The sequence below is a fragment of the Cydia pomonella genome, chromosome 15 (assembly GCF_033807575.1).
Source record: "Cydia pomonella isolate Wapato2018A chromosome 15, ilCydPomo1, whole genome shotgun sequence".
Taxonomy (NCBI): Eukaryota; Metazoa; Arthropoda; class Insecta; order Lepidoptera; family Tortricidae; genus Cydia; species Cydia pomonella.
The window spans coordinates 18,895,050-19,037,796 of NC_084717.1; the positions used below are offsets into that span (position 1 = coordinate 18,895,050).

The 142,747-nt window shown below is 37.8% G+C and overlaps 4 protein-coding genes and 1 non-coding gene across 5 annotated transcripts; 2 read left to right on the top strand and 3 right to left on the bottom strand.

Annotated features, from left to right (window-relative positions):
- The first annotated feature begins 11,863 nt into the window (after window positions 1-11,863).
- LOC133525554 (uncharacterized) lies at window positions 11,864-76,253 on the top strand. Its single transcript, XM_061861851.1, has 5 exons — window positions 11,864-11,983; window positions 64,381-64,480; window positions 70,744-70,905; window positions 74,662-74,791; window positions 75,724-76,253. The coding sequence occupies exons 1-5, from the start codon at window positions 11,955-11,957 to the stop codon at window positions 75,819-75,821; spliced, it is 519 nt and encodes a 172-aa protein (XP_061717835.1). The 5' UTR covers window positions 11,864-11,954; the 3' UTR covers window positions 75,822-76,253.
- Window positions 76,254-78,439: 2,186 nt separating this feature from the next.
- LOC133525553 (uncharacterized) lies at window positions 78,440-83,647 on the bottom strand. Its single transcript, XM_061861850.1, has 5 exons — window positions 83,219-83,647; window positions 82,499-82,593; window positions 81,446-81,613; window positions 80,354-80,495; window positions 78,440-79,823 (listed from the first exon to the last, which is right to left on the bottom strand). Exons 1-5 carry the CDS (start codon window positions 83,226-83,228, stop codon window positions 79,708-79,710), a joined length of 531 nt encoding a protein of 176 aa, XP_061717834.1. The 5' UTR covers window positions 83,229-83,647; the 3' UTR covers window positions 78,440-79,707.
- A 1,756-nt stretch (window positions 83,648-85,403) lies between these two features.
- LOC133525552 (tetra-peptide repeat homeobox protein 1-like) lies at window positions 85,404-87,163 on the bottom strand. The gene is made up of 2 exons (XM_061861849.1): window positions 86,964-87,163; window positions 85,404-86,432 (listed from the first exon to the last, which is right to left on the bottom strand). The coding sequence occupies exons 1-2, from the start codon at window positions 86,979-86,981 to the stop codon at window positions 85,908-85,910; spliced, it is 543 nt and encodes a 180-aa protein (XP_061717833.1). The 5' UTR covers window positions 86,982-87,163; the 3' UTR covers window positions 85,404-85,907.
- Window positions 87,164-111,865: 24,702 nt separating this feature from the next.
- LOC133525400 (tetra-peptide repeat homeobox protein 1-like) lies at window positions 111,866-119,982 on the top strand. The gene is made up of 4 exons (XM_061861648.1): window positions 111,866-112,111; window positions 115,723-116,001; window positions 117,284-117,433; window positions 118,799-119,982. The coding sequence occupies exons 1-4, from the start codon at window positions 112,100-112,102 to the stop codon at window positions 119,018-119,020; spliced, it is 663 nt and encodes a 220-aa protein (XP_061717632.1). The 5' UTR covers window positions 111,866-112,099; the 3' UTR covers window positions 119,021-119,982.
- Window positions 119,983-126,405: 6,423 nt separating this feature from the next.
- Trnat-cgu (transfer RNA threonine (anticodon CGU)) lies at window positions 126,406-126,477 on the bottom strand. The gene has a single exon. It is a non-coding gene; the product is annotated as a tRNA-Thr (tRNA).
- Window positions 126,478-142,747: the final 16,270 nt, after the last annotated feature.

Sequence of the window (142,747 nt, forward strand, 5' to 3'; positions counted from 1 at the left end):
TGCAAGATTTGTCTTTGACGTCTGTCATTTTCTATGTATTTGTGTCGTCATTACAGATTGGATTTTGTATGTAATGAGCTCTTCTCGCGTCTGTGTGCACGTTGCCCCCCGCAAAAAATGGCAGAACGATTTGTACGGTAAGATATCGCTTGGGCTCCTCCCTTCCGACGTGTCGGAAGCCGGTGTTGCTCGAAGGACTTACGCGTTTGCGTTAAGTCTAATTTTTTATAGGATTTTGAGTTTCCAAAACGTCCCGCTTGGCGCGCTGTTTCAAAATGTGCAAGATTTGTCTTTGACGTCTGCCATTTTCTATGTATTTGTGTCGTCATTACAGATTGGATTTTGTATGTAGTGAGCACTTCTCGCGTCTGTGTGCACGTTGCCCCCCGCAAAAAATGGCAGAACGATTTGTACGGTAAGATATCGCTTGGGCTCCTCCCTTCCGACGTGTCGGAAGCCGGTGTTGCTTGAAGGACGTACGCGTTTGCGTTAAGTCTCATTTTTTATAGGATTTTGAGTTTCCAAGACGTCCCGCTTGGCGCGCTGTTTCAAAGTATGCAAGATTTGTCTTTGACGTCTGCCATTTTCTATGTACCGTAAACTGGGGCTATTTAAGAACCATGAGGCTATTTGGTTTAAAAAAATTATAAGTTTTGAGTCCCTATATCTTTTTTCGTCGCAATGGTGGAAACGTATATCTTGGTCTGGCAACCCTAAATCTAATGCGGAGTTGCTCAGTGGTCGCCGTGACGCCGAGCAGGTCACACGCGCGCGTAAAACAATTCGAAGGTGAGTTAGTGAATTTTTTACGAAATTTTAGACCGTCCTACTTTTGTTCAGATTTTGTTTGTATGTGGAGTAAGCTTGTTTTTACTGTACGTATCTTAAAGTACATATCCTTGAGGGTTTTTTAAGCGATGTTAGATAATTTTAGCCGTTTATTTTGACATAGAAATTGATGTTTTTTTGCGATGGGGCTATTTGAGACAGTTTTTGGGGTTATTTGGTTCCTAGTACCAAATATCCCTCTATACACATTTCTGTATAAAAGTAGGCTGACCATCTTTATTTCTTTTCAACAGGACGATGGTGCGAAGGTATAAAAGAACGTATCGTAATTGTCGTAAGGGAAAAAGTTTTTTACCTTACACGGTATATACTCAAGATGATTTGGAAATTATTTTGTTACGAAAGTAATTGAATAAAATTTGATTCTGGAGTAAAAAGTTTGTGATTTTTTTTTGTCTCACCTTTTTATGTATTTATGGTCACACTGCTTTTAATACCTTAAGGAGTTCATCCTTTAGTGTCTTAAATAGCGCCTGTAAGGTTTTAAACCCCACACGCTTCAAAATTTACTTAAAACCAATACACAACCTGTCGATTTCCATAAAGCCCCAACCACGAGGTTATTTGGGACACCTCTTTAAAAAATCATAACTCGGTCTGTGCCAACAAATCAGACATGTGTTGTATTATAAAAGGATACAACAGTGTGCGTTTTATCCACTAAAAATATAACAAGTACCATAAAGATATAAAATAGGGGAGTTATTAATGTTTTTGTTCAAAAATCGTACCAAATAGCACCCTTTTACGGTATTTGTGTCGTCATTACAGATTGGATTTTGTATGTAGTGAGCACTTCTTGAGACTGTGTGCACGTTTCCTCCCGCAAAAAATGGCAGAATGGTTTTTACGGTAAGATATCGCTTGGGCTCCTCCCTTCCGACGTGTCGGAAGCCGGTGTTGCTCGAAGGACGTACGCGTTTGCGTTAAGTCTCATTTTTTATAGGATTTTGAGTTTCCAAAACGTCCCGCTTGGCGCGCTGTTTCAAAATGTGCAAGATTTGTCTTTGACGTCTGCCATTTTCTATGTATTTGTGTCGTCATTACAGATTGGATTTTGTATATAGTGAGCACTTCTCGAGACTGTGTGCACGTTTCCCCCCGCAAAAAATGGCAGAATGGTTTTTACGGTAAGATATCGCTTGGGCTCCTCCCTTCCGACGTGTCGGAAGCCGGTGTTGCTCGAAAGACGTACGCGTTTGCGTTAAGTCTCATTTTTTATAGGATTTTGAGTTTCCAAGACGTCCCGATTGGTGCGCTGTTTCAAAGTGTGCAAGATTTGTCTTTGACGTCTGCCATTTTCTATGTATTTGTGTCGTCATTACAGATTGGATTTTGTATGTAGTGAGCACTTCTCGCGTCTGTGTGCACGTTGCCCCCCGCAAAAAATGGCAAAATGATTTGTACGGTAAGATATCGCTTGGGCTCCTCCCTTCCGACGTGTCGGAAGCCGGTGTTGCTCGAAGCCCTTAGTCGGAGAAGAACCAAAATTTCATGAAAGTCAAAGTTGGCACATATATGGTGCTGATGGCGAGACAGGCCGGATTACAGCGACCACCGAATTAGCGAGGATCCGAATTAGCGAGTCTGTAACTAGAGTCATTTTTTCCGCGACTAAAAATGTAGCATAACACTTAAGAGGAAAGTGGAGGACCTGCGCGAAATCACCTTTTCATACAAACGTACTTAGTACTCATTTTTCTCTCTGGATATTAAAATTATTGAAAATATATTGACTCAATCTGTTGTATATTGACCACAGTTATCAAACGTAGGGGTTTGATTTTTTTTATTTTTTATTATTATTATAGGAGTTAGAAGCATTTTTTTAATGAAATCTGTTATTCTCTCCTATTTTTTATAATAATACAAAAATCTTAAAAAGTCTAACGTAGAAACGTAGCTATGGTTAATATACATCAAGGTATGTAAAAATATTTTTGTAAATGTCAATATCCAGACAGAAAAATAGGGACTACGTTTGTATTAAGAATCGGCCGTCCTCTTTCCTCTAAAACGTTTCTCCTCGGTGACGTATACGTATGTAGTCAATATTAGTTTATAATACACGACCGCGTGATAATATTTCCTTAATATTGTATACCGATACAGGACCTGTTATTTCGCAGAACTCAAGGCTGTACCAGCCTTGTGCCAAGCGATGCTGACGTAAGTACGAACTGCATTGTGATATAAACATAATTTATGCGGTTATCACACACACCTTTGCGAATCTTCATGCCCAGAAACGTGCCAAAGAGTATTAAATTTTCATAAATTGCAAGGTCCTCATGAAATATTTTCGGTATTTTTTGTTGTCAAGCCTTCTTCCAGTTAATTTCGTTTTCTATTCGTTGTCTATTTTCTATGACATATAAAATAGACAACGAATAGAATCAGGCCGCGTAGCCAACGTTCCAATAGGGTTGTTTCCATCTACAAATCTTAGAGTCTCACTAAAAAACAAATCTGAACAAGTATATACCTCAAATGAACAAGTTGTGCAATATGGTGTACCTCAGGGCAGTGTGCTAGGCCCCTTACTTTTCCTAGTATATATTAATGATTTTCCAAGCATAATTCATCATCCAATGATTATTTTTGCTGACGACAGTACATCAATTATAAGTTTTAATGATAATGTTGATTATGAAAATGACATAAATTTAGTAATAAATAAAATGATAACGTGGCTTAATAATAATAATTTAATAATTAATTTAAACAAAACCAATGTAATGCATTTTCATCAACGAAAAACAGTAATGGACATGAATATACAGTACAATCAAACTAGAATTGAGAGAATAGGCGTAACAAAATTTTTGGGGCTTATGATTGATGATAAACTTACTTGGAGAGATCATATAGAATATGTTTGTAAAAAAATAAGCAAGTCAGCATTTGCACTACAGAATCTTGCTAAGGTGGTAGACAAGAAGGCATTATTAACTGCGTATCATGGCCTTGTGGACTCTATATTAAGGTATGGAGTGATTTTTTGGGGCAACTCTGTTTATAGAGACGCTATTTTTATAGCCCAAAAAAGGTGCGTACGGGCGATTTGTGGTATCAACATGCGAGAAAGCTGTGTCCCATATTTTAAGTCATTAAATATTTTGACTTTTCCGGCACTATATATTTTTGAAGTGGCAAATTTCGTCAAAAGTAACCCGCAACTTTTCACAATGGTATCTGAGCAACGCAGACTTCCTGTGAGGTCACAGTACCAGAATAATATAGCTAGTACGAAACACAAAACGGCCTTACTGAATAAAAGTATATTGGGAATGGCTTCCAAAATATATAATAAAATTCCAGAACATATAAAAACTCAGAACATGAACCGATTTAAGAAGCAACTAAAAACTTTTCTAATTAGTAAAACATATTACTCCATTAATGACTTTTTCATTGACATTTAAATCTAATTGTAAACTATTTATTTCTATATTATTTGAATTGAGTTAAATTATATGTTGTTTCTTGAATTGATATTTAGATTTTCTCTTATTTTAATTGTATGAATTGTATTTATTAACTTTTTTTTTTTTGTCCAGTTTAGCAATACCTAATTTAATAATCTTTTATAACTAAATTTAATTAGTTTTAAGTTAGTTAGTTAAGGAACAAATTTGTACGCCCATAGGCAAAACACAGAGTTTATATTTGTATATTAAGACCCTTTGTATCACCTGTGTTATACAAATAAATGTTATTCTATTCTATTCTATTCTATTCTATTCTAGGGCAAAATCGTATCCCAGTAAATTCTTTTGGATTATAAGAACATGTTAAACTACTTTTAGGGGACCTGTAATGACCATATTTTTGTAAATATTGAATTTAAAATATCTTTTCGCACACGTCACATGACCTAACTCGAAACGTCATTGAAGATTCTGATGACGTCACAACTGTCGGATTGACACTGTTGACAGTTAGGCGATAAACAACAAATGATAAATGTCAGTTGACAGTTCGTATCTTCTACGTGTGTATGTAGTTATGTGTCAAATCGTAAACTGTGACGTCACACAATTTTCAAAGAGCGTTTTGGGCGCGAAAGCATCTTTCAAAATATATTTTGTTAATTTAACATATTTAAAGCTGTTTTTAGTATAAAAGTTGAATTTTAGGGCAACTTTTAGTTAATATAGAACGTAATCGTTTCAAAAAATTGGAAACAACCCTATTGTTAACGCTCCAAAACAGTCAAACGTAGGGGCATAGCTATGGTTAATTTACATCAAATTATGTAAAACTAACATCCAAAATGTCAATATCCAGAGAGGAAAATGGGGTCTACGTTCGATCTGTAACCTTATGTTATTAATAAATTTTCATTTTCATTTTTTTCATTTTTTCATTTGGCAACACTGCACAGTGTACTGTCATGTGCAGCTACTGAATAGTGTTATTTTCTTGGATATAAATTGAAGTGTTGAATTACTGGTTCCCTGTCAGTCACTGGTGCAACTAGGTACTCATAACTGTCATAACCTAGAAAGGGCCGTGCGCGTTGGAGAGTCTACCATCTTGTGGCCTGAATCGGAAACATAAACCGTACAATGACAGTTCACGCCAAAGCAAGTGCTGCCCTCTACCGCTCACGTACGTTTTCTTATGTATTGTAGGTTCTGCCAACTTGTGGGCTACATCGGAAGTTTCAACTTGACATTTACACTTCGCGCATACAGTGGGCAACTGAGGGCTATAACCACGATCGTAAAATAAATATTATAGGACATTATTACACAAATTGACTAAGTCCCACAGTAAGCACAATAAGGCTTGTGCTGAGGGTACTTAGACAACGATATATATAAATATTTATAAATACTTAAATACATAGAAAACACCCATGACTCAGGAACAAATATCCATGCTCATCACACGAATAAATGCCCTTGCCAGGATTTGAACCCGGGACCATCAGCTTCGTAGGCAGGGTCACTACCCACTAGGCCAAACCGGTCGTCAAAGGGTCGGCCGGGCGTCGGTTCATTGTGCTTAGCGGACATTTAAAATATGCTTTGTGTAAACTTTTAGTTTATCGATATTTTTTTATTATTTTTTTTTTTCCCATATAGGTATACAAGATACACTTATGTCCGTCAATGTACATTATTGTTACTTATCAGTATGTAGTAATTAACACTTATACATATTTAGTATCTACTCTTTACGTTACAATGTCACATCACAATCTTCCCACACATTTGATACTCTCTCTCTCTCTCTCTTAGTACTTATGAATCTTATCATGAAAATGTACCCCCTAAAATCCTATCCGAATATGACCTTCAACTACACATAGTTATTAGTAATTCTAGGTCAAATTATATTAAATAGCAGTTCACAAAATGTTTAGCGAGCATAAACTGTTGACAAACGGTTATGTCATCGTGTCATTTGTGACGCAGAGGTCGGTCATTACGTGACTGTAATTGCTATCGCTATGGCTATTATTTGACGTTACCGTGACATTCCGATCTATCTAATGAACTTGTTTTTTTATTGTGTTGATAATTAGCAAAACTGCTTCAGCCCACGCAAAATGTTAACATAATTGAAGTTAAAGTCACAAGGGTCATGTCAATCGATTCAAGGGGCTAGCCAAGATGGCTATCGTTGATAGAAAATGACAATCGAAAGTAGAATAATGTATGGAAATATTCACGTGACTTCGTAGCATCTGCGTTAGCAGCATGGTTTCATTTTTATCACCGGTCACTATCCCTGTCACTTTCGAATGTTAGAACGTGACATGCGATAGAAATGCGACCATGCTTAGCCCGCAAATCATCCCATTACATTTTTTCTTCCCGTTTGGCGGTTGTCGATGTATTCTTAACTTGGCTAGGCCTTCTGATTTTTGATAAAATATAACTATGCCAAAACATTGTAATTTATACCAACCAGATAAATACAGATAAATTTATAAATATGGGTTCACGCAACTTATTCAAAAATACCTATGTATGGCCACGTATGGCTCTTATTTCGCCGACAGACAAGCTATAGGACATATTTTTGAGCAACTTGTGTGCACTCATATTTTTACACTTGACTGTACATATATGTTTGCCTAATGTGTACTATGATATGGATGTTACGTCTTAGTAATTCTCCGATATAGGTCGATCATATATTTATATCATATTTTAGTACCCATAATATAAAGTTTTTCAGCTTTTTGTAGGGGTAAGACGATTTGAAATTAGCACCATATTGTAATTTTTTTATTTAATTCCTGACGTATGCTACTGCTTAACTACTTTTACAACTTTGGTTTTATATGTTTGCGAAACACTTAGGAACTCTAGAATTTAAATAGGGAGACTTTTTATGAATATGAAAAGATAAGCGTTGCGTTTGCAAACCCATGGCAATCATAATAATAAATATCGATAGCGTTAAAGTTACGTAATAGTAGATTTTATGTTCACGTAAGTACATTACATGTTACATCCAGTATTTGCCTGATAATATAAATGTTTAAAAATTACACCTATGATGTATCCATATTGATCACTTAATTTGATAAATATTTTTTAGGAAACTTTAGTAGGTAGTTAATTGTTTTACAAGGGGGAAACATTGTTGTTTAACCCCTTTTGCTAATATTGAGATTGAGATACAGAGAACAATGATACTCCGTCTCTGTCTTTCTAAAGCATGAAAAAACAAGTTAAGTATACAAGGACAAGGATAATTTTGCTATAAGTAAATCTTAGAAACCGGATTTGTGCGAAACATTCGATAAATATCAACGGCAAAGATTCTAAGTAAAAGCCTGGGCAGTAATATAATGATCACGCGCCATATTGCGGAATTTCATTGGAACCAAATTTTTCATACTCAACTGAACTGTCACACATGATAATAACAGCGCCCTCTTGACAACGATCATATATTTCTGGCTTTACCTAAATGTGTGTTTGGACACTATGAACATACAAGGAAAAGTTATATGACTTATATGTTTAAATAGGTAGTCATTCAATAAGTCATCATTGAGATTTTCAAATACTTGTATTGTTAGATGAGGATAAACGCTTTTCGGTGCGAAAACAATTCATTCGATGGCTGGAAATTCATTTTGACTCATACCAGGGCCATTCACTCTCATTCCCCTGGAATTTCATTCCCCTGGTTATACCTATTCGCAAATTCCAAAGATTTTTGGTTGTAGATGGAACTTGGCACGAGTTACACAGTCACCAAAAATACACTTGATAAATACTGCCCAAGATACACATACTCGTATGCCAGATGCGTCCACGAGACAATCGGCGGTCCTTTCCAAGTCGTTAGGGCTCCTCTACATGATGGCCCAGCGTAGGCCAATCTAAGGGACGCAGCTATGAGGTGGAATGAGATAGCAATATCACTTACTCCCTCCCTCTCTCCCTCTAACGCATGAATGCGTCCCTTGGACTGGCCTGCGCTGAGTCATCGTGTAGAGGAGCCATGACTTGTTTGGTCGTTCATCTGTCCTTCATCAGAGCCACCTGACCTGCCCATTTCCACTTTTGCTTCTTGCAGTGTTGCAGAGCATCCTGCAGTTTTGTGATTTTTCTTATATCGGTATTTCGTTTCTTATCTAGTCCCTTTAGTTTTAGAATACTCCGTTCCATGGATCTTTGGCTTGTTTGTATTCTTTGAATGGAGAAAAAAAACTGGTTACATTAAACTCATTTGGTCTGCCTCTGCAGCAGACCAAAAAAGAGATGGTGGGATGACCTCGACGCTTTTTGCAGAGACTGGCGGGAACATACTTCAAACCGTGATGAGTGGCGGAAAAAAGGGAAGGCCTTTGCCCAGCAGTGGGACACAAAATAGGCTATTAAAAAAAAAATTGAACTCATATAAAAAATAATCATCTAGGGCTAAAATCCAGAGAGGAAATTATCAAAAACGTTTGTATGGAGTAATGACCTCTTAAGATTCGTCTGGCGTCCTTCAATCAACGACTTTCAGCTTGGCTAGGCCCCCATATGGCTAAGATAGCTTGAAACGCCAGTTAGTTCATAGTGTTTACTGCGTGAAAACGAGTACAAAAAGTCCTTCACATTCTGCCGAGATCCAGCACGCAATATATATCTTATTTTTCGAATAATATTTCGGACATTAGGGTTTGGCCACTTTTTCTTCAGTAAATGACATCTATGTGTATTGGCCCGAGCGACACGCACGAGTTATAAAATATCAATAACAAATATATGGGGCTCTTAGGGTCCAGTATAACAATGCGTTCCGGGGCTTCCGGGTATTGATGAGGCTGCCTCGTTACTGTAGCGCAATGGGGATGTTCGCGGCGGCGCAAATGGACTGTTTCTATACTACCATGCGTGCACGCGCAGCATAAAGCACTATATAAATACCTAAGAATTTACCACGCGTAGTTCATAATGTCATCCCTGGTGCACTCGCACCACCACTCGGTGCGCCGGGTACGCAGCAGTCCCAATTCCTGCGAATGATAGCGGACAGGGTTGACTGTCCCTACTCGTCACACTGCGGGGGATTGCATTCTCCCATCAGTGTCATTTTGTTTTAAATGTAAGTCTTGCTGTAGGGCTAAGATGGTCGGCTCTTTATCATTTGTCACCATACCTGTCCCGTTCTAATAAGTATGTAAGTGCGAAAGTGACGGGCATAGTGACAAGTGATAAAAATGGAACCATGATGCCGCCGCTGTACCTACTAACCCCTTAGTTAAATAGAAATAAATGCATTTAATGACAAATCAATAACGTATTATCAAAGCTCGAATGCCGCTCCAGCTTATCATCTGAACTGTGAACTTTTGCACCAAATATAACATACAAAGGGCCATTACTCATATTAGAAATGAAAGGGACTACTTATTCATAAGCCGATAATAAAATTAAGTGATAAGCGGTTTAATTTTTACCACGAAATACACATAAAAAACTTTTGTTGTAAAATGTGTCGTTTAATATACAGAAAAACTCGCTTGAAGGTCTTCCTTACGCCATTTTTTTTAAGCCTCTTTTTTCGCCGTATGATGTCTTGATAATCTTTTAGAGATCATGCCGTGAACAAAGTGGCGAAAAACGGCGTATTATGTGTAGTTATAGAGAAACTGCAAACGTACAAGTTATAAGGAATGGAAACTACATAAATACCTATGTAGGTATGTATTTAAATGAGCATAGAGTGTCCCACTGCTGGGCAAATGCCCCCCTCCTTCCTTTTCATGTATCCCGGTCTTGATCTGTCCCCCACCAGTTCCTGAAAGCTTCAAACTCATCTTGCCAACGCCGATGAGGTTTGTGGGGCCTAATTGGTTATATTAGCCCAGAAGTCAGCCAGCATACGGCAAACGTGTCCCAGACAGTCCCACTTCAGCCACGGTTTGAGTTTTGGAACGTAGTACAGTGTTTTTGATGCTCAACTTCACGCCGAGTATACTACTACGAGAGGGTGGACTTCTGAACTTTTGTACAGGACCAAGTGTGGTCCGTAGGTCAGGATGGGAAGAATGCACTTGTCGATGAGCTTGCGATTTAAATATACATATAATTTATAATTCATTTATATGGATATTAAGGGACAAGATTAACACATAGAAAAAAAAACAATTAAATTAAGAGGAAACATTAGTGGTCATTTTTCTATACAAACGTTCTCGACATTTTCCTCTCTGGATTTTGTTCCTAAATGATTTTTTTTATATGAGTGAATTATCTGTACATTTAGATTTTTTAATGTTATGGTTTTTATAAGAACTACGTTCCTTCAAACAGCTCTAAAAACGGCCAAAAAATGCGCCGTAAACAGACGCCTAGCATACAAAATTGGCCACAATAAACACAAAAATCAAATCGGCCAGACACAGATAATTTCATTTTCATTCTGTTCCCTAAATCTCGTTACGATTGGTAAAGTTTTGGAGGAGGAAAATGTCGAGAACGAAACCTCGATTTCAGAGATTTTTACGGTGTTTCGCCTTTTTCGGGGCCGCGCCCGTCAGCGCGATGAAGATATTTACCTTAAAGTTCAGCTGATATGGTAGGTACTTTAGACGTGAGCAAAGAAGGGCGCGCACTTTAGAAATGGTTTAACTATATTCGTGTTACGGTCGCGGTTCCCATCAAGGTTCCTTAGAAGATTTCAATGCAAAATGCAGCAAAATGGAAACAGTAACGTCGTCAAACAATGTATCTTCTCACGGTGGTGGCCGTTGATCACTGTATACAACGGTTGGGTGTGACTTTAGATCGCTGAGGTGTGATTTTAAGGCCGCGGATGATGATCTGAGTTCTGATACGTTTGCGGTCGCTCAATAAAGTAACGATTGCAGACGCTCATTATAGTCTGGTCTGCGAAAGCCAAATTTGTCAGTAAATAAGAAGGAACCTAAAAAAAAACTTGTACTCATCCCTTTCTTTTGGGTACTAGTACTAGCATAAGACAAATACAATATGATTCTCTCTGTCTATGTTAGAAATGAGACAGTCTCTGTCCAAACTATAATGTACATACGCGTTATGAATTAAAGAAACCTTTATTATTCACTGGCAAGTAGAGCAAACCGGTGTATATTTGTATCAAATTTCGGTTAATAATCGTTAATCAACCGGATTTCCCATACAATTAAAGACCGCTTGCATTCCCTGGTAAGCCAGCATTCTCAGTAGAATTTGAAAATTGGTATACCAGATTATATTTATATTATTTAGGCCTTCTCATTACAAGTAATAATATATTATTAAAATACAAAAATTTCACAACATGAATAACAAACTAAATCATTGATATTATCATGTTTGGTGTAATATGTTCCCAAACAGCTGTAAGTCTATCTAATTATTTAGAGTCAGACTAAGATAAGTTGGCAGCAATTTTAATAGCCCAGACTTGCACCGTCAAGTATACATCATCATTTAATAAAGCTTGACGTTTAAAATAACCCATGCATCATCTGAGCTATCAAAATCGCTGCCAACTTATCTTGGTTCCACTCTAAGGTGGTATTATCATCTCCACATCGGCTTACTAAATCACTGGAACAACCAGTCCGCAAGTCAGTACCAATATTGCCGCGCCGCGCACAGCACGCGTCAAACAAAATGTCCGCCACAGTCGAAACTAGTTGGAAGTAAGTGATGTGCCAGCGAAAGTTTGTAACTCGTTTTGGAACGTACCCAAATGTCAAGGGCAAGGATTTGTTTTTTTTTTAAGAAAATATGGTTGCACGGTTTGTTTTTTAGCATAAGGTTTTAGATTCGGTTTTTGTTTTTGGTTTATTGAGTGATTAAAAAATATAAGCGTCTTTAACACGTTAATAAATGTGGATATAAATATAAGAAAGCTGGTAAACCTGTTTATTTTCTCTTGCTTTCGTTTTGATACGCGCGAAATCGCAAAAACGCGTTTTTTAATAGTTTGTGACTATTGAAAGTTTTGAACGGGTATTGTTTGTTCAAAAGTAATTAGCATTTACCGTGGTTCCTGTTTAAGTAAATGAAAGCTAAATTTCTTTTATAAGCGTGAAATTGTCATTATATGAGGAAGTCAATAACCTACATAGGTACCTAAAAGGAAGAATCGTGAGATTTAAAAGATATATTTGATTAAAATTGTATATTACAGATGTCCATCACAATGAAAAAAAATTGCGCAATTCGTAACGCGTTGGACCGGCAAACCAAAGATGTGGGTTCGAGTCCCACGTTGGCCAGAGTTGATCATCGTTGATTTTTTTACTGTGATTGAGATCTGTATATACAATATTTATTTACTTATTATGTCATTTACTTTATTTGACTCTATTTGAGTATAAACCATTTTAAGGGGGATGAATAGCATTGCCATCCTAGCAAAATAACGGTACTTTTTCTATGAAATACCATTTCGCAAGAACATGTTATTCACTAACTAAATTAACAAATCACTTTGATTTTGACGTCGATCGCTCCAGCATAATATATTCTAGATTATAGTTTTCGCAAAAAAAATGTAATGCAAACCACTTTTTCATTATTTTTCAAAATTATGCAGAATGGAAAATATTTAGAAGTGGAAAAACGTTTTCTCTTTTGCGATGGAGGACCATGTGGTATACTTCGCTCTTAATGACATCACTTTCTTTGAAGCGTCATGAGGTACGATAGACTCCACACATGTTTATTGCTAACGTGATATAATAATAATAATAAAAGCCGGCCAAGAGCATGTCGGGCCACGCTCAGTGTAGGGTTCCGTAGTTACTATTCCGTAATAATAAGCTAAACTGGAGCTTAAAGTATAGTAAATTGTTAACCAAGGGATGAAACGGTACCTTTCACGCGAGTTAAACAAATAGGCAAATTTGCATAATCAGTACCTAATTTTATTTTATTTTATTTTCTTTATTGGGGAAAAAAAACAGACATAGGCAGATGATACAGAAAAGAGGATATTGGTTTTTACATTATAAGTGCAACCTACATCCTGAGACAATTCCCACTAGGATTTATAAACTAATAATTTATAAGTGGCATTGCCTTCGGATTGAGGTATAAAATGTTAGTAAAATAGGTACTAAACTAATATTATTACACTGACGATAATATTAGTAGTCACAGTGCTGACAAGATTCAAACATATATAACATTATAAAGCAAAACGAGGGACTACACATATACAATGTTAAATATAAGAATAAGTTTATATTGGGCCAAAAGTTCCTACTTAAATTAATATGAACTTCGGAAGTACGTAATGCTTCATAACAGTAAATTTACTTTAAGTTTGAAATTGAAATTTGAAGTTAATTAAAGTAAGTCTTTTTACTATGAAGGGGAAACTTTTTGCGATAACTCAAAAACAGCTAAACTGATCATGTCCGCTATAGTTTTCGTTTAATGTCTTTCTTAAGCTATACTTCCACGATTTTTTTCATATTTTTTAGACCTATGGTTCAAAAGTTAGAGGGGGGGGGGGGGGGACATTTTCTTTTTCTTTCGGAGCGATTATCTCCGAATATATTCACTTTATCAAAAAATGTTTGTTGAATACCCCTATTCGTTTTCAAAGACCTTTCCAACGATACCCCACACTGTAGGGTTGAAGCAAAAAAAAAAATCACCCCCACTTTACGTGTAGGGGAGGTACCCTCAAAAAATTTTTTATTTTTATTTTATTGTACGACTTTGTCGGCTTTATTTTTTTATTTATCCATGCCGAATTTCAGCTTTCTAGCACTAACGACCACGGAGCAAAGCCTCGGACAGACAGACAGACAGACAGACAGACGGACATGGCGAAACTATAAGGGTTCCTAGTTGACTACGGAACCCTAAAAAGACGTTGGTGTACCCCTTACATTTCATTAAAGTGTCAAAAGGCCATCTACGTGTTGGCTTCGGCTCCGCGCACGCCTACCAAAGGTCCGGATCACCATTGTTCCGTGATGGGAAAGAAAGACGTTTATTCAAAAAGTTTAAACATAGGTACATAATAAAAGTACACAATAATGCTTACAAACTAATTGTACTCGTATATGTCCTTGTGACGAAGAATATACATAGACTAGTAACCAAAACTTAGCTATATTTAATTGTGGCCAATTGGGTAAATAACTTTGGCACAAAATTTATTTATAAAACCATTTATTATTGCCCTAAAAGAACTAGAGTCGTTGAAGAATAACATAATATTTATAGTCCATTCTCAAAGGATATGTTAGTAGATAAAGATGACAAGCAACACTTACTAATTACTAAAAAATGATTAAACAAAAATCAACCTTATTTATGTAGTAATATATGGTTCATTATGGCTATAAACTGTTTTGCTTGTCACCTGACGATACACTTCGTTTCTTAGCATTAGAAAGTACTTTGCAGAAGTAAGCTTGTGGTTCCACATCGGGTACTTTTGTGGTAAAATTTAGAAGTAAATTATAAGTATTGACCATGGCTACATTAGATAATTTTATTTTTATTAACAATTAAAGAGCCTGATAAAAACTGCATGCTTACTTCTGTGGAGTTCTTTCTAAAGGTGCGACCAGACCGCAGCTTAAAAAACGGTCACGATACGGAATCACAGTGATGCGTCGTATGCGTACCGTTTTTGACGCATGCTCCCCACACCGCTGCTTAAAATGCGCTGACGCACCGTAAATTGATCCGCGTAAAAATCGCAAAAAATATTACACGGAGATCTTATGGCAGACACCACACCGGTGACGTAAAAGACGCAACTGTTTTGCGAACAAAAAAGATTCGCGTGAAGCACGTCACTGCGATTCCGTACCGTCACCGTTTTTTAAGCAGCGTTGTGGGGAGCATGCGTCAAAAACGGTACGCATAGGACGCGTCACTGCGATTCCGTATCGTCACCGTTTTTTAAGCTGCGGTCTGGTCGCACCTTTATGCAAAAAAAGAAGTACGTACTAGTAGGTACTTAATAAAGAAGTAGGTTATTTTTTATAGCAACCGTAAGAATTAAACTCGTCAAAGCCACGCGAAAAAAAAAAAGTCAAAGCGAATCGTATGAGTCCGATCTTCTCTACCAGTTAACCACTGGGTCAAAAAGAGACGTTTGTTAGTTGCAGGCTTTGTACTTGAGAATAATTAACCGATATCACTACCTACTATTTACAAATTAAATACTAATTAATATAATATTATGAAATCATACACTTAAATATATAATTTGTATGATATACTTACATAAATATCTACATTATACCTACTGTGAAACCTACCTACTGTGAAACACTACTAAGGGCCTACGCTAGCTGACGCGGACGCCCGCCGCGTGCGCACGCACGCGGGTGCTATTTGTAGGTGAAATCCGCCGCATGCGTCCGCTTCAGTTAGCGTTGCTCATACTATTTTTCGTTAACCCGCTCGTCCGCTCCGTGCACCCGCGCCAGCTAGCGGAGGCCCTTACATCTGACAGTACTACTACTAAGAGTTCTACTATCCATCTTTTGATCCATCGTCAGATCAGCTCGATGGTATTAAATTACTGTATCGTATTCTTTATTATGATATTGTGGGTAAGTCTCGGTAGCTTACTGGGTAGAGCGGCAGGCTGGTATCACGTAGTCGCAAGTTCAAGTCTCGACAGAAAAAATCTTAATGCGGTTCATAGAATACATCTACTTACCAAGTTTGAACAGTATAGCTCTTATAGTTTCGGAAAAAAGTGGCTGTGACATAATCGGACAGACAGACGGACATGATGAATCTATAAGGGTTCCGTTTTTTGCCATTTGGCTACGGAACCCTAAAAACAACTAATTATGCCATCCAGTGTCCTTGAATGTACTTTGACATTAACGGAGTGTAAAACAAACCGTGTATTATTTTAAATTCAGTTGTAATTTTCCGCAATATTAGAAATTCAGTTGTAATTTTCCAATTTCTTCCATCTTGTAACGTATCCATCCTTCGTGATGGCATGGCTGACAAGAACAATAGTGTCGTCACAGTCGGCGACTATTATCGATGTTCTTGAGTTATTGGCGCAACAATTAGACGACATGATAGCGGTGTCGTGTCGTATCGTTTTTGTATTCTATCGCAATTTTAACGACGAAACATTTTTAACCCTTTATAGAGCAAAAGTCTTAAAAAAGACCCCCTATAACATCATCCTTCTGTATTTTTTCTTGTACATAATTTTTAGAACGGGCGAGATTTGAGGACTTCTTTCAGTCTTGCCCGTTAAAAGGTTAATTTATCTAAGTAAATAAATATATTTTAATGCCTTACTTATTGCTACTGTTCTCGCAACCGCACCTTGCTTCAGTTATAATATATTTCACTAGTGATCCGCTCCGGTTACACAAAACCTTAACAAATTATACACCTTCCTCAAGCATCACTCTATTGATAAGTGAATACCGCATGAAAATTCGTTAAGTAGTTTTTTTTTTTTTTGTAGGTAAGTATATTTTATAGTAGATGATTTTATTTTATTTCTAGGTTTAATTTTAGTTTTAATTTTGTAATATTATATGTTAGTTTAGTTAGTCAATATAGATTGTTTAAGAGATTTATTAGAATAAATAGTAGTTTTTAAGTTTATCGCGAACATAGACTTTGTTTTAAAATGTGTATAGGAATTTATAAGTAATTTGTTCACTTGAGTAGCACATGATAATGAAAGTTTCTTTTTTTTTCTTAAGTGTGGGATTAAGTCAACAATGTTACTTTTACAAAAATAACTCACAAATTGCCGTGGCGACATTTTGTAATACCATACCATACCAAGCCTTTTATTACAAATGTCATGCAAATTCAACCAAAAACACGTTTTAATAAGAGTACAAACTAAGTAATAGCGTTGCAAAAGCAACCATTGTATGAGTATTCTCTGATATTAGATTAATTTTACCTATACGTTGTAATTTTGTACATATCACTGACACAGTCATATCAAACAATACAGAAAATTGTGTTTTATTAGATCAACAATGGCTATGGGAAAATTGCGAAATGAAATCAAATTTGAATGTAATATGCCTCACAATTTCAATTTGGACATTTTTTATATTATGTCCCAAAACTCATACCAAAGAAATGTTAATTCACACATAAAAGAAAGAACGTAACGTCTGTATTTTTCAATACATATTTTAGTTCTATATTTATATTGTTAATAACATATTTTACAGTACATATGGTGCTACTTTACCGCACTAGTGCGAAAATTAGCATATTACGTTACTATGTCGAACATTTAAAGGGCCATATGTACTGTAAAGCGTTGTACGATACATGTGCGAATATGTAATTCGCAACTCGTGTCGATTTAAAACACTCCCTTCGGCCGTGTTTTAATTTATCGCCACTCTTTTCGAATTTCCTGTTTTTCGCACTTGCATCGTAATGTACTATTAATTTACAATAACAGTATACATAATGGATATATACAGTGGTGTTACTGTAACTAGCTTAAATCTAAAATAGGCCCTTGAGACATTGTACCAATGATGCTGGCGGCATTTCCTCGTATCGCAATGCTGATACGTTGTGCGAGGAAGCCGCCAGCTCTTCGGTCACCAGTTACGTCAACCAGACGCTTCGCGGTTTCTGCAAAAAAATATGCGCGCTGGGACCCCATGGACCTAGGTGTCAAAATTTAATTCTGTTTTTTTTTTAATTTATTAGATACCCGTGTACCTATCTCGTAAAGTGCGATGCATTTGAAAAAATATTATGTATTTTTTCTTCAGTACTCTTATTTGTCGATTAAATGACTGTCAGTAAGATCAAAATCAACTTCATAAGAAGCGCTTACTTGGTTTGATTACTCTTTCGTCTTCATATTGAGCTCAAATATCCGAGTGCAATAGAGAGGCAGATATATAAATTTCGATTTCCACATTAAGCCCTCTGGCCCTAGCGAAGCCATAAGTCCATAACCAGACATTCCCCCACATAGCCTACCGGTTTTAGCAAAGGTGATCTTCATAGCGATAAGGCTGCTTGTTGTTTACCTCTTCTGAGGATGTTTTCTTTCTGTACTGTTTTTATTGAGGTGTGCAATTATAGTTATTTACGATACAAGTGCGAAAAATAGGAAATTCGTAACGAGTGGCGATAAATTAAAAACACGACCGAAGAAGGTAGTGTTTTAAATCGACACGAGTTGCGAATTATCTATTCGCACATGTATCGTAAAACGTTTTACAGTACATATGGCTTTTTAAATACGTAATATGCTAATTTACGCACTAATGCAGAAAAGTAGCACCATACGAGTATGTACTGTAAATACTCTTTACAGTACATAATATGGTGCTACTTTACCGTACCTTCGGTGTTTTAATTTATCGCCACTCGTTACGAATTTATTATTTTTCGCACTTGTATCGTAAATAACTATTGTATTGTATTATATTGTGAATTAGTGACCTATGCATTTAAAACTAGCGCTTGCCATAAATCGGCCCGATATGGCGCTGGGAGTAAAATGCAGGTCATGAGAAAGTGTGAGTGAAAACAAAATACCGGCCATCGCCTCTTTGATACACATGCGAAGACTAGTAATATGAAGGTTTAGGCCTAGTGAAATGATTATTCAAAATTAATTAAGAACTGGATTTACTCATATAATAAAAAGGGAAAAAACCGGACAAGTCCAAGTCGGACTCGCCCACCGAGGATTCCATACTTTTTAGTTTTTGTGGTTATAGCGGGAACAGAAATACATCATCTGTGAAAATTTTAACCGTCTAGCTATCACGGTTCATGAGATAGAGCCTGGTGACAGACGGACAGACAGACAGACGGACAGCGGAGTCTTAATAATAATAGGGTCCCGTTTTACCTTTGGGTACGGAACCCTAAAATCCACCTACCGTTCGCAGTAAAAAATAGTTTACTCATATATGCTTTAGGAACATTATATAATGTTATTTACCATTTGTCATAAATTTTCTTGAGAATAATAGATAAGGTTTTAAACAAAGGAACTGTACAAATATTTATAAAAACAGCAATTACTGTTTTATCACAATTCATATAAAAACACTAATACGCGGCTTATGGAATGCGCCTCGTAAAACAAAGAGAATCGATTGAATTTATTTATTAGCTATAAATAATAATACACAGCTAGACATTCTGTTTATAATAAATAAAATCTATTTTTCTACACGTCGACTGTAATGGTTGAATTAAGATTTCATATACCAAACTGTAATTGGGTACTTTTCATGTATGGGCTCCCAACTCAACTATAATATTCATTTCGAAACGGTTTAGTCAACTATAATGAAATTGTACCAATCACAGCTCGCTGCGGTCAAGGGAAGGAAACAAAACGATAGCTCAAATTGACTATTTATTTTTAGGTTGTATAGTAGAAACAATTGCTTCACAAGTCATAAACGCACATGTGACACCCTTAATATAGCAACATCCATAGACTACGAAAACTGCTTACCATTGCTTGTTAGTCTCCATACATACGTTACGGTGGCCAAAATTAAGAAAAAGCGGCCAAGTGCGAGTCGGACTCGCGCATGAAGGGTTCCGTACCATTTGAGACGTATTAAAAAATAATCTACTTGCTAGATCTTGTTCAACATTTTACCACTTTGGACACACATTTTACCAATTGCATCATGCATGTAAACAGTGTGACAAATGTAGTGCGGAACTGCTCCACCTACATGTATGCTGATGACACATGCCTACTTTATGCTGACAAAGACCCTAACATCATACAAACATGTATACAGGAAGATTTTGAAAATATACTCAAGTGGTCTCACGATAACGGAATCATTTTAAATACAGAGAAAACAAAATTTTTGCTTATAAGTTCCCCGTATACTAAAAAATACCATAATCCTGTTCAAATTATTGGTCACACATATGATTGTTTACATACCAACAAACATAATTGTAAATGTAAAATAATAGAAGTAGTTCAAAATTTCAAATATCTGGGTTTAACTATAGATAGTCACATGAATTGGAAAATACATATAAACATAGTGTGCAATAGGCTAAGGTCCATATTATGTAAAATAATTAGCTTAAAAAATATTGTAAATAAAAAAATATTACGTATGTTATATCATTCACTGGCTGACGCTGTAATTGGATATGGATTGATAGCCTACGGACGTACTTTTAAAACCTATTTAAACCATGTGCTTAATTTACAACTGAGACTGTTAAAAAATATTACAAACGAAAATACCATAAAAACCTGTAAGAATGATAACGTAGCCTTATTCAAAACATTAAGCGTCTTACCAGTGCATGACAAGGTTAGATATTTATTAGCAACTGATCAGTTTAATTGTTCTGAGTTTAAAACGCCGCGAGTGTACACACGACCGCAAAGAGGGTTAGAGCGCCGTAGGTACGCGGAGCCCACCGCCAACAACTACTATGGTGAACGAACGCGCAGCTATCTCACACCGCGAATTTTTAACAAAATTTCCTTTGAAGACGAGTGTAGCAGCAAAAACGTGTTTAAAACGAAACTGAAAAAGTTGCTACTAAATACCTCAACTCAAAACGTGCCTCAACTTAAAAATAAATAAATAAAATATATAAAAAGATCCCAAGCTTGGGCAACTAGTTTTTTCAGATAAGAAAAACAATACACACCTACATACATACATATAATACTTAGAATAAGTCATATTCATAAATACTTAGATAAATAAATAGTACATAAGATAAGATCGGGTACACAAAAACTGTAAGTGAGTGCAACATTCGCCGATAAACGTTATGTTTGGCGAAATATTATGTAAATATATATTGTACCAACTTTTTTTGGATAAATAAATTAAAAAAAAAAAAAAAAATTCATCCATCTCGCTCACACTTACAGTGAGAGTAAGAGAAGAACACGAACATACTTAAGACATTGCTCGTATTTTAATAATTCGCACGAGATGCATTGTGATTTGTGATTGTGAGTCGTGTCAAGGCCACAATATAAAAATATTACTATCAAAACTTTAACAATCTAATTGTTAAACTACTTAAGAGTCCGCAGGAATCTCGGCCGAATTTCACGCTCCCAAACAAAGGGAGTTTCGTTCTCATTTTAAAACTACGTGTTCGATTGTAATGAAACTTTGCATATACAATGACATAAGGTATATCTATGCCTGTATTTAGTTTATATATTAGCTGCAGCTTATAAAACAAACGAAATAGAGCAAAAACAAGCATTGTACGAAAAATTTAAATTCGGTGTAGTTTTTAGGGTTCCGTAGCCAAATGGCATAAAACGGAACCCTTATAGTTTCGCCATGTCCGTCTGTCTGTCTGTCTGTCCGAGGCTTTGCTCCGTGGTCGTTAGTGCTAGAAAGCTGAAATTTGGCATGGATATATAAATCAATAAAGCCGACAAAGTCGTATAATAAAATCTAAATTTTTTTTTTCGCTTCCACTCTAGAGTGTGCGGTATTGTTGGAAAGGTCTTTCAAAACTAATAGGGGTTTTGAAGAAACATTTTTTGATAAAGTGAATATATTCGGAGATAATCGCTCCGAAAGAAAAAAAAATGTGTCCCCCCCTCTAACTTTTGAACCATAGGTCCAAAAAATATGAAAAAAAAATCGTGGAAGTAGAGCTTAAGAAAGACATTAAATGAAAACTATAGCAGACATGATCAGTTTAGCTGTTTTTGAGTTATCACAAAAAGTTTTCCCTTCATAGTAAAAAGACTTACTTTAATTAGGTACTGATTATGCAAATTTGCCTACTCGGGTGAAAGGTACCGTTTCATCCCTTGGTTAACAATTTACTATACTTTAAGCTCCATTTTAGCTTATTGTGACGGAAGAGTAACTACGGAACCCTACACTGAGCGTGGCCCGACATGCTCATGGCCGGTTATTTAACTGTAGTATCTGTAGCTACATAAACTAATTACAGGACTAGATATACCTTATCCTACAGTAAGTACAAAGTTGCAGAGAAATCCAACTAGTCGTTTTAAAATGTGAGCATAACTACGTTTGTATAGAGAACCGAGCTTGCTGGGGACAAATGTACTAGTAAATTACTCTGTACAATATATACTAGACTAGTAAGTAGACTTATCTAAGAACAAACTGAAAGGTTCACTATCTTTTAACAGTACAGCAAGTGGCGCCATCATATCGTTTGTTTACTAATGCATTACTTAAATAGTAGTTAGGAGTTTACTAAATAATTAGGATGTCATTCGATAGAACTATCGGTCGAAATAGTTAACTGTAAATATATAAGTACTTATGGCGCCGTAGGTTCAGACAGCAAACTAAGCAAACTTTTTGAAAAATCGTAAAGCTTTCATAGGTCATACTTTGGTTTCCAAAACGGCGCCTTAAGTAGGTTACTTATAGATTTAGATTTATTTATTTCATTATATTAAATTACAATATAAATGATCGTCAACTATTACAATTAGGTATATACATATTATGATCGTTAACTATTTATTATGTACAATGTCAAATAAAACAATTACGGAAAAGATGTCAATATGGCTACTTATATCTAGGTATCTCGTAATGATCGTCAAATTAAAGTACAAGGCATAACAATATAAGACTAAAATAACAATTGTCATATATTAAATAATAATAATGATGTGAAATCCCCAATCCGCATTGGGCCAGCGTGGGGATTATAGCCCAAGCCCTCTCGCGCATGAGAGGCCTGTGCCCAGCAGTGGGACGTATATAAGCTGAATTATTAATATTTATATTAAAATCAATTCATAATATTGCATGTAATTTACATGTATTCTTTTACAGAATATAATGGATCCAATAAAAAAGATTTTAATTAGCGTTCAAATGCTTCGGCAGATTTCGGTTCGCAATTCTGCAAGTAGACGCTCATAATTACATCGGCCCTGTCACCCTCGGATTTTTGACAGAAAGTGCCTTATGTATATATATTTAGTGCTATATGTAAATATATTTAGTCAACTATTTCGACCGCTAGTTTTTTTTTTTTTTTAATTTATTTAGAACACAAACAGTCACATATACAAATGGATTTGAAGTACAATGTAGAGTACTTAACATACTTAAGAATCATAGACCTGGAGGTTCATTATTAAGTTTTATCAACATCCTAAGCTAACGGTCTTATCTTATGATTTTCGATGGCCCTTGCGGATAAACTTCAACCCATAGGGATCTTTTGTGCAGCTGCCCCCTTAGGAAAGATTCGTCAACGTTGTCAACTACTCAAAAGCTTTTTCGACCATCTCCATGTGCCGGATGGAGCTCATGGGTAGCATTTTGAATTCCTTTGGTTCCAGATAGCCTGCTCCAAAGTCTTTCATTCTTTGCCTGGCGAGGGCGCGTGACATTCACACATTAGGTGTGTTACTGTTTCTTCCTCTTCGCCACACATTCAAAAATCGGTGTTGTCTGAGTGTCTTATCTTAGTCAAAACTCCTTTGACCCCGTAATGGCCAGTAAACACCCTTGTTATCATTTGTCAAATACGTAAATCCCGGCCGAAACCTTCCTATAATTACACCTATAATATACTTGGCCAACTCTACTGCCCCACCTGCGATAGAGTTTTTAAAAGTAAGTTCGGCTTTGCAAGCCATATTAGAGCTCACGCTCGTAATTAGCTAGGGTCGCCGTTTCCGATCACGGCATGGATAGCTATATATATCATTTGGAGTTGTCTTTTGCTAAGTTCCCAAGAGTCTACTTCTTTCAGAAAGAGCTTTGAGTGCTTTAGATCCAATTCTTTTTGATGTTTGGTGTTAGTATGGTCTTTGATAGCCGTTATAATGGCTTCCTGTGAGAGACCCACAAATGCTGACCGTAATAAACTTCTATTTATTATGATTAATTGTGTCATAATCTATCAGGAAAACAAAAGTTGTCTATCATTCCCGACTTTTGAGAATTTTCGAGTATTTTCTATTCGTATTTATTTTATTCGATGAACAATCGTGCCTTGAACACCGCCAAAACAATGGCAAACTCGAGGATATTCAGATGTATACCTATTTAAATTCACATTAAAGAGCAATTTAGCAAACCTTTTGTCATATTTTATGTCAATCGTAATGTTAAATACTTTGTAAACTTTTAGTTTCTTCACCATCCACCATCGTTATGCTTGTTGATTTTAATGACATCTTTTCTCATGGCGAATTCATTTCATACACTACTAAGAAAAGTTCTCTCTTGTTCCGAAAAGTTGATTATATTACTAATGGCTCAGTTTTTGGTCATTTTGAAAAATGACCAAAAACTGAATCGACAAAATTCGATATAATTACAAGAACATCCGGACAAACGAAAGAGTTTTTGGCCAAACTGAGACGGAGACCTTTTTATCGCTGGGTCAATTATACATAATTATACATATTGACAACAAGCGGTCCCGTCATAAAAATCTCTAAAATTTTCTTATTCAAAGTGAATGTCAACCATAATTTAATCCTATGGAAGTAGTCTTATTACAGTTACTCTTAGTGTTTATGTCTATCTATAATAGAAAACTGTCATTTTTACAACATTTGTCATAATCTCTATAATTACAGATAATCTTGAAACATGGACCTTTTCCGTCAGTTATTTCGTCGATCAAAAACACATCAGCGGTAATTTTGCAACAAGACACTTGGGTAAAGCACAAAATAAGTATAATCATATATTCGCCCGGCATTCTTCCCAATTAGATATGCTACATAGTTTGATTTGATTCATTTAGATTGCTTCCAAACGTCAAGAGCAATGCAAAAGCATAATTCTGTATTTTCATTAGTTGATTTGTGGACCCGAGTACATCCTTAAACTACGTCCAAAAGAGAGCTATGGGCATTGTGAATGTCATCTCGCTTTGTGTGGTAGCGCACAGCACAGCGGATGTCATTCCAGATCTAGAGCAGAGCCCAACTGGGGAAGTACCACCTTACAGAAAACCGCAGCCAAATAACACTTGACCATACTCATAGTGTTGTGGTCCTGCCGGTGAGTAAGGTTGCCAGAGCTCTACGAGGGTGCGGTTAGGGTCGGCAATGCGCATGTAACTCTTCTGGAGTTGCAAGCGTACATAGGCTATGGAGACTGCTTACCATCAGGCGGGCCGTATGCTTGTTTGCGACCGACGTAGTATATAAAAAAAAGTTGACCTCCAAAACCCAATGCTGACTCATCGAGAGCCTAGAGATTTTTTTAATATTCACCGACTCAAAATTTATTCATGATTCATGAGTTTTCATCCTCAATGTCATGTCCTCTATTAGGTTTAGATTAAATTTTACATTCCTGAACGTCAAACCTGTCTTGTTTAAAAAAAAAAAAAATTAGTTCCTAGTTTCCTCACCTAGCGCCACTGTCAATGTAATTTCCCCTCATGTTTTTTTGGTTAGAAATACCAGTCGAATAAATTAAGTGTTATCAGAATTTCTTGTATTTTTATTAAATGGGCTACCGATTTCCTATAAACTATAATAGGTTATGGGCCCAGCCATTTAATAAAAACACAAAGAGCAGTGCGCGGACTCGGTACAGTGGTAAAGTAAAGATTACCAAGTCATTGTTAGAATAACCTCAAAATATGGATCTCGGCGGACTCAAGATGAATGTGGAACATTTCGATGGTAATAACTTCCGTCAATGGAAATTTCAAATTAAATGTGCGCTGAGAGCGAAGGGCATTGATATATCTAAGCCAGAACCAGAGAACAACAAGGAATCATGGCTCAAAAACGACGGCATGGCGATGTTCATTATGACGTCCGCCATGGATTACCGGCAAATCGCGCTTGTGGAAAACTGTAACAGTGCGTTGCAGATTATGGAGAAACTTGAGTCAATTTACGAAAAGAAGTCAGAATTTAACAAAATGTTAGTTCATGAGCAATTTTACCAATATAAAATGAACCCGTCAGATAGTATGGCGCAGCACATATCTAAAGTGGAGAGTTTAGCGCAACAACTGAAAGATTGTGATGAGAAGATTAGTGATACAGCCATAATCACAAAAATCATAAGTACTTTACCTTCTCAGTACCGCTCTGTTAGACAGGCCTGGCTGTCACTGGATTCATCTCAGCAAACCTTACAAAATCTGACGGCTCGGTTGATGGACGAGGAAGCCAGCTTAACGGTAGAAGAAAAGACTGACGTAGCACTTGTAACTACGCAAGAAAAAGCGAAACCGAAAAAGAAATCCAGTTCTCACAATGATGAAGATAAGCGTCATCGCTTCATTTGTTATCACTGCAACAAGCGGGGGCATTTCGCCAGAGATTGTAGGTCTAAAAAGAAATCATACAACAAGCCAGATAGTAATATGTTGGCATTTCACATGAAACAGTGTTTAAACTTAACAGAGGAATCTGAAGATGTTTTTCTGCTCGATAGCGGCGCTTCAGTGCATACAACTTTTAGAAGGGATTTCTTTTTGAAACTAGATCTATACAGTGATAATGACAACAGATATGTGAAACTAGGAAACAAACAGAACCTGAAAGTATGTGGAGTAGGTACCATACTTATAAAGAAATGCTTGAACGGCCAGTGGGAGGAAAATATCCTAAAGAATGTTTTATGGGTACCTGAACTGAAGAGGAATTTATTTTCAGAGGGTGCAATAATGGACTATAATTATGTAATCATTAAGAAGAACAATTCTGCCCTTATCTACAAAGACAATAAAATAGTTCTGAGTGCAACTAAAAAGTCTAATAACTTATATGTGATGAACTTTGAAGTTGTGACAAGTGCAAGTTGTAATACAGTGCATGTGCCAGTGAACAATCTTAAGGTTTGGCACGAGAGACTCGGACATCTAAATGTGAAAGAAATACAAAAAATGGTGAAAAGTGAACTTATACAGTGTAAAGACATAAATAATGAAAAATTTGTATGTGAAGGCTGCATGTATGGGAAACAAAGCCGCCTCCCATTCCATACTTCACGCCGAGGTGAGCAGTGTCCTGGAGACCTAGTCTACAGTGATGTTTGTGGACCTATGAGTGAATCATCTGTGCAAGGTATGGTGTACTTTGTCTTGTTTAAAGATGCAGCCTCAAGCTTTTTATATGTATGTTTTATGAGGCATAAAAGTGAGGTTTTGGAACATTTTAAGACTTTTAATGCCATTATACGGAACAAATTCGGCCACAACATACGCATCCTGCATACTGACAATGGTAAGGAGTATGTGCACAATGAGTTTAAGAAGTACCTTAACCAAAATGGCATCCAGCATGAATGCACAGCACCTTATACGCCACAACAAAACTCTCGCGCAGAGAGAGAGTTACGTACAATTGTTGAAAGTGCACGTTCAATGCTTTATAGCCGCAATCTGCCAATGAGTTTGTGGGCAGAAGCTGTCGGATGTGCAGTGTATATACTGAACAGGACCACTTCAACACAAACACCAGATAAGTCACCATTTGAGATTTGGTATGGGGAAAAACCAAATTTGCAACACCTTAGGATATTTGGATCTTGTGGTTTTGTGCATGTTCCTGATGCATGTAGAACAAAACTTGAAAAGAAAAGTAACAAACTGTACTTAGTTGGTTATGAAAATGAAAATTACAGGATGTATGATCCAAATACCAAGAAGATAAAAGTGACACGTGATGTTATATTTGATGAAACTTGCAGTGACAACATTGTGAACAAACCTGCTCAGATTGAAATAGAAGAGTCAAATAGTGAAAGTCCCTTAGTACCTGTGACTACTTCTACTCCGATATCCACTCCATCAAGAGTTGAAACTTCTTCAGCTGCGGATGATAGTTTGAGGAGCTGCAATGATGATGGTGACATTACTTTTGAACCAGCTCAGACAGTTAACACACCTGAAGTGAGATCCCCTATACTGCTGAGACCGAGGAAGAATATCCATTTTGATGAAGTCAACTTTACTGAATACCCGGTGCCCTCAACATATGAGGAAGCAATTAACAGCTCTGATGCAATGAAATGGAGGGAAGCAATCAATGAAGAGCTAAAGGCACACGAGGATAACAAAACGTGGACAATAGTTGATAAAGAAGCTGGTAAGAAGCCTATAACATCAAAGTGGGTGTTCAATATCAAACAGGACCGAGAAGGCAATATTGAGAGGTATAAAGCTCGACTATGTGCTCGAGGTTTCACACAAATTAAAAATGTTGACTACACAGAGACCTTCTCCCCGACTACTCGATATGATTCAATCAGAGTCTTACTGAGCTTGGCTGCAAAGCATAATTACAAAATTGTTCAATTTGATGTTAAAACAGCTTTTTTGTATGGGGAGCTTGAAGAAGAAATTTTTATGGAAATTCCACTAGGCGTGCATGTAGAAAATGGTAAAGTTTGCAAGCTGAATAAATCTCTGTATGGATTAAAACAAGCGTCTCGTTGTTGGAATGCAAAATTTACCAATTTCCTCAAGTCCTATGGATTTACACAAACAGAATCTGATCATTGTGTATTTACAAGTTACATAAATAATGTTAAAGTAACGATAATTATATATGTTGATGATGGTCTCATATTTTGCTCTAATCAAGAAATATTAAACTTAGTTATTGAAGCTCTAAAAACCAATTTTTGTGTAAGAATCTTGGATCTTAATTACTTTGTTGGACTAGAAATAGTTAAAAGTGAATATGCCATTCGCATCACTCAAAAGAGATATGTAGAACAGATCATTCAAAGATTTAATATGTCAGATGCTCATTCTTGCTCTACGCCAGTAGACCCAAATGTGTCATTAACAAATTGTAATAATGATGGTGAGACAGTAAATTTTCCTTTTAGAGAGGCAGTAGGCTCATTGTTATTTCTGGCCTCGGTGTCTCGTCCAGACATTTCATTTGCAGTAAATCTTGTATGTCGTTATGTCAATAATCCAAGCATAGAGCATGTAAAAGCTGTAAAACGTATTTTAAGATACTTAATAGCAACCAAACACATTGGTATAGAGTATAAAGGAAATTCAGATCTGGTTGGTTACTGCGATTCAGATTATGCAAGTGACACTGAGTCGAGGAAATCTACCAGTGGGTATATTTTCTTAATGAATAATGGTCCAATTATATGGGCCAGCAGAAAACAGCAAACCATTGCCCTGTCTACAATGGAAGCTGAATTTATGGCAGCCTGTGAAGCCACAAAACAATTTTTATGGATTAGACAACTTTTAATAGACTTAGGTGAATCTCTTAATAATATGACTCTGTTGGTGGATAACCAAGCTGCTATAAAATTAATAAGCAACCCTGTGTTACATCAACGATCCAAACACATAGATGTAAAATATAAATTTATCCGTGAGAAGGTAGAGCAAGGATTGTTAAAAGTTCAATATGTTCAAAGTTCAAACCAGTTGGCTGATTTTTTGACAAAAGCTCTGCCTTTACAAAAGTTCTGTGTCAATAGAGATCTAGTACTTTGTTAAGCTGATATATTTATTATGGTTTGAATGTATCAAGACCGGTGTGATGTAATGCAATGTAAAATTAGTGGGAGTATTAGGTTTAGATTAAATTTTACATTCCTGAACGTCAAACCTGTCTTGTTTAAAAAAAAAAAAAATTAGTTCCTAGTTTCCTCACCTAGCGCCACTGTCAATGTAATTTCCCCTCATGTTTTTTTGGTTAGAAATACCAGTCGAATAAATTAAGTGTTATCAGAATTTCTTGTATTTTTATTAAATGGGCTACCGATTTCCTATAAACTATAATATCCTCAATGAATGCAAGTCAATTGCAATAAACACTGCACCCACGTTTTTCCGTCCATTATAAGCTAAACTTCATCTTCTTACAAAATTCTTCGCACCGAGGTTCTAGATACAGTGGACAAATCCGTTTAGGTGCCAATCTACCTAGAACTGCTTTAATTATTTAATAGCATATGGGAAGAGAGCAAATTATATTGGGTTTTAATCGACGGAAGACCCAATTAAATTGTGTGTACTACAATTTTATGTAGATGATTGCAATTGACCATTTCTCACAACTAATGGAATGAACTTCGCCCGCGGTATTTTCAGACCGGGCTGACAACGCACTTGCAAACCCTCTGGTTTTTCGGGTGTCCATTGGCAACGGTATATGCTTACCATGAGGTGATTCGTTAATCACCTACATATATCTATAGTTGTCGACTGGACAACTCCACTGCGCATTATCTTTAATACAAAGTTTGCTTTTGCGAGACACATTAGGGCATTTCGTCATCCGGATAAAAGTTGTTAATGGATTCACCATTGCCGGAAACGGCAAGGAAGATTGAGATCTTAAAAAACACAAACAGGACAAAATGGAAAACAAAAACCACACGGTTATCCCAATGTACCGTCAAGGAATTTAATTTCAGTGACAATATTATATTTATTTATTTAATATTTATTGTCACTTTGACAAGATACGAAAGTTCACAGAAATCAAACTCCGTCTCTGTACCTACCTTCTACACCCTCTAAAGATTTAACTTTTCTAATAAATATGTGGTTCAAATCTGTGATGAACCCAAACATTAATATTTATAAGAGTTTTTTTTTTAAAAGGTATTTTAAAGTTTATACTCGTAACGTATCTCGATTAGGATCGAGATAATTTTCCAACCAATGGTTTATAAGCTCTGAAATGGAACAGTTAAAATATAAAGACTATAACTATTCTCAGAATAATTCAGGTGTCGTGAACCGGTTTTATATTCCATTTATAAAATCACTATAAAAACTGTTTTTATTGCTATCTTGTATAAACATTGCAAAGCTTAATTGCGTGGAATAGTCAGTAATGATTGTTATGAAGCCAATAATTGTAAAATTAATGTCACCAGCGAGATTATAAAGCGTTAACTCACGCTTAGATAATGAGCAAGAGTAATCATCACGTATAGCTAAACATGCAATTTTATATATCATTATGTTAACGCCCAGAATGATCGTGTTCTTCTCTCACTCTCACTGAGCATAAATATGAGAGAGATGGATGTCCGTGCCCGGCTGTACAATATCTAAACCTAGTAAAGGACAAACTCAAAAATCGTTTTTTATGTAATTTGGACCCACCTAGTAAGTTCTCACCCGATCACACATCCTTCTCCAAAGACTCTTGGAACCCCAAAATTGGCATAAATAGCCGAAATTTTGACACCTACAAACCTAGCAAGTAGCGTGTCTAAATCAAATTCCAAGCACGTTTTTGCCAGTTTACACATTTTATATAATTACTCAATCTCGGTAATCATAAAACGTGCAAAAAAGAAAACACTTCACCATCCACCACCTATAACTGTTTTAGTTTTTCTTTAAGCGTTCCAAGAGCGGTGCCATTTTTTTCACATGGTAACCATCCGTGTGTAACAACGTGTGCAAATTATTGTAAACATTTGTATAATAGTTAACTACTTCTGGATGCCGATTCAGATTTAATAATTGGTTATGATTTTATCTGGTTTTGATGCTCAACAGTCGGCGCCACTGTATGATAGTGGTCAAGAAAAACAGCTGTCAAAATCTATTCAAAAAATACGTACAAATATACACAAAAGTATTTTAACGTCTTAATTTGCCCTTTTTAAATTTTTTGTTGTATGGCCGGTTTGGACCAAGACCAAGATTTACTACAATTATGAATAATTTTTGAAAATACGCGATAAAAGAAGCTTGTAACCCCCAAAAATACTATGCATTTGACAATTTGAAAGAACATTGGCTCTCACACACAAGTTACACTTAATTTCGCCTGCACCAGTCAGCATGAGTTACCTTCAAAGTCGTATCAAACCCAATTTAAAACTGTACCACATTATTAAATCAGAATTGGTCTCCTAGTTAAGTACTGTATGCCTGTGCGCAGCTACATAGATGTTTGAGTATTATTAGACTTAACCATATGGAAATAAGAAGTAAGCATAGAGTGCTCACTCCATACATCAGTTTTGATACCAAAACGCTTATTTTAGTGTATTATTTAGAGTAGCGGAATTATCAGTTCCGTTACTTGACACTAGATGTCTCGGGTGTCGCGACTGACGAAAATCGTATTTCTCAACAATTTACAGCTAAGCAGAAGGAGTTGAAAATAGAGTTCCGGTTAATCCGGTTAAAAAAATAGCTGAAAATTGTTAAGCATTAGACTTTTCGTTCGTCGCAACATCTATTGTCAAATCGCAGAACTGATAATTCCTCAACTCGATGCTAGATGTCGCCTACGAAAATAATAAACATTTGTACCAAAACTGATGTATGGAGTGAGCATTCTATGCTCACTTCTTATTCCTCTGTGACTTAACCATGGGTTCTAGGAGTAAACGTCAGATTGCGCGCTTCCGGTAAACATGTAATGTAGGCAAAAACCTATCCCGTCGATGTACGTGACGCAATAAAACGTAGATTTACTCGTAACTTTAATATAGCTGTTTCAAAGTATATCTATCTACGTCAAACGGTCTCTAAGGAAAACGCATTTAGAATCAGACCAGGAAAAGTTGGCAACGATATTGATAACCCGGCCTGTGCAAGTAAACGTCATAATTTCATAGAAGTGGAACGTTTGACAGAGGGGAAAAAACTAATCAATAGTACAGATTATATAATCCAACAATAATGTTATTAGACTAATCAGAATCTATCATCACGGCATAATGACGTTGAAATTTGCCGAGGTCCGAATGTATTAATGACAAACAAGACAATTAATTGCTTTGACCCAAATTATTAACCTCACGAAAACAGTTTAACTCTCGATTATCTGTCAACAGCAGAAGTTATTGAGCGAAATATGGTACCATTCAGATTCAGACCATACCATACAGTGCGATATTACTGCCGACTGCCTTACAAACGTCTAATGGCTCCTCTACATGATGGCCCAGCGTAGGCCAGTCCTAGGGACGCATTTATGCGTTAGAGGGAGCAAGTGATATTGCTATCTCATTTCACCGCATAGCTGCGTCCCGTGGACTGGCCTACGCTGGGCCATCGTGTAGAAGAGCCCTAATGGGTCCTCTACTCAATGGCCCAGCGCTGAACCAGCGAGATGGCCATGCAATGGTTGAAAGCACGCACTATGGAATGGGCCACGTGTAGATGCGTACGCACCATCGCTGGCCCACTACCTTTGATGTGCGGACGAAAATCCGACACCGTGGCCATCCCATCGCCATCTCGCCGCGCCATAAGCCATTTGACACCACTACCTTCTATACATACTGGCCCATCTTAGTGGGCCAGCGTGATGGGCCATCGTGTGAGTAGCCATAAAATCCCGGCAGCAACATCGATTTTGACACTTCCAGCAGCAATATTTTTAGGGTTCCGTAGTCAACTAGGAACCCTTATAGTTTCGCCATGTCCGTCTGTCTGTATGTCTGTACGAGGCTTTGCTCCGTGGTCGTTAGTGCTAGAAAGCTGAAATTTGGCATGAATATATAAATCAATAAAGCCGACCAAGAATTATTTTTTTTTGCTTCAACTTACAGTGTGGGATATCGTTTGAAAGGTCTTTCATAATATGGGTCTTCAGCAAAATTTTTTTGATAAAGTGAATATATTCGGAGATAATCGCTCCGAAAGAAAAAAAAATGTGTCCCCGCCCTCTTACTTTTGAACCATACGTCAAAAAAATATGAAAATAAATCGTGGAAGTAGAGCTTAAGAAAGACATTAAAGAAAACTGTAGCGGACATGATTCGTTTAGCTGTGTTTGAGTTATCGCAAAAAGTTTCCCCGTCATAGTAAAAAGACGAACAGTTCATCCACAGTTCATCCCTTGGTTAATAATCTACTAATATACTTTAAGCTCCAGTTTAGCTTATTGTGACGGAAGAGTAACTACGGAACCCTACTCTGAGCATGGCCCGATATTCTCTTGGCCGAGTTATTTTAATACTACTTCGGTGGAAAACAAGCATACGGCCCGCCTGATGGTAAGCAGTCTCCGCAACCTTTATACGCCTGCAACTCCACAGGTGTCACATACGCGTTGCCGACCCTAACACTCTGCACCCTCGATGAGCTCTGGCAACCTTACTCACCGGCAGGAACACAACACTATGAGTAGAGTCTAGTGTTATTTGGATGCGGTTTTCTGTAAGGCGGAGGTACTTCCCCAGTTGGGCTCTGCTCTAGATCTAAGCCTGCAGTAAAGTCGCGCTGCAGTACTGCAGCAGTCATGCTGGTGTAATCTGGATCTAAATTGTACTTATACGCTCAAATAATTCATGATGGGCAAATAAGAAGTATACATTTTGTTTTTAAATTTTTACTATATTAAGTTAAGGATTGTTTTAAAAATATATTATTCAGGGTTGGCAAATACTCGCGCGGAACATAATGTCTGACCTACCTCTAACAGCAGGCAAATTTAAGCCCTTAACATCGCAATTTTCAGCATATTTCACACATTTTCGGCGTTATCTTATTAAACTTGTGTCGGATAGTCGGTTTTAACTGTTTATATTTCATCAGCTGGTTAGCATAGACACGTAATTTTAGATAGCTCTACAGAAATAAGTTTTAGCTGCAAAATTTAGGGATTTTGAGTGCCAAACACTGTCACTTTTTCTCGAAATTAAGCGAGCAAACACAAACATTTGAAAAAAAATTGCTTTCTGCTAAAGGTAGATTTGGTAGAAATTATCGTCCGTATATATATTCCCAACCCTAAATTATATATTTATAAAAAATGTTTACTAAATTTTGCACTTCGTATAATAAAAATTAAAAAACAAAGTGTATCACTCTTATTTGCCCACACTGTATATGCTGCGTTCGAATATTTGGCTTTAGGAACATGTATATGAAAAGGTTACTTTACAGCTTTTTTAGCTGCACATAACTGAGGGACTACCGCGAACCACGTTCGACGTGTTGCCTCTCTATCGTTCTTGTAAATTCGTACATAAGTGTGACAGGGAGGACGTGGTTCGCAGTAGGCCTTCTGGTTCTTATAAAAATACATCTCCACAAGTAGAATTATTCGATACACTAATCCTTATTTTATGAACAATAAAGCCGTTTTTAGATTAAAACGGTACGTTCCCGAGACTACTGACGTCTTGCAGAAATGTAAATTGGTCATTTTGCTTGAAATGAGTTGTAGTGTTTTAACTGATTAATACATATAAAGATTTAGCAAACGCACGACTCTCTTCGGTGGACAACCCCCCCTTCGATAGTTTTGAGAAAGTCGAAGAAAAATAACCCAAGCAGTTGAATATTCAGCACCAGATTTATTCGTGAACTGACTGATTATACCTAATGTAAAAATAAACAAATATACTTCAAGTATTCAAATACGGAATACTAGAAATAGAACTTAGAAACTAACACAGCCAATAAAAGGATATAAAAAAAAAACTATATACAACCTCCACACTACCATTTCATGTGATGTTGAATAAAAAATTATGTAAGTAAATATTCTTTATTGCACCAACAATTTATTATACATTTTACATACATGTAAAACTACAAATAAATTTTAAAGGAAAATAAAACCAGGTAACAACAGGCAGTCTTATCGCTAAAAAGCGATCTCTTCCAGATAACCTTTAGGTAGCAGGAAATGTATGTCTATGTCAAAATTACCGCGCGACTTTATAAACCGCCTGAGCTGAATTTAACCTCAGCAAAAAGCAATCGCGTGTTAATCTACCCGGGTATGTCCTTAAACTACGTCCAAAAGAGAGGTATGGGCAATGTGAATGTCATCTCGCTTTGTGTGGTAGGGCACAGCATAGCGGATGTCATTCCAGATCTAGAGCAGAGCCCAACTGGGGAAGTACCTCCATCTTACAGAAAACCGCAGCCAAATAACACTTGACCCTACTCATAGTGTTGTGTTCCTGCCGGTGAGTAAGGTTGCCAGAGCTCAACGAGGGGGGTGGGGTTAGGGTCGGCAACGCGCATGTAACTCCTCTGAAGTTGCAGGTGTACATAGGCTACGGAGACTGCTTACCATCAGGCAGGCCGTATGCTTGTTTGCCACCGACGTAGTATAAAAAAAAATCTCTCGACGTCAATGCTTCTCGCTTATATACTATGTCATAACAAATCTTCACAGGAATCCAGGCTAACTGTAACACAACTTAACAAGTGTTACATAAACTTAACTACTAAGGTTTATGCGGTAACTCATAATCTGCGGGGTTGAGATGAATGAGGTGGTTAGACTCGTATTAAGCTGGACTACACTGAGATATAAGATCTTAAATATACCTACGTCGCAGTAGCAAACGGGGGTAGCCAAGACACAGAATAAAATCAAATCAAATATCTTTATTTTGCATAAAATATGGTATACAAGCAACTGGCATGCAAAAACACAGACACGCATACATTTATTAACTATGCCAATAAATCTAATAATATACATTTACTAATCTAATATTATACTTCTTATAATTACAACAAAAAAAAACAAATGACATACTTAATCTGATTACAATTGTCAAATAAATAATAGTACTACCGTACAGAAATGACACTCCCTACAAAACCGAAGTTTGACAGCGATTCAGGGACGAATCACGCTATCCCTTTCAAATGTATGGCACTATCCTTTTCGGTTATTTAGGGTTGTCAAAATTCGTCGTGGTCGTACACGCAAAGGGACGCCAAGTTGTGCCAACCCTAATAATTGCTTAGAGCAATGCTGAGCCAAACGAAGCCGAGAGTGACCGAAAGTAGGAGTGTCGCCCCAATGGCCAAGATGTCAATTGTTGATAGACAACGCGGTTTAAGAAAACGTTGTTATTTCCTAAAATTTACAAGCAGTGAAGCACCAGTGTATGGAAGGTAGAGGCAATGCACAGAAACTCCTTAGGCAGAATTGTTGCAAAAGTGTCCAGCTGTCAGCTATAAATAATAGTTCCATATCTCTACAGAGTAGCGCTAGAGTAGCTAAGAACCTAGGCGTTATTGACGGAGTGAATTGCGCTATGATTAGATTATTTTCTCAAGTATTCTAGATATTGTAGCGCCCCATATTTATGTTTTTTTGTCGGACACTTTTTGCTATATGGAGATTTTCCTATAAATAACCTTCCATACACCAGTGCATGACACAATACACAGGCATTTTGAATCACGAGATGATTTTGTACGAATATCAAATACCTGTCCTGGCCCCGGCCACCTTACCGGTCTTTATGTAATTTTCCGCGCTGCCTACTCTAAAGTGTTCAGTGTTAGTTACTTTAAAATGTGTTATTATTAGCTTATAGCTTTATAGCTTTTGGATGAATAAAATGCCAGTAAATGGTACAGAATAGAAAGAACAACATCGACAATCACAACAACAACAGTCACAACAACAACAACGACAACAACAATCAGCAATAATTGTGACTTTAGTGAATCAGGCTTTGCCGTGTGCCGCGTCAAAAGTTACTTTACTTATACGTTCACTTTTTCATATCATTTAATGATCCTTTATTAGGTAATATCATTTCCATCTAATCCAGCAGCTATAAGCAGAATTAACTCACTCGTACGATCATTATCATTTCCGTAAAACGGCTATCAGTGGACCAATTCAAAGTTTATAAATCGCATCTTATATTAAAAGGAGGCTTACACAAAATTAACTTCATGCATGAATTTTTCGGCGATGTCAATCGATTCTACTTCCTGTGAGATTCAAATGTTTCTAAATTGCGAAAGTAAACGAGATAGAAAGCTCAAACAACTTGGCCTTATCAAAAGTGCGAACAAATTAGTTTAGTCAGAAAAAAAATACTCGAGACGGGAAGGACCGAAGCTTTACAATAGTTTACTAATCAAAATACGTTACTGAGCATCATTGAAAATCTTAAAAAAAAGCTGAGGTGTCGTATTTGTAACACTTTTTAATATAGAATATTATTTTCCCATTATATAATAATACGCCAGCATGCGACCCTCCCTGTTGGTAATCGTCTGCCGTATATTGTGGCATGCGCGTTGGCAATCTTTTAGAAACCTTTACTATGGGTACAATGTGTGTGCATGAAGCCAAAACCCTTTAACTTATTAACATTTTTTTTTCTATTCAATATCAATTTCTCATTTATGTAAAGTTTTGTATAGATTATTTTGTGAGAAAGTAAATAATCTAAAACCTGAAATGCAGCGCGAGCACCGCGACGCACAGGTGCAGTAAAATTGCACCTGTGCCTCGTGACCTCACGCTCTTCGTAAACGCTTCGTAATGCGGTGTCTAACTTGCAAGATTTGATATGGTCAAGATATAAATACTGGCAACTTCTTCAACATTGCCTACAACAACATTGCCTGGCTTTAAAAACGGTGTTTCTTTAGAAAACTGTTGTCTTTGACTAATTCCTGATAATGTTCACAATTCTCCCAATATTAATAAGGGTATAAACGAAACAGAGCAAAAACCGATCTTACTCCCAAGTAGATAGGTTTTTGCTCTATTTTGTTTATTGTATAAACTGGAGCTACATATATTAACTAATTACAGGACTAGATATACCTTATGTCATTGTATATGCAAGGTTTCATTATAATAAAACAGGTAGTTTTAATATGACAACAAAACTCCCTTTGTATTGCAAAGCTTGCCGGGGACTCTTATTTTCGTATAGAATATACAGCTGTTTGTTTGAAATAATCTCCTTTTTTTAAGCCAGGCAATGTTGGGCATGGTAGGCAATGTTGAGGAAGTTGACAGTATAAGATAGATACTAAAATTTCGAATAGGCCTCTAGGGAAAGCGTTGCACATTGCACCACTCGGCCAGGATAAGGCAGTGGCTAAGTAGGCAGTAATTGCATGATTACGCGGTCTGTGCGATTAGACATGTCGATTCTCACGGCTCAAGTCTAAAAGAAGTCTATATACTGGTTGCTTCGTGCACATGGTACCAGAACCGTCCGTTACGGTTTACGATTCAATTTGTAATGGTTAATGGACGATTGTAATTAACGTTCGGCCAACACTGGTACCTACAATGGTATCAAATAAATAGTGAGGTGAGTAGCCGAATATATGGTGGCAGGATAAGGCAGTGGCTAAGTAGATAGTGGTAATTGCATTACGCGGTCTGTGCGATTAGCCATGTCGATTCTCACGGCTCAAGCCGAATAAATCGAAAAGTTTTTTTTTTCTTAACATACTTATTTCTTTCTCTGTATTCCTGTCTGTCTGTATGTCTCTTCACACTTAAACCACTGAACTAATTTAGAATAAATTTGTATGGAGATAGTTTCAGTACCGGAAAAGATAGCTAAATCACGGCTCAAGCCTATACAGGGCGTTAAATGCATCGCAACCATAATGTGATTTGTGGTGTTTATAGTTTTGAGATATATTGTTATAATATTTATATTAGTTTTAAGGTATTTATTTATAGGCCACTAGTTGCCTGAAATAAAGATTTTCATTCATTCATTTACCTTAAATATTGTAGTAAATCAAAAACATTTTTTTTTCTTAACAAACTTATTTCTTTCTCTGTCTCTCTGTCTGTCTGTATGTCTGTTCACGCTTAATCCATTGAACTAATTTAGACGAAATTTGTATGGAGATAGTTTCAGGCCCGGAAAAGATATATATATATATATATATATATAAAGATAGGCAGGCGTTTGACCACGATCTCACCTGATGGTAAGTGATGATGCGGTCTACGGTGGAGCACGCTTACCTATGAGATACATATTTACTCTAGCCTTGAAGAGACCCAGATTGAACTCATGCGGAAACACAGACTCGGGCAGGGCATTCCACTCCTTGGCAGTTCGCTAAATCGCTAGTTCGCTGGTTAGTTAGCTAAATGATATCATTATGAAGTCAAATGTACGTTCGAAATGACGTCATGATGTAATAATAACCGAAAGGAAAACCATATTCGCACTACGGGAAACGCGAATGCGACCATCTTGGGTCAAATGTAATTGTCTATGTTGCACAATGATGCGGTTCTCCATTACTGCTGATTATCCATGTCTCATTCTCACGGTGTGATGATATGTGGTTTCTAAGATTGCTTGTGATTCCATTTGTTTATTCTAAATTCAATTCTCTAATCATTAAAAAAGATGATTACCCTTGCTGATACTTCATATGATTTAGTTCTAGGCTGTGCGCTGTCAACTTTTTTGAAGATACTTCTGATTAGTTCTGTACCCCTAGTGTAAATAAATTCGATTTTGAAACGTGACGTACGCGTTTGCGTTTAGTCTCATTTTGTATTGGATTTAGGAAGAGCGCGCCAAGCGAGACGTTTTGGAAACTCAAAATCCTATACAAAATGAGACTTAACGCAAACGCGTTCGTCACGTTATGATGTCGATCAAATTTACACTAGGGGTACTGCTGTGTGCTGTCCACTTTGATGATGCGTTGGAATTAGAATACAATAGAAAACTTAGACACAGACAATGTAATTTACTGAAACAGATATAATACACTAAATATTGACCAAGACCACCGGTGGCCGAGTCGCGAATCGAACCCGCGTCTTCAGTCTACGCGGCTAATGTCCTGACCACTAATCCAACATGCCACGGTGGTACCTGACCCAAATTCTCTGGTGTATACTATCTTTGAAAGGCACCTTTGACCCCTTTTTTTCTCTAGTGCATGATATCTATTTCAGTTTATAATTTATATATACTTAGTAGTGTGACTACTATTTAAAAAAACCGGCCAAGTGTGAGTCGGACTCGCACAGGAAGGGTTCCGTACCATTATCTATGAAAACGGTCACCCATCCGAGTACTGACCCCGCCCGACGTTGCTTAACTTCGGTGATTGAATGAGAACCTCGAGATTGGAAAGAAATATTTATTTTATTCTGTTTTTAGTATTTGTTGTTATAGCGGCAACAGAAATATATAATCTGTAGAAATTTCAACTGGCTAACTTTTTTTTTTATACTACGTCGGTGGCAAACAAGCATACGGCCCGCCATCAGGCGGTACCATCAGGTAAGCAGTCTCCGTAGCCTATATACGCCTGCAACTCCAGAGGAGTTACATGCGCGTTGCCGACCCTAAACCCGCCCCCCCTCGTTGAGCTATCACGGTTCATGAGATACAGCCTGGTGACAGACGGACGGACGGACGGACAGCGGAGTCTCAGTAATAGGGTCCCGTTTGACCCTTTGGGTACGGAAACCTAAAAAAGAACTCAAGAAATATTTCATCAAATAATTTGATATCTTCTCTAGTTGAATATCCAGGTAGCTATAGGTATTACTCGGATTAAACGTAGATACGGTTGCGAACAAAAACAACTGCGTAAACCTCTGACGAAACACGATTAATCAAGTCAGATCAGTCCACACACGTTTAACTGTGGTGCCTGGTACTACACTCTCTCTATCTACCTTGAACCCTATTGCAAAGATTATAAAGTCCACATATGTTCAATGAATACTGTAATAAAATTGTTACCGGCTAATTATTTTCATCATCAAGACACATAAGTTTACCTTATCGCAAGCCGTATATTGCTTAAGAAGAATATAGTCATAGTACATATTTATTTATGAATAATACAGGATTGTGTTTGATAATCAGTGATCGGAACTATGGGTGTAAAACTTTAACAAAACTTATCAAGCGGACGTAAAAAGAGTGCCTTAAAAATATTCGAATATCTATGAATGTAAATATTTTTATGGCTGTAAGTACTATACTATTCCTATCCCTATGGACATGAATATTTTTAGGGTTGTATGCACTATTTTATGTCCGCTTAATAAGTTTTGTTAAAGTTTTACTCCCATAGTTCCGATCACTGTTGATAATACATGAAGAGAAAAAAACAAAGAACTTATCAAATTTTCAAAATTTTAAAGTAAGGCAACACTCAAAATTAACAGAAACAGCAACGCGTCATCGACATTGTAAAGACACCATCTCAACAAAAACTGTTTCAATATGTGTTTAAAGATATGTATTTGATACATACCTACGCTTTGGTTTCATTCATAATGTTATTAAATTTCAAAATAACTTAGTTCCAAAATAAGTACCTAAATGTCAAATTGTTTCCTTTTTAAGTTGTCTGAATGTCATAATGCCTTTTATTTATATCGTCCAAGTCAAAAATATTACGCAAAGTTAAAAAGTATGTTTCAACAAATGTCCATGTTCCAATGCGACTTCTTTTTAGGGTTCCGTACCCAAAGGGTAAAACGGGACCCTATTACTAAGACTCCGCTGTCCGTCCGTCCGTCCGTCCGTCGGTCACCAGGCTGTAGCTCATGAACCGTGATAGCTAGACAGTTGAAATTTTCACAGATGATGTATTTCTGTTGCCGCTATAACAACAAATACTAAAAAGTACGGAACCCTTGGTGGGCGAGTCCGACTCGCACTTGTCCAGTTTTTAAATACCATCTGGAGTTTAACAAATTAAAATAAAAATATATGGGGGGCAATTTGACACAGATCGACCTTGGTCCAAATAGCAAAGCTTCTTGTCAAAAACGTGCAGGTCGTTTTTCAAGACATGGGTTGCTTAATATCGTAACCCGTCGGTCTCTTGCCACCATCAATGTGCCTGCTCTTCTTAAGCTGACTGGCATTATCAGGGATGATGGCAAGAGGCCTGATGGGGTGTTCTTGATTCCTTGAAGCCTGGGACGGCTGGTAATGTGGGATGCTAGCTGCATAGACACCGTCCCACCTCCAACGGACTAATGTAAAAGCGGGCGCAGCGGGGGAAGGCGCCGACATTTTGAAACGTAATAAATATAAGAGCCTCGGTAGAGAGTACGATTTGGCGTTGAAACTCTAGGTCCATGGGGTCCCAGCGCGCACAATTTTTTGGCAGAAATCGCGAAACGTCTGGTTGACGTAACTGGTGACCGAAGAACTGGCGGGTTCCTCGCACAACGTATCAGTATTGTGATATAACGAGGAATTGCCGCCAGCTCAAAAGGGCCTATTTTAGATTTAAGCTAGTTATAGTAATCCTCTGTATATATCCATTATGTATATTGTTATTGTGAATAAAATGTTGATAGCAAAGCTTATATGAGTAATATGCGACGATATGCATACTTAAATAGGTATTTGACATTATCCCACTGAGATATAGGAATTTTGGTAAAAGGGTGTAACGAAATTAAGTAAATCAAAGCCGTGTTTGTCCTATCTCGTTCACACACCATAGCGTCGTCAATGTCATCACGCGGATTCGCATAATGTAACCGCATAATTTTGCCCAAGCAGAGAATACTGCGCACGATTGAAATGATTACGACGCTGGCGGTGTATTATTAGTGGAATCCCACGGCGATCTTTGTATGGCTGTCACGTGACGTATGAAAGAGTTACAAATTTACAATTGACCGTAGTTATGCAGAAAACAACCAACTCCATTTTTTCATCAATGCAGAAAGCGACCATAGTGAGTTATGGTGTAAGTCACTTTGACAAAAATAATAGATGGTCGCTTTCTAAAGAACTACGGTGAATAGGAATTCAATTCTGCGTGTTCAATATACAGGATGATTCAGGAGACGTGAGCAGGATCAAGCCTGCATATTCAGTAAATTATCATCAACTGTTTCGTACCAGTATTTGTGAGATTAACGTTAATTTAATTTTTACTGTTAAAAAAAAAGAGTTTTATTTTAGGTCACCCTCTCTGTTTTATCCATAATAAGTGACAAATTGAATGTCATCGGAGTGTTGTTACTTTTATAAAATCGTATCTCACTCAAGTGTGACATATTATTTTCTTCATAATCAAAGTGCTGTCATAACGGTTAAAGAGGTTTTATCTATGTTAATTAAGTGTTGTAGGATGTCCATGATTGTAGATAATCAAATTTGTCATTAACAAAAAGTTAAATAACAGATAAAAAGCGTGATTGTTTTACTTAAATATGATGGTGAACGATTCATTAACATTTACTGATTGTGTAGGCTTAGTCCTGCTCACGTCTCATGAATCACCCTGTATACCTACACATACACATACGAGGTGATTAGTTAGCACGGTAAATCAAGTAAAGCTTCTAGCGTTAAGTCCTTAATTTGAGAGTTCTTTCATTTTTTTAAGACTAACTACTGTTGTTTATGCTGCTCGTCAAAAATTCTGTTTTAATTCTCCAGTGTAAGAGGTTAACGATTTTGTGTTAGTAGGGCACAGCACAGCGGAGGTCATTCCAGGTCTAGAGCAGAGCCCAACTGGGGAAATACCTGCACCTTACAGAAAACCACAGCCAAATAATACTAGACCCTACGCCTAGTATTATGCTGGTGAGTAAGGAGTGATAGGGTCGGCAGTGCGCATGTAACACCTCTGGAGTTGCGGGCGTCCATAGGCAACGGTGACCGCTTAACTTCAGGCGGGTCGTATGCATGTTTGCTATCGACGTTAGTATTTTTTTTTTTATATACTACGTCGGTGGCAAACAAGCATACGGCCTGCCTGATGGTAAGCAGTCTCCGTAGCCTATGTACACCTGCAACTCCAGAGGAGTTACATGCGCGTTGCCGACCCTAACCCCACCCCCCTCGTTGAGCTCTGGCAACCTTACTGACCGGCAAGAACACAACACTATGAGTAGGGTCAAGTGTTATTTGGCTGCGGTTTTCTGTAAGGTGGAGGTACTTCCCCAGTTGGGCTCTGCTCTAGATCTGGAATGACATCTGCTGTGCTGTGCCCTACCACACAAGGCGAGATGACATTCACATTGCCCATACCTCTCTTTTGGACGTAGTTTAAGGACATACCCGGGTCCAAAATAGTATTAAAAGAAATAGACGAGAATTAACTTTAGTGTCCTCTATCCTCCCCTTCGTAATTAGAACAAATACCAATATTTACCCACATTATTGTCTGGCCCGGTCACACGCAATCCCAATTGTATACACAGACAGCAAACACCACTAATGCCGCTAATTCCTACTGATATCGTAATTCTAACATCCACAGTTAACTAGCAATGTAAACCTTATTAGAAACATATACGGTACATCTATGGTCAAATGTTGTTGGTACACATAAGTAATGAAGTGTAACTTCTGTTGTAAACGAGCTGTTTGTTAATATTTGTAAATTTGTGCTTGTAATCGGGTACGTAAATAAAGATCGAAGGAGTTCTGAATAAATACAAAAAAGGGTTACGCAAGTGAAAAAATTCGTTTTTAGCTTAAGTTGACATACTTTAATAAATCTTGCGCCAAAACATGCATGTCAAGATTGTCAAATAAGGTTAACAGCCAGATATTCTAAGTGAATACTAAATTTATTATTGAATTCATTAAACTATCAAATAATAAATAATAAATAAATATTATAGGACAGTAAGCTCAATAAGGCTTGTGTTGAGGGTACTTTTTTTTTTTTCATAGGACATTATTACACAAATTGACTAAGTCCCACAGTAAGCTCAATAAGGCTTGTGCTTGTGTTGAGGGTACTCAGACAACGATATATATAATAAATAAATATGTATAAATACTTAAATACATAGAAAACACCCATGACTCAGGAAGAAATATCCATGCTCATCACACGAATAAATGCCCTTACCAGGATTTGAACCCAGGACCATCAGCTTCGTAGGCAGGGTCACTACCCAGTAGGCCAAACCGGTCGTCACATGAACCTAATTAATTACATACAAAAAAAATATTTTGAACTAATTATAGTAACCACCCCTATAATGGAACAGGCACTAGTAATGGGATGGTATAGACAAATCCTGTGAAACAAGTATTTACCATCAGTTTTTAATCATTGAGAACATTTTACCATAAACAAGAGCCAAAGAGCTCCTTAAGTTTAATTTTTCATTGATATTTGTTAGTTTAAAATTTATGACGCCATACATCTCAAGACTGGAGCAAAAAACCATAGTTTTAATTGGATAATAATATTGAAACCAATTGTAGTAGCTTTCATTAAATACATAGAAAACATAGGGAACGAATTGGACATTCCAGTTTTAAAGCATAAAGCGGTAGACATTTTACAGATGTCGGTGAAATATCAAAAATATTCAATGTTTTCTCTTAGATTAGATTAGATTAGATGATTTATTTCATGAAAGACAATTACATAATAAATTTGCATTGATGTCAAAAATATAAGAATTTCTATTATGATCGTCAAAATAAAATAAAAATGAAAATAATAACAATACTAATGAAATAAAATTATAGCTCCAATAAGGATTGTCAATACAATTAGAATAACAGTAAGTAGGTAAATACTTACAAAAATCCAAAATATAAATTTACAATGTCAAAACTTACGAAAATACGAGATCAATAAAAATAAATAAAAATAAAAATAAATGTCCCATAATTGGTGCCGTTAACATATGCAGCTTTTTAAGGTTCCGTAGCCAAATGGCAAAAAACGGAACCCTTATAGATTCGTCATGTTTGTATTTAATAATCGTCCAAATGCGAGTCGGACTCGCGCACGAAGGGTTCCGTGCCATTATCAGTAAAAACGAGCAAAAAAAATCACGCGTGTTATTTGGGTGCCCCCTTAAATATTTATTTTATTCTGTTTAGTAAGTATTCTGTTATAAAATGTGAAATACATCCTCCGTGGAAATGTCAACTGTCTAACTATCCCGGTTCATGAGATTCAACCTGGTGACAGACGGACAGACGGATGGACGGATGGAGAGCGGAATCTTAGTAATAGGGTCCCGAACCTTAATAAAAACGGAACCCTATAAAGATCAAAACCTTAAGAAATTGTTAGATCTGCATAAATGTTATTCAGAAAGGAACTCAGCGACTCAGCCTAGCTTAATGTAATTAGAACTCGATATCCATGCTTCACTGTTGTGTGAAATCGTCGAAAAACGCTTTCTAAAATTCACACTGCCTAACCAATCTGTGCTCATTTTAAATTTAGCAACCTATAGGTATTAGTAGACTGGTTTGCAAATGCTAAGTATCTGACAATAATTTATTGACTGAGAGGTTATAAACAATTTAATAATTATTTATCGAATTTCAATACTCACCATAAGGTTATTACACATGTACAGTTATGACGACCGGTTTGGCCTAGTGGGTAGTGACCCTGCCTACGAAGCTGATGGTCCCGGGTTCAAATCCTGGTAAGGGCATTTATTCGTGTGATGAGCATGGATATTTGTTGCTGAGTCATGGGTGTTTCCTAAGTATGTATTTAAGTATTTATATATTATATATATCGTTGTCTAAGTACCCTCAACACAAGCCTTATTGAGCTTACTGTGGGACTTAGTCAATTTGTGTAATAACGTCCTATAATATATAAAAAAAAAATTAAAAAAAGTACAAGTAAATAGGTACATAAATTAAAAATGGAAAAACTTACTGTTTTGGGTGGGACTTGAACCCACGACCACTTACCATCGACCAGTGCTCTGCCATCTGAGTTACCAAGACCTTACCCAATACAGCGAATATTTCCACCATATATGAGGCTTAGGGAGGCCCTAGCGACATCTACCGTAAGCCATACCGTACCATATGTTGAGAGAGACCATGAATTTCCAGTTGCTACGATTCTGACATACCTCTTTCGCTTCCTTCACTTTCATAACATTCCTCATACACGCCCGCCGATTTAGGGTGATCTAGACCTGGCCTTTCTTCAAGATTTCCCCGATTTGACCAGAGAAACTCCGCCGAGGTCTAATCCCTTCCAGCTCCCTGTTCTACTTCTCCCGTATACACTATTATATTGTTTTTGCATAATTGACAACATTTCAAAATTTTCAATATCCCTAAATCGAAAACCATTTCGAGAGGGGCTCCTGTAGATTACAAAAAAATTTTTTTAATATATTTTTACGAATTTTTGTATTCAAAATCTCTAAATTTTTTTTTTTTTTTTTTTTTTTTTTTTTTAATATGGCTTACTGTTGATTGCCAGTGTCATGTCGATTTATTTCTGATAAACTTATTTCGGGGGCGCGAATTTTTATCAGACATAAGGTTGCTAATCCAAATGAGAATGTAGGAACGACAGTAAATTTAGATGTAAAGAAAAATCAAAACATTAGTACAATATATAAGTAACTAGGAATAAATGAGCCAATTGAAATTAAATCTTTAATTTGTTAAGATTACAGAAAGAGACTAGGGCCACCAAAGTGTCCCTATCCTTAATTTGCAACAACTCGAAAATGTGAGTCCCTATCCTTAATTTGCAACAACTCGAAAATGTGAGTAGGAAAAGAAACTTTTAAACTTAAGAGATCCGCATAAAAATCATCATGTTTATATAAAGGACAAGCAAAGAAAATGTGATTTAAGTCACCTTCGTCTACTCCACATTCACACAGAGAGGAGTCTCGAACATGGATTTTTTTTAAGTGGGCGGGAGTGCAGCAATGGCCCAGTCTCATTCTTATAACTGTGGAGCAGAACTGTTTTTGAATAAAAATCTTGGAGAACCAAGGTTTTCTGGGAACGTCAGGTTGTACGAGGTAATAAGGCTTGGTTCGGAACCGATTGGCGGCAGCCCAATTGGACGACCAAACCTGGAAGAGCCACCTAGCCGCCAGAGGGACTAAATCAAAACAATAGTTCCTAAAAGGAGTCTTATCACCACATACCACAGCTTCCTTAGCAACCCGATCGACTCGTTCGTTTTCTGCGACCCCTGAGTGACCTGGAACCCAGATCAAGGCAACCTCAAACCCCCTTTTTTTTACAAATTAAAAGGTTCTCCTTAATTTGGAAAATAATAGGGTTGTGGAATTTGGTCGAAAAAGGGTTAGATAGAAGAGCTTGTAGGCAGCTACGAGAATCCGAGAAGATGATAGTCTTCCTAAGTTTGAAAAGAAGAATAAACTTTACACTTTCCAAAATGCCAATACACTCTCCAGTATATACAGACGTTTCAGGAGGGCATTTAATTTTTTGCACTATGTCATATTGAGAATGGAAAACACCTACTCCCCCACAACCAGATGGCGACAATTTAGACGCATCACAGTATATGGAGTTCCAGTCATGCCATTCACGCGAAAGAATCTGACGTAGGTACTCATCTGCATGAGGATCATTATGACAAATATCAAAATTTAAAATAACACGAGGTTGATAAATTATAACAGCGTAGTTAAATTCATATAAAGGAAGGCGTCGAGAATGGAAAACTGGATCTTTGAGAGATTGAAATTTTCTAAGGCTATTCACAAGACAGGGTTGGTCAAGACGATTCAAGGCAGACGATGCTTTAAGTTCATATAAACGGTGAATGATTGGATGGTATGAAAATTGTAGCGATCGGAAAAAATAACTATCCGCTAGGAATTGGCGGCGCAAAACAAGAGGAGGTTCGACACACTCTACCTGCATGGCCACGATTGGACTAGACCTCATTGCACCTAAGATAATTCGTAACGCTTTAGATTGGATTAAATCAAGTTTTTTCAGTCCAGATTTATTCCCTGGAACCAATAGATGAGAGCCATAATCTAATATGCTTCGTACTGTAGCATTATAAATTAATCTAAGGGAAGTAGGATGAGCACCCCACCAAACTCCCGCAAGGCACCTGAGAGTGTTAAGCCCACGTTCACATTTTTTAACTAAATACTCAAAGTGTAAGTCTCCGTTCAGTTTAGAATCAAGAATAATCCCTAAGAATTTATAGGAGGCACGAAAAGGAATACTAGATAAGTTGATGGATACATTCAAGTTAGGTAAAGCTTTTTTACGAGTAAAAACGACAGCACAACATTTAGAAGGGGAGAGAGACAAACCATTATTAGAAAGCCAGTTATTTAAAGACTGGAGGGAGTTGTTGATAGACGCACATGCAGAAACCAGGTTTTTATTTGTGGAGTAAATTAAGAGATCATCTGCATATTGAAGAATTTGGCAGCCAGAAACAGACCCTTCCAAATCGTGTGTATATAAATTGTAAAGTAAGGGGCTCAGGACAGATCCCTGAGGTAATCCGCGCCATACTAGTCTTGATGGGTTAATGAGAGGGTCTTTACCCCGGAAAGAAATTTGTCTTTCTGAAAGGAGGTTACCCATAAGACAGGCCAACCTCACCGGAATTCTCAGACTACGGAATTTTTCTCGGAGAATGGGGAGTTGAACATTGTCGTAAGCAGCCTCGACGTCCAGGAATACAGCAAGAACCGAGGCACGATTTGAAAAGGCTAGCCTTATATCAGTAGTGAAAATGGCCAGGCTATCAATTGTACTTTTTCCCTTTCGAAACCCATATTGGGATTTTCCTAAAAGTTCATGACTTTCAAGAAACCATTCCAATCTATTCTTGATGAGATGCTCTAAAATCTTGGTTAGAACAGAGGATAAGGCTATAGGTCGGTACGATTGTGGGTCATTAGGGTCCTTTCCCGGCTTAAGAATGGGCATTACCAGTTGAGATTTCCAGGACCGAGGCGGCCGGCCCGAAAGCAAAATAAAGTTTAATAGGCTAAGGAAATATTTAAGGAATCTATCACCAGCTTTAGAAATAAAAGAATAGGGGATTCCATCATGCCCTGGGGCGGAGTCTTTTACCGCTCCCAGCACATTCTTGAGCTCCAGGAGAGAGAACAATTGATCTAAGGGATCAGATGAATGATTATCTAGCAAGCCTATAGGGGAGTCCAGAACTCCTGGAACATATGGAGGAGCGATTTTAGCTAGAAAGGATTCAGCCCATTGTAAAGTATTAGGGTGAGGACATTTACAAGGGTTATAAGATCTTCTAAATTTTCTAATATTATTCCAGACAATTGAATTAGGAGTAGAGGGACTTAGAGACGAACAGAAACATTTCCACCCTTCAGACTTCTTATTGTTAAGCAAGGTTTTGGTATCCGCCATAATTTTTCCCAGGGCTTCGAAATTCTCAGATGACATATTTGCGGCATACTCCCGCTCTGCCTTCTTTCTAACCTTGACAGCTTTAGTGCAATCATTATCCCACCAAGGGGGAGAAGCCAGCTTGCCCACAACTGTATTTTTAAGAGGGAAGGTCTTATCAGCAGAAATCTTAATAGCTGCAACTAGAGCATCAGAGCACACCTCTAAAGAAAGTGGAGTAATAGGAGGAAGATGTAACGTTTCGTAATCCAAAAAATTTCTGTATCTATCCCAATCTGCGCCGTTGATATTATAAACTAATAAGGGACAGCTTATTGTAGGCCTTTTACAGGAAACAAAAGGAAGGCCAAGTAAAATTGGGAAGTGATCGCTTCCATAAGTGCTGTCCAGGACTTCCCAGGTAATTCGAGATGCAAGAGAAGGAGAGCAAAGGGATAAATCCACTGCACTAGCTGATTGATTCGGTAGAGAGCGCCGGGTGGGAGTACCTGAGTTTAGTAGACATAAGTTGCATTTGTCCAATATATCTAATAGAAACTGTTCTCCTAGAGCATCATCATTTTTCTCACAACCCCACAAGACATGGTGGATATTAAAATCCCCGAGTACAATAATAGGCTGGGGGAGTGGTTCTATTAACTTTCTAAGTGATTTAAGAATGTTAGAAGAAGGATCAGGAATATAAAGAGATAAGAAGGTAATGCCTTCTACACGAGCACAAGTTGCGTGAAATTTAGGGCTATTATTAGGTAAAGGAATAGGTAAGAAGGAGATATGGTCTCTTATGAAAAGGGCACACCCAGCACGTCCATCAGCCCGACAGTCCAATATAGAACAGTAACTGGGAATTTTGAAGTTAGAACTTTCCTTTAGCCATATCTCTGATATGGCTAAAATAGATGGATTGTGTTTATTGATAAGGTGGAGTAACTCTTGTTTTTTATTGGTTAAACTGCGACTATTCCACTGTAGAATTACTTGATCCATTATGACTTAGCAAAGATGAAATAAAAGGCGCTACGTGGGAAAGCAAAGAAGGGTTAGCCAAAGGGCTGGCGGGGGAAAACATTTTAACAAATCCTGAAATCAATTTTATTATTTCTGAAACTATGAATTGTTCATTAGGTGAATGCTGATTAAGGAAGACTGGTCTGGATTCAACTACCGGGTCCCTTGTTAAAGCCTCATGAGCTCTTTTATCATACCCTTTTTCGAGGAGAGGGGGAGTGCGAGGTTGACAGAAAATAGTTTTTTTATAAGAATGTGGTTGAGAAGAGGAAGAGCAAGAAGACACTACATTGGCATAAGATTTATGGGTGACTTTAGCGTGACGATTTAAGGCCTCAATGTACGAAATATTCTCTACCCCCATGGTTTTTTTTAATATTAATCTGCCGAGTATATTCGGGGCAAGATTTGCTGTTGGCTGTGTGACCTGCCCCTAATCCCTGAGGGCAAACACAGCAGAACGGTTGGGGTTCACCATCGCCATTACAATTGCCTCCCTGATGAGCGCCACCGCAACGGAAGCATCTAGGAAGAGATCTGCATTTTTCTTTGGTATGTCCATATCGACAGCAGTTGAAGCATTGAATAGTTGGAAGTTGATACTGCTCAACCAATAAGGAGTTCAAACATAAAAATACCCTCTTAGGTAGGGTTTGGCCGTCAAAAGTGATAATTACCGTTTCTGATGGAAGCCATGAATGTGAGCCGTCTTGATTCGTTTTTTTTTAAATTGAGGCGTCTAATTTTGATAGGGACAGGGCCTCCTGAGTTTAAGGGAGCCTTGAGGTTGTCGAGAATCTCCTCAGGAGACCAGTCGGCAGGAATACCTCGAACCAGTCCCAGCCTTGTGACATTAAAAGTAGGCACAAATGCCTTGTAGTTATTGTGAGTTAGGGTGGTAGATTCCAGAAACAGGTTGGCATCTTCAGCGGAGTGGAAACTGATCGACACTCGATTTCGCCCGATTCTTTTTACTGACCCCTCGACAATATTGGGGAATTCTCGTTTACGGTTTTGTAAGAACCGCCCAAAGGCCACAGGGTGGAGAGTTACTCCTGAATCTAGAGCCGTTTCAATTTTTTGGACGTAAACCAAAAAGGGACCCTGATCATTGGTTGTATATTTTATGCGCCCAATGGGCGTAAGGGGAGAAGAAGGAGTCTGAGAGGGAGTATTATTTTCCTGTGGGTCTATTAGATGAGCCGGTGGAGTTGCGGCATGAGACTGGGCTAACGCGTGACTGGGCGATTGCTGACCTGGCGGGATTTGACTTTCCTCCGAACTGCAATGAGGCTGACTAGAATCCATATTTGAGACGTCCGACCATCTGTCGGGAGGGCTGGAGGACCTGGATCGGGCCCCCTTACCTTTATTCGGCATTTTTTCGTTGCGTTCCTTCAATTCCTTACGTTTCTCCCTTTCACGCCGATATATTTGATCCATTACGGGAATGGAAGACTTAGAAAAATGCGTATTTTCGAATTTCTCATGGTGGGCTAAACTAAACGTTAAAGAGCTTCTAAGTTTTCCATCTCCCGGACGGTTCAAAGTAACGTCCTCGTTCATGAGGAGTCACTAAGGTTGCCATGGGCAACCCCCTACAAACTAAAAAAAAAAAATCACTACTATTTACGTGATTATTATTACTTCTTACCACAATAATTGGATTAGCAACGTAAATTTAGTTAAGTTTTGAGATAATTTTACCAGTTGCAAATGGAGTTGACGCCAAAAACCTAAAATATTTTAAAAAATTTCGACCATCCGCCATCGACACTCAACTGACAAATCCCTAAAAATATTTAAAACGGAAATTGACGTCACCAAATGACTTCCGAATGGGTTGACATTGTCATTGTCATTGAAAACGGGATGAAAACCATCGTTTGACTTGAGTTTTAACGTTTGTGACACTTGTTAATTTGTAATTTTATTTTTAACGTTTGAGGTTATGTCACTCGCACTGTTGTCTATGCTCAAACGTAAATTAATTCAACGTTTTTTCCAGTGTATGAAACAGATCCGTGACGTCACGATTCTCACAAATGACGTTTTTTACATACGCCCTTTTGTTTCAAGTAACAATATAAATAGATTTTATGACCAAAATATAGGACTTACGCAAAATAAAAAAAATACGGGTACCTTAAAATAGTGCGTTCTTTCGATGTAGACAATAAAAAGTAGCACTTAAAAATATGAAATGTTGTCAATTGAGCGACATGCTTTGCGTTAATTTTGCAGATCACTAACTGTGACAAGCAGTTTGAGTGATGCCTGGTAAACTGTATTTTACCCGCCATAGCTTGTTTGCTTACCATTCTTATCAAGACCTTGAGATGCATCACGGCGTATAATTACTGTTCATAATTATAAAGTAAATCCCCCGTCATTTCACTGCCCTAATAGGCAGTCTTCATCGGATGATACTGTAATACTCGTAGGTAAGTATTCAATATTCTCTTCGCTCTGATGATTCCGTGCAAATATTTATTTACATTTAAGTACAGAAATGTTTAGAAATCATATTTTACCTATTTACAAACAGCTACAGTATGATCTTTAAAAAAGGAGTGTACAGGTTTTTAAAGGGTCGGCCACGCGCATGTATTATCTCTGGTGTTGCAGGCGTCCACAGGCTACGGTGACTGCTTACCATCAGGTGAGCCGTATGCTTGTTTACCACCGACGTGGTATTAAAAAAAAACAATAACATTATACAAAATGGATATATAAAGTGATGCTACCATAACCTAGGCCCTTGAGGCATTGTACGGTCACGTCTGAAAATATCGATACGAATAAAGTGCCAAAAATATGTATACACGACTTTATTGCCCATATATTAAGGTAGTGTTTACTAATTTTTGGCACATTTTATGTACCGATATTTTCAGATGTGATTGTAACTGTACCAAGGATGCTGGCAGCATTTATTCGTTGTATCGCAATGCTGATACGTTGTGCGAGGAAGCCGCAAGCTCTTCGGACACCAGAGGGCCTACCGCGAACCACGTTCGACGTGTTGCCTTCCGGTCACACTTACGTACGAATTTGAAAGTGCGACAGAGAGGCAACACGTCAAACGTGGTTCGCGGTAGGCCTTCCGTTACGTCAACCAGTCGCTTCGCGATTTCTGCAAAAAAACATGTGCGCGCTGGGATCTCATGCACCTAGAGTTTCAAGGCCGAATGGAAATGTTTTAACACGACTTATCTATTTAATTTTACAATTATCTAATTTTATCAATGACCTAACATATATTCTATCTATATGCAATATGTGGCAGCAGATTATGGTGGATTATGTATTGTATGAAAACTCGTTTCTTTACAAGCATGAACTACATTAACTCTGTTTGAGTTATACCTAATGTTTACATGTCTTCGCATCCTGTGAACTTACAGTTGGATAATTTAACCTTTCAATTATTATTTATCAATAATTTAAAACTTAAATATTTTATTGAAATTAGAAGGGGACAAAACACATGGGGCACCGCGTGAATTTTTTTATGAAATGGTTTTTACCTTTTATTTCAATTACTCTGGAAATATAAGTACGGTGTATACAATTTTGCTCATCAGATCCCTCGACTATATTATACACTAGCTATTTTATACTAAAATTATACTTCTATGCATGCCAACGACATACAACTGAAAAAATTAGACATGTTTTCGTGTTTTTTTCCTATCGAGTCAACTTTAACATTTTAAGGTTTTAATTAGAATCTGACCGTGAAATTATAGTCCAATTTTTTCATGGTTTTTATCCTTGATTAAAACGTGTAAATATGCAATAAAATAACTACTATATTGTGTTAGTCCCCTCTTAAAAACTCTTTCGTTTTAGACACCGACCTTAAAAATTACATTACATCTTTACAGTTTATTCGTAAGGCATTTCATGACTCTCCAGTATGCGACTGCGGGGCCCAAGTACAAACTATAGACCACATTAATACATAATTGCCTGATACAGAATTTTTTCGGAGCGGCCTAGGGTTGCCAACCGTCCCGCAATACGCGGGACGTCCCGTTTCTGGAGCCCTAAAATATGCGTCCCGCAAAAGGTCCGTGCGGGACGCCGATTGTCCCGTTTTCTGGCTAGACTAGATTATAAGCAATGAAACAGAGGTTGCACCAGCGCGTGACTTTAATTTGAAGTCCTCAGGGATTGAACCGATCTATATTAACCAATTTTCTTTAATGTTTATGTCATAAACATCAAAATGTATATGCTAGTGTGCTATAAATGTTTAGAAAGTTACCTTGGTTGAATTTTTCATGCCTTTCAATACGTTGACGGCAAATAGGTATACCATTTCCCAGTTAGGCCGGGTGAAGGAGTCCCGCATTGTATACCGAAGTCCCGCAAATTGATCGCAAATGTACCGCAAAACTGTGCATTTATTTGTTGGCAACCCTACCCTTGAGCCCTTGACCTTCACTCGCTTAATGCAAACGGTGCCCGATTTGGACATTATATTATAACTGACAATCAGTAATCAGCACGGACGGTGCCACACCTCGGGATTCCGAGTAAAAATCTCATTCAAAAGCTCTCAAAAAATCTTACCTATTTCGAATTAATTTTTCCAACAAGATCATTCATGTCCATATTATTTCTATTAGGAATCGAGCGGTATGGCATCGTCCGTGCCGATCAATGCTGATAATTAAGCGACTCTAGAAATGCCATCTTTACAGTAAGAAGTTCATTTCAAGAACTGACTGATTATGACTAAGGTTTGCACTATAAATTACCTCCCTCGGAATGTTAAAATGTGCTGAGGCGTCACTCGACTTTCACGGTGTTATGTTAACCCGATAAAAAACATTTTATATTATCTAAGCTGACTCATAATACAAGTATGATGCGCAAAGGTTAAAAATAGAAGTAAAGAACGACTGCACTCGCTTTAGTTCGTGTCATCGACGATGACGCGCAGATTTGTCAAATCTAACCTTTAATAACATAGCAATACGAGTCAAGGCTCGCGTCTTCGTGAATGGCACGATATATATGATTGTACAGCTGATTTTAAAGTTACATATAGAACGAAATAAATGTGTTCAACTACACAACTCCAGTGCGTAATTATCAGTGATCGGAACTATGGGAGTAAAACTTTAACAAAACTTATTAAGCGGACATAAAATAGTGCATACAGCCCTAAAAATATTCATGTCCATAGGGATAGGAATAGTATAGTACTTACAGCCATAAAAATATTTACATTCATAGATATTCGAATATTTTTAAGGCTATAAGCACTCTTTTTACGTCCGCTTGATAAGTTTTGTTAAAGTTTTACTCCCATAGTTCCGATCACTGGTAATTATTCCGAAACTAAATATGTTTGTTTTTGAAACGACCAAATAGTCTAATAATTTTTCTTTTGCAATTAGTAGCCTTACCACGAGTTTGACACTGACGTATTCGCTAACGTCTGCGTAACTTACTTTCTATACATTTTGCTCGCTCTAATATGCTGATGCTAGCGAATATGTCAGTGTCAAATTACTCGTGGTGAGGCTATAGGAATTCTTGGCTACAATCCTTCGCGTTTCTCTTTAACATCTTGCAATTCTTGCAAATATGCAGTTTGACTTTAAATAAAGTATTTTTAGGGTTCCGTAGCCAAATGGCAAAAAACGGAACCCTTATAGATTCGTCATGTCCGTCTGTCTGTCCGATTCTGTCACAGCCACTTTTTTCCGAAACTATAAAAGCTATACTGTTCAAACTTGGTAAGTAGATGTATTATATGAACCGCATTATGATGTTTACACAAAAATAGAAAAAAAAACAATAAATTTTGGGGGTTCCCCATACTTAGAACTGAAACTCAAAAAATCTTTTTTCATCAAACCCATACGTGTGGGGTATCTATGGATAGGTCTTTAAAAATGATATTGAGGTTTCTAATATAATTTTTTTCTAAACTGAATAGTTTGCGCGAGAGACACTTCCAAAGTGGTAAAAAGTGTGTCCCCCCCCCCCCCGTAACTTCTAAAATAACAGAATGAAAAATCTAAAAAAAATATATGATATACATTGCCATGCAAACTTCCACCGAAAATTGGTTCGAACGAGATCTAGTAAGTAGTTTTTAGTCAAAAATGATATTTAGGTTTCTAATATCATTTTTTTCTAAACTGAATAGTTTGCGCGAGAGACACTTCCAAAGTGAAAAAATGTGTGTCCCCCCCCCTGTAACTTCTAAAATAACAGAATGAAAAATCTAAAAAAATATATGATATACATTACCATGCAAACTTCCACCGAAAATTGGTTTGAACCAGATCTAGTAAGTAGTTTTTTTTAATACGTCATAAATGGTACGGAACCCTTCATGGGCGAGTCCGACTCGCACTTGGCCGCTTTTTTATTTTATAATACTCGTACTTACTTAAGAGGTTGTCAATACCTAAAGCGCGCACACTGTCTATTTGTATCGGAGTAAATGAGATAGCACTGTCGCATGTTACTGGGCCTGGGCAAGGGAATAATAAGAAAAATATTTAAATAAAAAAAAGTGGATTATTAGTGTAATATTTAACTCGACCAAGGTTTAGATATAAATGTTTTGAAATTGTGATTTTAATTGCAGACCCATAATTCAAAACAATAAAGACATAAAACCGTTTAATTGTGATTTTAAGAACAATCTTTGCAATTATTTTCTATCGAGCCGATTTCGTTCAATCGTGTATCGAGTACGACCACGGTCTTTGAAATATAATTAATATGAACATATATTTTCTTCTTTCTTAAAAAACTGTTTAAGTAAGTAACATCAATTTTAAGGACATTGGGTGTTGACAGCCTCTTAATTAATCAGAGTTATAAGTAACTTTATAAGTATTAAATTTGATGCTCTCATCAGATCGTAATACGAGGCCTCATATAAATTTTAACGACGGCTGGTCGAGGGCCGAAGATGTTCATCGTTGACTATTAAATTTCTCGTTTTATTCGGGTCAGTATCTAAATAACTTAGCCGTGTATAAACAAGTTTGTAACACTAAGAAACGGTTTAAAAAGTACAATTTTATTCATTAAATTATTAAACTTGCCTTTTTATGTCCATAATTAAGGATTAAGTTTAGCTAGTTACAAAATACATAAGGGCGGGAAAACTAAACCAAAATAGTACATTACGATACAAGTGCGAAAAATAGGAAATTCGAAACGAGTGGCGATAAATTAAAACACGACCGAAGGGAGTGTTTTAAATCGACACGAGTTGCGAATTACCTATTCGCACATGTATCGTACAACGTTTTACAGTACATATGGCCCTTTAAATGTTCGACACAGTAACGTAATATGCTACTTCTCGCACTAGTGCTATAAAGTAGCCCCATATGTACTGTAACAAATAGTGTTATATTTAAGATTACAACACTACAAATACAATATATACTAGTTTAAAGTTAAAAACAAATTCAAAGTTACGATACGTTGAGTTTTATATTTTTCAACCTTATAAATTATAATTATTTTATAATAATCATAATAACAACAAAGACAGGCCTTAAATTAGTAGGTAACAACAGGCGGACTTAACGCTATAAAGCGATCTCTCCCAGACAACCTTCAGATAGCGAACCGGTGGCAAGAAATAAGCTATTGGGTATACATATACCTTTACCTTTACCTTATTTTTATACATATAGAGTTATTTTAAACGACGAAAATCTATGAAATAATAACATATAAATAACACTTGCACTGTGTCTGCAATCAAAATCGTTGGAGACTTATCTTGGTCTGACTTAAGTTTACCTACGCCTTGACATCACCAATTTTATTCCACCAAATAACGAAGGGTTACAAACAAAGTTTTATTACCTTTTAACTCCCAAATTAGGAGTTATGTGTATTTAACAAACGAAAATAGATTTAATGACCAATTACTTGCCACGGAGAAAGTGAAATTATGACCAAATGGGTTGTTTAAATAAATGATGGGGGCAGAGTTCATGAATGAGTTATAATGCTATTGAACCCCATACTGGCCCAGCACTTGGAAATTGGACTTTGCGTAAGAACACGGTATACAATTGAATGTGTTTTCCCGTGGCTGTTATGGCTGTTTGTGTGTAGTTAAGAGTAGCATAAATCAATATTTATTTGATTATTGGTGGTTTATACTTTTGTGGTAAAAATATTGATTGATGAATGTCATACGCGTATGATCCTTTCATATGTGTGTGGTGGGCAAAAATCTATATACGTTTTAATCTTCTACAAAAAGATTTCATAATATGAGAGTTTTGCGAAACTATTTACACGGATACAGTATTGATCATTATCAAAATAAATACGTTATACATATTAAGCATTTCATACAGATTACAACGGTCCCTTACACCATACAATTTAAATGAATATCTGAGCCATATAACTTGTACGAAATGTTAAAGACGCTAACTTCCTTATCACGCATTATACAGACAAGTGGTTAAAGATCGGGTGACGGGTTCGTTTATAAAATAAAATGTAACTGTATTCCGTAAAACATCAATGTAACTTGAACATCTTTTAAACATTATCACTTCTGCTATATGCAAATTGAGACGATTAAATGTGCCATATTCAACCAAGAGGTTACTTAAGGCGCTATTCCTGTAAAACTTCAATTTAAAATCAACCTTATTGACAACCGACGATGACGATTGATGAATTGAAATACTGTATTAAGATATTGACAAATAATTAAGCTATGCTTGTTCCATCGTTCTAGATTGGAAAGTTTGTGTTAGGTTTAAGATATCGGGTAGATAAGATTTTCACGTCAGCCGGTTGCAGCCGGCAACAGTCCTGTCAGTCGGAATATAGATATACGATAAACGGCCGTGTCTCATTTCTCGGCACCCTTTTCCCTCCAAAATAACAGTTTGTATAGCACTAGAATATTTGTATTATATCTAATTCGGATTTACGGATTAATTGATTAATTAGGATTTCGGGAATTGCTCGGATTAATCCCTGCCGCTTCTTTTCGCCATCGCCTTACGCGACAACATCACCATCCTCACCACTTAGATGGTTGGCAGTCCTCAACTGTGCGTTTCTCCAGAAACTTTCTGCATTGCACAGCTAAACTGTGGAATGAACTGTCGCCTCCGGTATTTCCGGACCGATACGACCTTCAAACCTTCAAGAAAAGAGCGTACTTATCTTAAATTCCGGCAACGCACTTACAACCCCTCTGGTGTTGCAGGTGTCCATGGGCGGCGGTAATCGCTTACCGTCAGGTGATCCGTCTGCTCGTTTGCCTCCTCTATCACAAAAATAAACAGAACCATTCAGGTACCTGCATGAAAGAAGGTCCGGTTCTTAAACTCGCCTACGTTGAAAATTTCATAATGTCAAGTGTATTGAATAGTGTGAAAGGGTTCAAATTGTATGTCCATGTTCGCTAGTACCATTGTCAAAATTAGGAGGTTTATATTAAACATAAGAAAAATTAATAAACATAACGTTGGACCTTCTTTGACACGGGTACTTTATCTCAATAAAAATTCAGTGAATCTTTGACGAAATATGAGCTATTGTTAGGACATCTTTAGACGTTTACGACGAGGTGGCGCAACGCCGGCAATCTCACACGTGACATCTAGCGTTATTCTCACACGTGCATTATTTCAACTAATTGGCCAACAGGTGCTGACTTATCAAAAATAATTATCTTTGAGTATCTATTGCACTCAAATCTAAAAATATTTTAAGTCTTTTTATTAATATTTATTTAAAATAACAATCATCACCTTCATGACTTGCTATGAAATGATGACATGACTTACGTCAAATTAGGTCCGGAAATACTACATATCAGGTGCGATGAGTGAAGATGATATGTAAAGGAATTTCATACTGCCTTACACACCTAGGACTGTAAAGCAACCTTCTTTTGTTTTTTATCGTCAAATTGTGACACAACGTCTTGGCATTCAAACATCAACAAATATAGGTACGCTACCGTTGCTTAGCAATGAATATGCACAACAAATCACCGTTGTTGTGCATATTCGTTGCTAAGCAACGGCGGTGGCGCATCGCGCAGGCGCGCGGACTTACGCGCGCAGGGCACCGCTGGTAGAGTGGCGAGCCGAGTAGGTCGCCACAAAACAAATTGACTACATTTTTTGTTTTAATTTCAAGTTTGAGAAAAGCACTATACAAATCTCGGCGAGAAACGGGGTTGCCGGCGCATCTCTATCCGGCTTCGCTACGCTATACCTACTTGGCCTGCAACTCTACGTTTCCCGGCCTCTATAGTAATGTAGGTACTATTACGCTACGCTACGGAGCGTTAACGATTGACACGTTGTCTAAACACCTCGGTGTTTACCATTTTCCTTAAAACATCAATCAGATATATTACTATTTGTGGTTTTTGCGGTGTCTATTACATATTCTTATTTACTTTAGTATGATTGAGATTGTCAGGTTGGCTTGCTCTTGTAAAATAATTTTATTCATTAACCCTTCAAGTGGCGGCAGCCAAAACGCGAAAAGTAGTCAAGTGGCGCCGTGGAGTTGCGCAAAAGCAGGCTGGTGGCGAAGCCCCGATGGGTGGTCAGCGCGGATTGAGAAGTTTTACAAAATCGACGAGCTTATCTATGTAATGTATGAAAGTATATATTAAATCATATATATTCGACGACCGGTCTGGCCTAGTGGGTAGTGACCCTGCCTATGAAGCCGGTGGTCCCGGGTTCAAATCCTGGTAAGGGCATTTATTCGTGTGATGAGCATGGATATTTGTTCCTGAGTCATGGGTGTTTTCTATGTATTTAAGTATTTATAAATATTTATATATTATATATATCGTTGTCTAAGTACCCTCAACACAAGCCTTATTGAGCTTACTGTGGGACTTAGTCAATTTGTGTAATAATGTCCTATAATATTTATTTATTTATTTATTTATATTGGAAACATCGTTAAATCGGCTATTTAAAATCGAAAGAACCAATTAAATGCTTGTATTGGTTACATATGTGCCCAGACGTAATCGAAACCAGGAAGAGTTTTTAATAATGACTGCCACTACAAAACAAATTGAACATTGGAGGTTATTGCTATTTAATATTCAAAGATAGACTTTTACTTCTAAGAATAAATCCATTTTACTACTTTTCAATTCGACCATTCACGGGTTGAGCGCCACTTGAAGGGTTAAGTTAAGTATTCAAAATGAAGAAATGCAGGAGCGGTTTTCCGATTATAAAATGAGTTAAGTTTATGATATTGATATGATACGATTGCTCGAGCCAATTGGTGTACGTGAAATACACTATCAGCCCGATTCGGACTTTAAGATACGTCAAGAATTTTCTAATGACACGATATGGATTGGATACGTCAGTGTCAAACGTGATGTTTCTGTTTGAAGAAACGTCACTTGACACTGACTTATCTAATCCATATCGTATCTTTAGCAAATGTTTGACGTATCTTAAAGTTCGAAGCGGACCGCGTGAGTCGTGTCGTGTCATTATACTGTCGCTTGCGTCGAAAAAAAACTGTCAAACAGTCAAATAAATATTCTAGGACAGTATTACACAAATCGACTAAGTCCCACAGTAAGCTCAATAAGACCAAAGAGAATTTGAAATAGAGGTGGATTGTCGAAGAAAATTTTGTAGCCACGCAGTAAATTTACTGCCATCTTTCGACATATGATTAAAACTTTTAAAACGCCATTTGACTTTGATCCTTATTATTTCACTGATCTGTGTTAAATTTGTTAAATATCAAAAAATGGCGCCATCTAATAGATCAAAGGTATAGTTTCGAGCGATGGCGCCACAACCTTTAGCCGATGCCCAGTAAGATGGTACCACTTTATGAAATTTAATAAATTTAGCACATAACTATATCAGTGAAAGAATAAAGATCAAAGTCAAATGGCGTTCTAAAAGTTTTAATCATGTGTCGAAAGATGGCAGTAGATTTACTGTGGCTACAAAATTTTCTTTGACAATCCACCTCTATTTCAAATTTTAGTTTATCTCACTTAAACTTGAAATCCTATTAACTAAATGTTAAATTCATAACAAAATTAAAACTATAAATTAAATTATAGCAGTTATCCAACCTCACTTACTTTGCACTCCCCGTTATAAAGCTGACCCAATGCCTTAATTTAGGACAGTCGAGCCGTCCGGCTACGTCAGGATCAACTCAATATCAACTTTCGTGCATTACAACAAGGTTCACAGTTACGCGCCGTTAACAGAGTATTTTTTTGTAATTTTCAGACAGAAGGTGGTCGACTCGATAGAGATCCCGATCCTCACAAGATGCTGTTTTTGTTTTCCACTACGGAAAGGACTGATCGCCTTCGCATATGGAAATCTGGTAAGTTATCAATATTACGAGTATCACTGTTTATGGCCAACACTTCAGCTCCGTAATTATGATTGATGGTTTTTTAGGGTTCCGTACCCAAAGGGTCAAACGGGACCCTATTACTGAGACTTCGCTGTCCGTCCGTACGTGATAGCTAAACAGTTTAAATTTTCACAGATGATGTATTTTTGTTGCCGCTATAACAACAAATACTAAAAACAGAATAAAATAAATATTTAAGGGGGGCTCCCATACTGCAAACATATTTTTTTTGCCGTTTTTATAAATAATGGTACGGAACACTTCGTGCGCGAGTCCGACTCGCACTTGCCCGGTTTTTCTTACATGCATCACTTAAAGATGACTCACGCTGAAACAGTCTGGGTCCGGGCTGAGATGTCCTTGATTTCGTTTTCAGCCTCGGTGGTCACGTGAGGCTTTCGATAGATAACGAAGTGTCGGAAGCCTGGGCCCAGACAAGGGCCATTGTAGCGTGAACCATCCTTAAAAGTTCTCATTTGTATATCAGTACAAGCATCATACTGTCACAAAATTGTATTTTTACAAGCTTTAAGAGGCTGTCAATACCTAAAGCGCGCACACTGTCTATTTGTATCGGAGTAAATGAGATAGCACTGTCGCATGTTACTGGGCCTGGGCAAGGGAATAATAAGAAAAATATTTAAATAAAAAAAAGTGGATTATTAGTGTAATATTTGACTCAACAGCGGTTTAGATATAAATGTTTTGAAATTGTGATTTTAATTGCAGACCCATAAGTCAAAACAATAAAGACATAAAACCGTTTAATTGTGATTTTAAGACCAATCTTTGCAATTATATTCTATCGAGCTGATTTCGTTCAATCATGTATCGACGTTCAATCATGGTTGTACCACGGTCTTTGAAATATAATTAATATGAACATATATTTTTCTTACTTGACTAAAACAAATAGTCTTTCTTAAAAAACTGTTTAAGTAACATCAATTTCAAGGACATTGGGTGTTGACAGCCTCTTAACGAGGAGGAGGAGGAGGTTGGAGCTCAACGAGGGTGCGGAGTGTTAGGGTCGGCAACGCGCATTTAACTCGTCTGGAGTTGCAGTCGTACTTATGCTACGGAGACTGCTTACCATCAGGCGGGCCGTATGCTTGTTTGCCACCGACTCAGTATTAAAAAAAAAGCTTTTATGTAACTTGCCCTGTTAATATGTATGTATTGTGAGGGTCCAATCTTTGAAGCTAAATGTGACCAACTACCCGGTTTCTGATTGAGATAAAAGTTGATGGTTGGCAATGCAATATTATGGTACCATCGAGCTGATCTCATGATAGAGACAGGAATTGGTAATGGGAACTCTCTGATAAAACAACTCAACCAATTGTGGGGTTTTTAAAAATGTCTTATTGGGTATTACTTGCCTGAGGAAAGAAAGTATAGTCAGCGATCAAAGCTTGAAACAAAAATGAAATTTTTGCCAATAACTTATTCGGTTTATAACTTAAGCATGACATGCCTTCAGTTCGTGATTAGTTCGTAATTGTCAGATCGTTTATATTTATTCAATTGTCTAGTTTGTTTTAATAATCATAATGATAACATACATAAGACTGCGTGTTTCAAATATTGAGTTTATTTCGATAATCAAATAAGTAGATTATAAACACCTACTTATAAATCACAAACTAGCTTAAAACAAGTAACTATATAGAAATATATGTAAACAAAATCTAGGCAACTCCCGAATCAGAAGAATGCCACCGAAAACATAAATGTAAAGCATAGGCCAAGTATGACAAAAAATAGTTATCACAAAGGATGTCAAGTATCGCTGTGAAAATGACGGATGCTTTATCACAGTGATAAACACAGGCAATGTCACTGAACTATAAGCATGTTGTGAACTGTATAGATGGTATAAGTAAGCAACTTTTACTTAGCATCGGTAAGTGATGAAACCGCGAACGTGGCGCAAACCTTACGTTGCTTAACTTAAGGGACTTTGCACACATCCGATAAATACTTAGTAAAGTATGTTATTTGAGTTATTTTAAACACGAGGCTTCATTAGGTAGGTATAATTATATTGCGAGTTATGCGTATGCTTGCAGTTTCTAGTGGTTAAATGGATGTTTTGTTTTAATTAACACGTGTAGGGTTTAACAAATCAATACCTAATGAAGTTATCACTATGAGCAGAATATGATACCCTCGCTATGTCGCATAACCCATTTTTTTTATACTACGTCGGTGGCAATCAAGCATACGGCCCGCCTGATGGTAAGCAGTCTAGCCGTAGCCTATGGATGCCTCTAACTCCAAAGGAGTTCCATGCGCGTTGCCGACCCTAACAACCCTAAGAACTTAAATACCTAATAACTTAATACCTTACCTTTAAATACCTTTACCTATTACCTTTTAATACCTTATTTTAAGAACTTAGATACCTAAGTTTCTTTTAAGAAGATAGATAAAGAAGTTATTCAGAAAGTAAGATACAAAGTTATTACTTATTATAACACTTTCTGACAAGGGAGATAATAGGTGTAGGTACATAAATTGTATAGGTATACGAGTACAGTACCTTTATAACACAAACCCGTTAATGTTAACTCGATACTAAGCAACTTTTTAGAAAGTCAATATTTTTTTGCGATTTCGGGGTTGGCCGCATAATTAAAGTTGCTCAGTATATGACCGAAACATTAACGGGTTTGAGTAAATGGTTTTAGTAAATAAACATACTATATAACAAAGTATATAACAAACAGTAGATACATTTACATACCGGTTTTACTCGTATAATGATGCATCCTATTTCTAACATCTTAGAATGATTTGTGCAACCTTAGCTGCGATGCACTCAATTTAAACTAATACCTCTTTGCTGGGGCCCATTTCTCGAACAATATTAGACTAAAATTATTAGTGTATTGCCATGGTAACCCCAGAGGCGTAGCGAGGGGGGGGGGCTAGGGGGGCCATGGCCCCGGGCGGCACATAAGAGGGGGCGGCAAAAACGGTATTTAAAAAAATATAAAATTGAGAAATCAATATTTTCAAATCAGGCCACGAAACGAACTAACGCACCGCGGAAGCGAACGGCGCGGGGCGGGTGTGCGGGGGCGGCCAATCGCTACCGGAGTGCGTTCCAAATCACCGACGAGCTTACACGCTTGTCCGCTGGTTATAGGTATAACCTATAACACGCCTATAACCCTATATGACGTCACATCAAATTTAACACAGCGCCCTCTGCGAGCGATTTACAGCCGGGCGGCCTCGGTGCCATCATTCGTTCAAAAATAGTTGGGCGTAGCCCGATAAACGTGGCGCGATACGCGCGATTCAATGCCGGGCGCCTTCCAGTGCCCTCATATTGAAAGTGTCGGGCGTAGCTCGACGTACGTGTCGCGCTGCGGGCGCTTTCGGCGCCCTCATGCAAAAGCATCGGGCGTAACCTGATGCATTGGGCGCTTTGCTGCTGTACACAAGGCCACAAAAATAATGTAAAATGACTTTAATTTAATTTAAATTTGTCTATTTTTTGCTGGAGGCGAGAAGCGGCAACTTCGTTTAGCGCAGCGAGAAAAAAGTTGACGCTTTCCGCCAGGAGTGTAGAAAATAATTAAATACGAAATTATAACCCCATAATTAATAATTCAATGTAAGGCAGACTACTGAAAATCGCGCTCTAAAACGTATGTAATAAGAAAACATTCTCATCTGAACCTTTACCTGAAGAGGGAAGAATAACGGTATTTTTTTCTATGAAATTACATTTCGGGAGAAAACGTTTTCCACTAACTAAATCTTAACAAATCACTTTGATTTTGATGTCCATCGCTTCAGCATAATTTATTATAGGTTTATAGGTTTCGTTTTTTTTAAAGAATTATTTATTTATTGTTATCAAATTTTGAAAAAAAAAGGAAAACCTATTAATTTAGTTTTTTCATTGTCTCAATAACATACTACAAAATCCTGGAGAATGGAAAATATTTAGAAGTGGAAAAACGTTTTATCTTTTTGTATGGACGATCATGTGCTTTATCCTTCCCGCTTAAAGCTTATGACCGTAGCAAACGACCACGGCTATCCTTTGAATATTTTTGTGAATATTGAATATACATAATGGGAATCCGACCGATGTTAAAAGTGTATTCTTGACCGCATGTTTAGAAACTAAAATGTCATAAGTACAAAGTTTTCTAAAATCGGTCTTGTCGCATGTTTAGAAACTAAAATGTCATACAAAGTTTTCTAAAATCGGTCTTGTTAAAGATAATGACAATTCTTGTGAAAATTCGTTTTTGTAATAACTCAGTGAAAAACGCCTTTATGGCTGCGACAACGCCAGCACTATGTGGCCTTACTAAGACACATTAAAGTTTTAAAGGAAACTGCAAAATTTTTGTGCAAATAAAAAAAAAACTACTATTTATCCGGTGTAAAGTTTTTTTTTTGCCAACATGTAAAAATAAATAACGTGTCGTGTGCAGAAAACACATACACACACTTTTTTTTGCCGAATTTGATCAAAATACAAATAATTTTTTTGCTCCTTAAGACAGGAATACGTGATTAAAATCTGACGGGTTTCTCGTTCATACTGTGTAATTGTATACACTGTATGAACGTAATTCAATAAATTATGTTACATTGTATTTCTTTATGTAAAAGAATTAAATATACGCTATTTTCTGTGTGATTATTTCAGATGTTTTTTTTCTTTTTTCATAAGTTTAAGAGCCAAATTTTCAGTAGTCGAGTTTTAGTTTTTGAAGATATTTTTTGTATTTTACCTTTTCCAACTAACTTTGTCTTGTCTATTAGCTACTTAGTGAGGTCACAAGTTTTACAAATAAAATGTTATACAAAGCTTTTAATAAAAAAAGTTGGACATGATTTGAAAGCTTATTTTATACTGATAAAAACGCAATATTTTTTTTTATGTAAAGCTCGTCTTTATATACTACTTGTTTACTTTGGGATTGTCGTTAGATGCGAATACACGCGAAATAAAATAAAATATAACTTCTTTTTCGAATATTACATATGTTTGAACCCGGATCCGTCGTTAAACTACGTCCAAAAGAGAGGTATGGGCATTGTGAAAGTCATCTCGCTCTGTGTGATAGGGCACAGAACAGCGGATGACATTCCAGATCTAGAGCAGAGCCCAACTGGGGAAGTACCTTACAGAAAACCGCAACCAAATAAGACTAGACTCTACTTGTAGTGTTGTGTTCCTGCCGGTGAGTAAGGTTGGCAGAGCTCAGTGAGGGCGCGGAGTGTCAGGGTCGTCAACGCGCATGTAACACCTCTAGAGTTGCAGGCGTACATAGGCTACGGAGACTGCTTACCATTAGGCGGGCCATATGCTTGTTTGCCACCGACGTAGTATAAAAAAATGAATACTTAATGCAAAACTGTATCTATATTTTTTTTTATCAGTAAAAATCTTTGTGACAGAACTTATGACCTGACTAAGTGATGTTGATCATAAATTGGGGCGGCAAATTTCTGATCGGCCCCGGGCGGCAAACACATACGCTACGCCGCTGGGTAACCCATACGACTTGACAGTTCGTAGACTAATAATATTAAACTAATATAGTCCGAGAAATGGGCCCCTAGACTCGAATTTATTTATTTATTTTCATTTCTCATGTGTCTGAAAGTGGGTCATTGTTGTCTTATGAAGTGTGCAGAAAATAATACGTTTCTGCTCTAGAGCATCTAACTTTCCAAGTAACTCTTCTTTTCTTTTTTCTTCGATTATCAATTAAAATTTGATTGTAAATAGATTTCTTGTATAATTTCCATTCTGATATTTAACTACTCATCCCATAAATAACTATATTTTTACTTAAATTGTTAATTGAAAGTATCCTCAAGAAACACTATAAAAGTACTTGCCCTTGGTCATATTTCTTAATATACGTGTATTTTACTTTCCTCGTATTCGAAATGGAAAGTACATTGTATAACATAACTATGGTGAAATGCATCATTTCAGTCTCGGATTATTGGCGCTCGAGCACAGTGAGATTACCAAACCAAAACCAAACTAAACTACCTCGGCAGAAATGAGTGTCTTTCATCCCTTGGTTAAAAATCTACTATTATTATGCTCTACACTGTGTATGACTGTGGTTAAAATCAGCTTAAAAATTGCAGATCGAATGCACGACAAAAAATGGAGTTCCTTGAGTTAATATGCGTCTCACCTGCATATGTCTCATATCCTGTCTTCTCATTTCCAGATCCTGACACTAGTAGTGACAGGTTTCCTGTCATTCTACATCTCGTACCTAAGGAATGAAGGCATCACAGACCCGTCAGAGTTTCCCCGTCTCATAGCAGACACTACAGCGTTGGTGATGGAGACCGTCATGACTGTGGCGTTCATCGTTGCGTTACATAAGGTACATATTCACTATTACCTTTTTTTAACGTTAGGGAAATGCGTTTACGTGCCACCTAGTCGGGGGGAAACCAGGGCCGATGATGGACTAACCAGTAGAGGACTACCGTCTAAAACCACCGACGAATGTCCGCTCCGCCATAGATGGGGTGCCGCAGTGTCGCTGTCAGCATTCGACTGCGTACGCCCCGGCGGGCGGACTGTAGGCCGCAGACATTCTGGGTGCCAGTTGGTCAGGCACCCTAGTCCTGTGGACTTTTAACCGCAAAGGACTTGGAATATTCACTATTACCTCTAAATGCTGCTGGTAATTTAGCATTTCTATTTTTTAATATTACGACCACAAACTATGGTAGGTGCCACTACAGCAGAGGGCTCTAAGTTAAGAGACAGTTCTAGAGTCAGACCAAGTTAAGTTGGCAACGATTTTGATAGCCCAGCCTGTGCAAGTAAGTTAAGTAAACGTCATAGTTTCATAGAAGGTCTGACTCTAGTCATTTTTGGGTAAAGATTGGATTGGGATTATTTGAGGAAAATGATTACCAATTTTGTAAAACTTTGACCACATTTTACAGATGCATTTAAGCAGACCTTTTCTGTGTTTGACTTAAAATCAACAGCTCTTCCGGATAATACTTAGAACAATCTAACTGAACGAACTTGTGTATGAAAGATCTAGATTCACCTACGACCTTGCGCACTGTGCATACTGTGGCAAAGTCATTAAATTATACTATATTGAATTAAATTAGAAACCTGCATACATTTTTTGGATTATCAATCGATTCTACTTCCCGTGAGTTTTAAATGTTTCCATTAGACCTGCTATCTATTGTACCTCAGACACTTTGAGATTTCCATAATAGATCTGTTGCGTGCACCGCAAGTAAAGCCCCATACAAAAAGTGACGTTACAGAACGCAAAAAAAATATGGAAAAATGAAAAATAAAGATTTCGTTATTTACAACAACTGTTACAATTTCGGTTTGTGGTACGTGTTTATTTAATACGACATTATTAAAACATTTCATGCATGAAGCCCATTAAAATGAAGTAAAAATCCTACATCTGTGTACTATGGATATGGCAGAGAGCTAGTTGTTCATGTAAATTTTAAATGGTTATACCTTTTTTATTGTGTCTACCAATACAATTAATAAACATGTTTCCTATAATAAACTATGTCAAAGATACAATACAATGCCCGGAACTTGAAACGCTGCGTCGAATGCCGCCATTCTTAGGAACAGTTACGAACTCAAAATTGCAAATTCAGCGTTACCAATATTGGAATTCCTAATTCATTCTCTTCCTGGCGTTGTCCCGGCGTTTTGCCACGGCTCACTGGCAACTAATCTAAGAATTGGCGTATGCACTAGTTCTTACGAAAGCCTCTGCCATCTGATCTTCCAAGTTTCAACCATGAGGGTAAACTAGGCCTTATTGGGATTAGTCCGGTTTCCTCCTTGTTTCCGATGTTTTCGTTCACCAAAAAGCGACATGATACGTACATAAGATCCGAAAAACTTATTGGTTCGAGCCGGGGTTTGAACCCGCGACCTCCAAAAGTAAGGAATTCATAACTAACTAGGATAGGAACATATTAGTTGCTAAATCCGTCAAAATTAGGAAAGTCAATGGGAACTAAGTTTACTTAATGCTCCTCAATTTGTTTTTCGCATCTCTTTATTACAATTAAGCATTATTTACCAACATTTCCCTGTATCAAGGGCGTCAAGGCGTTACATTTGACCTTCGCTTCGCTCAGAGCGCGTATTATCTTCCACGCTCAGTTGACAAGTAACACTATCCAACTATTGACAGATCAAGTTACTGAAATAAATACGATTTGTATTTTCGAATGGTGTTGTTTGAATACCTTTGACTGATGTTTGGCCGTGGACTGAGGCGCGCGGCACGTCGAGCGGGGCGGCGGGCGGCGCGGCAAGCGTCCGTCGTCCAAAACAGACTTGTCAGATCGCAGGCTAGGAGAATATATCGTCAGTCATCGTAGTATTTGCCTAAATCCAACTTAGTATTGTTCCAAAAAAATGCTTACTTTATGGCAATAAAAGTTTACAATAAATTACCTGATGATATAAAAAACAAACCAACAACATTATTCAAAAAGTATTTAGATTATTACCTACACAAGCATTGTTTTTATAGTGTTAACGAGTTTCTGGACCATAGTGATTAGTTTTATAGTTTATTTGTTTGATTGTTCCTAGTTTTGATTTCGTAGGTATTTTGTGTAAACCAAAGATATAGATGTAAGAATTAGATATAAGTAAAAATATTTGTACACCGCCTTCACGGTAGAATATGAAAGCACTAATTCTAATTTAAGATCAAATCAATGTACCATATTCTGACAAATAAATACATTTCATTTCATTTCATTTCAGTCATCGTCTCCCGGCTGATACTTTGTCAGGATGATAGTTTAGATGCTATTTTAAATTTTTAAAAACTGTCAGCCGTTTGTATCGCGATGGAAAGACCGTTGACATGAACATGTAAAAAATTCGCGCCTTACCACTTTATGTCTGCAAAGTATGCGTAATGTGCAGATTGCTATATTTTTTTGTTCAAAAAATTTACACAGCATTACAGCGAACTAATACACTGTGAAGTTATAATAGACAGTATTTATACAACCTTGGTACATGATACAGTCTGGAAAGGAAAAACAGAACAAATGTAAGAAAGAAGACTAATACAAGACAGAAGATTCTCTCTTATCCATCGTCTCACAGAACTTCATACATTCTTCACACAGATCCATCCAACTACTTGCAAATACATCACATTCCGGTACTGAGGCGAGGAGCGCGTTAATATATTGTAGAGCGCGGACAAGTGGTGATTTTCCATGGGAAATAGTACGTGTTTTAGGCACTGCTAATAGGTGACGACTTCGTGGTTGGAAATTAAATTGGGCCTTAGCCACAGATGGAACGAACAGGCGTACGAGCTGTGCAACCAGTTCAGAGCAGTCCGAGTTCCCCCGTAAAATATTACATACAGTAGTCAATAGCCCGTAGTTACGCCTCACCTCTAAGGAATTAAAACCTAAAACGCAAACCAGGAACTTTGATGGGTACAAATATGGGTAATACCCGTAAACCTTTTTTTATAAGAATCGCAGAAAGGCTTTCTGGATTTTTTTCCAGAAGCAAGACGTACTTGTCCTGATGCGGGTTCCAAACAACCGATGCGGCTTCAAGTTTAATCCATTTATGGCGTTTCAGGCGTTCCACCTGATGAAATGGTACAAGCAAAGTTGTATGATTTGTTATTGCAACCACGAAAAGGTAAAGCGCTTATTTTTTACAACGTTCATGCAAGGAGCTGACGTTCTTACCACCGCGATATAACCGGCTGACGATTTTTTTGATTAACCATACCTAGCATCTGAACTATCAACTGACAAAGTATTAAACGGGAAGCGATGACAAATATTTTTTTACGTGTTCCGGTGACTCCCATTCCTCAACCCATCAACGGACCGGCACTCCAAGCAGCACGATCAAAATGTATAGACTTGAATGAATCTGTTTTGGATGACAGTGGCCGCTCGCCACGCCTCGCGTCACGTGTCTCCAGTCCGTGACCTAAAGCCGTTCACCAATATTCATAATGATGTATCTTTATATAATATTGAATATGTCAATAGAATAGACGTGAAACTAATGGATAACCCGTTCAGATTCATTTTACTCCATGAGTTAATATGATCTCTGTATTTTCCAGAAACACGTGGTGCTAATGAAGGTGTACCTGTACTTCGAGATCGTGTTCTCCATCATCGGCTTCGCGTACAGCCTGGCATTCATGACCAAGGAGACGGCCAGTGAACTGTTCCTCATACTTTTCCAACTCAGTAAGTATACTTGAAAAATATTAGAAATGAGGAGATTCGCAAAGAGATCAAGGCAGTTTATATAACTCAAAGAGTACCGTAGCGGAAGACGCAGCGTGGGAAGGCCCCAGACTAGATGGACCGACGATCTGGTTAAAGTCGAGGGAAACCGTTGGCCGAGGGCAGCGAATAACCGTTCGTTGTGGAGATCCTTGGGGGAGGCCTTTGTCCAGTAGTGGAAATTTTTTGGCCGAGATGATGATGATGAAAGAGTTACCCGACATACCTTATATGTCAATAATGCATGCAAGGCATATCGGCAAAACTAGATGTACTTACATCTGCAAACCCGAACCCATCCTCCATAAAAAAAAAATCTTTATGTTTTAACTAAGGTTCCATTTTCAATTGTTTTATTGTGGGGTTGGCTCCGATCAGCAAAATTAGGTACCTATGTCCAAATATTATTAAATGGCGATTTACGACCGTAAGAAGCAGCCCTAGATCTGGTCAAGATCGCGGGGACAGGAATGGTCTATGTCCAGCTCTGAACGGCTGTCATGATGATTATGCAAAACTAACGAAATGATGGTTCTCTAACCTGGGAGCCAAGATGACCATCGTTTGCAGAAAAGCTAAAGAAGCGCTATCATTTACTTACATTTTTTACGTTTATCTTAGCGTTTCGTTTTGTTTGCTGCATACAATTGTTAACTTGGCTCGGCCCCCAAGGGTAGCATGGTGACATTCATTCAATCATCGTTGCGCTTGTAAATTCCTGTATGTGATCTCTGAAATTCTCAGGAAATCTTATACCTACCTTAAGTTTTGCTCTAGTAAGACATGCAATGGACAGAATTTTGTAATTTTCAGGTCTTCTCAGGCCTAATTTTCAGGTATGTTGACTTTAAGAATCCATCATATGCCTAACATTACTTTTCCTTATTTTCCAGTGCTCCAGATTTACCTAGTAATCCTAATTTGGAGCTCAATCGTCAAGATGGAGCGAGACGGCACCGTCAAATACACGAGAGAAAGAGATCCCGTCTAACCTGCGTCGGTCTTGGTTTTCGACATCCTGCATCTCTTTCCTTCCCCGTGATAAAGAAAAGGATGATAAACACGAAGACTTTCATACATTGACTCGGCATTTTCTATCGCACGTTCATAATTCTATTGCTGTCCCACCGATAATCCCGGCGGTCAATGCCATTGTGCAAGCGGAATAGCAATAGATATAATCATGAGGGTGCGATAGAGATAGGTAATGGCGGGAATTGTGAGAAATTCTTCGTGCTTAAAGTCCTTACTTTAATGAAAAAGGTGCGTGTATTAGAAGTCAAATAAGTAGTTATTAGCTATATTGGTTTTTCTTGGCGTATTGCGTCTCATTACTTTAATATATCAAAGAAGGACAAAAAGAGAGTATCTACTGGAAGCGAACAGAACGAAAGAGCGTTTTCACATTGTCTGATCCGATGACGGATGTAATTTTATGCACTAGATTGCTAATGCAGGACAACAAACAATAATTAATCGCATACGCATCCGATATCCGATATTGTATCCAGCAATGTGAAAACGCTCTTAATTTATTATTCTGTAAGGTATTCTTGACTTCGATTGCTGAGTCTATTTTGTTGTTATGAGGAAAGAAAGGGATGTAATGATAATAATTTTATTAAGTCCAGCCAAGTTTAGTGTATATAAGAATTTTCATTACCACTCCCTGTGAAACTACGAATATAATATATGACGAAAAAAAAATTAATGAAATGAAATGAATAAGTTGGAAGAGGGAACAATAGCTTTGCAATTGCGATTCTACCGAAATAACGGTACATTTTCTATGAAATTCCATTTCAGGAGAAAACTGTTTCCTCTAACTAGATCTTAATAAACTTAAACTTTGATTTTGATTTCGCTTATAGGTTTCGCTTTCTGAAAAAAAAAGTGTGCAAGATTTAAAAAAATACCGGACAAGTGCAAGTCGGACTCGCCCACCGAGGGTTCCGTACTTTTTAGTATTTGTTGTCATAGCGGTAACAGAAATACATCATCTGTGAAAATTTCAACTGTCACGGTTCATGAGATACAGCCTGGTGACAGGTAGACAGACAGACAGACGGACAGCGGAGTCTTAGTAATAGGGTCCCGTTTTGCCCTTTGGATACGGAACCCTAAAAAAGGAAAATTTATAAACCTAGTTTTTTATTGTATCAATAACATACTAAAAAATCACGGAAAATGGAAAATATTAAAAAGTGGAAACACATTTTCTCTTTTTGTATGGACGAGTACAGTCAGCATCAAAAGTAGCGGATGAAAGAACGCGCCAAAAGTATCTGATATTCCGGATAACTTTTTCAAATATAGATAAATTGTTAAAATTCGCGCTCAAAAGTAAGTAAGTAAGTAAGTAAGTAAGTAAGTAAATATTCTTTATTGCACCAACAATTATACATTTTACATACATGTAAAACTACAAATGAATTTTAAAGGAAAATAGAACCAGGTAACAACAGGCGGTCTTATCGCTAAAAAGCGATCTCTTCCAGACAACCTTTAGGTAGCAGGAAATTTCGAACTCATACAAAAGTCAACAGGTAGTGCAAGGAGCTAAATATGGAGACTATTAAATACAAACACACATACTACTTATATAAGTATTAAAACAATACCTAATATACTAATAAATATACAATATAATATAATACAATATATATATATATTTAAAAAGTAAAAAAATAAGTTTATTTGTAAAAGTATATCTTTTACAGTCTTAGTTATTCTATATTAAAGACGTCACTTTTTGGTAAGCTGTTACAGAATGATAGATACTTATGAAACTTTATTTGATCTGATGCTGACTGTACATGGTTTACTTCCCTCTTAGTGTAAGGTCTGAATGCACGCTCGAATTGTGCGTGCAGCGGGGCGGGGCGTGCGGCGTGCATGTTAAACAAATGCAAACGTATAAGAGCGGCCTTAGTGCACGCTGTTCACATCGCTTGTGAGCCCGACGCCACGCTGCACGCTCCGCCGAACGCTCCGCTTCGAGCGTCCACTCAGGCCTTACACTTAATGTTTCACAGGTAATTTTAGATGTGATGTCCAGGTTCTTAATAGCGTGCCTTTTCTGTACAGCGAGTAAATGTGTATTTTGACGAAGCTGTTAAACTGTTAAATAAATGTTGTACTTATATTGAAATTCTATGGAATTATCATATTCCTTACGTTTTGATGGCTCTGTCAATTTAAACATAGAGTTTATAATAATATAAAAAGTGCCTTAATATTAAAATAAACTATACCTTTAGGTACCTACCTACGCCTATATATATAGATAGCTAGATCGACTTAGAAAATTGATCTAGTCCGCCAGGAGCAGATTTTAGCTTTCAGCTTCACGTTCTAAAAATATTTGAATTTAAAATCGGAAATTCGCCACTGGACACGTTTTGGTACCTTCCTACGCGATATAGAACTTAAGTGCCAATTACATTCACACTTTATCAGGCCTGATATCAGACCCGAATTCGGGCCCGAGCAAGAGTATTTTTTCGTTTCACCAAATATCAGCACATCGTTTACAATATTTGAAACGTAAAAAATGGTTCATATACAAAAATATCAAACATTGAACATTTTTGGCAATTAGAGGCAAAGTATTTTTTACACTTCAAATATTGTGCTGTGCTATGTGCTGATATTCCGTGAAACGGAAAACGATTACCAGGCTCGAAATCGGTACTGATTTCGGGCCCGATATCGGGATGTGTGAATGCAATTGGCGCTTTAGAAAACTGATCTAAGTAGATATATTATGATATGAATATAGTATTACATATTTACAGAAAATCAAGATGCCTGAAATTTAAACTAAACTTGTTTTACAAGTACTTACCTATAGACATAAAAATGTACATTTTGTATAAAGATGGATATTTTTGATATTAAAAATATGGATTTGTTAACGTTAATGTTTTGAACAAAAAAAAATAACTTTAAGATAGCAATGATGACGGTTAATATTTAAGTTATAAGTTTTATGCCAAAAAGATGTTAATATCACAATAAAACGATCATGATTAAATTTTTTTTTTTTTTTCAAATATAAATATAAACCTTATAAGCTTTTATATTATATCACAATAAATGTGTGTCTAAATTAGCAATCCTTTTCGAAATCGCTCCACGAGTAAAGAATCCGCAGTATAAGCTCGCCTATTTTACCCTCCCATACAAACGGAGTTTCGTTCTCATTTTAAAACTACGTGTTGTATTGTAATGAAACTTTGCACATACAATGACGTGAAGTATATCTATGACTATAATTAGTTTATATAGCGCCAGCTTATAAAACCAACGAAATAGAGCAAAGTTTTGTATGAAAAGTTTAAATTCGCTGTATTTGTTAACTATGGTATCTGAAGCTACATAAACTAATTACAGGACTAGATATACCTTATCCTAATGTAAATACTTACAATGTTTCACAGTAATCTAGCTAGTCATTTTAAAATGACAGAGCATCTTTAAAATTGATTATGTATATGTGCCTTTAAAAATTAATGAAAAAAAAAACTACGTTTGTATGGAGAACCGAGCTTACTACGCAGCGGCCAACATATCAGAGAGCTTAAAATATGTGTGCATATAAAGCAGTCCATGTAACTGTACATAATTAGATATTAAAACACTCGTGTGATGATAAACCCACACTCGTATTTTAATGTCCTTCATTATGTAGCAGTCTCATAAACTACTATTACATTATACATGGCTTTTCAATGCAGACGATCATGTATAGTTCGTGTCATCCACAATGACGCGCAAATTAGTCAAATCTAACCTTTAATAAGGTGGCAATAAGAGTCTAGGCACGCATCCTCGTGAATGACACGGTCTATAAACGCAACACACATCAGTCCATCTTACGCGTACTCATGCCAAATGTCTTTGTTGATGAGACTCTTTAGTCTTTCATCTCGCTCTTCCTCCAACTGCTTGTAGTAGCTGGCTACTAGCACCAGCATATAGCAATGGGCGACTGTAAAATAAATAAATGGCCGTAAATACATAAAAAACCTTTACATATCACAGATACAGATAGAGAGAGATGATTGACAATATTTAGCGCTGACTGTACTTTTCTTTCACCAGGCAGCTTATACTCATCGACACAATTCTAACAAATCCAAACAAAAATGGGGTGCGTTGTTTTCCCACAGAGTTCCTTTGGCCACCTCCATCAATCATCAGATCAGCTTGGTCACTCAACTTACATATTATGTATGTGAATGTAAACATACATACATACTTTGCAAGTTCAATAAAAGCTTTAAAAAACTCACGCAAGCTAAGGAGCTCAATAAAGTAGACCAGACTGGTGTCGGAGAAGTTGTTCACCATGAAGAAGACGAACAGCAGCATATATAGCACATCACTTGTATCATGGTTGGTGATGGACGATTAAATGAATGTAGATGGTATGTACCGTCTGATCCAGACAGCCACACTGATCCCCGAGCGCTCCCTTATGAAAAAGGCGTGGGTGACTAACAGAATGAAAAAACTCACGCAAGCTTAAGAGCTCGATGACGTAGACCGTCAGGCTGTTGTCAGAGAAGTTGTTCACCATGAAAAAGATGAACAGTAGCATGTAGCACATCACTTGGATGGAGGTCCAGATCACCCACGGTCGCATGAGGCGGGCGTCTTCCTGCAAACACAAGTTTTATAATTACGAGTAGGTTTTTTTAATACTATGACGGTTGCAAACAAGCATACGGCCTGCCTAATGGTAAGCAGTCACCGCACCCTATAGACGGGTTGGATAAATTACCGATTACCGTCAAACTAGACAACTATGAATAATATAATCCAAAAGAATATAGTCGTTCAGAGAATTGCCAGACCTAAGTGGCAGTGGGTGGGCCACATTGCTCGCAAAACTGATGGCCGATGGGGCAGAAATGTTCTCGAGTGGCGATCACGTACTGGAAGACGCAGCATGGGACCCCAGACTATATGGACTGACGATCTGGATAGAGTGGCGGGAAACCGTTGGTTGAGGGCAACGAATGACTGTTCGTTGTGGATATCCTCGAGACTTTTGTCCAGCAGTAGATGTCTTTCGGATGAGATGATGATGATATTATTATAGTCTTCAGTTTTCAAACGGAGGTTCTATTGTGTAGGTATTGAATTAGAAACCGTAAACCGAGGGCGCCATAAAAAGGGTTAGAACGCTATTTAATGTTTATTTGTTATCATCTCTATGACCCTAGTGATTAACCGTTTGAACGCTTTATGATATACATAAACACAAACATCACTCAAGCGCCAAGCTCCCGGGCGCAAAGGAGCTAATGTAAACCTTACTTGAAAGTAAGAAGGTTACTTTGACAGCGTACGTCATGATACCTATAGTTGTCCTTGGCGCTGTGGGCACGACTAGTAACGACGCCATTAGGCCTTAGGGGTTCTTAGCATTCAAAGGGACTGTACTAATCAGGCCAGGGGCAAAATCTTACGTGCTCCGCACGTGCTGGCCAGTTCAGTCCAGTAATGAATGTCCTAGGCCATAGAGATGATTTTACAATAGGAACACCAACTAGCTCAAGTTTAAGCTAGTAGGCCTGGCCTGGGTACCCAGGTTTAGATTCTCACCTTCAGAGCTCCAATCAGCATGACGGTGGACAGGAAAAGCGTGATAGCATGCACGATGGCGACGACCACCACCAGGCCATAGGCCATTGATGAGCTGTGAAGGCTGGGCTCGTGCGGCCACCCGCTGACTATGGCTAGGCATTGCGCTAGGGCCAACACTGAGTAGAGCTGAAACGGAGTAGATTAGTAGAGAGTACTTAATTCTGTCAAGAGGGCGCTGTTATTCTCATGTACAGGGTGACAGTTCAATTTAGTATGAAAAATTTAGTTCCAATTAAATTCCGCAATATGGCGCGTGATCATATATTACTGGTCAGGCTTTAATAGAGCTGGCAATTGTCAATAGTTTTTATAGATGTCAATGAGATTTGGGATATTCTCCTCCAATTGAAGGGGAATTTAAATCTTCACGAGTCAGAGGTGTAGGGTAGAGCCGGTGTAGCTTTATTTGACGTTCTACTTGAATAATAAACTATCTTTATCTTGCATGAATTAAAAAAAAATTAACACTATTTGTAAGATTTACAGACAAAGATTATGATGACTTCATCTCTAAAATCGACCGGCGACCTTCTGGATTGATAGATGATTAAGATACATCTGATTTTTTACCATAAAAACAAAAGAAAATTGATAATTAAGACGCAGTTATGGTTGTGTGATTAATAATGATAAAGTGGAAAATGAAATACACAAATCAAAACTACCTACAAACTAGAGGTACATACCAAAGATACCTATAACAAATGTGTATTCATACTATTCAATAGGGAGAGTAAAGATTTTTCATTTAACATCTCAAAACGCCTGCAATTACTTATTAGCAATATAAGTTACTGAACAAATGTATCAGGTAAAATTAATAGGTGCATTAATCTCTGAGATAAATACTTGCAAAAACTACTCTAAATTGAGATAGTAAAGATCTTACGAATTAAATAAAACTTCAAATGACTAGTAAAAATGACAAGATTGTATGACTAAAGACATATACCTAATGATAATAACTGGATTTTCAATCTACTTTAACTAATGAATAATTATTAAACTTACAATGACGATTAGCGCTGAAAAGATGCTCCCAATCTTGAGCGAAAAGCAGCCAAAGCTGGTTTGCCTCGGGATGTTCTCCATCGAAAACGGGAACTCTGCAATCCGAAACCGTTTACATTCTTCAATAACTGGCATGCAATAATAATGACAATGTCAACGATTCTTTATCGTTGCTTGGAAGATAACGAGTTTTAATTAACTGTTTTGCATTAAATGTTGCCATTGAGACAATATAAACGGTAACAACTGAATAACTTATATCAATTAATGTCCTGTAAAATAAATTACAGTCCTGTTGCCTGGTTCAGTGCGAAAAATAATACCCATATTTTTTTCCACTGGTAACACTTTTAAAAAGAAAGGCGTTGTTACTTGATGACATACGCAAATTTGATGTTTTCATGAAAATAGGACGTCAAGTTTCAGGATTTCGGATTTATAATTTCATAATAAAACATTGTTTCAGGTACCTAGGTAAATTTAGTAATCATCAGAATAACGCGTAGATTTTCCACGCAAGCAAAGTAAATAAGTGACGCGTTTTGAAAGGTAAACAAACACGTAAAACATAATAACAAAATTAAAAATGCTACGTTTGCAATCTGTTCAAACAAAACAGTGATACGTTAAATCTAAGCAACTCTCATATCATCTTATATTTGTCGTAAGATACATTATCTCTAGAGATCAATAAAATAAGAATAACATAACAATACTCACGTTTGTACATGGCACTTGCACTATTCTTGGAGGATTATTTTTAGAGTACTTCGCGTCGATGCGCGCGCGACGGCACGTTCAACCGAATAATGTTATAATCGCGTCGATACGCTATCAGTTGATAAGGGATTATTGCTGATAGTAGATACACGAAATTTGATTATAGATTAGAGGTATAAAGGTGTTTAGTTAATTGTTTGTGTTGTGCGAAATCAGAATTGTGTCCGGTACGTGACAGTATTTTTAACTGATAAAGCTAAGACGCCCAGATTTAGTACTTATGATAACATTAAAACAATTGCAGCAAATAAGACTAAAATACATAATATTTAATGTTATATATATTGATTGCTGATTCTTTGAATTTATGCACAAACGCTAAAAATATGAAAATTGCTTCTAAAAGTGCCCAATTTTATTTTTGACGGAACTCGGCGGTTACTTTTTTCTAACTTACAACAAATTAAAATTCAAAAACATGATATTCGCGGTTCCGTCCAAGCTTCCTAAAGCCTACCTGCTACCTAAAGGTTGTCTGGAAGAGATCGCTTTTTAGCGATAAGACCGCCTGTTGTTACCTGGTTCTATTTTCCTTTAAAATTCATTTGTAGTTTTACATGTATGTAAAATGTATAATTGTTGGTGCAATAAAGAATATTTACTTACTTACTTACTTACGCTAAGTGAGAGTGAGATAGCACGAACCTACGGGCCTTCACCCGCTCACCCGCTCCGTGCAACCGCGCCAGCTAGCGGACGTTCTTTCACTGCAATTTTTTTTTTATACTACGTCGGTGGCAAACAAGCATACGGCCCGCCTTATGGTAAGCAGCCTCCGTAGCCTATGTACGCCTGCAACTCCAGAGGAGTTACATGCGCGTTACCGACCCTAAACCCGCCCCCCCCCCCCCTCATTGAGTTCTGGCAACCTTACTCACCGGCAGGAACACAACACTATGAGTAGGGTCTAGTGTTATTTGGCTGCTGTTTTCTGTAAGGTGGAGGTACTTCTCCAGTTGGGCTCTGCTCTAGATCTGGAATGACATCCACTGGCTGTGCCCTACCACACAAAGCGAGATGACATTCACAATGCCCATACCTCTCTTTTGGACGTAGTTTAAGGACGTACCCGGGTCCACTACTACGGGTGCTAATAGAGGGATAAAGACAATACAAATTAAGTATATAAACGTTTAATAAATCATATTAAATTACACAAAAATTAAAGCTTTATTTATTTAATTTAAGACAATTTAACTTATTTAACGGAATCTGTACAGGCACTCAATTCGATATGTGCAAAGTAATATGGCAAGATTCGTACCTAGTTTTTTTGTAAAATTTATTTAGCTATAGCACTCTGCGCATATCGATTAATTTAATTAATTAACATCAGTTGATGTAATTCCATTACAAGCTACATTACAGAATTTGTATCAAAGATTAACCCTTTTCCAGGCATAGTACGATTTATCGACCACATACGCGCCATTAGAATTTCAACTTTAGCATTCCGATTTAAGGTTCAAATTAGATTACACTTTCAGGAAACGTTGCTTGTCTTCAAATGAATCATCAAAGCTGCATTAATTGGAATATATTTGGATTTTTTGGAAAAACCTTGTAGATTGGTGCGGCCTGGAAAAGGGTTAATATCAGGGATCGGAACCGGTTTTTTGCAAAAACATCGAAATAACCATATATTTGGGTTTATTTTATACTCTAAATGTAGGACTCAGTTGTGTTTTCAGATAACGACTTCGTATATTAGATTGCCTAATTAGAAATGAAGTAATTAACAAAGAACGAAAAAATACCGTTTTCGTTCCCATACAAAAAATACCGGTTTCCGATCCCTGGTTAATAATTAATATATAGGTAACATCGTTTAAAAAGGTAAACAATTGGTTGGCATTAGGACTAGACTTAAAGAGTGATAATAAACCTTAAGGCATCCGATTTTTTTTCATCTTTTACTATATTTTTTTATTTATATCTTATCAAAACACCCTTTAGTTCTAATAAAATATAAATAAAAACTATTCTACGATGTTTTGACACATAAACACTTAATCATGCGCATTAATCAACGAATACAACATATACTTATACACATTACATATTTGGTTTAAATAGGTCTAAATCTTATCAGAGCTATCTCACGTGCAGCGAGCTATCTCAAGGTTATCTTCTTATGTATACAAAATAATACCTACTACCGCATAATAGTTATAATGAAACAATGCAAAATTGTAGCATTTTCAATATTTTCATTACAGCATCATTGAGTAAAAGCACAAAAAGATTTGGTAAAACAGTCTCAAGTGAAATGACTATTTATGTTTCTCGTCAATTGAGTAGATCATATCCCTTCAATTTAACAATTTTAAATTAAATGTACCTATTGCTCACGAACAACATCAAAATCATTTGTAGGATAAGTACTAAAATACTACATCGCTCATATAGTTTTTTTTTTGGGAACGATAAAGAATATATTCACGCCACATATTTACATTCCCGAAAACATAATGCATAATATAGATCAAAACTTAAAACATGTTGTAAATGCTGGCCTTAGTTTAACTCTGTGTTGCTTCCTCCAGAATACGAACGTTATCGAAGATCAGCCTCGAAAACACACTGTAGGTAGTTATTATGAATTATGATGAGACTATTAGTCAATCAATCAATAAGGATGTACTATTGACTGACCATGCGCTTCTACAACCCCTCCACTCGCTCCCACCACCTGTGCTACCGGTTGAACTACCTGCTGTACCGGATTAAAAGCCACCGGAACCGGCTGCGGCACCCGCACCGGCACTGCCGCCGGCACACCAACCGCATACGGCTGCGGAACCGGTATATGTACCCCTTGCGTGATCGTCACTGGCACAGGATGCGCTACCGGGTACGGAAAAGGTCTATCTATAGGTACTGCTATTGGTCGTGGTATAATATGGGCTACTGGGTGAGGTACGACTACTGGTACCGGTCGCGGTTGGTCGATAGGTACACCAATGCCTACAGGGTACGGTACAGGGCGTGGTACAGATATAGGTATAGGCTGGGGTATTGGTATTGGTACGCGGTTGTGGAGTTCTGTGACGGAGTGGCGAGCTGGAAAGCCGGCTGGCACGGCGAGCGAGTTGACGAGACTCCGTTTTATCTGTTCAGTTGAATATGCTTGGTGGGTCAGGAGGAGAAGTAGCTGGAAAATAAAATGCCTGATAAACATCAACATCATCAAAAACTCGTAAACACCGTTGTTGTAACTGTTGTGCAAAACAGTTGCGTATAACAAGAAATTGTTGCGCAGAGAAGCCAAAACAAAAATGTAATAATTACCTACCTATATAAGTACCTATTTTGTTTCTGGATGATTAATTTTGTTAACTATTTAATTAGCTTTGGTTCCGGATAAAATATAGCACAATTGAATCTTTATACGTATTTATTATATTGCAAGTAAATGCTACAAATATATCCTTACGTGCGCATGTCGAAGTCTCAAATATATATATCAATCAATCTGTTTCGTTTCCGGATCGTTTTTGTAATCAAAACAAATAGGGATATCTATACACTTTGAAGGTGCCTAAAACAATTTAAACAATACTCAGACCTAAATTATCATATTCCACACGTCAATTCGCTATGATACTTGTCCAAGTTAAATAATTCACTGTATTATTTCACATTAAGTAATTGTTCTAATTAACAAGATTATAAATAAACTTACACAACATATTCGCGACATTTTCCCGACGTGTTGCAATCGAAGCCAGCAGGGAAGAAAGTGTGTAAGTGGAGGAAAGCAACGTATTTATAATGTCGAGTGTGGTGTATGGTGGCTGTGCGGAAAACGTGCACGCCCTGTATGAAAGCTGCTCTGGATGAGTGAGAGCTGTTAAATACCCCGCGGAATAAATTCAAAATTTAACATTTTCTCAAACTTGCTATGAAATGATGACATGACTAAATACTACATATATATGTAAAGGAATTTCATACTGCCTTACACACCTTGGACTGTAAAGCAACCTTCTTTTTTTTAACGTCAAATTGTCACACAACGTCTTGGCATTCAACCATCAACAAATATAGGTACGCTACCGTTGCTTAGCAACGAATATGCACAACAAATTACCGTTGTTGTGCATATTCGTTGCTAAGCAACGGCGGTGGCGCATCGCGCAGGCGCGCGGACTTACGCGCGCAGTGCACCGCTGGTAGAGTGGCGAGCCGAGTAGGTCGCCACAAAACAAATTGACTACATTTTTTGTTTTAATTGCAAGTTTGAGAAAAGCACTATACAAATCTCAGCGAGAAACGGGGTTGCCGGCCGCGTATCTCTATCCGTCTATATCTACTTGGCCTGCAACCCTACGTTTCCCGGCCTCTATAGTAATGCACTATTAAATCGAATTACAATTAATAGTAACGCCCGAGTGGCAGCACTAGCATTTACCGTTACCCATAGAGTAATCTATACTATGCCGTAAACAGTTTTTTGTCAGATTGATGACTGTTTACCATCAGGACGCCGTATACTTGGTTGCCACCGACCTAGTATAAAAACAAACTTTTAAGAAGTAGAAGAGATTGCGTCTTCTGGTCAGATTAATTAAATTTTGTTGTGAACTATAGGTATAGTGCCAAAAATATGTACACGCTACCTTAATGTATAATGTATAAGGACGTGTATACATAGATTTGGCACTTTGTCCGTATCGATATTTAATACCTTGACTGTACCTAATTATGTCTGTAACAAGTTTTATTCATGAAAATATAGTACGTATTACATATTCAGTATTCATTTATTTCTTGCTTCCATGGTACATTTTTAGGTAGTAGTTACACATTTCTTACGGTATCACATGGACCCTGAATAGGGTGTAGCAAATACAAAACAATTTAAATAACTTACAAAGTTATTTAACATAATATAGTGGATTTTACAAACTTATAAGTCTTATAACTAACATAACCTGTACATGTATCACAAGCTCATTGCTAATAACAACATTCATTGGAGGATTTAGTCCAATCTGCAAATAACTACTTACAAAACTTAAATGTATGTAGGTTACTATTAACTATAAGACTACTAAAAAACTATACCATGTAATCTTAAAAATGTTATTATGTAAATATTAAATTTCATTTTATAAATACGTAATTTTTTTTATTTATTGAAAAACGTATATAGGTACTATGCATAATTATGTCGTGGCCAGCGGTGGCAGCATGGTTCCATTTTTATCACTTGTCACTATGCCTCTCACTTTCGCGCTTATACTTGTTAGAACGTGACAGGCATGGTGATAAATGATAAAGAGCCGACCATCTTAGCCCTACAGATAATAGAATTTGATCATTTCCTAAAACGTCATTTTAGAATTGATAGCTTTATGATATGGTTCGGTTAGATTTGAATTGTTCATGATGTAGACAATCGATCATGAAATGATAATTTGGTAAATTCTACTGACCACAACAGATTTACATTAATATGTAAAGTAAACATATGTCGCCCTTTCGTAAGTAGGTATATGTATGGTGGTTAAAAATAGTGAATTCAAGCCTCAGTCGCGCCGAATAAAGAAGAAAATCATTCTCGAAAAATATGCCAAAATTCACTTAAAATTCGGTCAGTATCTTTCATCTTATACAGCCAAGTAAAACAAGGGTTACAAGGGTAAGGGTTTATTGTTTATTGTTGTTATACATACATACCAGCACTTACAGATACACCTTACGTGCTAATAGTGTTATTATTAATATGTTATTGTATTTTCGTGTGATTATACACTCTAATATTATATTCAGTCAAATATTTAATTACATATTATATTATTATGTCATTATGAAATTACATTAAATTGTCATCATTATGTATGTCACATTAATAACTTAATTTTTATATTAACAAATATTACAGTACAAATAATCCAAACGAAATTTCGACCATAATTATTTCACAGTAAAAATTTAATTCACACTAACAAAATAAATAATACATCATAAATTATGATGTATTATTATTTAAAATATGTGACATAATGTTAATAATCGTTTGTTATTATGGTCAGTTTATATTATGATTCATAATATAAACTGACCATAATAACAAACGATTATTAACATTATGTCACATATTTTACAACAGAGCTAGGGGTTGCAATACTTTCCAAGTAACGAGATGACGCACTTAAAAATTTAGTCTCTGAGGAGAATAAAATGTCAAGCTGCTTGAGAGAGCAGGGTAAACAGAGCTCAACTAGGGGGGGCGGGTTTAGGGTCGGCAACGCGTATGTAACTCCTCTGGAGTTGCAGGCGTACATAGGCTACGGAGACTGCTTACCATCAGGCGGGCCGTATGCTTGTTTGCCACCTACGTAGTATAAAAAAAAGGGTAAGGGCGAAAAGCAAAAAACGCAGACAAAATCACGGGCTAGTGCAAAAGCATCAGCTCTATACAGATACAATCAATAATGTGTCTGCCTCACTTGTTATATGTCGTCTGATTTAGGTCCAAACCAGACCAGACGTAATGGTTTACGCAAGGGCGATTATCAAATTGTTTTAGCTAAACCGCTCAGCTTATGGTTTCCCTTATGAAGCAGGTATGTGTAGAGAGAAGTTAGTTAATCAAGAGTTAAACTCTATAATCCGCGTGCATTATTGCTGTAGATGGCGCTATTTATAAAATGTGTCCGTAGCCATTGGACAAAGCCAAAATGTACATTTATTTATTATTATTTATTATTTATTTCAAATAACAAATTGCACCTTACAGCTAAGGCCAAAGCGGCACAAATTGGAATACATTAACAACATAAAGTATTAACATTATAAAGCAATAACACATGAGCAGCTAAGACACAGGAATTCATAACGGTATAGCATTCTCAGGCATCTCTCTTTCTAATATCCTCTTGCATTCCATTATCACTCGCCCCATCGCACTCACAAACAAATCGCACTGTGGCTGCGCCTCGAGCAGGGAGTTGAGCAGTGCGTGAGACATGACATATATGCATTAGGGGTCATCCATTAATTACATCACACGTTTAGGGGGAGGGAGGGGGTCAAGAAAATGTGACATGTTGTCACAAGGGGGAGGGGGGAGTCACAAACTTTGTGACGTCACTTTAACTTCACCACTATTTATAAAAAAAAAAATATTCGCTGTACAGTTAAATAACGAGTTTTAAGAACGATAATCGTATTATGCGATTAATTTCCTTTCCTAGTCGGTTTTGTGTTATAATTACTAATATTTCTTTTGTCCAAAATAGTTTGATAAAATATTAATAGTAACAAATTCGATTCGCCGATGTTGTTAAAAAAATGTGACGTCACACCAGAGAGGAGGGGTCAAAAAACCTAGAAATTTGTGTGATGTAATTAATGGATGACCCCTTAGTCCATTTAGAACCAGTATACAAAGTATCATAACGGAGAAATTAACAAAATAAATTATGATTTTTACTTTGGAGCACCCTGCACGTGTTAGTAACTTTTGAGGTATATAACCTACTTCGACCTTTTTGATTACCTATCTTTTTTTTAAGACACTAATAAGATTCTGACATATGTAATCATCATTGCCGAAAATTTTCCAACAAATTGTCAAAAACACTGCCAATGATCAATGCTGTATGTTTCTTTTTGTTTTCGATTATTGGAAAAAACTTTTTTTTAACTTATTATAAAAATATTAACGTTGGAGCATTAGCAACTGTATGCAACAGTTATCTACCTGAGTGTATTGATTGTATCAAGAAAAAAACAAAAATCGGAGAATTGACAGTTACTATGGTTTAGGGTCAGGACGGCGATCATTTAGGCCCGCAGCACACGGCGTATCGTAAGCGTATCGTAATACGCGCGTAGAACGAGAGCACTACGAGCACGTACAACTTCAAACAACGAAGCGTCGTCGTAGCGTAGCGTATGAGATTTATGTCGTCATTACGAAAACAAAACTTCTGACATGTATGTTAAACAATAAAAATATATACATCCGCCGATGACATCTGACGCCACCGAGTACAGAAACTACATGATTTTAACTAATTAAATTTCACTTATAAAGCGATTACGCTTGCACGCGACGCTTGGTGCCCGGAACTCTACGCGTCTCGTACTCGTAACGTTTTGACGATACGCTTAAGCTTACGCACTGTGTGCTGAGTGCCTTAATCTCTGGAGGTTAAAACTCTTAATTAACTTATTTCTCCCTGGCCGGTATTTCTAATATTTCTATTGCTTCGAGGACGATTAAAGATGTTGGGTAAAGGAATGATAAGAATGCAGTGATAACTTAGCGGATGTGATGTTATATAGCGTAGCAATGTTTAATTAACATGCCGAAATCATTACTAAACTAAACGTCGTGATTGGTGAAGTAACTGCTAATATCAACATTAAATAATAGAAGAAGGTTGATATCCGATACGATAAAAAGCAATTAAATGGAAATGGCGAGGAAATTAAAACAGCAAATTACTTTTTACGAACCTTACCTTTAATTTATTTATTTCGGACCATGTCCATAGGGACATGGTCCGAAATAAAAAATAAATTGAATTGAATTGAATTGAATATATCCATTATGTATATTGTTATTGTAAATATAAACATATTTCAATACATAAAAATATGTATATATTCTTAAAAACAACTTCCGACTTTCAATCCGGAGGTCGCGGGTTCAAATCCTGGCTCGTACCAATGAGTTTTTCGGAACTTATGTATGAAATATCATTTGATATTTACCACTAGCTTTTCGGTGAAGGAAAACATCGTGAGGAAACCTGCAATACATCTGCGAAGAAATTCAAAGGTGTATGTGAAGTCCCCAATCCGCATCGGGCTAGCGTGGGGACTATAGCCCGAGCCCTCTCGCACATGAGAGGAGGCCTGTGCCCAGCAGTGGGACGTATATAGGCTGAATTATTATTATTATTATTTGTCTGTCTTACCATATCTCGGGACCATGGGATCCCGGACCTTTGGGAGGCATGCGTGGGGCCGAAGCCAACAGCGCAGAGGCCCTTTAAGACAAATTAATCTAAAAGCAAGGGATATACGGATTATTATTATTATTATTCTTAAAAACAGAAAACACCCATGACTCAGAAACAAATATCCATGCTCATCACACGAATAAATGCCCTTACCAGGATTTGAACCTGGGGCCATCGGCATTTATTGGCAGGGTCACTACTCACTACCCACTAAGCCAGACCGGTCCTCAAAACGTCAGTTGTTTAACAGATTAGAGTCCGAGACAAAAAATCATCTCAGATAATTTCAACTGCTTATCACAGCAGCTTTGTGCATGTACTGATATTGGATATCAAGTCGATTCACATTATTGAAAATATTTTGACACAATTTGTTGTATATCAACCACAGCTATTTTTTTTTTATACTACGTCGGTGGCAAACAAGCATACGGCCTGCCTGATGGTAAGCAGTCTCCGTAGCCTATGTACACCTGCAACTCCAGAGGAGTTACATGCGCGTTGCCGACCCTAACCCCACCCCCCTCGTTGAGGTCTGGCAACCTTACTCACCGGCAGGAACACAACACTATGAGTAGGGTCAAGTGTTATTTGGCTGCGGTTTTCTGTAAGGTGGAGGTACTTCCCCAGTTGGGCTCTGCTCTAATCTGGAATGACATCTGCTGTGCTGTGCCCTACCACACAAGGCGAGATGACATTCACATTGCCCATACCTCTTTTGGACGTGTTTAAGGACATACCCGGGTCCAAAACTCCCCCCCCCCCCCCACTCCTACGTTTCATTTTTTTCAAATTTTTAACTATTACAAGAGTTAGGAGCATTTAAAATTTGTTTGAAATCTGTTTTTCGCTCCTAATTGTTACAATAATCAAAAAAGTGGCTGTGACATAAACGGACAGACAGACGGACATGACGAATCTATAAGGGTTCCGTTTTTTGCCATTTGGCTACGGAACCCTAAAAATCTAAAAAAGTCAAACGTAGGGGCATGGCATGGCTATTGTTAATATACATCAAATTATGTACCAAAATTTTCCATAATGTCAATATCTGGAGAGGAAAATGGGGACTACGTTTGTATGGAGCAACGGCAGTTTCCTTTCGTCTTAAGAAGCTGTCAACACCCAATGTCCTTGAAATTGATGTTACTTAAACAGTTTTTTAAAAAAGACTATTTGTTTTAGTTAAGTAAGAAAAATATATGTTCATATTAATTATATTTCAAAGACCGTGGTCGTACTCGATACACGATTGAACGAAATCGGCTCGATAGAAAATATTTGCTAAGATTGGTCTTAAAATCACAATTAAACGGTTTTATGTCTTTATTGTTTTGACTTATGGGTCTGCAATTAAAATCACAATTTCAAAACATTTATATCTAAACCGTGGTCGAGTTAAATATTACACTAATAATCCACTTATGCGACAGTGCTATCTCATTTACTCCGATACAAATAGACAGTGTGCGCGCTTTAGGTATTGACAGCCTCTTAAGAATCGCTCCGCTTACCAGTAGGCTATCGGATCCCTTCCTGATTCGTAGGTAACAAGTTGCCAAAGCACTGTTTTGCGTAAGTAGGCCGCTGGGTAGTGTCAGACGCGTATTTAATTGTACTATAATACCCATTATAATCGTGTCGGAAATAATATTGTTTCTGCTATCTGACCTTCCAACCCAGAGGGTAACTAGGCCTTATTGGGATTGCTCCGGTTTCCTCACGATGTTTTCCTTCACCGAAAAGCGATTGTTAAATATCAAATTATATTTCGTACATAAAATTCGAAAAACTCATTGGTACGAGCCGGGTTTGAACCGCGACCTCCGGTTTGCAAGTCGCACGCTTTTACCGCTAGGCGACCAGCACCGATAGCAACCTTACAACCTTGCCTACCTCACCTTACCTTTATGTGGTTTTCTCTAAATACATAGATTTAGATTTTAGATTTATTTATTTTCATAACGATAAATTACAGTATAAATTATTCTTATGTTAATCTATATGAATTTACATTATGATCGTCAATGATTTGGCATGCAAACATATAATTATAAAACGTCAATAATAATTATCAAAAAAAAAAAAACAAATTCGAAATTACCGTCAAATTAAAAACTACGAAACAAAGGAAACAGGAAACTAAAAAGAAATAATGAAATAATTACACACGTCGGGAATAGATGCCTCGGCCCTCGACCTCACTGTCCAAGGCCCTAGATCACTGAGCCGTGGTTGGCCTAAAGAAGCGCTGGCTGGAGGTCGTGATAGCGTCGTAGAAAAGAACAATCTCACACCTGAGAATGCCGAAGATCGGACAAAGTGGAGAAGATTGAGTAGGAAAGCGGACCTTGGCGCTAGGCTAGGAAAACGCTAGGTTGAAAAAGATTTATTTTATTTACCTTAAATTAAATCATTCTTTTCATATTAAGATGACATAATATGGAAACTTTTCAAAGCTATGTAATTATCACTTGCTTACAGGAAAAACTGGCCGCATGCCCCGTTGGCTGAGTGATAGAACCGCATTTTGCGACCATACAAGCTCATTCCTTACATACATGTTAAGAGGTTTGTTAATGAATAGAAACCGGACAAGCTACACTACTTAGATGGACTTTAGCACCCTTAATAGTATTTTATGTAATCGTGATATAATAGAGATCATTTCAGTCGAGTACCGTGTTTGTTTATTTAAATTTTATTGCATAAGTGGTACCCAAGTGAACTGTTTTGTTGTGCTACTTCTAAAAAGGTTTGTCGCTTTTTATTGCATATTGCAACAACGATATATGTAGGTACATAAATATTTATGAATACTTAAATACATAGAAAACTCCCATGACTCAGGCAGAAATATCCTTGCTCATTACACGAATAAATGCCCTTAGTTTCAATAATTCATAATACTTTTTAAAGCATACCAGTACAATTTGGTGTTAAAGTAATAAAAAGGAATCCTTGTATTCAGCATGCAAGCAAGCGTACAAGAATTTACATTAAAATAATGAAAAAAAAAATTAAATACCTACAATGTTGAAATTAATCAATAATTACAATTAAATATATTACAATGTAATCGGTTCCTTATAATCTAAGTAAGCCTTAACGCTATAAAACATTAATCCAATAACCATTTTATTAACTTGTAAATTTAAATGTAAATTTTTTCATGACACTTATCCTAAAACGTGTAATTTTTTTTTAAAAAAACTACAATTTTGCGTTCCTTTTTTTTCGTTATTTTTCTGCGTTAGTTCTTTTATTTTATTTTGCGTTAGTTCCTAAGTAGGTAAATAATTAATTGTACCAAGACTCACATACACCATATAAACAGGGTTTAATAGATTAAATCTAAACCGCTTTCTACATCATAAGTCGCGGTGTTATAGTATGCATTTTAATCGATATCATTTTGTAACACTGGAAACATGCAAGTGTTACACGGTGACATCAGGTCATTGCTTCGTTGCTATTATAGGAATTGATAATTACATACATACATACATACATACATACATATGTTCACGCCTATTTCCAGAAGGGGTAGGCAGAGACCACGGATTTCCACTTGCTACGATCCTGACATACCTCTTTCGCTTCCTTCACTTTCATGACATTCTTCATACACGCTCGTCGGTTTAGGGTGCTCTTGACCTGGCCTTTCTTCAGGATTTCCCTTATTTCTTTATTTCAATTGATAATTGTTTAATGTTTATAGAGAAGGGCTTTACTAATCACAAGGAAATCTCGTCTGATATCAGAAGGCCTACCGCGAACCACGTTCGACGTGTTGCCTCCCTGTCACGCTTACGTACGAATTTACAAGTGCGACAGAGAGGCAATACGTCGAACGTGGTTCGCGGTAGGCCCTCCGTTTATCGCTGGAATACGCAAGAGCAATAGAGAGAGATGACGAAATTTCGAAGTTCGATGTTCGTGACAGGAATGTGTTTGTTGCCAAAAACGTTCCAAAAAGTTGGATTTGTTTTTTTTTTTGTCAAAATTTACAAAACATAAAGGGGGTTCTAATCTAGACGGAGGAAATTTTATAAATGAAACGGCAACACGTCGACAGACATCATAATCGATAAGATATTGGTCGAGTTTCCCTTTCCGCTAATTATGTAAATAAACATTCTCTTTTTATGTCGATCCGTGTATATTTGTGTGAAAATCCGGCCCTGTTTTTTACCTGCTCCTCGAGAAACATAACATTGCTTCCTTGGCGCTAGCTAGCCGTGCGCTCGCATTACCAGTGCAAGCGAGGTCTTCGAATACGTATCTTTGTTTCGGATCGCAGTGTCACAAGTTAAGCTGGTTTGAGAGCGTTTAGTCGCCTACCTTAGACGCACCAATAGAGATCAGACAGCTATTCTGTTAGAATTCTGTATTAGTTCATAATGAATCTTATTCCGTGCTCAATAGAGTAGTAATTCAATAAACGCTACCTATGCGGCTTGACCATTTTTTCATAGTGGCACGCGCCTTTGCGGTTTTTAAACAATAGATAAGACGATAATCCGTAGAAGCTCACGGAGGAAAATAGAAATATATAATCCTAGCGCCAACTAAGCAGAGCAATGGGTAAGTGAGTACTAGTCGATGATATACACTACAACTTAAAACGTAGTCCCACGCTGCGTATGTCTATTTGTATATAGTATGTTCGCGATAAATTTAAAACTACTGAATGGATTTTCATGTGATTTTCACCTATCAATAAAGTGATTCTTGAGGAAGGAATTTGTAGATTTTATGTAACACCAGACCAGGCGTCCAGGCGTGGGGAGCGAATGCACCCGTTCGTGGTACACATTCCATTTGTTCGTACTAAACGGTTTGCCTCCTCTTTTTTGTTACGGACGGCTAAAGAATGGAATGCGCTCCCGCCCTCTGTATTCCCTGATAAATATGACCTCGGTCTCTTTAAAGCAAGAGTGAATAGGCTACTACTGAACCGGTGAGCTCCATCTTAGGCCCTGTCTTCACTTTCCATCAGGTGTGACTAGAGCCAATCGCCGATCAGTTTTTAATAAAAAAAAAAAAAAAAAAACCGTGCGAAGCCGGAGGGGGTCGCTTGTATAAATACCTACTTAGATACAAACAATTATCTTAGAACCAAATATTCGTGATAAATGTATAATTAAATGCCCTTACCGGGATTCAACCTCGGCTCCCGACTTTTGATAAGGAGGTTAAACTAAACTATCTACGCAAAGGATACGATGACTCTTTACCGACTTACACGAGCACTGACACGCGAAGTGTAACGAGACGACTGACACATACGCAACACCTAAAAAACTTACTTTATTAACGCATTCACTGCCAGGGGGCGTGGCCGAGGAACAAACTTGTATGACGGTGAACGCATATACATATGCGTCGGTGGCAGTGAATGCGTTAAGAAAAGTCAGTTCAAAGTCGTTATCTAAGCTGCAAGGAACTAGATATATTATTGAATTATTATTATTTATTTACGAATCAAAAGTCCAAAGCCCTAAGCCCTATTTGAACGTTACAACCTACCTGTACCTATGGCGTTGTAAACAGTAGTCTATAAATTTATAAGCACCTACGCAATTCATTGGGGTGATGTCTCACAACTAGGCTAACAACTCTAACAAGGTTCAGCAATTTATTAGGAAAAGATTGCGCAATATTCTATTTTCACGTCTAAAATAGTTCCTATATCTGAGTAATACGAGTTGCAACTTTTGGAGTTGAGCGTTCGCTGCGGGCTTGGTGATAAGGCATGCTTCGAAATCAAAGATTGTGGCTTCGAATCCCGACTCTGTCGTCATGGTAACCGTCACTTTCAAATAAGTATGTGGGGGCACAAAAGTGACGGCATGACACTTCGGAGTCGCCTTTAAGAGCGTACCCCTCGGTTGAAAACCTCGGCCCAAATATGAAATATTTGACGTGCCCCTCCCCCGCAAAATTTGGCACACTGTTTTATACAGAAATAACAGAGAAGGCGTCTCCAGTTGGTTATATGCTCTAAAGCATGACAGTACGATGAAAGTACAAAGATACGTACTTGCCGCAATTTTATAAAATATTTGATATTCCAATGAATATATCACTTTGTTACGTTTTTTTTACATTTAAGTTGATGTTATTCTAGATACACTCTAGTATTTTTAACACATTTTTTTATTTAATGTTTGACGATCTTATTATTAAATTTGACATGTGTAGGTATAACAATTCAATATTATTATGGAATAATAAGGAAAGTAATAAATTGGTCCGATAATTAGCTTAAGATAATATATATGTAAACGACAATTCGAAAGAGTTTGTTGCTAGACCTACTTGAATGAAGAATATTTGAAGTGTGAAGTCAGCTCCTGATAGCGGAAAGAAAAGTGCTCAGGAAGATCCTGGGGCCTGTCCGAAGTAACGATGGCTCCTGGAGGATCCGGAAAAATGCCGAGATCGAGGAGATGGTGGCTGAGCCTAATATCATCGGCGTAACTAAATCCCACAGACTTGAGTAAAAGAGATGTTAAAATTCACACACCCATAAGTGCGACTAAGATAGCGAATCACGTGATACGATTCCGCCATGTTTTTCCGACACCCTCCGAACCACTCCGAAACGGTCGTTTCGCATATTCGCATCGTCTCACTCGTTTGGATCGGCTGGCTCATTTGAATAATGAGTGAGAAAGAGCAAGTAACATTGAGATAGATGTTACTAAGCGAGTAAAATCTCAAGTGAGTTGAAGAGTGAGTGTATAAAATCAAAATATATAGTTCATTTAAATCACTCGTGAACGACACATGTCTACATAGTCTTTAGTTCAATGATTTCATAGGCAATCTCATAAGGGCATTTGCTAACTTAATACCAATTAAAATACGATATAATCTGTACGATCGGCGTTATTCAATACAATTCGTACACATCCGCCATTTATCAATGACCGATCCCATAAATAACATTCGAAAGGGACACCGGTTCCCACAGCTCCTTACATTTAGATTAAATCACATATATATAAAATACTCTACTCTAAGTGTACTTTAATGTAAATAGGAAATTCAACCTAAAGCCATTTAAATAGAGTTGGTATTTGAATGGAAACAGTTGGCGTACGAAGAATGCATCGATGCTCTACTTTCCATAGTTGTGGACGCCAAGGATACATTTGGTTTATATTTGCATGTTATAATGCAATAGTATAATTAATGTTCGCAGTTATAATGTCATAGTTTCGATTGGCAATAATGTCGTTTAAATATGAAATTGCTGTAAAATTGATAACAATTCAGAGGGAATTTAACTCCGCTTAGGAAAGTATTTTTCTTATGAATGCAATATCATAATTTTCGTCAACCAAAAATAAAAATCGGCTAAGAGCATGTCGGGCCATGCTCAGTGTAGGATTCCGTAATTACTATAGGTAATTACAAGACTTTTTACATATTTTTACTAAGAAGAGAAGACTTTTTGCAATAACTCAATAAAACCGGACTCGCCTACCGAGAGCTCCGTACCACAGTCCGTACTCAGAGGCGGCGGTAGGCGTGGGCGACGACGTGGGCCACCGCCTACGGCCTCGCGGTCCGAGGGGCCTTGCGCCTCAACTTCGCAGGACAGCTGGTCCTAGGGTAGAACGAGTGGAGCGGCCGCTCTAGGCGCCAAAAGTAGGGGGGCGCCAAAATGCTAAATGTGAAAGAGATTTGTAAAAAACAGCGCATGTGGCGCTGGCGCGCAAATACGTGGGGAATGGCGTAGCTGGGATGATTCCAGCTCTCATAAATCCATATAGACTACGGTGTGAGAAGAACCGACCTGCAAATGTTTTTTTAATTTTATTTTATTGTGTTTAGTTTAATTATTATACTTTTAGTTTTTTTTTTTTTTTTTGTAAGGTTTACAAGTGTCGATTGAAGACACAGGGCCCTCGCTAATGATACGTTTAGTTTAAGAGGCTGTCAATACCTAAAGCGCGCACACTGTCTATTTGTATCGGAGTAAATGAGATAGCACTGTCGCATGTTACTGGGCCTGGGCAAGGGAATAATAAGAAAAATATTTAAATAAAAAAAAGTGGATTATTAGTGTAATATTTTACTCAATAGCGGTTTAGATATAAATGTTTTGAAATTGTGATTTTAATTCCAGACCCATAAGTCAAAACAATAAAGACATAAAACCGTTTAATTGTGATTTTAAGACCAATCTTTGCAATTATTTTCTATCGAGCCGATTTCGTTCAATCATGTATCGAGTACAACCACGGTCTTTGAAATATAATTAATATGAACATATATTTTTCTTACTTGACTAAAACAAATAGTCTTTCTTAAAAAACTGTTTAAGCAACATCAATTTCAAGGACATTGGGTGTTGACAGCCTCTTAAGTCATATATGTAGGTACCTAAGTTATTTGTTATAAGATAAGTGTGCGCTCACCGCTAAAATGTATTTTGCATGAAAAAAGAAAAAATCTCATGTACATTATGTATTCTTATGAGAAATAAAGATCTTTAAACCTTAGAGTATTTGTGTAAAATGCGTAAATTTAACGTTTCACCACAACGCCAAAACAAAAAGCGTGCGTGTACAAAAAGCAAAAATTGCTGCTGCTGGGGCGCCATGATGGGGTTCCGACGAACCACATTGCTCTCGTTGCGAAGCCAAAGGCCGAGCTGCACGAAGATTAAATCCTACACCAGCCACACACACCGTCCCCCAAAAGACGGCCAACTGACCTCCCCACCGGTCGGTGGGGAGCGACCCGCAGCAGCCGCCGCAGCCGGAAGGCGGAAGCGGCCCCTCATACCCCCCTAACGGGGGATATCGAAAGAAATCCAGTCCAGTCGAAGATTAAATCCGAACACGAAGGCAAGATTTTTAAAATTTAAGACGTTATTTCTTCCTGTTGTCCCATAATCATTACAAAATGTAAAACAGTAGGCGCGGCGCGAAGTTTTACTGTCCATGATATAATCTACTTACCTGACACATCGGCCTTATATGTTCGTAACTGGTAATCTAGGATGTGTTTGTAAAAAGTGTTTTTACATACTCGCTTCGGTTTCTATGTTTCTGGGCTTGTGGTGCAATATGACGGTAGTTTTCAGAGCCAGGAAATCAGTTAGCCAACAGGAAATCAGACTATACATCTCTTTTGTATTGTAGTAATTATTTATTTTAATATTATTATAATGTAATGTTTACCCAGGTATTGGCTGTTGTATTTTTCATGTCACTATATGCTGTTACTATAAATGTAATGACTTGTAAAAGAGCCCTTGAGGCCTACTTGCAGAATAAATTTTTGAATTTTGAATTTTGAGTTTTCAGCTTTTTAAGAGGGAAGTATGATCACGATACGAAAAATGTGCCAAAAATATGAATACAGGACTTTATTGCCCATATATTAAGGTTGTGTATACATTTTTGGCACATTTTGCGTATCGATATTGTGACTGACTGTATTCGTCCATACAAAAACAGAAAACGTTTTTCCACTTCCAAATATTTTCCATTCTCCATGATTTTTTAGTATGTTATTGACATAATGAAAAAATATGTTTAGAGGTTTTTTTTTTTCAAAAAAGCTAAACCTAGAATATTATGCTGAAGAGATCGACATCGAAATCAAAGTAATTTGTTAAGATTTAGTCAGTGGAAAACGTTTTCTCCCGAAATGGAATTTCATTTGTTCCCGAAATATTTGTTCCTGGGTCATGTCTACCCTACCTATGTATGTATATCGTCGCCTAGTACAGTCAGCGTCAAATACTTCGTAGCAGTCAAAGTAGCCAAATAGTTCGGTACACCATATATTTAGTATGGTGTACCGAACTATTTAGCCACTTTGACTGCTACGAAGTATTTGACGCTGACTGTACAACCTTTGCTTAGTTTGGGGCTAAGTCAATATTTTTTATATTAGGTCGATGGCAAACAAGCATACGGCCCGCCTGATGGTAAGCGGTCACCGTGGCCTATGGACGCCTGCAACTCCAGGGGAGTTACATACGCGTTGCCGTCCCTAACACCCCGCACCCTTTTTTTTTGTTAGGGGGGAAAATGCATTCCGCATACCACCCGGGTGCGGGGGGTGACCCGAGTGGTTATGTGGGACTCCCGTCTAGGCTAATGGGGCCCACGGTATACCCACTAAAAACCCCCCTGTATGCCGCCTCGCCGCCCTATTGGTGGGGTTACAGGAACGCTTGCATACTCATCCGCGACCCCACCGGCGGCAGCCGCCCACTAGCGACTCCTTCGCTAAAGCCCGAAGGCACTTCACGCTAGGCGCGCCAGATGGTTTGACGCGCCTTCCTCCTCGGCCTCCGTCCAGCAGTGTAGCGGACCCCCCCGAGCCAACCACAAGGAGGCCACGGGCGCCAGAAAACTCCCCAGCGCCCGGCGACAGATGAGGTCAATGGTTCTGCCGCAAACCACAACTCGGCTGCAGAGGACAGGGAGAACGGCACACCGTAACACCGACAGTCCTCTTCCTCTGCTGCCCCACTAACGCCGCTACAGCGGAACGGCCCCGCCAAGGTCGCAGGGGATAGGGAGAGTGGCGCATCGTGATACCATCACGCCTCTTCCCCTGCGATCCCACCTCGGCCGTCGAGGATAGGGAAAACGGCTAATGCAACACCGACACTCCTCTTCCCCGACGGTCTACCTCCAACGCGTCACAAGCGGGCTTACTAAGCCCACTTGGAGCGCCCTCCTCGGGCCAGCCCGCGCCTCAAACAGGCCGGCCCTGGTTGCCTCTTCGCTTCACCGTGGGTGACCAAGCCACGGCTACTAAGCCACTCCACCACGACAAGGTGGGCAACCCGCGGGGGGTAACACCCCGCACCCTGGCTGAGCTCTGGCAACCTTACTCACCGGCAAGAACACGACACTATGAATCTGTAAGATTGTCAAAAACTACCCAACCAAACAACTATCTTTTTATCCCGTGGTAATCCCTTGACGTGTTGGAAATGTCACTAACATTCAACCAACTAAAATGCAAAAAGGATCTGTTAAATGTAGTATGTTTTTTATAGTTGCCCAATTTCACAATAGATGTCGCTGTTCTATCGGTTACTTCACGCTATTAAGATTTTTCCACAGCCCCTTATAACGTAAATTTAATTTCGGAATTACTGAGTATTATGTTATCATGTGAAGTGTATCATTATAAAAGGTAGGAAGTGCAGTGTAGTGAGTAAACAGGGACACTAGTACTCTTATAGAAATTCCCCTACGTTACTTTACCATCCTGAACACAGCAATTAAAGACATCGAAAAGTTTTGCAAGTGTTACAAACATTTGACCAATAAAGGTGCACCTATATTTATAGGAACGGTACTTGTTAGTCGTCCTACAGACATTCCGCTGCGTTACTTAACTGCCCTAGAGAAACAATCGTCGGCTATCGCGATCGGCTGAGACATCGGCGACTCCGTGTTGCAAAAGGGTTACGCGCATTCGACTAATAATGGTGCAACTTTTTGAAAAAGTGAAATATTTAACTACGCTACGTTTTTGTAACCATTCGGAAACGAATAAATATTTTTTTTACAATAACAATATACATAATGGACAGAGGATTACTATAACTAGCTTAAATCTAAAATAGGCCCTAGAGGCATTGTACTAGGGATGTTGACGGCATTTCCTCGTTGTATCGCAATACTGATACGTAGTGCGAGGAAGCCGCCACCAGTTACGCCAACCAGACGCTTCGCGATTTCTGCAAAAAACACTGCGCCCTGGGACCCCACTACTTTACGTGAATTATTTACGTGAAGGATGAAACATGAGTTTTTTAGAGATCACAAAGAAATATTGTTGAAGCGCATTGCACAAGCCCAGTTCGTACAAACTTAAGATAATATTTTGCCACCGTAATCAAAATCATAACATTTTCTATGACTACAGTTCAGCAAGTTCTGAAAAATATTGTGTATTAACAAAAAAAAAATCTTTTGGTAATGTAAGATTCCAAGCGGTATGTGTCGTTGGAGGATTGTCTAATGCTCAAACAATTCGGTGTATTCCCATTTGTGCCCGCCTCACATACAAGAGGCGGGCACAGATGGGAATGATTTGATTTCTATGAAGTGCCTATTCTCAGATGGGAATACACAAAAAAATCGGCAGGAAATCAGACATCTCAATAGTTCGACGTAAAAGTAAAGTCCCTGGTTTGACTGCTCGTGCTATACCTACTGTTGTATTAAAATGCTTTTATTTTCTTGTGCTTTCTCTTCAAGAGACAAGAAAGAGTTTTTCCTGTGAGACGAAATGTAGACTAAAATGACACGTAATTTTTTTGTGGTTTTAATAATGTCCTATAATATTTATGATCATTTATTTATTTATATATTTTTATTTGAAGACAATGAAAAAAAACGGGCTCACACGAGAGGACACCCAGGATCGCACAAAGTGGAGTCAAAACAAGTAGGAAAGCGGACCAGGCAAAGGCCGGGATAACGCTAGGTAGAAGAAGAATGAAAATATTGTGATATAGCTATTTATTACATTATGATAGGTATTAGTCTCCAGTTCAATTAAAGATCAAATACTCGTATAGCCACTCACTTCACTTCATATTTTTCAGTGACTTCTATTATTATTATAAAATAAGGTTGACAGCTGGTAACCACAGTTACCAAAAGCAAGTGAGTGGATAGTAGTTGTACCCTAGTAGTTACCCTATAGTTTAGTGAATAGATAATCCCAAGCCGCTTTAAATCTCGAGCACGTTACGGGTTGCAGAACGGTCCGAGTCGCTAACTATACTTTATTAAACACCATTCCATAAATTTCCCCATTCTATACATGTATAATATCGGCTGAGTTTTATCACAAAATAGGAGAAGCCTTTTCAAACTTTAAGGATCACTATAAAACTGGTATTTTACGAGGGTGATAAGCTAATCAAAGAAAATAAAGATCTATGAGGAGGAGAGGTAAAATGAAGTTCCCCAGTTAGTCAAACGGGACAGTACTGAAAAGGTTAGGAACCACTGCCTTAGAAGATAAACATGTTATACTATCGCAGACTTTTTTTAGACCTATGAAAGAGAGACAACCCCACCATACGTTGTGTTGTTATAGCTCAAACGGATTAGACAGCGTTTTCGACTAAAGCTCCTAGCCAGCGTGATTTTTTACGACAACATCGTTATATTTCAATCAAATTACACAAAACCTTAACAAGTTATATACCTAAACCTTCCTCAAAAATCACTCTATTGATTGATGAAAGTCGTATGAAAATACGTTCAGTAGTTTTTAGTTTTGGAGTAGTTTTTTAAGATGTAGTGAATTGACGTTTTCCCCTAGACTTGCGGACGCTAGGTTGTGTGACAGTCGTGCACATAGCGAGTTTGTCCAGTTTAAAGTTACATTGTAACATCAAAATGATATTTAAAAAAAAACCGGTCAAGTCAACCTCGCGCACCGAGGGTTCCGTACAAACTTTCAATTTTCTCATGTAACTATAATCACGAAAGACTTTTGATCAGAAGTATACTATTAGCATATTTGTGTACAGCGCCATCTATGGGCAAATTGGCTAACTAATTTGTGCGATCTGTATGTATGTTGGTTTTTTAGGGTTCCGTAGCCAAATGGCAAAAAACGGAACCCTTATAGATTCGTCATGTCCGTCTGTCTGTCCGATTCTGTCACAGCCACTTTTTTCCGAAACTATAAGAGCTGTACTGTTCAAACTTAGTAAGTGGATGTATTCTATGAACCGCATTAAGATTTTCACACAAAAATAGAAAAAAAACAATAAATTTTGGGGGTTCCCCATACTTAGAACTGAAACTCAAAAAAACTTTTTTCATCAAACCCATACGTGTGGGGTATCTATGGATAGGTCTTCAAAAATGATATTGAGGTTTCTAATATCATTTTTTTCTAAAATGAATAGTTTGCGCGAGAGACACTTCCAAAGTGGTAAAATGTGTGTCCCCCCCCCCCGTAACTTCTAAAATAACAGAATGAAAAATCTAAAAAAAATATATGATATACATTGCCATGTAAACTTCCACTGAAAATTGGTTTGAACGAGATCTAGTAAGTAGTTTTTTTTTAATACGTCATGAAATTAAAAAAAATTTTTTTTTCAACATACCCATACATGTGGGGTATCTATGGATAGGTCTTCAAAAATGATATTAAGGTTTCTAATATCATTTTTTTCTAAACTGAATAGTTTGCGCGAGAGAACCTCCCAAAGTGAAAAAAAGTGTGTCCCCCCCCCCTGTAACTTCTAAAATAACAGAATGAAAAATCTAAAAAAAATATATGATATACATTGCCATGTAAATTTCCACCGAAAATTGGTTTGAACGAGATCTAGTAAGTAGTTTTTTTTAAATACGTCATGAAATTAAAAAAAAAATTTTTTTTCAACATACCCATACATGTGAGGTATCTATGGATAGGTCTTCAAAAATGATATTAAGGTTTCTAATATCATTTTTTTCTAAACTGAATAGTTTGCGCGAGAGAACCTCCCAAAGTGAAAAAAAGTGTGTCCCCCCCCTGTAACTTCTAAAATAACAGAATGAAAAATCTAAAAAAAATATATGATATACATTACGATGCAAACTTCTAACGAAAATTGGTTTGAACGAGATCTAGTGAGTAGTTTTTTTTTTAATACGTCATAAAATTAAAAAAAAAAATTTTTTCGTCAAACCCATACGTGTGGGGTATCTATGGATAGGTCTTCAAAAATGATATTTAGGTTCCTAATATAATTTTTTTCTAAAGTGAATAGTTTGCGCGAGAGACACTACCAAAGTGGTAAAATGTGTGTCCAAAGTGGTAAAATGTTGAACGAGATCTAGTAGTTTAAGTAGTTTTTTTTAATACGTCATAAAGGAACCCTTCTTGGGCGAGTCCGACTCGCACTTGGCCGCTTTTTTATCATGTGAAGCGATTTCAATAACTTTTATTTTATTTGAAAGAAGGTCTCTTTTGTCTAATCTCAATTTCACCTATAATAAACACCCGCAAACGGGATACAATAGCAAATCGAATTATAAAATGGTTTTGTTAATTAAAACTATGAACTATGTTATGAACTGTCGCCTGCGGTATTTCCGGACCGATACGACCTTCAAGAAAAGAGCGTACTCCCATCTCAAAGGCCGGCAACGCACTTACAACCCCTCTGGTGTTGCAGGTGTCCATGGGCGGCGGTAATCGCTTACGATCATGTGATCCGTCTGCTCGTTTGCCTCCTATACCATAAAAAAAAAAACGTTATCAAGGTCTGATTTTATTTTTCCTGTAATTTTTATGATAATTTTATTATTATGTAAAAACTTCATAATTTTTCATTCGTAAACTTCGGAGATAAGGGGGGAATGGTTTTTTTCACATTTTCCTTCATAAGTCCATTTTTTTTCACCATGAAAAAAAAAGTTTTGTAATTCAAATGATACCCCACTTGGCCTAGTAACTAGACTTTGAAATTTTGCCCCCTCTTTATATTTGGCATTTACATAATTAATAAAAATAAAATAAAATAAATTACACTTTCAATATTTATTTATTTATTTAATATGTCTGGGTTAACGTATTTCATTACTATTCCAAATTTCAAATTGATAGCTTAAGTACTTTTCGAGATATTTAGCAATGTGACAGACGGACGGACGGACAGAGTCGCACCATAAGGGTTCCTTTTGTACCTTTTTGGTACGGAACCCTAAAGAGATATCAGTCGCGTCGCGTGTGCATTTCGCTCGCACTCATCCATAAATATATTGGCACGAGAGGCACAGGTGACTAACATTATTGAGATATCATTTTTTTGATGTCACAATTTAAATTTGAAAGGCCGCGGTACAGGCGGCAACAGATATACCGAAGTGGCCAAAGTGCTCACAAATATCTGAACACACCTCTATTTATCAAGGTGCTAGAGTGCTGTTCAAATATCTTTGAACACCTCGGCCGCTCCGATATTGGCGAATGTACTTAAAACAACGGTGTACAGTCAGCATCAAAAGTAGCGGATCAAACAAGGTTTCAAAAGTATCTAACATTCTGTAACAGCTTAGCAAAAAGTGATAGTTCTATATGTAGAACAATTACGACTATAAATGATATACTTTTGAACGTAAATTTGAGAGATTTATCTATATTTGGAAAAATTATCCGCAATATCAGATACGGCCCGTTGTTTCATCCGCTACTATTGATGCTGACTGTACGAGCCATAACCTACACCGTTGTTTACAAAAATTGTATTAGGTGAAAAAATCTCATACTGATAGAGGTACCCTGTTGAGTGTTTCTGCCTCTCTACAAAACTTGCCTATGTATTGGGACAGCACATCGCTACCGACTTTGCGTTGGGAACGGCGCCATCTAGTGCGGTGTTGAGAATAAGTCAGGAGTCAATTTGTATACGGGCTTATGTACCCGCAAGGGACCATTTATTTAATCGTATGGCGATATTGTCAAATAGGCAAAGTTACATAAAAGATTATAAGGCAACATCCAGGTTATGCAGCCACTGCATAGTTTCGGGCGTCAGGTTGAAGAGATCATCTGGTTTCCCCGGGTAGGCGCGGAGAGGACATCTCCGAATGATGTGCTCCATGGTTTGGTCTTCGATGCCACAATCACACAGCGCGGAGTCGGTCCATCCCCATTTGTGACGGAAAAAGTTACATCGTCCGTGTCCAGTTCTTAGGCGATTCAGTCGGCACCATTGCTTCCTAGGGAGGTCCATTCCCTTATACTTGGTCGTTGGGTCAATATTCACGGCCAAACTTTCAGCTTGGTTCATCCAATCTTGTTTCCATAGCTGATCGGTGTCAAAGGTCTCCTTAGAAAGTTTTGCTTAGCAAATTTAGTTTTTATAATTTTTCACGTAAAATAAAATCTATAGCTTTCTAGCTAGTCATACAAAAATGACTCGACTTCTTTATTTATTTGATAGAAGACAGATACAAGCGTGACAGAGTATTCAGAAACAAGAGAACGAAATGAATTTGTACCCAACTACCTAGCAAAAGGAGGGTTAGGTTAGGTTAGAACTTCAACCCCCCGTAGAATAAAATAAAACCGGCCAAGAGCATGTCGGGCCACGCTCAGTGTAGGGTTCCGTAGTTACTCTTCCGTCACAGTAAGCTAAACTAAATTGTTAACCAAGGGATGAAACGGTACCTTTCGCGCAAGTTAAACTAATAGGCTGCATAATCAGTACCTAATTAAAGTAAGTCTTTTTACTATGAAGGGGAATTTTTTTGCGATAACTCAAAAACAGCTAAACTGATCATGTCCGCTATAGTTTTCATTTAAAGTCGTTCTTAAGCTCTACTACCACGATTTTTTTCATATTTTTTGGACCTATGGTTCAAAAGTTAGAGGGGGGGGGGGCACATTTTCTTTTTCTTTCGGAGCGATTATCTCCGAATATATTCACTTTATCAAAAACTGTTTGTTGAAGACCCGTATTAGTTTTGAAAGACCTTTCCAACGATACCCCACACTGAAGGGTTGAAGCAAAAAAAAAATTCACCCCCACTTAACATGTAGGGGAGGTACCCTCAAAAAAATTTAATTTTTAGATTTTATTGTACGACTTTGTCGGCTTTATTGATTTATAGGTATATCCATGCCGAATTTCAGCTTTCTAGCACTAACGACCACGGAGCAAAGCCTCGGACAGACAGACAGACAGACAGACAGACAGACAGACAGACAGATGGACATGGCGAAACTATAAGGGTTCCTAGTTGACTACGGAACCCTAAAAACACGCAAAAATGTGGTTTAGGTTAGGTTTGAACTGCGGCACTCGCATAATCAAAAACCTTGAAAGAATAGGTTCGGTTGGGTTAGGTGGGATGATAATCTGTACTTAGTTATACTATTACTGTAATAGTTTATTTTGTAATTTGACATTAAGGGACTTTATACATCTCTAATTAATAATAATACTTTAGATTGAATTGATATTTTCGTTTAATTGTATTTTATAACTGTTGATGTGTTTTTTTTGCATGTATGTAAATTCCATGTTGACGTGTAAAAGTGCCCTTATGTCCTATTTACTGAATAAATGTTTAGGTTTGGGGTCCAACTGACAAGGAAAGGTACCCAACTGTCCGGTTCCGATTTGATTTATATTTATATATGTTATAGAGTAGTCTAAAATAACGGACACGTATTTTTTTTTAGCTGCCCAATCTCAACCTATTGGGAGAAATTGTCCTCCAAAGTACTAAAAAGTTACTAAATCTTCTAACTCCTATAGAAAGTGATGCTCAAGCAACTTGCTAGTTAATGGCTTTTTTGAGTATATGTTTGAGAACAGGAAAAAATAATGTACACGTGTTTTGTTATATCTGCTTAAACTCAAGATTTCCTAAAAAAAAAACACCCATCTTTATGTGTAACTTTAGCGATAAGATATTATAAAACTTCGAATGTCGATTTTTTAGGAAAAAATGAGTTTTAGCCGACATAACAAAACACGTGCTCATTATTTTTTGCTGCTTTCAAACATATACTCAAACCAGCCATTAACTAGCAAGTTGCTTGAGCATCACTTTCTATAGGAGTTAGAAGATTTAGTAACTTTTTAGTACTTTGGAGGACAATTTCTCCCAATAGGTTGAGTTTGGGCGGCTAAAAAAAAATACGTGTCCGTTATTTTAGACTACTCTATAACATATATAAATATAAATCAAATCGGAACCGGACAGTTGGGTACCTTTCCTTGTGAGCTATTACAGTATAAATCGTGTAATATACAACTCTAATGTGCTGCTCGAAATTATACAATTAAAATTGCAACTATGTGTATACGAATAGATACGATCAATATAAATACGAAGAATAATAGCTATTCAGTAGTGTAAGATTGTTATTTATTAAACTATTTATTTAGTTATTTTAGACTTAAAAACAAAATATTTATAATTAATTGCATGTGATAGAAATAATAAGTTACTTTAAAAAAATTGTTCGTTAAAAATTATAATTATATTTGAATATTATATAAAACTAGTGCCTACGCCAAATCTTGGGATTAGTTGTCAAGCGGACCCCAGACTCCCATGAACCGTGGCAAAATGCCGGGACAACGCGAGGAAGAAGAAGATTAGGTATATAAATCTGATTAATTCTTTTTAATTAAGTTAAAATAATTCGACCCGTAATAATAATGAACGTAGAAATAATTATATTTGTGTAAATAATGTTCTCATCTATAAAATAATAATGTGCGATCCTATTAAATAAATATAATGTATTGACATGTAAAATAACTATATTTTATCAATAAAGTTTTGATTGATTGATTGATTGTGGTGATCTCATGCGATGCCCTGTGTCTGTGGGGTCGGGGCATGAAAAAGTTTAAAGAAACTAGATTTTATTTATGATACAGGAGGCAAACGAGCAGACGGATCACCTGATGGAAAGCGATTACCGCCGCCCATGGACACCTGAATCATCAGAGGGGTTGTAAGTGCGTTGCCGGCCTTTGAGATAGGAGTACGCTCTTTTTTTGAAGGTGAATAAGCATAGATTATCATTCACGAAGATGCGCGCCTTGACACGTAATGTCATGGTATTAAAGGTTAGAATTGACTAATCTGCGCGCCATCGTGGATGACACGAACTATAATAGTAGTCTTATGTGTCTATGTCTATCCTATGTATCTTTTGAATCATTCTCCTAAACTCTGTATGCGAGTATAACGCAACTCCTGTAAATCCTTAGTGGGGCCCGTTCGTTATATAAGCGCGCGCGCACGTTCCTCGCCACTCGGTCAGTGGTTGTGACAAGTGCAGTGAGTGCATCATGAAGGCATTTGTAAGTGTTTTTGTTATTTTCAGGGTTTAGTATGATCAAAATTCGTTTAGGTATTTAAGCTTGCATATACGTGTTGTGGTCAAAAATCGTGGGTAAAAAAGAGGTTAAAACGTTGTACTGTATTAGAGCGCAAAAAAAACTCGTAGAAATCCAAATTGGTGAGTACAATTATGGTCAAAATCCTTATAGTGTATAATAGAAATAATTCTACTAAAATAAAGCCAAACAAAGCCCATGTTCGATACCCGGTTCAGGTAATTCAAAAAACATTTGATTATATAATTTTATTATCCTTGCAAGATCTGATTAAAGTCATTAAAATGAAGACAAAATCAAACAAAACATGAAGGCATTTTGTGTTTTTGTTATTTTCAGGGTTTAGTACGATCAAAATTCGTTCAATAGGTATTTAACCTTGCATATAATAATAATGACATTAAATCTCTCCAAGGGGACTCTACGTGTTGGATCTATATCCCCACGCAAGCCTATCAAAAGACCGGGATTTATAGGCCCGTGAAATCCAAGGAGATACAAATAATAATAATACACCTTGAGAGACTCTCGCTAGGTGGCTGGATCAAGGGTCAGATGCAGAAGGCGGTGATCTTGGCACTGCGCGTATAGTCCGGCAGTTCCTCTCTCTGCAAGCCAGGAGGCCTACCGCGAAAATCGAAGTTCGTCAATTGCGGGCATTTTTCTGTCACTCTAATTACTTCTTAGTGAGAGTAAAAGAGAAAGATCCCCGCAATTTGCGAATTTCGATTTTCCCGGTAGGCCCCCTGACCACCGGCAGCTTGGGCCCTGCCCCGCTGCTGGCGGCACTCTAGGTTAGGTTTTTTATAATGTGTTTATAAGTATTTTGTATTGTTTTGTAAGTGTTTTTATATTTTACTTTTATATTCATATTATAAAAAAACCTAATCTAAGATATGCAATGAATAAAGAGAAATAATAACAATAATAATAACGTTTATTTCAGGCCATTAGCCTAATTGTACAAATGAACAAAACTTATTCTATGTTATGCTACAAAAATAGTTTATGCATATGCATACGGATATGGATGCATATGCGTATGATGGTCAGAAATCGTGGGTACGAGGTAAAAACTTTGTACTGTATTAAGAGCGTAAGAAAATATTCTCGTAAAGATCCAAAATGGTGACTAAAATTATGGTCAGTACCCCTAGTGTAAATAAATTCGATTTCGAAACGTGACGTACGCGTTTGCGTTTAGTCTCATTTTGTATTGGATTTAGAAAGAGCGCGCCAAGCGGGACGTTTTGGAAACTCAAAATCCTATACAAAATGACACTTAACGCAAACGCGTACGTCACGTTTCGCTGTCGAAAATATTTACACTAGGGGTACTGAATTCTTATCACAGACAGACGAGATGTTAATAGAAATAATTCGAGTCACTGATGATGCTTTTTAATTTTTAATCTTTAGAAAATTATATTGATTAACGAACGGTGAAGATATTCGCAGTAGACATCTTATAATTGAATTTATCTTTAATTAATATTTATATTTGATATTAAATATGCTAAGACTGATCCTTTTAATAGAATTAAAGTACATCGCCACCACCACCAATGTCGCCATACTTTAAAATCCTTGTTTTAAAATGGCTTTAACAAATTTTCATACTAATCTTGCTTGTAAATATAAAGATGGTTTATTTTTCTAGTATGCATATTACAATGCGCTTATAAACGTCAAATAAAGGTACGCCGGCTCTAACCCTACACCTCTGACCCGAGAAGATTTAAATCCCCCCTCAATTGTAGCAGGATATCCCAATAACACCGGCAAGAAACTCGGCGGGACACATCTTTTAAAAGTAACAAATCTTGTAAAAGTCTAATCGGAAAATTTGATTATAGGTACTTCACTTCATTTCACTTACTTATCACTTATTAAGTCTTCATAAGTAATAAGTAAGTGACATGAAGTGAAGTTTAGGTCATGAAATGTGAATTAAGTGAAGGTTAATCAGTTTGTATATTATTTGTCGGCTATTTAGTACCTATAGTAAATACCCCTATAATGGAACAGGCACCAGTAATAGGATGGTATAGACAAATCCTGTAAGACAAGTATTTACCATCAGTTTTTAATCGCTGACAACATTTTACCATAAAAAAGAGCCAAAGAGCTGCTTAAGTTTAATTTTTCATTGATATTTGATAGTTTGAAAATTAATGGCGCCATACATCTCATATATCTCATGACTGGAGCAAAGAACGATTTTAATTGGTTAATAATCTTGAAACCAATTGCAGTAGCTTTCATGAAATACATAGAAAACATAAAGGACGAATTGGACATTCAACTTTTAAAGCGTAAAGCGAAACATTTTACAGATGTCGGTAAAATATCAAAAATACTCAAAATTTTCTCTTAAATGTTCCATGATTGGTGCCGTTAACATAGTTGCATGATAAATCCGGCCTCCGACACTGGAGGGATTCGTCACCTATTTACTATGACATCTATTTCTGTTTATAATAATAATGGTATCAAGTGAATTTGCAATCAATAACAAAGGGCCCACTCACGATGCCCCTCACGTGCGAATTTCGTAGCCGATCGCGAGTGACGGCGCGTAACTAGTAAAAGTGGCATTGTATTCAGATTCGGACACGATTTTGGCAATGATCGTGTGAGCGGGCTGTGTAAGTAAGGGATTAATCGGGTGATTGAATTGAATAATCAGAGTTTTAACATGGCTTTGACAACGATTTCCGTCAATGCCGTCTCAAAAAGTATGTAGTACAAGACGTGATGCTCGAGGTAAGCACAAAATATGTAGTACGAGAGATGATGCTCGAGGTTAGCAACGTGCAAATTGCAGAACGTTCTGGAATTTTTGGAAACATTTATGAGAAAATTGTCATGCAAATTTCCACTTAGAAAGTTCCCCATCAGTATAGTGATTTAAATATCGGACCATGCTCAGAGTAGGGTTCCGTAGTTACTCTTCCGTCACAATAAGCTAAACTGGAGCTTAAAGTATAGTAGGTTATTAACCAAGTAATGAACTGTGGATAGTCGACTTTTTACTATGAAGGGGAAACTTTTTACGATAACTCAAAAAAAGCTAAACTGATCATGTCCGCTATAGTTTTCATTTAATGTCTTTCTTAAACTCAACTTCCAAGATTTTTTTCATATTTTTTTGACCTATGGTTCAAAAGTTAGAGGGGGGGGGGACACTTTTTTTTTTCTTTCGGAGTGATTATCTCCGAATATATTCACTTTAACAAAAAATGTTTATTGAAGACCCCTATTAGTTTTGAAAGACCTTACAAACGATATCCCACACTGTAGGATTGAAGCAAAAAAAAAAATTCACCCCGCATTACGTGTAGGATCTTCTAGTCTTGCCTACCCAACTCCTCGAGGAACCCTATGAAACCCTTGATGTTGAGTAGGACCTCCGAGAGGTCTGTTTAGCTCTGTATGGAGCCACTGTGGTATGTCTAGAATTTTATTAGGTATAGCAACTTCTTAAGTATTTTTAGTACCTATTTACCAAGCTATAGGTAGATTAACTACAGGAAAAATAGAGTAAGACTTAATATTAATTTCTGCGATTTCAGTTATCCATCCTCTTGGTGACTTCGGTCCTAGCCGAACCCAGCAAAGTCATCCAAAAGCGTAGCGGCCTCGTCGGTCATCTTGGCGCACCACTCCACGGCTACGGCCTCGCCCCAGGGCTAGGCCTCGCGCACGGCATCCCATCCGGATACGCGCTAGGCGTCCACGGAGGGACTGTGGTGGGCGCCGACGTGCATACGACGGTCACAAAGCATATCGGCGTGCCGGTTCCGGCGCCGTATCCGGTGGCGGTTGATCGGCCGGTGCCGTATCCGGTCAAGGTAAGTTTTATTTTAGACTTTAGTAATTTTTCATACAAACATTAATTCACTGCAGCTGCACAGGGTTTTAACTTGACATGACATCCCATGACAGCACGGTCTAATGAGTGTTCAAGCTTTCAAGGTAGTTAGGTAAACGATGTCATAGTACATATTGACAATTCAATAAATAAATTAATGAAATGAATCTCCGTACTCAGTCACCACATTTTATCTTGTACCCTTCAAACAATTCGGGGATCTCGGAAACAGCTCTAACGATTTCGATGAAATTTGCTATACGGGGGTTTTCAGGGGCGAAACGTCGAGGTAGAAACAGAGGTCTTATCTCTGGGAAAATGCACATTTTAGATTTTATTTTTATTTTTCCCGGGCAAAACTCGGTCTCCCAGATATTCATTATCATAGACGTCGCAGGCATATCAATAAAAGTGTAACACCATCTGAAAAGCTTCATTTTAATTACTTTTTTAATAGCGACATCAAAAACATTACGGTGGCGATTAAAGGGCCGTTGCCTTCCATCAACAATAGTGATTGGCTAGGCCCCCAGGTCCTTCTATACTATTTCTATTCCGTACTATGGGCCACCTTGAATGCATGACAATTAGTAAGTTTATTCGTTCCCATGTCGAGACTGAGACTTTCGCGATGTCTATCTGGAATGGGCGGAGTGTAAAATTACAATTAAGCCTAGTCACGAGACAATTTGACGATTGTACAGAGAGCTTCAAATTAATTTTAATTTGGGAAAATTAACTTTTTATACACCTTAATGGCAACATTTAGGGATTTCGGTTTATGGTAAAATATAGTACCTAATATACACTAGAAATTACTGAAACAAATTAAGGCATTTGTTTGAAGCATATTGTATCAGAGACCGCAGTCTTCCACCGAATAATTTTCACCCGGTCTCTAGTAACCATGAAAATAAGAATTTGAAAACAACAGTTTGAAATGCCATTTAAATTATTTACAACCTTACAAGTCGGTGATTAGATTTGGGGAGATCATCAAAACTAGTATTAAGGTACATCAATCTGGTATTATGGTACATAATTTATAACTAAAAAAAATAGTGAATCGGTTGAGAAATTACGGAGTTTTGAGGTAATAAAGCATTTAAAAAAACATAAACCTACCTAACCAAAGTTAAACCTCCTGGTTTGAAATTTCGATGTCCGTTGAAAATCAATAACTCCGCCAATGATTATAGTGTTGTTTTCTTTTACTCTAACAACATGTCATTATTGATATTGTTATGATATCCGCTCTTCAGGTAGCAGTTCCGTACGCCGTGGACCGTCCGTACGCCGTGCCCGTACCGCGCCCGTACCCGGTGCCCGTGGAGAAGCCGGTAGCCGTACCGGTTGATCGTCCCGTGCCGGTACCTGTACCACATGCCGTCCCGGTGCCCGTTATTAAACAGGTATAGTATTAACATTATTTACAAGCTTTTATCTAACTTTGCGTGTTAGTACGCCTGTGTGAGTCTTGAAAGCAAAATTAGAATCACGTCCTGATGTTTGATTTTATCTAAGTCTAGATTTTTTCGTTTCTAAGTATCAAATCAAAGCTTGTATCAAAATTTAGTAATTTTATTTCTGCTTATAATTAAATGAAATTGTTACTCGTACTGACGTAAAATAAAATTGTAAATGTACTAATACAATTGTATATCGGAAGTGCAGGAACAAACTATCAAATAGTGTCACCAACTGTATCGAATGGCTAGGAATCATTTGTCGAAAATTACACGCCGGTTGGTTTGTATGGGTATAAAACATGTAATTTTTAGGTGTATGGTTTGTAAAATGTAAATGTTAATAATTATGTGTTTTTTTTATAAATATTGCTATCTAAATGTTATTCGCTATAGGTTATTTATCTCCAAACATGAAAATCTCCGATTGCAAGTAAATCCTAAAGGAAAAAATCATAGCCGTAGGTCTGTTACTGTAATTGGTGATTAAGGTAGAAGTACTAGTGCTCGACGCTGCACTAGTCACCGACATGGGCACTTTATTTCATGGAAATATAGGTTAAATTTGAACAACGAAGATTTTTCTGTATTCGAACTTAATCCTTGTCACTTTGACATAAAGTGCCCATGTCGAGTACTAGTGCAGCGTCGAGCACTAGTACTTCTACCTTATGTAAATTTGCATTGTCTTATTTGATTTCTTCGCATTTCATATGAAAAGTAGAGTGTTTAACTTGGGTGACAGATACCATTCCATCCCTTGGTTAACAATCTACTATACTAATCCCCTCCCGTATAGCCTATTGTGAAGGAAGAGTAACTAATAAAACCCCACATCTTGGCCGGTTTTTTATAAATCTGCCTTCTTTCTGCAGTTAAATTTCCTAAAATAAACCATTACGGTAGATTCTATCACCATCTAGAAAGAGACGGCACTCAGATCGTGACATATACGCCGGCCCATAACTTCGTTGAAAAATATGTTTTGGTTGTATTCGTTTTAGGTGCACTACATTTTTTAAAATAATTTTCATATATTATAATTTGAAACATCGTTATTTTGAATAAAGTACTTACAGACTAGTACTATATTATCTAATCAACGACATACATAATATTATTCTTTATATAATGGTTATGGGTTATGGGGTATATATTCACTTATTACATATACTTACACTTATTACTACAAAACATATATTTATCCTAATTTGCATCTTGAAATTTTTTTAGAAATAAAAGGCTTTGAGTAAGAGATTTTTTTGAGTAACCCATATACTTAAAATCTACAATATCTCCAAACATTTTCAGGTGGGAGTCCCCGTACCGCAACCGTACCCCGTAGCGGTCCCGAAGCCCGTCGCCGTGCCCGTGCCCCAGCCGTACGCCGTCGCCGTCGGACACGGATACGGACTCGGACACGGACTAGGACACGGACTCGGACACGGGCTGGTCGGACACGGACTGATCGGCCACGGATACTCCCATGGCATCTCGGCGTATGATGTCCACGGACATGGGAAGATCTGGTAAATGGGTTGAGTGGTTTGTTAGGTGATGTTTTGGAAAAAGAGGGTTTGGATATAGGTCTTAAAGAATGAAGGTCTAAGTATAGAAAATCAGATAGATAGATAGAATACTCTTTATTGGCACACCTCAGTAAATATATACAAGAAAAATAAACAGTTGATTAAATTTAGAGGCAGACAACAGGCGGTCTTATCGCTAAAAAGCGATCTCTTCCAGACAACCTTTGGGATTATTTGCCCGTTTTAGAAATAGACTTGAAATTATGGTCAAGAAAATTGTACCATAAGCCTTTTTCTGTTTACCTTCATCTGGCAAAGTACAATACTGGAGTATTATTTTTGAATGCAAAGAACGCTAGAACTTCCTTCGCAGTTTTGTAGCAAATTAAGAAAATGATAATAATTTCATATCCTTGCGTATATTCCTAATTTTTTTTTTTTTTTTGAGGTGCTACAGTTTTAACCAACATTGTCTTTTTCTGAATTGGAAATGTTAAATGTGCTTATAATGTGTTGGATAACAAGGGTACAACATCGAGGTATGAACACCTAACAAACAAATGTTTTATAAGTTACCATGTATAATATATAATGGCATTTCCACTTAGGACACGCATAGTCAACGTATGAACGAGTATTGTGATGTAGATTAAGGTAGCTTAAGGGAGCGAGTGAAGATGTAACGCTGTGTTGATCTATCGGGATAATATCGTCTGTGAGGGAAGAAGAGCTTACTGCATAATTAAGTAGATGGTATAGTCCGATAATAAAGAATACAAAATAATTGAGGGCGCCACATTAGCATTACACCACGTAAGCAAATAAATATTCAAGATTGCCTAATATTGGATATTCTGCTGCTTTTGCATTGATTGTTGAAATTGCAAATTTATATGGAGCATTAACTGACTGAAGGCCACTTATATCCATCTTATTCTGCCGCATAAGTACATCCTATAAGGTAAGGGGGGGGGGGGGGGGGGTAATACTATCACCGGGGCAAGACAAACCTCCGTATTGAATCCGCATACTGTTTGACTTGCCCCGAGCAAAATAAACTATGTTCGTCTTGCCCAACCTTACCTTGCGTTGGATCTTTTCAGCGATGTAAATGCAACTGTATTTGGGTTCCTCTTGATTTCATTTCTACACTTTATTATGGGAATGTAATTGTAAAGGCACTTGAGCCCATGAAAATTTTTAGACAGTAAAGTGGGCTAAATCTGTCGCTATTCATTTTATTGTAATGAAAGCGCATTTACCCCACGGTCGCAATTCTCCCGGTTGGCTGCATAGCATTTCTAAGTCAAGTTAAAAGCCTTTTGCCATATCGGGGTATTTTGGTTATGGGACGACAAAGCAATAATTATATATTGTTTCTGACTTTGAGTTTGTATTCTTGTTTGTGTTTGTGTTCTTTGAGTTTCTCAACTGTTCTAATTTTTGTAACGCACGCAGTCTTAGTTTTCACGGTCCTAGTTGCAGTGATGCAAAGGTGGAGGCTACTTGTTAGAACGAGATGGTAATACTTACGTGTATCTTACTTTCTCACTCTAGTAGATAGCTACCTCATACTTTACAGTATTCTATTTACATACTACGTTTATAGAAGACCTCAAAAATATTATGGGCCCAAGCAAGAGACTTTTTGGTTTTGCAGTCGTTAGACGACGATTTTTGTTCGTTCGATAGACGTTTTGGCGTCCAAAATCTTAATAAAGATGAGAAGAACAATTACATTGACAATATTATCGCTGTATGACTTGGATCTGTCAAATATAGGCAAAAAACTAGTGCGTGCATTGAACATTTTGTTTTATTTCGTTTTTCGTTGATCTCTGTCGTTTGTCGAATATTGTGTATACGAATAAAGGAGAGAAAGGCTTGCATTGTGTACCTGGTTGACGCTCTGTTGTATATAGCTTACTTAGTTTTAAAGATGAAATAAGAGTTTTTTTCTGCCGCAGTCGACTAAAAACTATTTTTAATTAACGAACGATTTTTTTATAATAAATTGTATGATGAATATTTGACTGTTTAATTTTTTCGCCACAGAAAATTGTACTTAAAATGTGCACTCTATGTATGTAACTCCTACCCTTAAAAGATCAGAAATATAACATAAACCATGACGACCATAAAACATCCAAATACCCAAAGAAAAACTATAAATAAAAATGCTTCTAATTACATCATTAATAAAATGAAACAAAGCATAAAAAAAAGTAAAATTAACTATAAACAATCAAGTCCAAAATCCTCTTCATTGTGTAATTTTTATATATGATAAGTTATTAAAACGAATACTTAACCCTTTTCCAAGCCGCACCAATCTACAAGGTTTTCCCAAAAAATCCAAATATATTCCAATTAATCCAGCTTTGATGATTAATTTGAAGACAAGTAACATTTCCTGAAAGTGTACTCGAATTTGAACCTTAAATCGGAATGCTAGAGTTGAAATTCTAATGGCGCATATGTGGTCGATAAATCGTACTATGCCTGGAAAAGGGTTAAAAAACTCTATCAGTTAAATAACAAGTTAAGTAAGTATTTAAACAATTAAAGATTCGTCTTTAAGTCGAAGATTCGTCATCGATTCGTATTCGTCGTAACGGCATTGGAGATTGAACGCCATAAGTATCGCCTATTAAATTACGTCATTCTTTCCTTCCTTCGAATTCCTGATCCGTAACATACTCTAATACGGGTACTCACTGTTACACGCATCCAATTCAAATTCTATACAAATTTAGACCTTATCCCCCATTAATAAGCCACATAAAAGCTTATACACACATGTGAAACTTAACAAACAGGTCCTATACAAAAACTAGATCGATAGCTTCCTAGGTTCTAGTTGCAGCGTAACCAACAACTTATATCTACATTATACACGTAATCAAGGGTATGTCACGTATTGCATAACGCAGTCCCGTAAAAATGGCAGCGCGGTCACTTTCCACGGGACGTGACGTGTGTTCCGAGTGGCTATGGTGTTCTGTGGACCGTGGCTTGATATGCGGAACAGATGACAGCTATTACCTAATCATTTAATGGATTTAAGGAACACTCACATAGGAATCTGATATTGTCAGTGTCAAAAGAAACATAAGACAGTCAAAGGTGGTGGGTATTTACCAGTTGCGTTTTCCTTAGAATTACAAAAGGGAAGATGGTGTACCATTTTACTTATTACAAGAAGATTGTGTATCATGTACTGTAGTTAACGTCAACATCTGCAAAAGTAACGAAAGTTCTCGGTAAATAGAGTCAAGCAAAGAACCGAGAATTCAATTTTGAAATTGGTACTTTGCGGATTTTCGGGGCTAACATATCCGACACAACAACATAAAATACTTATTTGTATTTTATGTTACTTAATACTTTGTATTTTATGTTACTTAGCACCCATTTCACGGTTCTTAAACAAATTTTAGATATGTTAATCAGCAAAAGAATTAACATAACTTACTCTTGTTATCCGCATATTCAAATTAAACCCATTGATACAGTTTAAGCTATTTATTGACAATAACAATATACATAATGGATATATACAGATGATTACTATAACTAGCTTATATCTAAAATAGGCCCTTGAGGCATTGTACCAAGGATGCTGGCGGCATTTCCTCGTTGTATCGCAATACTGATACGTTGTGCGAGGAAGCCGCCAGCTCTTCGGTCACCAGTTACGTCAACCAGACGTTTCGCGATTTCTCCAAAAAACTTGGAGCGCGCTGGGACCCCATGGACCTAGAGTTTCAACGCCAAAATTACCCATTGATTACAAGTTACAACAATCAACAAGTATGACAATGTCGTCAATAGCAAACTGCCTAATTTGGAACTGTTAATCTTCTTCTTCCTCGCGTTGTTCCGGCATTTTGCCACGGCTCATGAGGTCCGCTTGACAACGAATCCCAAGATTTGGCGTAGGCACTAGTTTTTACGAAAGCGACTGCCATCTGACCTTCCAACCCAGAGGGTAGACTAATTAATAACTGATAATAATAAGGGTAATTTGGAACTGTTAATAATATCATAAATAATTTATACTAATACCTAAACAGTAACGAATAACTATCACCTATCGCGTAAGTATAATTTCAGTAAAAAAAGATATCTACTTATATTATTTAGGAGTATAGTAAATACTCCATATCATTAGTTAGTTTACGCAATGATGGCGTGGCTAATAGACTCATTTTATCATAAAATTAAGTGTTTGTAGCTTCACTGTGTTGTTTAATTCATGTTGAGAGAAAGATTATTCCTTTGTTGTCATTGACTGAACATTCAGGTAAAATTTGAATTAAAAACATTACACAATCTTTATAAATAAGTCTATAAAACTTAAAACCTAGACCTAGAAATAAATAATACTAATCCTTTAAAGAAATACAAAAACTATCCCTCTGCGGCATGATGCCGTAGATGCTGGCAGCATTTCCTCGCTGTATCACAAGACCAATTCTTTGAGCGAGGAAGCTGCTAGCTCTGCGGTCACCAGTGACCTCTGTATTCTCTGTAATACTTTTGGATAGTTCCTTAAACAGGTTAAGGGCGCTCGGACCCCACGGACCAAGGGTCTCGACACCAAATGGTACGAAATTGTACACTTTGGAGCAAAACTGTCCTAATATTAGCATATTAGTAGAATGTGGAGAAGTTGATGTCGATCAAGAGGAGGGGTACATGGTTAATACATAACAGTATTCCTTGAAATTTTCTACAAATCGGCCTAACATATGATGTACTTGGCATTTACGGTAATTTTGTAATTTCGAATCAAAAAGTAGAAAAAACACATTTTTATTTTTTCCAATATTTGTAGTTCCTTCTATGAAAACTCCAAATAGGAAACCATACATAATTAAGAAATTACCCCAACGGACAAATTTCGCACGATTCACCATATAGTGAAAGGTGAAATTATTGCCGTTTGGTACTCGTAATTTCAAGGTTAAATTTTTTCGAGAACAGAAGAAACAACTTTAATGATCCTGCATGTCTATGATTTGCTATAATGCAACAGTTATCCTAGACGAACAATAATCTTATGATAACCTTTACCAGTGGAACAATCGGTAAGTGTCACGGGGGCGTAGAGGGCGCATTTTGCAACGAGAGTTTGTGCACGAATGCGGAAAGGAACCTTGCTACATCTAGGTCTAGAACGGGTATAATCCAATGACTTGTTAGGAAAATCTTAGATAATGTCTGAAATAGATAATTAACCTGGCCACGTAGCCAACGTGCAAATCGAAATCGCTTACGCTCTGTAGCGATCGAAACGCATCTGTCACTGTCACACAAAAATAGAAGAGTGATGGAGACACAAAGCGTTTCGTTGTCGTAGCGATAGCGATTGTCACCTTGGCTAGGCCGGCAGAACCATCTAATATGATAAGTACCCATTACCCAAAACCATTGACATATATCTAAGGACGGGCCTTACGGGCACTAAGAATGGTGCTAGTTCAGTGGTGTCACTCACGAATTCGAGCCAATCGTGCAGTCAACACAACTAGTTGCGACCAATCGCGCGCGTTATGCGAACTCATCAACTAATCGCGTTGTGGCGTTAGACTGCACGATTGGCTCGAATTCATGTGCGTGACATCGTTGTACTGGCCCCATTATTTTGCCCGTAAGGCCCGTCCTTACATGTCCAAAACGAGGGGGGGCTAGCGGTAAGGGCGTGCGACTTTCAATCCGGAAGTCACGGGTTCAAACCCCAGCTCGTACCAATGAGTTTTTCGGAACTCATGTACGAAACATAATTTGGTATTTACCAGTTGCTTTTCGTTGAAAGAAAACATTGTCAGGAAACAGACATCCGAATGTCACCTTATCCACTCACTGGTAATATGAAAGGGAATTTGAAATAGAGGTGTATTGTCAAAGAAAACTTTGTAGCCACGTAAATTTACTGCCATCTTTCGACACATGATTAAAACTTTTAGAACGCCATTTGACTTTGATTTATGATAATTAATAATTAAAAAGTGTCGCCATCTATAAGGAATCAGTGGATCCTAGTGGAGCCCTAAACGAACTAGTAGGTCTAGAACTAACGCTATCAAGTATCCTATGTGGCCCACGCTTTAACTCAAGCTTGGGTTGAGGTTGAGCACATAGATGGCGGTAGAAGTCATTTTATATGTGAAACGTGAAAGTTAAGTTTAGTTGAAGTCAGTACCCCTAGTGTAAATTTGATCGACATCATAACGTGACGAACGCGTTTGCGTTAAGTCTCATTTTGTATAGGATTTTGAGTTTCCAAAACGTCCCGCTTGGCGCGCTCTTTCTAAATCCAATACAAAATGAGACTAAACGCAAACGCGTACGTCACGTTTCGAAATCGAATTTATTTACACTAGGGGTACAGGTTAATACGAGAGACGGGAAAGTTTTAACCGACCCGAATACAAGGCATCGTGAACAAAAAAATAATAACAATGTTACTTTTCATTAAAAACAATAAACTCCGACCTAATGATTCCATACCAGACATGATAGCGTGACGTCGCTCATCGACCGGCAGTCGATGCTTGCATTATTGACGAGTGACCGACCCAGATAGCCGATAACGATATGGGGCTGGACAATTTTCTGTGTGACATAGATTTGTCGATAGTCAGGCTAAAACTCTGCAACGTGTTTAAGAGAAAAAGAGACGGCCACTTCTCCATACCAACATAGTCCCCATTTTCCTCTCTGGATATTGATATTATGTAAAATATTTTTACATATATTAACCTTAGCCATGTAGGGGTACATTGAAGTTCTTTAGATTTTTTGATTATTGCATAAATTAGGCGCGTAAATCAGATTTCATACATTTCCGTCAAACATACATATAAAACCACCATTTTTGCGTCGGAGGTTAAAATAAAATAAAGGGGTCTCTCTTGTTTCCCACAAAGTTTTATATAATTCAGCCTGTATATTATACGTCCCACTGCTGAGCACACAGGCCTCCTTTCATGCGCAAGAGGGCTTGGGCTATAGTCCCCACGCTAGCCCAATGCGGATTGGGGACGTATAAAGTTTTAAGTCATAATGTATTGTTTGTCCGAATTTTCTTTGGTCATAATTTGTTTTTTCTCAGAAACGCGTAACTTTTCAGGATTGCCATAAAACAAACCTACCCTAACCTATCTATAGGATAACCTAACGAAAATCCTGAGAAGTTAACGGTTTCAGAATTATGACTAATGATAATCTGACAATCAATCATTATGAATTTCAATAATTATGTCAAACAAAGGGATCCGAAAATAAATGTTTGGGCAGAAGCTAGTGAATAATAAATCTTTATAAACTGAAATAGATATATATATATATATAATATTAAGAAAAAGTGACCAAGTCCACCGGTGGCCGAGGCGGGAATCGAACCCGCGTCATCAGCTGACGCGGCTAACGTCCTGACCACTAGACCGCCCGGCCACGGCGGTCGTCCCAAATTCTCTGGTGTATGCTCTTTGGAAAGGCTAGGCGCCTTTGACCGACTAAGGGCGAGCAATGTGTGCTTGCACCTCCTACACGATTCACTTTTTGTGTAGTGTATGATATCTATTTAAGTTTATATAATGACCGAACACTGGCTCAAGAGCCATGAGCTAGTGTCCGTAACTCTCATTAATTTCGACTTAATATCATACTTTTGTAGATCAACGATCGGCCACGGTGGAAGTTGCATATACGTTAGAAATGGCATTAAAGTAATTAATAGACAAGATTATTGCGACTTATCAGTCGAACAATTGTTTGACGTATGTGCCGTTCAGCTCGTAGTCGAAAATATATTAGTGGTCGCAATATACCACTCCAACCAAACAGATGATATTGCGTACTTAAAATTATTCGACAAGTCACTAATCAAAATATGTGACGAAGGACTGGACGCCATTATAACGGGCGACATAAATATAAATTTGCTTAGAAATGCAAAAACACAACATGAATTAGTTGATATTCTATCCGGGCACAATTTTAACCAATTGGTCGATTTCGCAACAAGGGTGGAGGGAACTACGGCGACTCTAATAGATCACGTGTACTGCAACCTCCCCTCGCGGTGCGTCACAAGCGTCACCAGCGTCGCGGCGCATCTTAGCGACCACGGCGCTCAGCGCGTACACGTGACGCGCGCCGCCGCGCCGCCGCCGCGGTACGTCGCGCGACGGTCTATTACAAACGCGAATAAAAATCACTTCGCAAACGCCCTCGAGTCGATCGACTGGTCTGCGATGATTGACCGATCGGGGCGCGACTGTAATGCGCTTGCGCAAGCTCTTTTAAATATTATAATGGACAAATTTAACATATGTTTTCCTATACATATGCAAGAAATAAGTTCTTAGCTAGAGCGTGTAGAACTTATAATGAAAAATTTTCTGATATTGATATATTCCATTTATCATTACAGCAGTTTGTTTCTGCAATAAAATGTACAGCTAATAATAATATTGTTTAGTTAGTATATTTCAGCATACTTGCCAATTTGTTAATATTGTTTTCAACAGTTAGTGTTATTTGAGTTTTGCATGTTTTAATATTAATGTTAATTTCTGAGCAACATAATTGTTATTATTCATTAGTGGAAACTGTTTGGCTTATGAATGTGTAATCTGATTAACTATATGTGTTGTTCTTGCCTGTTTGTTTCCCAAAGGTTTAAATAAATAAATAAATAAATAAATAAATAAATAAAGAAACAACCATACTTTACGAAAAATAACTGTTGGATCGACAGCGATATTCATAATTTAAAAAATCTGTTATTTGATATTCTGCATCTAACAAAAGTGTTCCCAGATAACGTGGATCTCCTAAATACAGCCGAAAACTACTCTGCCAGATATAACGTCATGCTAAAAGAAAAACCGAGCACCCAAATAAGGTTAAATGTATGTGGAACGTTATAAACACAGAACTCGGCCGACGAAACCACGATAGGGTCGACTATACTGATATCCTGCTAAACGCCAATGGAGTAGTCTTTAACACCAAACAGCAATTGGTTGATGAATTAAACACAGAATTCACTACGGCTGCCAGTAGGTGCGGGGCACCGCCGGCCGACGTAGTACGCGCGCACGCCGCGCTGCGCGCCGGCACACCGGCCAGCGACTCGTCACTGCGGTTAACTCTATTCACCCCTGACGAAATAATAATAATACTAAACAAGTACATAGCTCCGAAACATAGTACTGACCTATATGGAATGTCACCTAGCCTACTCCGATCAATCATGCAACCAATCGCGCCGATTGTAGCCTATCTATTCAATGCTTGCATTAGGGAGGGCGTATATCCCAAACCTTTAAAAAAAGTCAAAATATCGCCTCTTTACAAAGGAAAAGGAAAAAAGTCGGACATGAAATCTTACAGGCCGTTATCTTTGGTCCCCGCTGTCAGTAAGGTATTCGAGGTAGGGTTAAACAAAAGGATTTTATCCTTTATCGGGCAGCTTAACATTGTGACGGAGAGGCAGTATGCTTACAGATCTGGGCGCGCCACCACGGACCTGGTGCGAGAAGTGGTGTGGCGCGTGCTGAGCGCGCGCGAGGCGGGCCAGGCCGTTGCACTGATATGCTGCGACCTCTCGCGCGCGTTCGACACCGCCGATCACCAACTCATCGCCGACAAATTAAAGGTCTACGGCATGCGCGGCCCCGTCTTGTCCTTACTGACGTCCTTTATGTCTGACCGTTCCCAAACAGTGGTCGGTGGTAAAGGCCAAGTAAAATCAACCGAAATGATAAGCACGATGGGCGTTCCGCAGGGCTCGTGCTTATCAAATACCCTTTTCAGCTTGTTGCTTAATGATCTACCTAGTGCAATAAGCGAAGCAGAGATATATATGTATGCCGACGACGTAGCTGCTGTAGTCACGGCGCCAACGTCTTATGAGCTGCAGCAAAAACTAAACTATACAGTGCAAAGGCTCGAGTGGTGGTTCCGACTAAATGGCTTAGCTCTAAATAGGGAAAAAACTATGTTTATAGTATTTCAGCTAAATGGCGCATCACCACCACCCTACCTTATCACCGTCGACGATCATACCCCCCTGCAGATTGTCCAAACGACGAAGCTGCTCGGCTTTCATATCGATAGTGCCCTCACGTGGGGCTACCACATAGACGAGCTCTGCTCCAAGCTAGGTCGTGCACACTTCGCGCTCCGTCGACTGGCTAGCACGGCGTCTCGCAGCACAGTAATATCTTGTTATTTTGCGACTGTTCACAGCCTCCTCACCTACGGCGTCGAGCTGTGGGCGCGGGCTGCAGACGCCGGGCGAGCCTTCAGAATGCAGAAGAAGGCGGTACGTGCCATTGTCGGCGCATCCGACGATGCCCCGTGCAAAGAGCTATTTAAGGAACTAAATATAATGCCCCTTCCCTGCGAACTCATCTACCAAGTAGCTCTCTTCACACACAAGAACTTGGATGCATTTCGGCAGCGAGGTGTGAACCCGTACCGCGCCATGCGCAGCAATAAGCTCGCCCATCTGCTCGTCACACCTAAACACGATCTACGCAAGTCGGAGAGGTCGGTGTATGTCATGGGCCCGTCTGTGTATAACAGACTGCCGGACGCAATTAAAATAGATGCAACTTCCATAGTGGCCTTTAGGTTAAAACTACGTAAGTGGCTCCTTGACCGCGCGTTTTATTCATTAGATGAGTTCTACGAACTTCCTACTCAATGAGTTTGTTTGTATTAATTTTGATTGTTATGTGTTATATACTTATGTACCTGTACCTATTGTACCTTATGCAATAAACCTAATGTATTTCCTAGACCTAAGCCTGACATGTAACTTGGTGTTATTAATAAATTATTTGTATTTGTATTTGTATTATAAATATATATATATATTATAGGGACATTCTGTATTATCATTATGTAGCCAGGCTGTCTGACTCGCGCTGGACCTTGCAAGCTACCACCTGGAGGGGACCTGCAGGCAAACGACGCTCCGGCAAACCAAACAGTCGTTGGACTGATGACATTAATAAAATAGTTGGTAAAAACTGGAAATATATAGCTGCAAACAGAGATAGATGGAAGTCCTTGGAGGAGGCCTTCACCCGATGAGGGGTTCTTGTCCGCTACAAATAGTTAATCATTTGTTTATAAAAAAATAATATGTTACTTAATATCTAAAAATTGACTGAACAAATAACAATCTAAATTAAAAGAAAAAAAAGCGGCCAAGTGCGAGTCGGACTCGCGCATGAAGGGTTCCGTACCATTTAAGACGTATTAAAAAAAAATCTACTTGCTAGATCTTGTTCAACATTGGACACACATTTTATCACTTTGGGACTGTCTCTCGCGCAAACTATTCAGTTTAGAAAAAAATGATGTTAGAAACCTAAATATCATTTTTGAAGACCTATCCATAGATACCCCACACGTATGGGTTTGATGAAAAAAATTTTTTTTTAATTTATTGACGTATTAAAAAAAAACTATTCACTAGATCTCGTTCAAACCAATTTTCGGTGGAAGTTTGCATGGTAATGTATATCATATATTTTTTTTAGATTTTTCATTCTGTTATTTTAGAAGTTACAGGGGGGGGGACACACATTTTTTCACTTTGGAAGTGTCTCTCGCGCAAACTATTCAGTTTAGAAAAAAATGATATTAGAAACCTAAATATCATTTTTGAAGACCTATCCATAGATACCCCACACGTATGGGTTTGATGAATTTTTTTTTTTTTTTAATTTTTATGACGTATTAAAAAAAAACTACTTACTAGATCTCGTTCGAACCAATTTTCGGTGGAAGTTTGCATGGCAATGTATATCATATATTTTTTTTAGATTTTTCATTCTGTTATTTTAGAAGTTACAGGGGGGGGGACACACATTTTTTCACTTTGGAAGTGTCTCTCGCGCAAACTATTCAGTTTAGAAAAAAATGATATTAGAAACCTAAATATCATTTTTGAAGACCTATCCATAGATACCCCACACGTATGGGTTTGATGAAAAAAATTTTTTTTTTAAATTTTTATGACGTATTAAAAAAAAACTACTTACTAGATCTCGTTCGAACCAATTTTCGGTGGAAGTTTGCATGGCAATGTATATCATATATTTTTTTTAGATTTTTCATTCTGTTATTTTAGAAGTTACGGGGGGGGGGACACACTTTTTACCACTTTGGAAGTGTCTCTCGCGCAAACTTTTCAGTTTAGAAAAAAATGATATTAGAAACCTCAATATCATTTTTAAAGACCTATCCATAGATACCCCACACGTATGAGTTTGATGAAAAAAGATTTTTTGAGTTTCAGTTCTAAGTATGGGGAACCCCCAAAATTTATTGTTTTTTTTCTATTTTTGTGTGAACATCATAATGCGGTTCATAGAATACATCTACTTACCAAGTTTGAACAGTATAGCTTTTATAGTTTCGGAAAAAAGTGGCTGTGGCAGAATCGGACAGACAGACGGACATGACGAATCTATAAGGGTTCCGTTTTTTGCCATTTGGCTACGGAACCCTAATTACATACCTACTTAAATTATGTAAACGCTGACTTAAAATTAATGTAATGTAATGTAATCCTGGACTCGAAATAAAAGGCTTTTTTATTTTATTTTTATTTATTTATTTATTTATAGGGACATTCTTACACAAATTGACTAAGTACCAAGGTAAGCTCAAGAAGGCTTGTGTTGTGGGTACTCAGACAACGATATATATAATATAGGTATATACAAATACTTAAATACATAGAAAACATCCATGACTTAGGAACAAAATGTGTGCTCATCACACAAATAAATGCCCTTACCGAGGGTCGAACCCAGGACCATCGGCTTCATAGGCAGGGTCACTACACTACCCACTAGGCCAGATCGGTCGTCGAAAGTCGTACTGTGACTACTCAAAAAAAAATCATAAAATAATTTGATTTTTTCCCTAGTTGAATAAATCTTTACTTCAGACCATATTGCGATCCATACCAATTAAGCTCTACTTATGTGATTAGCTCATTATTAATCTTACAAGTACCCGCGCACGAGCTTAGCAAAAACTAACCCGATATCAGCACAACCTCCGCTCGATTCTGCATATGGCTCAAATTAGCATTTCAAATGGACCCTTCAGATTAGGTGCGAGGTTACTCATTTGTGTACCTAAATTCGAGTTATTAAAGCGTTGAGCTTTACTTGGATCAATAGATTAGGTTCAATGTAAATTAATACAATATGGACGTATTCAGTCTTACATATAAGACGATGGATTGAAAAAAAAAGCGCTGGTGGCCTAGCGGTAAGAGCGTGCGACTTGCAATCCGGAGGTCGCGGGTTCAAACTCCGGCTCGTACCAATGAGTTTTTCGGAACTTATGTACGAAATGTTATTTGATATTTACCAGTCGCTTTTCGGTGAAGGAAAACATCGTGAGGAAACCGGACTAATCCCAACAAGGCCTAGTTTTACCCTCTGGGTTGGAAGGTCAGATGGCAGTCGCTTTCGTAAAAACTAGTGCCTATGCCAAATCTTGGGATTAGTTGTCAAAGCGGACCCCAGACTCCCTTGAGCCGTGGCAATATGGACAACGCTAGAAAGAAAAAAAAAAGACGATGGATTAACTTGATTCATAAACTAAGTTAAGGCTGCGTTAAAGATATACTTACTTATAATTTATTTCTGTATTAGCTAAATTTCTCTGAAGTGAAATGTATAATTTCTTTGAGAAAATAAAGTTCTATAAACCTAAAGATTCGTCTTAGGCTGCGTTTTCACCAGAGATTTACCTATGAGGATGCGTAGCAAAGGGTGAATTGTGTTTGTTGAGAATCAATAAAATCACTTCAATTATACTTACCTATCCGCGCTCAGCGCAGCTCTAGTGGACGATATTCCATTGGCTACGCATCCTCGAACATATCTGACGGAAACTTAGACTCGGCGTTGTTTGCATCATAGGATATCATAATAATGGCCCCTATTCAACATGATAATGCCATTTAACTATGAAAAATGACGACTGTGTATCTCGGCAATGTTTGTGTTCGGCAACTTCGGGAACACATTCACCACTGAGCTACCACTGAGCTACCGACAACGTATCGTGATTAGCGCTTACTCCTGCTGGAGTTCACTCCTTAAACGATTATGATACTATTTTATACAATCGTCATTTAATAGAGAGCTTTTCAATCGAGTACCGTGTTTAGACAATGAAGCTTGCTGAGTTGCTTTAGTAAGTAACGAGATTAAAAAGCTTGATTATATCACTATTGTATAAAACCAATACTTTTTTTACTATAAAACCTAAATAATTAACGTAAATTGGTAACTATCTCAGTAGACAAAAATGTAGTACAAAAGACATAAACGCGCGAAGTACATACACATAACGTAATGTAACGTTTATTTTTACTTCCCATAAGTTTTCATACCCCTGGGCTGCAATATCAAAATCGATTCCAGATTTAATGTATTTTTAACCATAGAGACTATACATCTCTATTGTATTGTAGTAATTACTTATTTTAAGATTATTATAATGTAATGTTTACCCAGGTATTGGCTGTTGTATTTATAAATGTTGTTATGTATTTTTCATGTCACTCTATGATGTTACTATAATATTGTACTGACTTGTAAACGAGCCCTTGAGGCCTACTTGCAGAATAAATTTTTGAATTTTGATTCTTAAGGAGTAAACATCCAATAAACTCCAATAAGGAGAAATCTCAAACTCCAATAAAATGAATAATAGGATGACAAAATAAATTCGCGATAGGTACGTTAAAATTTCATATTTGTTTACTTATTCGCCTTCAGCGCGTCTAAATTTTATATAAACCGACCTTTTATTATATATAAGTAACGTTTACTTTAAGTTACAACAAGTGAAAGAACGCAGTTCTCTTAACACCCGTATTTTTAATACTTAAATAGAGGCCAGTACCCCTAGTGTAAATTTAGTCGATAGCGAAACGTGACGTACGCGTTTGCGTTAAGAGTCCTTATTCCTACAGACGAGCGTATTTTGTAAAATGCTTCCTTTTTCATTCAAGATTACGACGTAACTATTAGTATTTATTCAAAAACTGGTAACGTACTTAAATAATCGTTTCCTAAACTAGCGGCTCCAACAGTTCAAATTTTCATTTTCTCTTTTAAACCTCTTTTTTAATGAGTTTTTTTGGGAGTCTTTTCCAAATTTTGCAGTGAGATGTGGCGTTTCGGTTCTCAATTTTGCTGTAAACAAGAATCATTTGGTACATGAATGACTACAATTTGATTCAACATATCTCGTACGAGGGGCTGGAATGATTAACAATCGAAGATTCATTTGAAAAAACTGATAAAATACCTTCCGAGTTTTCTTAATTTTTTTGGCGAAAACAGGGTTTTATTATATTTTTTTTCCGCAAATTGTACGCATATTTTGCTTTAAAAATAATATTATAGCAAACTGTAACTTTATGTTAACCTATAAAAAAAAAATCATAACTATGGGACCTACATTGCCGTAAATTTATATTTTTTTAAAACACGTATAAATCACGCAGCAGCGACGCCCCGCTCTCAGTCCGCGCGGAGCGCGCTTAGAGGACGGACCTGTGCTCGATTGTCAGGCATTCGTTGCGATCGTAATCAACTACGGAGTTCCGAGAAGTGCTATATACTGCGATTAGAAAATCTTAATAAAAGTTCATTTTTTACACTATGCTTAACAGACTCTCGCTTATTGATGGATTTTCAGTGGTCCTTTTTTTTATACTACGTCGGTGGCAAACAAGCTTACGGCCCGCCTGATGGTAAGCAGTATCCGTAGCCTATGTACGCCTGCAACTCCAGAGGAGTTACATGCGCGTTGCCGACTCTAACCCCCTCCCGCCCCTCGTTGAGCTCTGGCAACCTTACTCACCGGCAGGAACACAACACTATGAGTAGGGTCTAGTGTTATTTGGCTGCGATTTTCTAAAAAACGCATTTTTACTTGAAAGTACGTTAGGGTTTGCATTTGCATTATTATTTTTGACCCGGATGAAGTCCAAGTTCTCATGATGGAGTCAGGAGTTGGTCACCAGAACTCCTAATCTACTCATTATAATCCCATCGTGTTTGGGCTCAAAAGATTTGCCCTGACGAACACCATCGATCTAGATGAGGTCCAGGGTCTCATGATGGAGTCAGGAGTTGGTCACCAGGACTCTTAATCTACTTATCATAACGCCATCGTGTTTGGGCTCAATAGATTTGCCCTGACGAGCACCATCAATCTAGATGAGGTCCAGGGTCTCATGATGGAGTCAGGAGTTGGTCACCAGAACTCCTAAACTACTCATCATAACCTCATCGTGTTTGGGCTCAATAGATTTGCCCTGACGAGCATCATCAATCTAGATAAAGTCCAGGGTCTCATGATGGAGTCAGGAGTTGGTCACTAGAACTCCTAATCTACTCATTATAATTCCAACGTGTTTGGGCTCATGAGATTTGCCCTGACGAGCACCATAGATCTAGATGAGGCCCAGGGTCTCATGATGGAGTCAGGAGTAGGTCACTAGAACTCCTAATCTACTCATTATAATTCCATCGTGTTTGGGCTCAAAAGATTTGCCCTGACGAGTACCATCGATCTAGATGAAGTCCAGGGTCTCATGATGGAGTCAGGAGTTGGTCACTAGAACTCCTAATCTACTCATTATAATTCCATCGTGTTTTGGCTCAAAAGATTTGCCCTGACTAGCACCATAGATCTAGATGAGGCCCAGGGTCTCATGATGGAGTCAGGAGTTGGTCACCAGAACTCCTAATCTACTTATCATAACGCCATCGTGTTTGGGCTCAATAGATTTGCCCTGACGAGCACCATCAATCTAGATGAGGTCCAGGGTCTCATGATGGAGTCAGGAGTTGGTCACCAGAACTCCTAAACTACTCATCATAACCTCATCGTGTTTGGGCTCAATAGATTTGCCCTGACGAGCATCATCAATCTAGATAAAGTCCAGGGTCTCATGATGGAGTCAGGAGTTGGTCACTAGAACTCCTAATCTACTCATTATAATTCCAACGTGTTTGGGCTCATGAGATTTGCCCTGACGAGCACCATAGATCTAGATGAGGCCCAGGGTCTCATGATGGAGTCAGGAGTAGGTCACTAGAACTCCTAATCTACTCATTATAATTCCATCGTGTTTGGGCTCAAAAGATTTGCCCTGACGAGTACCATCGATCTAGATGAAGTCCAGGGTCTCATGATGGAGTCAGGAGTTGGTCACTAGAACTCCTAATCTACTCATTATAATTCCATCGTGTTTTGGCTCAAAAGATTTGCCCTGACTAGCACCATAGATCTAGATGAGGCCCAGGGTCTCATGATGGAGTCAGGAGTTGGTCACCAGGACTCTTAATCTACTTATCATAACGCCATCGTGTTTGGGCTCAATAGATTTGCCCTGACGAGCACCATCAATCTAGATGAGGTCCAGGGTCTCGTGATGGAGTCAGGAGTTGGTCACCAGAACTCCTAAACTACTCATCATAACCTCATCGTGTTTGGGCTCAATAGATTTGCCCTGACGAGCATCATCAATCTAGATAAAGTCCAGGGTCTCATGATGGAGTCAGGAGTTGGTCACTAGAACTCCTAATCTACTCATTATAATTCCAACGTGTTTGGGCTCATGAGATTTGCCCTGACGAGCACCATAGATCTAGATGAGGCCCAGGGTCTCATGATGGAGTCAGGAGTAGGTCACTAGAACTCCTAATCTACTCATTATAATTCCATCGTGTTTGGGCTCAAAAGATTTGCCCTGACGAGTACCATCGATCTAGATGAAGTCCAGGGTCTCATGATGGAGTCAGGAGTTGGTCACTAGAACTCCTAATCTACTCATTATAATTCCATCGTGTTTTGGCTCAAAAGATTTGCCCTGACGAGTACCATCGATCTAGATGAAGTCCAGGGTCTCATGATGGAGTCAGGAGTTGGTCACTAGAACTCCTAATCTACTCATTATAATTCCATCGTGTTTTGGCTCAAAAGATTTGCCCTGACTAGCACCATAGATCTAGATGAGGCCCAGGGTCTCATGATGGAGTCAGGAGTTGGTCACCAGAACTCCTAATCTACTTATCATAACGCCATCGTGTTTGGGCTCAATAGATTTGCCCTGACGAGCACCATCAATCTAGATGAGGTCCAGGGTCTCATGATGGAGTCAGGAGTTGGTCACCAGAACTCCTAAACTACTCATCATAACCTCATCGTGTTTGGGCTCAATAGATTTGCCCTGACGAGCATCATCAATCTAGATAAAGTCCAGGGTCTCATGATGGAGTCAGGAGTTGGTCACTAGAACTCCTAATCTACTCATTATAATTCCAACGTGTTTGGGCTCATGAGATTTGCCCTGACGAGCACCATAGATCTAGATGAGGCCCAGGGTCTCATGATGGAGTCAGGAGTAGGTCACTAGAACTCCTAATCTACTCATTATAATTCCATCGTGTTTGGGCTCAAAAGATTTGCCCTGACGAGTACCATCGATCTAGATGAAGTCCAGGGTCTCATGATGGAGTCAGGAGTTGGTCACTAGAACTCCTAATCTACTCATTATAATTCCATCGTGTTTTGGCTCAAAAGATTTTCCCTGACTAGCACCATAGATCTAGATGAGGCCCAGGGTCTCATGATGGAGTCAGGAGTTGGTCACCAGGACTCTTAATCTACTTATCATAACGCCATCGTGTTTGGGCTCAATAGATTTGCCCTGACGAGCACCATCAATCTAGATGAGGTCCAGGGTCTCATGATGGAGTCAGGAGTTGGTCACCAGAACTCCTAAACTACTCATCATAACCTCATCGTGTTTGGGCTCAATAGATTTGCCCTGACGAGCATCATCAATCTAGATAAAGTCCAGGGTCTCATGATGGAGTCAGGAGTTGGTCACTAGAACTCCTAATCTACTCATTATAATTCCAACGTGTTTGGGCTCATGAGATTTGCCCTGACGAGCACCATAGATCTAGATGAGGCCCAGGGTCTCATGATGGAGTCAGGAGTAGGTCACTAGAACTCCTAATCTACTCATTATAATTCCATCGTGTTTGGGCTCAAAAGATTTGCCCTGACGAGTACCATCGATCTAGATGAAGTCAAGGGTCTCATGATGGAGTCAGGAGTTGGTCACTAGAACTCCTAATCTACTCATTATAATTCCATCGTGTTTTGGCTCAAAAGATTTGCCCTGACTAGCACCATAGATCTAGATGAGGCCCAGGGTCTCATGATGGAGTCAGGAGTTGGTCACCAGAACTCCTAATCTACTCATCATAACTCCATCGTGTTTGGGCTCAATAGATTTGCCCTGACGAACACCATCGACCTAGATGAGGTCCAGGGTCTCATGATGGAGTCAGGAGTTGGTCACCAGAACTCCTAATCTACTGATCATAACTCCATCGTGTTTGGGCTCAATAGATTTGCCCTGATGAACACCATCGATCTAGATGAGGTCCAGGGTCTCATGATGGAGTTAGGAGTTGGTCACCAGAACTCCTAAACTACTCATCATAACCTCATCGTGTTTGGGCTCAATAGATTTGCCCTGACGAGCATCATCAATCTAGATAAAGTCCAGGGTCTCATGATGGAGTCAGGAGTTGGTCACTAGAACTCCTAATCTACTCATTATAATTCCAACGTGTTTGGGCTCATGAGATTTGCCATGACGAGCACTATCGACCTAGATGAGGTCCAGGGTCTCATGATGGAGTCAAGAGTTGGTCACCAGAACTCCTAATCTACTCATCATAACTCCATCGTGTTTGGGCTCAATAGAGTTGCCCTGACGAGCACCATCAATCTAGATCAGGTCCAGGGTCTCATGATGGACTCAGGAGTTGGTCACCAGAACTCCTAGTCTATTCATCATAACTCCATCGTGTTTGGGGTCAAAAGATTTGCCCTGACGAGTACCATCGATCTAGATTAAGTCGAGGGTCTCATGATGGACTCAGGAGTTGGTCACCAGAACTCCTAATCTATTCATCATAATGGTAATTTGATGGTGCTTGTCGGGGTAAATCTATTGAGCCCAAACACGATGGAGTTATGATAAATAGATTACGAGTTCTGGTGACCAACTCCTGACTCCATCATGAGACCCTGGACTTCATCTAGATCGATGGTACTCGTCAGGGCAAATCTTTTGAGCCCAAACACGATGGAATTATAATGAGTAGATTAGGAGTTCTAGTGACGAACTCCTGACTCCATCATGAGACCCTGAACATCATCTAGATTGATGGTGCTCGTGAGGGCAAATCTATTGAGCCCAAACACGATGGAGTTATGATGAGTAGATTAGGAATTATGATGACCAACTCCTGACTCCATCATGAGACCCTGGACTTCATCTAGATCGATGGTACTCGTCAGGGCAAATCTTTTGAGCCCAAACACGATGGAATTATAATGAGTAGATTAGGAGTTCTAGTGACCTACTCCTGACTCCATCATGAGACCCTGGACTTCATCTAGATTGATGGTGCTCATCAGGGTAAATCTATTGAGCCCAAACTCGATGGAGTTATGATAAGTAGATTAGGAGTTCTGGGGAGTTCTGGTGACCAACTCCTGACTCCGTCATGAGACCCTGGACCTCATCTAGATCGATGGTGTTCGTCAGGGCAAATCTTTTGAGCCCAAGCACGATGGAATTATAATGAGTAGATTAGGAGTTCTGGTGACCAACTCCTGACTCCATCATAAGAACCTGGATGGACTTCATTCGGGTCATAAATAATAATACAAACCCTAACGTGATTTCAAATAACACTGAAACTCTATAGCACTAATGTGCGCAAACGATTGGCATCTTGACTAGGCAGCATGGGTGCGTAGCCACCATGCCAATCGATACGACAACGAAACACTATCTGTCTCTCTCTCGTACTAATATGCACAAACGATTGGCATCTTGGCTGGGCAGCATGGGTGCGTAGCCAACATGCCAAACGTTTACGATACGACAAGGAAACACTATCTGTCTCTCTATCGCACTAATATGCGCAATCGATTGGCTTCTTGGCTAGGTATCATGGGTGCGTAGCCAACATGCCAATCGTTTACGATACGACAACGAAACACTACTGTCTCTCTATCGCACTAATATACGCAAACGATTGGTATTTTGGCTAGGCACCAAGCAAGTGTGTGGCCAACATGCTAATCGTTTACGATACGACAACGAAACACTATCTGTCTCTCTATCGCACTAATATACTTTATTTATACCTGCAGTCATTTACTAACTTCTTCATTTTCCATTGGTGTGAAAGAGACAGAATAAAGAGCAAGGGTTATAGTACACTCTGTAGTCTGTACACTTAGTAGTAGTGTACATAAAAAAAACTACTGTGCATATAAAATAAAATAAAGAGTGCCCATATGATATCATATAACACTAAAATTAATGTTGCTTGAAATTATATTGAAAACTATCAAGATTATTCTAGTCTGCATTGAAACGCGCGTCGCGTTGCCGGCGCTCGCGTACCGAGCGCCAACGCCATCTATCGAGCGTTATTTCGTGAAATCGGAGAACGCTCCAAGGATTAAGGGCTCTTAAGTCTCATTTTGTATGGGTTTTTGAACAGCGCACCAAGCGGGACGTTTTGGAAAGTCAAAAATCTCATACAAAATGACACTTAACGCAAACGCGTACGTCACGTTTCGCTGTCGAAAATATTTACACTAGGGGTACTGATCAGACTATGTAAGTAATTAATATACTGAATAAATCATTTTTATTCATTTATTTATTCGACCAGCTATGTATACGGTGAATTATCATTTTCAGGTGACAAATTGCCAGCATGGTAAAACTAGGGGCAGGTCATTAATCACCTGTCTAGTTCTTGACCATACACATCTAGACATAGCTAGCCTTTGATATGACGCGTTATATATACATTATTGACGTAAGTGAACACAGCCATTGTGTTAGTATAAAAATATCGTAAACTCAAGTCAACCAAACGTGGTACAGTCAAGTGTAAAAATATGGGTGTACACATCTTACTCAAAAACATGTCCCATAGCATCTTATTCCAGTGTAATAAGAGCGTAGTACGATATTTATGAGACAATTTATTCGATATTTATTTTTACACTTGACTGTACTTAAATATCCCGTTATTTCAAAATCGTACATGACAGAATTTAAATATGTGCATAAATAAAATTATTTGTGGTAGTAATTACGCCATCCCAGAGTGCCTCTGGCCAGTCATTTAAACTAGTGCTCTGTCACACGCATTGGTAAACATCTATCTTACAAACCGAAGTCTAATCCATATTGCACAACTAATCCTAGCCCTAGATAGATCTAGAGATACGGCTGATTTACGTACAAGCATATGCTAGACGGGATGATGGAATACGGGCAAAAGTAAATTGATATGTTAATTAACAGCAAACTACAAGGAGCGAGCGTGTATTTTACTAAAACTCGATCAATATGTTCGCAGAACTGATCGAAACTGAAACACGGAACTACACTCCAGTACCCCTAGTGTAAATTTGATCGACATCATAACGTGACGAACGCGTTTGCGTTAAGTCTCATTTTGTATGTGATTTAGAAAGAGCGCGCCAAGCGGGACGTTTTGGAAACTCAAAATCCTATACAAAATGAGACTTAACGCAAACGCGTTCGTCACGTTATGATGTCGATTGAATTTACACTAGGGGTACTGAACTCGATTTGTAAATGTAGGTGTCAAAACCGCTAAGCATAGGCGAGACTAGTCTCGACATGTCAGCCTCATGCACCCGGAAAGGTGAGCAAAAGTGGTTACTAAGTACCTACCCACGGAACGTCATAGACCATAGATGCAGGCCGCGGTGCAGGCAGACTGAAAAGAAGATGGTAGGATAACTTGGACGGATTCTAAGTATTCTAACAGAAATGGTGAAAAAAAAACAACGACAGGGTCGAGATAACTACCTATAGGGGAAACCTTTGACCAGCAGTGGGACTATTAAAAAAAATAGTGCCTTCGGCTACCGCGATAGTTAAATAAAAATATTTAAACGCACTATATCGCGTATTATTAATTTAAGACGCATCCCGACGTTTCGAACCCTGTGTTCGAACGACTGCTGTGAAGCTAAGTTAGAATCTTGAGCGTAGCGAGGGACTAAAAACACGAGATGTAAAATAACTTTTCTCTCGTGTGACATTTACAAGTTTTCACCTCAGTAGTGAGAACATATTAACGGTTAAAAAAATTTAACATCAAGTAAAGTTAACCACATTTATTTACATTCATGAATGAAAGGCATAATCATTATGACTCAAACTTGTCTCACTCCCCGGAGTAACGAAAGTAGGCTTGTTCGAGCTGCTGAGGTGAAAAAATATATTCACCTAACGAAATTACAATGTGCAAAACTACCTACATACAGAAGCTACAAATACCTAATCGCTAAAAAAGTCTACTCCACTCCTTCGAAGGTAAAACGAAACCAGAGCATCCGGAGTCACTCGAGACATAGTAGCGAGGCAGCTGCTCGCCCTCAACTAGGCAATATCTGCACATGTATAGTCAGCATCAATCTTAGTAAATAAGGCTATTCGTTAAAAGTATTTATCTAAGTAAATTTTTTTAGTAGAGCTCGAGCTGAGCAGAGAGGTAAATCA

What these genes read in the sequence shown, in the direction of transcription:
- LOC133525554 (XM_061861851.1), top strand. Translation starts at nt 11,955, where the DNA reads ATGTCCGCCACAGTCGAAACTAGTTGGAA. An exon ending in CCTTCGCATATGGAAATCTG is followed by an intron (nt 64,481 to 70,743) that starts GTAAGTTATCAA and finishes TCTCATTTCCAG; the next exon opens with ATCCTGACACTAGTAGTGAC. An exon ending in CCTCATACTTTTCCAACTCA is followed by an intron (nt 74,792 to 75,723) that starts GTAAGTATACTT and finishes CTTATTTTCCAG; the next exon opens with TGCTCCAGATTTACCTAGTA.
- LOC133525400 (XM_061861648.1), top strand. An exon ending in CGGTGCCGTATCCGGTCAAG is followed by an intron (nt 116,002 to 117,283) that starts GTAAGTTTTATT and finishes TCCGCTCTTCAG; the next exon opens with GTAGCAGTTCCGTACGCCGT. An exon ending in CGGTGCCCGTTATTAAACAG is followed by an intron (nt 117,434 to 118,798) that starts GTATAGTATTAA and finishes AAACATTTTCAG; the next exon opens with GTGGGAGTCCCCGTACCGCA.
- LOC133525553 (XM_061861850.1), bottom strand. An exon ending in TTTCAGCGCTAATCGTCATT is followed by an intron (nt 81,614 to 82,498) that starts GTAAGTTTAATA and finishes ACTCCGTTTCAG; the next exon opens with CTCTACTCAGTGTTGGCCCT. An exon ending in TGCTGATTGGAGCTCTGAAG is followed by an intron (nt 80,496 to 81,445) that starts GTGAGAATCTAA and finishes TTGTGTTTGCAG; the next exon opens with GAAGACGCCCGCCTCATGCG.